Source organism: Leopardus geoffroyi, chromosome X (assembly GCF_018350155.1).
Source record: "Leopardus geoffroyi isolate Oge1 chromosome X, O.geoffroyi_Oge1_pat1.0, whole genome shotgun sequence".
Taxonomy (NCBI): Eukaryota; Metazoa; Chordata; class Mammalia; order Carnivora; family Felidae; genus Leopardus; species Leopardus geoffroyi.
Genome location: NC_059343.1, coordinates 46,241,620 through 46,373,130, shown reverse-complemented (window position 1 = coordinate 46,373,130; position 131,511 = coordinate 46,241,620). Strand labels below are relative to the sequence as shown.

The 131,511-nt window shown below is 43.3% G+C and overlaps 3 protein-coding genes across 13 annotated transcripts; 2 read left to right on the top strand and 1 right to left on the bottom strand.

The window, feature by feature from the left end:
• The first annotated feature begins 51,934 nt into the window (after positions 1-51,934).
• Positions 51,935-54,508, top strand: HSD17B10 (hydroxysteroid 17-beta dehydrogenase 10). Its single transcript, XM_045472311.1, has 6 exons — positions 51,935-52,056; positions 52,377-52,541; positions 53,137-53,301; positions 53,412-53,540; positions 53,622-53,730; positions 54,175-54,508. Exons 1-6 carry the CDS (start codon positions 52,030-52,032, stop codon positions 54,363-54,365), a joined length of 786 nt encoding a protein of 261 aa, XP_045328267.1. The 5' UTR covers positions 51,935-52,029; the 3' UTR covers positions 54,366-54,508.
• Positions 54,509-54,762: 254 nt separating this feature from the next.
• RIBC1 (RIB43A domain with coiled-coils 1) lies at positions 54,763-69,905 on the bottom strand. 2 transcript variants are annotated; one of them, XM_045472309.1, is made up of 7 exons: positions 69,740-69,902; positions 61,726-61,839; positions 60,315-60,396; positions 59,767-60,111; positions 55,806-55,924; positions 54,978-55,372; positions 54,763-54,876 (listed from the first exon to the last, which is right to left on the bottom strand). In XM_045472309.1, the coding sequence occupies exons 2-7, from the start codon at positions 61,837-61,839 to the stop codon at positions 54,795-54,797; spliced, it is 1,137 nt and encodes a 378-aa protein (XP_045328265.1). In that variant the 5' UTR covers positions 69,740-69,902; the 3' UTR covers positions 54,763-54,794. The 2 variants fall into 2 exon arrangements, with proteins under 2 accessions (XP_045328265.1, XP_045328266.1); XM_045472310.1 differs by lacking the exons at positions 54,763-54,876; positions 59,767-60,111 and having other exon boundaries at positions 54,974-55,372; positions 69,740-69,905.
• Positions 69,906-70,030: 125 nt separating this feature from the next.
• Positions 70,031-117,188, top strand: SMC1A (structural maintenance of chromosomes 1A). 10 transcript variants are annotated; one of them, XR_006711031.1, is made up of 27 exons: positions 70,037-70,256; positions 74,553-74,741; positions 74,852-74,964; positions 75,947-76,150; positions 76,244-76,482; positions 77,141-77,399; positions 77,482-77,622; positions 78,317-78,399; positions 78,555-78,762; positions 79,822-80,007; positions 80,100-80,279; positions 80,377-80,523; positions 80,623-80,760; positions 81,566-81,682; positions 81,789-81,895; positions 84,837-84,978; positions 86,982-87,127; positions 87,216-87,369; positions 88,432-88,542; positions 97,868-98,024; positions 98,681-98,835; positions 98,961-99,112; positions 100,243-100,312; positions 100,596-100,706; positions 112,973-113,180; positions 114,794-114,890; positions 116,981-117,188. XR_006711031.1 is itself a non-coding variant. In XM_045472304.1 (25 exons), exons 1-25 carry the CDS (start codon positions 70,148-70,150, stop codon positions 101,229-101,231), a joined length of 3,702 nt encoding a protein of 1,233 aa, XP_045328260.1. In that variant the 5' UTR covers positions 70,037-70,147; the 3' UTR covers positions 101,232-107,236. The 10 variants fall into 10 exon arrangements, 5 of the variants coding, with proteins under 5 accessions (XP_045328264.1, XP_045328260.1, XP_045328262.1 ...); XR_006711032.1 differs by having other exon boundaries at positions 112,596-114,890; XR_006711034.1 differs by lacking the exons at positions 74,553-74,741; positions 74,852-74,964.
• The last annotated feature ends 14,323 nt before the right edge of the window (positions 117,189-131,511 follow it).

The following is a 131,511-nucleotide window of genomic DNA, read 5'->3' as shown; positions in this document are numbered from 1 at the left end:
GCCCAGCAAAGCTGTGGAGTAAACCTGCCACCATGTGCCTCTCTCCAGTGTGTCTGGAAGGTAGGACCTCCACCCCAATGGGACTGGAGAGCAGAGCATCCAGCCAAAGAGGAATATTCTTTTTTTAAAAAACTTTTGTTGCGGGGCGCCTGGGTGGCGCAGTCGGTTAAGCGTCCGACTTCAGCCAGGTCACGATCTCGCGGTCCGTGAGTTCGAGCCCCGCGTCGGGCTCTGTGCTGGCAGCTCAGAGCCTGGAGCCTGCTTCCGATTCTGTGTCTCCCTCTCTCTGACCCTCCCCCGTTCATGCTCTATCTCTCTCTGTCCCAAAAATAAATAAACGTTGAAAAAAAAAAAAACTTTTGTTGAGAGTCCAGGGAAATTTACTTTTTAAAAATGTTTATTTTTTGCACCAAGAAGCATAAAATACCTAGGAATAAACTTAACCAAAGATGTAACGGATCTGTATGCTGAAAACTATAGAAAGCTTATGAAGGAAATTGAAGAAGATATAAAGAAATGGAAAGACATTCCCTGCTCATGGATTGGAAGAATAAATATTGTCAAAATGTCAATACTACCCAAAGCTATCTACACATTCAATGCAATCCCAATCAAAATTGCACCAGCATTCTTCTCGAAACTAGAACAAGCAATCCTAAAATTCATATGGAACCACAAAAGGCCCCGAATAGCCAAAGTAATTTTGAAGAAGAAGACCAAAGCAGGAGGCATCACAATCCCAGACTTTAGCCTCTACTACAAAGCTGTCATCATCAAGACAGCATGGTATTGGCACAAAAACAGACACATAGACCAACGGAATAGAATAGAAACCCCAGAACTAGACCCACAAACGTATGACCAACTCATCTTTGACAAAGCAGGAAAGAACATCCAATGGAAAAAAGACAGCCTCTTTAACAAATGGTGCTGGGAGAACTGGACAGCAACATGCAAAAGGTTGAAACTAGACCACTTTCTCACACCATTCACAAAAATAAACTCAAAATGGATAAAGGACCTGAATGTGAGACAGGAAACCATCAAAACCCTAGAGGAGCAAGCAGGAAAAGACCTCTCTGACCTCAGCCGTAGCAATCTCTTACTTGACACATCCCCAAAGGCAAGGGAATTAAAAGCAAAAATGAATTACTGGGACCTTATGAAGATAAAAAGCTTCTGCACAGCAAAGGAAACAACCAACAAAACTAAAAGGCAACCAACGGAATGGGAAAAGATATTTGCAAATGACATATCGGACAAAGGGCTAGTATCCAAAATCTATAAAGAGCTCACCAAACTCCATACCCGAAAAACAAATAACCCAGTGAAGAAATGGGCAGAAAACATGAATAGACACTTCTCTAAAGAAGACATCTGGATGGCCAACAGGCACATGAAAAGATGCTCAACGTCGTTCCTTATCAGGGAAATACAAATCAAAACCACACTCAGATATCACCTCACGCCAGTCAGAGTGGCCAAAATGAACAAATCAGGAGACTATAGATGCTGGAGAGGATGTGGAAAAACGGGAACCCTCTTGCACTGTTGGTGGGAATGCAAATTGGTGCAGCCACTCTGGAAAACAGTGTGGAGGTTCCTCAGAAAATTAAAAATAATTCTACCCTATGACCCAGCCATAGCATTGCTAGGAATTTACCCAAGGGTTACAGGAGTACTGATGCATAGGGGCACTTGTATCCCAATGTTTATAGCAGCACTTTCAACAATAGCCAAATTATGGAAAGAGCCTAAATGTCCAACAACTGATGAATGGATAAAGAAATTGTGGTTTATATACACAATGGAGTACTACGTGGCAATGAGAAAGAACGAAATATGGCCCTTTGTAGCAACGTGGATGGAACTGGAGAGTGTGATGCTAAGTGAAATAAGCCATACAGAGAAAGACAGATACCATATGTTTTCACTCTTATGTGGATCCTGAGAAACTTAACAGAAACCCATGGGGGAGGGGAAGGAAAAAAAAAAAGAGATTAGAGTGGGAGAGAGCCAAAGCATAAGAGACTCTTAAAAACTGAGAACAAACTGAGGGTTGATGGGGGGTGGGAGGGAGGAGAGGGTGGGTGATGGGTATTAAGGAGGGCATATTTTGGGATGAGCACTGGGTGTTGTATGGAAACCAATTTAACAATAAATTTCATATATTGGAAAAAAAAAGAAAAGAAAAAAAATAAAAATATTTATTTTTGAGAGAGAGGGAAAGCACAAGGGTGGAAGAGGCAGAGAAAGAGATGGGGATACACAGAATCTGAAGCAGGCTCCAGTCTCTGAGTTGTCAGCCCAGAGCCTGACATGGGGCTCAAACCCACAAACCTTGAGATCATGACCTGAGCTGAAGTCAGACACTTAACCAACTGAGCCACTCAGGCACCCCTAAATAGGAATATTTTTGAGCCTTAAGGTCTAACAGAATTTGCCCGTTGAATTTTGGACTTGCCCAGACCATGTCACTCCTTCCTTTTCTCCCATTTCTCCCTTTTGGAATGGGAATGTCTATCCTGTGCTTGTGCCAAAACTAAATTTTGGAAGCACATGACTTGCTGGGTTCACAGTTGGAGAGCAATTTGCCTCAGGATGAATCGTACCTTGAATCTCATTCATATCTGATTTAGATAATATTTTGATGAGGCTTTTAGATTTTAGAGTTGATGCTGAGATGAGTCAAGACTTTTGGGATTATTGGGTTGGAATGAGTGTATTTTGCATGTTAAATGGACATGAATTTGGGGGGGGCCAGGGGGAGAATGCTATACCCTTAATGTACCTCCCCAATTCATATGTTGAAACCTAACCCCCAGTGTGATGGTATTAGGAGGTGGAGCCTTTGGGGGGTGATTAGGTCATGAGGGTGGAGCCCTCAAGAATGGAATTAATGCCCTTAAAAAAAACTCCAGAGAGATCCCTTCTACCATGTGAGGACACAGTAAGAAGACAGCCATCTATGAACCAGGAAGCATGTCTCAACAGACACTGAATATGCAAGTGCCTTATTTGGACTTCCCAGCCTCCAGAGCTGTGAGAAGTAAATGTTGTTTCTAACCTACTCAATCAATTATATTCTGTTCGAACTGCCTGAATACACTAAGACAAGCTCTCTGGTTTCAACGGGGATGATGGCTTCCCAGAAAAGTAGAGGCCAAGTGGCAACACTTAACTGCCAAAGACAAGGTAGGAACATCTACCATAAAGGGCAGCATGAATGTATAGGCAAACTGATCATGATGTCCCTAGGAATGAAACAGATGAATGGCCTACTAGAATATTGCTAATTTATATAAGTTCTAGATCTAGTAGCCAGAAATCTGACTCAAGTCACCACAGTGGAGAGTCAGCCTCTTGCTGTTTTCAGTCTGAAGTCATTTCACAGACTCAGAGCCCTTTGACTGAAGGGAAGGGCAGGTTCCCTTGAGGAAGGAACATGCACCATTGCTGTAAGAACATACCACAAATCTTCCTCCAAGCCTTCCCCCAAGGGACCTGTGGCCAGTTAATAGAGTGAATGTGCATTGAGGAAAATGAAATACCCAGACTTTATGAGGATTCCTAGGCACTGGCTCTGAATTGACACTAATTCCTAGGGACCCAAAATGCCACTGTGGCCCAAGAAAGTGGGGGCTTCACTTTTACTTTACAAAGTGATGGTCAGGTGATAGAATTTTACCTCAATTCCCCTTGAGCCCAGTTGGTCTAGTAACCCACCTTGTGGTTATTTCCCTGGTTCCTAAATTTATTATTAGAATAAACATACTTAGAAACTGGCATAATCCCCACATCAGTTTGCTGTTAATAATGAGGGCCATTATGGTAAGAAGGGACTAAGTGAAAGTGAACTTCCTCTCCCTTTAACGTTAGTAAACCAATCATAACGCATCCCCAGGAGAATGCAGAGATTAGTATCACCATAAAAGACTTTAAAAAGTAGATGTGGTGATACTTATGCTGTCTCCATTTAACTCACCGGTTTGGCCTGTGTAGAAGTCAGCTGAATCTTGGATAATGACTGCAGATTATCATAAATTTAATCTGGTGGTGGGATGCCAGGGTGACTCAGTGGGTTCAGGGTCTGACTCTTCATTTCAGCTCAGGTCGTGATCTCGTGGTTCATGAGATTGGGCCTCATATCGGGCTCTGTGCTGACAACTGAAGCCTGCTTGGGATTCTCTCTCTCCCTCTTTCTCTGCCCCTCCTTTGCTTGCATGTGCGTGTGCACTTTCAAAACAAATAAATAAACTTAAAAAAATTAACCAGGTGGTGACTCCAATTGTAGCTGCTATTCCAAATACAGTGTATTTACTGGAATTGTTCAATATAACTCCTGGAACTTGGTATGCAGGTATTGGCTTGGCTAATGACTTTTTCTCCATACTAAATTTCCAGGACTACCAGAAACCATTTGCTTTAACCGCCGAGAACAACAGTATAACCTGGGAGCATCTGGCTGGCTCAGCTGGTAGAGCATACAACTCTTTTTTAAAAACGTTTATTTATTTTTGAGAGCCAGAGAGAGGGGGACACAGAGGATCCAATGCGGACTCTGCGCTGACAGCAGAAAGCCCAATGTGGGGCTTGAGCTCATGAACCATGAGCTCATGACCTGAGCTGAAGTTGGATGGTTAACCAACTGAGCCACCCAGGCACCCCAAGCATGTGACTCTTGATCTCAGGGTTGTGAGTTTAAGCCCCAGGTTGGGCATGGAGCTACTTAAAGAAAGAAAGAAAGAAAGAAAGAAAGAAAGAAAGAAAGAAAGAAAAGAACAGCAGTTTGTCTCAGGGATACATCAAGTCTCCTGGTGTCTGCCATAATATAGTCTGCAGAAATCTTAATCATCTTGACACTCAACAAAACATCACACTAGGCTGCTACATTGATGAAATGCTGATTGGATCTGGTGAAAAGGAAGTATCAAGTACCTTAGATGCCTTAATAAGAATGAAAAGGTTGGTGTGATAGTTAATTTTATAACATTGACTTGGCTGGGATTGTGCCCACATATTTGGTCAAATATTGTTCTAAGATGTTCTGTGAAGGTGTTTTTTGGATAAGATTAACATTTAGATTGGTGGACTTTGAGTAAAGCAGATCATCCTCTATAACGTGGGTGGGCCTCATGTAATCAGTCGAAGGACTGACTAGACCAAAGACTGACTTCCCCTGAGCAAGAAGTAATTCTGCCAGCAGATGGCCTTCAAACTTGAACTTCAACACTGGCTCTTCCCTGAGTCTCCAGCCTGCCAGCTCACCCTGCAGATTGTAGACTTGCTAGCCTCCACAATAATGTGAGTCAGTTCCTTAAAATAAATCTCTCTCCAATATATACGCATCCTATTCATTCTCTTTCATTGGAGAACACTGACAAATATAGTTGGGTATAAACCCCACAAAAATTCAGGGACCTACCACCTCCGTGAAGTTTCTAGGGGTTAAATGGTCTGGAGTATGTTGAAAAGTTCCCTCTGAGGTGAAAGACAAGTTGCTACACTTCATACCTCCTACCATAAATAAAGAGGTATAACCCTTGTGCTTTGTCTGAATGTTTATGTCCCCCGAAATTCACATGTTGAAATCCTAATGCCCAATGTGAAGGTATTAGGAGGTGCTTAGAATGTGCTTAGGTCATGAAGGTGGGGCCCTCATAAACGGGATTAGTGCTCTTATGAAAGAGACCCCACAGAGTTCCCTCTCACCTTCTCACCTCTCATTTTCTCACCTCTCACCTTCTACATGTGAGGTTACAGTGAGAAGTGAGCTATCAGCAAGGAAGCAGGCCCTTACCACACATCAAATCTGCTAGTGCCATGATCTTGGACTTCCAGCCTTCAGAATTAGGAGACAGAAATGTTTGTGGCTTATAAGTCACCCAGCCTGTGATATTTTGTTATAGAAGCCCAAATGGATTTAGATGCCTTGGTAGGCTTCTTTAGATTTTGGAAGCAACATTTCAGTATGCTACTTTGAACCCATCTACAGAGTTGCCCACACAGTTTCCAGTTTCGAATGGGACCAGAGCAAGCTAAAGCTCTGCAGCTTCAGTACAAGCTCCTCTTCAGTTGAAACCTTATGATCCAGCAGATCCATTGGCACTCGAAGTGTCTGTGACAAATAAGAATGCCGTATGACAAGCTGGCAAGGAAAAAGTCAAACTTTCAATCTTTGCAGATGATATGATACTCTATGTGGAAAACCTGAAAGACTCCACCAAAAACCTGCCAGAACTGACATACAAATTCAACAAAGTCATAGGATATGAAATCAACGTACAGAAATTGGTTGCACCTCTATACACCAATAATGAAGCAGCAGAAAGAGAAATCAAGGAACTGATCCTGTTTACAACTGCACCAAAAACTATAAGATATGTATGAATAAACCTAACCAAAGAGGTAAAAGATCTGTACACTGAAAACTATAGAAAACTTATGAAAGAAACTGAAGGAGGGGCGCCTGGGTGGCTCAGTCGGTTAAGCATCCAACTTCGGCTCAGGTCATGAGCTCACGGTTTGTGGGTTTGAGACCCGTGTCAGGCTCTGTGCTGACAGCTCGGAGCCTGGAGCTTGCTTTGGATTCTGTATCTCCCTTTGTCTCTGTTCCTCCCCTGCTCTCACTCGGTCTCTCTCTATCTCTCAAAAATAAATAAAAGATTTTTTAAAAATTAAAAAAAATTGAAGGAGACCCACAAAAAATAGAAAAACATTCCATGCTCATGGATTAGAAGAACAAATATTGTTAAAATGTCAATACTGCCCAAAACAATCTACACATCAATGCAATTCCTATCAATATAACACCAGCATTCTTCACAGAGCTACAACAAACAATTCAAAAATTGGTATGGAACCAGAAAAGACCCCAAATAGCCAAAGTCATGTTGAAAAAGAAAACCAAAGCTGGAGGCATCCCAATCCTGGGCTTCAAGCTGTATTACAAAGCTGTAATCATCAAGACAGTATGGTACTGGCATAAAAATAGACACATGGATTAATGTAACAGAATAGAGAACCCAGAAATGGATCCACAAATGTATGTGGCCAACTAATCTTCAACAAAGCAGGAAAGATTATCCAATGGAAAAAAGACAGTCTCTTCAGCAAATGGTGTTGGGAAAACTGGACAGTGACATGCACAAGAATGAAACTGGACCACTTTCTTACACCATAAACAAAAATAAATTCAAAATGGATGAAGGACCTAAATGTGAGACAGGAGACCATCAAAATCCTAGAGGAGAAAACAGGCAACAACCTCTTTGACTAGTCTCATTAGGCTGTCATAACAACAAAACACCATAGACTGGGTCACTTAAACAACAGAAATGTATTTCTCACAGTTCTGGAGGCTAAGAAGTTCCAAAATTTGAGTGCAGGCTGATTTAGTTCCTGCTAAGATCTCTCTCCATGGCTTGCAAACAGCCATCTTCTTGCTCATGTAACAGAGAGAAAGGCTTTTTTTACAAGGGCACTAATCCTATCATGAGGACTCCACCCTCATGACCTAATTGTCTTCTAAAGGCCTCATCTCTAAATACCATCACACTGTGGGTTAGGGTTTCAACATATAAATTTTGGGGGACACAATTCAGTCAATAGAAGCCCATGAACAAAGTGGTGAGGGTGGGAACTATGCCTGGGCTCAACAATATGGGCTTCTCTATACTGAGGATGGTATGGTTAATGCTATTGCTGAATACCTAATCTGCCATCAAACAGAGATGAAAACTGAGTCCCTGGAATGGGACTATTCCTTTTGGGAACCAACCTGGTGGCAGGTTGATTATTTTGGACCTCCTCCATCATGGAAGGAGACAGAGATTCATCTTCACAGGAATAGACACATTTTCTAGATATGCTTTTCCCTTTCCCACCCGTAATGCTTGTGCCAACACCACCATCTGCGGACTCTTTTGCACAGCATTGTATCTGATCCAGAAACTCATTTCACAGCAAAGGAAATGTAGCAATGGGTTCATGTCTATGGAATTAACTGGTCTTACCACATACTATACCATCTGGAAGCAGCTGGCTTAATTGAAAGGTGGAATGGCTTTGAAGATTCAGTTATGATGCTTGTTAAAAAAACAACACCTTGAAAGGATAAGATTCTGTTTTATAGGACAGAGTATGCACTTTGAATCAGAGACCATTACATGGTGCCATCTCCCCCATGACCAGTATAAATGGGTCCTGAAATCAAGGGGTAAGAGTAGGAATGGCCCCTCTCACTATCGTATCTAATAACCCACGCATAGAATTTTTGCTTCCCATCATAGCAACTTTGAGCTCTGCTAGTTTGGAAGTCTAAGCCCCTGTGGTGGTTAATTTTATGTGTCAACTTGACTGAGGCATGGGATACCCAGATAACTGACTAAATATTATTCTAGGTGCGCCTGTGAGAATATTTCTGAATGAGATTAACATTTGAATTGGTATACTGAGTAAAGTTGATTGCCTCCCCAATGTGAGTGGGCCTCATCCAGTCCACTGAAGGCCTGAAAACAACAAAAGGGCTGAGTAACCCAGAATTCACTCTTTCTTTGCCTGACTGGCTGTCTTTCAGCTAGGACATCAGTCTTCTTCTGTCTTCAGACTCGGACTGGAACTACACCATTGGCTCTCCTGGTTCTCAGACATTTGGACTGGGACTGGAACTATACCATTAGCTCTATATACTACATACTATGTACTATATACTACACCATCTCTGCTGGCTGCAGATCTTGAGCCTTCTCACCCTCCATAATCTCATGAGCCAATTCCTTGTAATACATCTCTTTATATATAAATATATCCTGTTGGTTCTGTTTCTCTGAAGAACACTGACTAATACAGATTTTGGTGCCAGGAGTGGGGTTAGATGAACAGAGTGTTAAGGATGAGTTTTCTAAATTGGGTCTGGAGTTTCTGGAGTTGGCTCTCTAATCTGATTAAATTTAAAGATGCTACTGACTCAATTTCCAGTATAAAGAGAGCACTGATGAAAATGGATATATTTTCTAAAGAGAAAATATATCCATTGGATCGTCCTAATCAACTGCTTATAAGAAAGAGTTGAGTGATAGTGTATATGAGACTTTGAAACATTTTTTGAAAACTAACAAAAATAATTAGATTGGCCGGTTGCTCCTAATATTGCTGGACAAAGTAGAGGAAGAAAAGGATGAGCTCAGAGATTTGAATTCTCAGCTTAAGCACCATATAAATGACCTAAGATCTAGGTGTGCCCTGAAGGAGACCCTTATCTCCTATAGCTGGAGAGCTAAGATTATTGAAAATCAAATGCAGACTCTCACCCTGCAATTGGCTGAATTACAATGCAAACTGAATTTGTAGTCTTGCAGGGTGTCTACTGTTAAAGTGAGGGCATTGATGGGGAAGGATGAGGGTCCTGTAAATTGGAATGGGTATGGGTGGGAAGACCCTAATGAAGCTGGAGACATTGTCCTCTAAATTTTGGTGATTCTTTGCCAGTGGAAGAAGCCTCCACTAGGGGGCACAACAACAGCTCCACTGAATTGGAAGCTGAGCTATTTTGGGCTCCTATGCCAATGAAACTACAGGCAAATAAAAGTGGGGGGAGGTAGAGTTAATTCACTGGTTGTAGTGACTGATTTTCATTACCAAGGGGAAATCAGGTTGCTGTTACACAATGGAGGCAAGGAAGACTCTGCCTGCAACTCAGGATTATCTGGGATGCCTCTTAGTACTACCATGCCCAATAGTAAAAGTTAATGGAGAACTAAAGTAATTCACAACAGACAGGATGATGGAGGACTCAGACACTTTAGAAATGAAAGTTTGAGTCATTCCATTAGGTTAAAAAAAAAAGAGTACCTGAGTTGCTGGAGGAAGGCAGGGGAAATACAGAATTGATAGTGGAAGAAGAAAGCCACAGATGACAATTACAGCTTCATGATCAATTACAGAAATGAGTACTATTGTAGCTTTGCCTATTTTCTTTTTGCTTGTTATATTTATGTGTTTATGTATATGCTAGCAATTTAGGCTATTTTATTTTTCTCTCTCTTTCCCATTTTTATTTTATATACAAATAGTTGTTGGAAGTTAATCTTACAATTTAGTCTTTCAATATTAGAATATCAGTGGACTGTGACTAAATTTGAGGAATAATTAACACAGGCAACAATGGATACAATTACTCTTGAGACTATGTGTCTTATTTTGGGGAGTGACAACTTCCTCTTTTATGAGAAGGAGAGCTATACATTGTTTTGTTGTATAAGAATTCAATTATGTGTAGAGGGGTGCACACATAAGCTGAGTAGTCAAAGGGGTAGACTGTGCCAGTTGCTGATTTTTCCTCTTGGCTTCAAATTCACTCTTTATGCTTGCTCTGTGAAAATGGATCTGGCCCATTTAAATTCTACTCCCAAAGCCAATATTTCACTGAATGTTAACTAGCTAAAATTTAAATAAATAAAAAAATTTTTGAAAAAAAATTTTTTCTTTTGCCAGCTGGCCCTGAAGCTTTGCCAGTAGAGGGCACTGGAGAGACATTGCAAGAAGGAAACCGGTTTTTCTTCCTGGCTCTGTTGTGCCCACTCAGCAGGTTCCCGCACCATACACAGCTTTCTCCAGCACCAGGGTCCTAAAGCACTCTCAGATTCTCCAGTGCCTGGCTCCTGCAGTACATGGTGACCACCAGCACCCAATGGCCATCAGATTCTCTCTGAAATCCCCCATCATATGGGTTAGTAGTGATTTGCTTCTGGTATTTGAAATACTCACAGCTTCATTTTCCAGTTCCTGTGATGCACAGCAAGCAGCAGTGCCCAGTGGCCAGCAACCTCCCCTGGCACCTTCCCTCAGGTAGTTTTGTAGCAGAGTGCCTCTGATGACATAGCTCCCCATGAACAGCCTTCTTTGGCCTCCTAGAGCGTGGATTTCTGGCAAGTTCCAAAAAGCAGATTTTGAGCAAGTTCCACCATTCAATGAGCCACAACCATATTCTCTCTAGCAAGTACTGGATCTCGGCTCTGAGTTTTGGGGGATGCAGCAGGGTCTTCTTTGGGTGTGGTATTTCAGCCATGCTCATTCTTTCCTTTACCTTCTTGAATATATGGATTATATTTATAAAAGCTGCTTTAATGTTTTTTGTCTATTGGTTCTCTCATCTGGGTCATTTTCTATGGATTATTTTTCTCCTCCTTATGGGTTGTATTTTCCTGCTTCTTTGCATGACTGATAATCTATTATTGGATGCCAGACATTGTAAATTTTACCTTGTTGAGTGCTGAATTTGGGGGGTATTTAAACATGGTGGGGGGTTGTTCTGGGACACATTTAATCAATGTGATCCTTTTGAAGCATGCTTTTAGGTTTTTAAAGCTGGACCTAAACCGTCTTTAGTTCAGAGCTAATTTGATAGTCTAGAGCTAACTTGGTACTGAGGCAATACCCTTCTGAGTCCTTTATTCAATGCTTCATAAGAGGTTTTTCCACTCAAACTGGTTTGGAGATGAACTACCTCTGAGGACTATTCCTCTGATCCTCTTCAGTAGACTTTTCCTGGCCTCAGGCAGTATCTTCACATACATTTGCTGATCAGTATTTGGTTGAAGACTTGAAGGGAACCCTCTGTAGATCTCCAAAGGAGCTTTCTCTCTCTGTGAAGCTTCCTCCTCCATAGTACTCTGCCCAGTTCTGTGAATTCTAGCTGTTGTTAACCTCCACAAACTCTTACTATGTCTTCTAAACTCAAGAAGATCACCAGGCTCTTCTTGAGTCCCTCCCACACCCCACATGGCACCTGAAAATTCTCTCCAGGGAGTCATATGGTTCAACTATCTGTTTACCTTCTCTCAGGAATCACGGTCCCATGTATCCTGTTGTCTAATCTCTAGAAACCACTGTTCCATATATCTTATCTGGTTTTTCAGTTGTTTAAAGGAGAAGAGTGAATCTAATCCCGTTTACTTTACCATGGCTGGAAACAGAGATCCCAAAACCCTCTTTTCTGACCCATCTGAGACACTAGAACTCACATTTGTTTATCACCAGAATCCCTACATCCTCAGCCTCCTCACTGAAGGTTGAATTTACCTTCTTGCTCCAATGGGAACCTGAATCTTGCTGGACAATACTGCAGCTCTCTCAAGCAGTAAATTCTCTCCCATAGCTCTCATACCATTGATCCAGAAGGCACAGGTGTTCTCCTTGAACTTCATGCACAACCCCAAACCATGTTCCTTCCCTCCTCAGGAAGTCCCCCAGCTCCTTTGAGACACAAACATCAGGTTATATGGCCCTCTGTGCATCTTTGTTTGTCATCTGCTGAGCCCCTCATCACTCCCCTTTGGGTTTTGAGGACATTTTCCTGGCTCACTGTGACACTCTCCAATACCTCTCTTGTCCAGAATCTTGGTGGTTTCAAAACCCAAACTGACGGTGGATTCGAAATACACATTCCAACCACCTAGTAATTCTCTGTGAAATCAGTTGGGTGTCCTACAATTCAATTCAATTCTAATACTATCTGCCTACAGATAGAGTCAGATCCCACAGGTTAAGGGCTCAGTCCTATAAGACTGCCCCACCCCCAAATCCAGATGCCAGTCACAAGTCCAGGTTGTCACCTGGAAGAGATGCATAGGGAAAGGTAGGTGGGAAGAGACACTGAGTTTCCATGTCCTTTCTGGGCACACCACTCTCTCAACACCTCCACACCTTGTTCATCAACCCCAAAGCTCTATAGACCTTCTACTTTGAGGATTTTATGGAGGATTCATCATGTAGGCACAATCAATCATTAACTCCATTTTTATCCCTTTTCCCTTCTCAAGAAAATGGAGGGATGGGGCTGAAAATTCCAAGTTTCTAATCATGGTTTAGTTTTGTCAATGACCAGCCCTCATCCAGGAGCCATCCAGGAGCCCACCCAGAATCACTTCATTAGAACAAAAGACACTCCTTCTATCACACAGGAAATTACAAGGGTTTCAGGAGGCTTGCATCAGGAACCAGGGATAGAGACTAATATATATTTTCTACTATCTCACAGACTTCAGCATATGTATTTTGAGGGACACAAAAAATTCAGCCTATAGCACAAAACAAGGAGGAAATACTCACAATTACAGTCCTTGGTTCTGTAACTGGTCATATGCTTGTAGCTGGTATTTACAACCACCTTCTTCCACTACCTATTCTGTATTCCTTCCCTTTGCTCTCAGCAAGCACCTCAGCTGGTTGTGATTCTTTATTGGTTGGGTAACCTGAACCTTCATTCCTGAAGGGTCTGGGCCATTAGCACTGCTACTTGGATTGGGTTGTTGTAGTTTTTCATTGTAATCACAGAGAACTGTAACACTAATAGACACCTTAAGGAATCCCCTGTATTCCATACGTACTCTTCCTTTTTGTTTTTCTTTAAGTTAGTTAGTTTAAGTAATCTCGACACCCAATGTGGGGACTCAAACTCACAACCCCTGAGATCAAGAGTCACATGCTCTTCTGACTAAGCCAGCCAGGCTTCCGCAGACATACTCTTCTTGTCTCTATCGTGGAGCAGCAGTCCAATTTACCCTGAGTCAGGATCAGTCACCCCAGCAAGCACAGTAACTCCCTTCTTTACTTGTTGATTCAGAGGTATGAGGAGCCCAAAATGTCCAGGTGACACCAGTTCAGTGTAGTCATTGTTGTGTCTCCTGGTGGAAGCATTCCTCCTTTTGGAAACAAGACCTCTAGGCCCTCAGAGCATAAGGTCATGGGAACAGGAAGCACCCTGTGGCCAAGTCAAATTGACATATAAAATTAACCATCACATCCTTCAACCCCATTAGCACCTAGAATCTATTGACTCTATTACCTTTTCACTGTTCCATACCTCTTTCATGTCCCCACTTCCTAACCTACCCAGCTTAAATTCTATGGTCCATAATTGTGATTTATCTGTTTAATTGTCCCTCTCTCACTTCATTTAATTCACTCAAGCCTAGCTCCTAATGAAATCATGGGTCCAGGCAGTGATCACTAATGGTTGCTACATCCCAAAAAGAGACACACTGGATATCATTGGTTGTGCATGATGATATCCTTTTCTGTGTGCCTGTCTCTGACAACGTGTTTTAAGAAAATTTCTATGGCTTGTTATAGGTATGTGCGATTCCAGTCTGCATGCTCCTTTGTTTCTCAGTCAGTATCTTTGTGAGTGTGTACCTGTGTGACTGTGTCTGCACAGGTCTGGTTTGGTATCACCGTATGTTAGCTTGTGTGGGCTCTGCCTCTGTCTGTACTCATGGGCTTTGTCTATGCATGCATAGGTCTCTATGTGACTTGTATCTCTTTGTGAGTGACTGAAAATCAGTGTCTCTGGGTGACTCTGTCTGTATGTGTCTCTGTTTGCTGTCGCCATATGTCAGAATATGTGTGCCTATATCTGTGTTTGTGCTGTGTGTCTGTGTGTGTGTAAGTCATGCATGGTCACTGTATGTGGATGTCTCTGGGTGACCCAGGGGCTGTGCCTGTGCTGGCCCCTTCTTATGTGTCTGTGCCTCTGACTAAAAAAGGGGGTGGAGGGGGATGAAAAGGGAGTGGGAGCAAAAAGACTCTGATTTAAAATCTCCCGTCCCACTCTCATAGGCTAAGGCCATCATGCAGTCTCAGGCATATACTATAGGGGTCAGGTCTTCTGCTGGGTGGGAAGCACCTGCCATCTGCAACCAAGGCTCTCCCCAGATGCAGGAGGGGCCTCCCCTGGGGAGGAAGAAAAGAAAGGGGCAGGAAGGTGAGGCGGTCCCTTGGTACCCTTCAAAGTGTCCAGGAATACTCCACCTCCCTGTCCACATCCCCTCCCTTCCCCCCACCCATTCTAACCCTGACTTACGCTCAATTCTTAATTTTATGCCAGCCCTACCCCCAGCAGAGTCACTGAAATGCCATACACCTATACCTACCTTCTGGGCCCATGACCCTTTCCACCACCATCTGCACTTGCCCCACTCCAAAAGAACCTTTTCCTTCACTTCTCCCTCTGTGCTACCAGACTGAGCCATGCTGGAATGTGTGCCCGGCAAAAACACAAGCATTTCTGCCCTTATTGGATCCTTGTCACTAGCAAAGCTTATTTCCAAATCAGGACCTGTATTGTGTTGTGTTGTGTTGTGTTGTGTTGTGTTGTGTTGTACTGCATTGTATTGTATTTAATATTTACTTTACCATTACTTATTTTATTTTATTTTATTTTATTTTATTTAAGTAGGATGCATGCCCAGTGCACAGCCAATGAGGGGCTTGAACTCACGACCCTGAGATCAAGACCTAAGCTGAGATCAAGAGTCAGACACTTAACCAATTAAGCCAGCCACCCCCAACTCAGGATCTTTACACTGTCTTCTGCCTGGAACACCCATTCTCCCATATCAATGTACAACTGGCTCCTTCAGGTCATCATTCCAGTCTCAGGTCCTGTGTCACCGCAGAAAGGCTTTCCCTGATCACCACTGGTAAGTACTAGCCCTGCTTCATTTCCTTCAGGGCATTCATCACCTCCTGACATAATGTACTGATTTGTTTGTTAACTGTTTGCTGTCTCTGCCAGAATGGCAGTTTCCCTGGGGCAGGAGTTCATGTCTGTTTTGCTCACCATGGTTTCCCTAGCACCTAGAACAGTATAGGTGCTCAATAAGGAATTGGTTGGATGAATTAAAAAATATCCTGGTGTTAGATATGGGCCCTAATCTCCCCTACCCCCTACTGTGGGCCTGGATGCTAATGGCTCTAACAGAGGGCAGGATGAAGCAGGCTGAAGGTGAAGTCACAGAACCAGTTAGGTCAAGGACATTCAGCTAACCTGCACCTGGCATTTCTCATGCTGGGCACACTCCCTGCACCCAGCCTTGGTTCCTAGGGATCTCACACCTGGAGGGCTGGGTAGGGCCTTTGCCCTAACTATGCCAGCTCAGATCAGCAACATGGAAATTTTGTCCATCTGAAAAGCCTCTGGTGGCCTGGGGTGGGGAGCAGACCTACAGTCCTTCTGGGGGGGTCCCTCTGCTCTCTCCCCCTTCCCCTGGCCCTGAAAGTGTCAGAAATGGCGGGCTTCTCAGAGTGCCCAGATTCCCACCCTGGCTCTGAGGTGAATAGTTGCATTCATTTATAGTTTATCCTTCCTGGGTTTCTTTCTTTGCAAAAATGAGCAGATATATGTCTATATTCTTATTTCTTCTTCTTTATTATAAAAAAAATAACACTTTCTTTTTAGAACCCAATAGAAAATTTCCTACCCAAAGCAATCTACACATTTAACACAATCCCTATCAAAATACCACCAGCATTTTTTTCCAGAGTTAGAACAAATAATCCTAAAATTTGTATGGAACCACAAAAGACCCTGAATAGCCAAAGAAATACTGGAAAAAAAAAACAAAACTGGAGGCATCATGATTCCGGATTTCAAGCTATATTACAAAGCTGTAGTCATCAAAACAGTATGGTATAGGCACAAAAACAGACACATTGATCAATGGGACAGAATAGAGAACCCAGAAATGAACCCACAATTATATGGTCAACTAATCTTTGACAAAGCAGGAAAGAATATCCAATGGAAAAAAGACAGTCTCTTCATTAAATGGTGTTGGGAAAACTGGACAGCAACATGCACAAGAATGAAACTGGACCACTTTTTTATAGCATACACAAAATAAATTCAAAATGAATGGAATACCTAAATGTGAGACAGAAGACCATCAAAATCCTAGAGGAGAAAACAGGTATCAACCTCTTTGACCTCAGCCAGCCTCAGCAACTTCTTACTAGACATGTTTCCAGAGGCAAGGGAAACAAAAGCAAAAATGAACTACTGGGACCTCACCAAGATAAAAAAAACTTGTGCACAGCGAAGGAAAAAATCAACAAAAGTAAAAGGCAACTGACAGAATGGGAGAAGATATTTGCAAATGACATATCTGATAAAGGGTTAGTATCCAAAATCTATAAAGAACTTATCAAACTCAACACCCAAAAAACAAATATCCTTCCATGGGGGCCCAGAGCTGGGATGGAGCAGGAGTTAAAAAGTGAAGATGAAAGGTAGTAAGGTCCATCTCAAAGTCGAGCTTTTCTAGATACTGAGAGTCTTAAGCTGAGCCTCACCCAGGAAGAGGCTCTAGTAATACAGAAAACAAAAGACAAAATAAACTGGATTTCATCAAAATTGAAAACTTTTGTGCATCAAAGGACATCGTCAAGAAAATGAAAAGACAACCTACAGGAGAAAATATTTGTAAACTATGTATCTGATATATATTTAGAATATGTAAAGAACTCTTACAATTCAACAACAAAAAGAAAAACATTTTTTAAATGGGCAAAGGGTTTAAATATTTCTCCAAAGATATACAAATGGCCAGGAAGCACACAAAAAGATGCTTAACACCATTCATCACTAGGAAAATACAAATCAAACCCACAGTGAGATATCATCCCCACTAGGATGGCTATAATACAAACAAACAAACAAACAAGTGCAGGCAAGAATGTGGAAAAATTGGAGCCCCTGTGCACTGCTGGTAGAAATGAACAATGGTTCAGCCACTGTGGAAACAGTTTGGAAGTTCCTCAAAAAGCTAAGCAGAATTAACCACAATTCCAGTAATTCCACTGCTAGGTAGACACCCAAAAGAACTGAAAACTGGTACTCAACAAATACATGTACACACATCTTCATGGCATTACTATTCACAATAGCCAAAAGGTGGAAGCAGCCGCCCATAGGTCCATCAACAGATGAATGGATAAACAAAATGTGTTTTTTCCATATATACAATGGAATATTATTCAGTCATAAGAAGGTATGAAGTACATGATACATACTACAGGGTGGATTAATCTTGAAAACATTATGTGAAAGAAGCCACACACAAAAGGTCACATATTGTAATAGGTAAATCCATTGACATAGAACACAGATTGGTGGTTGTCAGAGGCTGGGAGGGGTAAGGGGGTAGAATGGGGAGAAACTGCCTAACGGGTACAGGGTTTTCCTTTGGGGGTGATGGAAACGTTTTAGAGCTAGACAGAGGTGGTGACTATACAATATTGTGAATATACTAACTGCCACTGAATTTCTCGTTTTATGATAATTATCGTAACATTTTAAAAAGCAAAAAAGAAGAAACAGGAGAAGAAAAAAAAGGGAAAGATGGTGTGATCCAACTCTCTGATGGGGCCTGAGAGAGTGAGTTTTCCTTCAGACATTTTTTCCAGCTTTATTGAGGTATAATTGACATATAACACACTGTATAAGTCTAAGGGGTACAATGTGTTGATTTGATATGCATATATATTGTGACATGCTTATCACAAAAAGGTTAATGTGCCTCCTTTACCTCACATAATTACCATCTTGTTGTTGTTGCTGTTGTGTATTGTTATGATGAGAACATTAAAGCTCTATTCTCATAGCAACTTTCAAGTGTACAATGCAGTGTTGTCACCACATTGTACATTAGATCCCTGGAATTTATTCATCTTATAACTGCAAGTTTGTACCCTTTGGCCTTTAAACGTTTTTATCACAGTAATTCATGAGCCTGGGAATAAGTCCCACAGTCCCATGAGGCTTTTGGTGAAAAGCAGATTTCTGTCTGCCCCTCCCACCCCCATATTGCAGCCCCAAAGACAACTATTTTTACCTCTTCAACTTCATTTTGGTTTTAGTTCTTCCAGTGATTTCTGCCATAACTCTAGACCAGCCCTGTCCAATAAAACATTCTGATTGATGGAAATGTTCTATATTTCCACTGTCCAATACAGTAGCCACTAGACACATATGGCTATTGAGCACTTAAAATGTGGCAAGTATAGGGGTGCCTGGGTGGCTCTGTAGGTTGAGTGTCTGACTCTTGATATCAGCTGGGTCTTGATTCCAGGTCATGAGATCAAACCCCATGTCAGGCTTTATGCTGAGCATGGAGCCTGCTTGCGATTCTCTCTCTCTCTCTCTCTCTACCTCTCTCTCTCTCTCCCTCCCTCCCTCTGCCCCTCCCTACCTCTGCCCCTCCCCTGCACGGTCTCTCTCTCTCTAAAATAAAACAATTTTTTAAAAATTGAAAATTAAAAAAATGTGGCAAGTGTAACTGAAAAACTGAAGTTTTATTTTTTATTGTGGTAAAATACATAAAATAATAACAAAATAACATGAAATTTATCATCTTAACCATTTTTAAACATACAGCTCAGTAGTATTAAGTACATTGCATTGCTCTGCAACCATCACCACCATGTATCTCCAGAACACTTTTCCTCTCTCTTGCAAAACTAAAATTCTGCAATTAATCATTCCTCAGCCCATGGCAACCACCATTCTACTTTATGTCTCTATTAGACTACTCCAGGTACTTCATGTAAGTGGAATCATACAGTATTTGTCCTATTGTGACTGGTTTATTTCACTTAGTATAATGTCCGCAAGATTCATCCATGTTATAGCACGTATCAGATACTTTATTTAATTTTAATTAAGTTAAATGTAAATACACACATACACCTAGTAGCCAGCATATTGGAGAGTACAGCTCTAGATAATATGCTTCTGTCACTTTGTCTCAATTTATCAACTGCTACTGCTATTAACTGCTCCAGAGTAAAGAAAAAGGAAATTCGCCAACTGACTTCTTGTGACTCAAGTAACTCTATGTACCAGGAATTTATCTAGAGAATGTTGACAGGATTTTATACTTCAGTTTCCCTCACTCCAGGAAAAGAGAAACAGAAGTCATATTTATTATATATAAGACTGAGGGAGTATATTTTGAAACAAAATGTGCAATAGCCTTTGAAGATGACCTGTAAGCCCCACTTCTGCCTTAATGTCCTGGGGGCAAGGGGAAGGGTTTGGAAATAAGGAGCCTACCTGCTTCTGATGGACAGAAAGCAGATGGGAGAATTATCATGAGGGCTGATATGGGCTGGGACTACTGCTCTGATGCTCTGCCAGATCCATTCACTCATGAATGCATTTACTACACAGATGTTTATGTATTGCTTAAATCAGTACCAGGCCATGTTCTAGCTGCTGGGGACAGAGCAACATAACAACCAGACAAAGCCCTTGCCTTCATGAATGCCACTTTCTTGCAGGACAGAGACAAATAATAAACAAGTAATAAAAATTTAAAACTCAAATGATACTAAGTGCAAAGCAGAGCAAAGGGAGGAGTGCCAGGTGGTTTGGGATAAGGGAGGGAGTGCTATTTTATATAAGATGGTCAGGGCAGACCTCACCGAAGAGGTGACATTCAAGTAGAAACCTGAAGAAAGTTTTCAATATCGGGCTGATTGCGTCTCATGGTCTTGTTCAACATGTGCCTTTGTTGCCTAGATATCTATAAGCTGGGAGTTGTCCCTACAGGTTGATCTGGTATAGGTTCAATCTTTGGGCAAGAATCCATCATAGGTGGTACTGTGAGTTCTTCCATCAGGAGGCATGTATGTCTGGCCCTCTCTCCTGACTTTCTGGCCCTAGATAGGCATTGCTTGGATCCATTATTTCATTAGATATTTGCAACATGATGAGAGTCAATTGTTCTTTCTTCAATATGAGAGTTTTTTTTTAAATCCTTGGCATACAGGGGTGCTTGGGTTGCTCAGTCAGTTAAGCGTCCGAATTCACCTCAGGTCATGATCTCACAGCTCATGAGTTCTAGCCCTGAATTCGGATCTGTGCTAACAGCTCGGAGCCTAGAGCCTGCTTCAAATTCTGTCTCCCTCTCTCTCTGCTCCTCCCCCACTCATGTTCTGTCTCTTTCTCCTTCAAAAATAAATAAAAACATTAAAAAAAATTTAAATCTTTGGCGTACAGAGGATACATTCAAACATTCTCCCTCTCTTCTTCCCAAAACCCCTTAGTTTTTAAATTTTAATTCCATTATCGTTAATATAGTGTTGTATTAATTTAAGGTGTACAGTATGGTGATTCCAGAAGTCCATACATTACTCAGCGATCATCAAGATAAGTGTACTCTTTAATCCTCGTCACTCATTTCACCCAACCCCTCACCCACCTCCCCTCTGGTAACCATCAGTTTGTTCTCTATAGTTAAGAGTCTGTTTCTTGGTTTCTCTCTCTCTCTTTTTTCCTTTGCTCTTTTGTTTCTTAAATTCCACATATGAGTGAAATCATGTGGTGTTTCTTCCTGACTTATTTCACTTAGTATTATACCCTCTGGATCCATCCATGTTGATGAAAATGGCAAGATTTCATTCTTTTTTATGGCTGAATAATGTGTTCTATTGTATATGCATACCACTTCTTTATCCATTCATCTATCGATGGACACTGGGGCTGCTTCCATATTTGGCCATTGTAAATAATGCTGCTATAAACATAGAAGTACATGTATCCCTTTGAATTAGTGTTTTTGTATTCTTTGGGTTTGCATTTCCACCAACAATGCATAGGGGTTCCTTGTTCTCTGCATCCTTGCCAATACCTGTTGTTTCTTGTGGTTTTGATTTTAGCCATTCTGACAGCTGTGAGGTGATAGCTCATTGTAGTTTTGATTTGCATTTCCCTGATGATGAGTGATGTTGAGCATCTTTTCGTATGTCTGTTGGCCACCTGGATGTCTTCTTTGGGGAAACGTCTGTTCATGTCCTGTGCCCATTTCTTAGTTGGATTGTTTGTGGTTTTTTTGGTGTTGAGTTGTATAAGTTTTCCATATTTTTTGGATACTAACCCTTTATTGGACTTGTCATTTGCAAATATCTTCTCCCATTCAGTAGGATGTCTTTTAGTTTTGTTGATTGTTTCCTTTGTTGTGCAGAAGTTTTTCATTTTGATGTAATCACAACAGTTTATTTTTGTTTTTATTTCCCTTGCCTCAGGAGACATGTCTAGTAAGAAGTTTCTATGCTCAATGTCAAAGAGGTTACTGCCTGTGTTCTCCTCTAGGATTTTTATGATTTCAGGTCTCCCGTTTAGGTCTTTAACACATTTTGAATTTATTTTTGTGTATGGTGTAAGAAAGTGGTCCAGTTTCATTCTTTTGCATGTAGCTGCCCAGTTTTCCCAACACCATTTATTGAAGAGACCGTCTTTTTCCCATTGCATATTCTTGCCTCCTGTGTCAAAGATTAATGGACCAAATAATTGTAGGTTTATTTATTGGTTTTCATTTCTGTTCTATTGATCTTTGTGTCTGTTTTTGTGCCAGTACCATATTGTTTTGATTTCTACAGCTTTGTATATAACTTGAAGTCTGCAATTGTGATGCCTCCAGCTTTGCTTTGCTTTTTCAAGATTGCTTTGGCTATCGGGGGGGGGGTGTCTTTTGAGTTTCCATACAAATTTTGGATTTTTTGTTTTGGTTCTGTAAAAAAAAAAAATGCTGTTGGTATTTTGATAGGGATTGCATTAAATCTGTAGATTGCTTTGGATAGTATGGGCATTTTAACAATGTTTGGTCTTCCAAGCCATGGGCATGGAACGTCTTTCCATTTCTTTGTGTCGCCTTCAGTTTCCTTCATCAACATTTTCCTCTTTGGTTAAGTTTATTCCGAGGTGTTTTATTATTTTTGGTGTAATTTTCAATGGGATTGTTTTCTTAATATTTCTTTCTGCTGCTTCATTATTATTGTGTAGAAATGCAACAGATTTCTGTGCATTGATTTTGTATCTTATGACTTTACTGAATTCATTGATCAGTTCTAGTAGTTTTTGATGGATTCTTTAGGGTTTTATGAATTGAATATCATGTCATCTGCAAATAGTATTTTTTCAAAGGTCTTCCAGGTGATCCTACTATGTAGCTGGGCTTGAGAACTATAAAGGAGCTGTTCAGTATACGGATAGAAAGATAGGCTACAGCCAGATAACAAAGATGATAAATTAGCTAATGTTTATTGAAAGTTAACTATGTGCTAGACACTTTATGTGTAGTAATCCATTTAATCCTCACAATCCTATGAGTATAGGTACTATTATCATTATGTTACAGATGAGGAAACAGTAAATTGACCAAAGTCTTATATACCAAAAGAGTGTCAGGCAGTCTGGCTTCAAAGCATATCCTAGAAACACTTGTATTCCAGGCCAAAAAACTTGGGTTTTCTTCTGTAACCATCTTTATTAGTTGAGTGTATATCCATCCAGAATTTCTTTATGCATATACAAGCAAGTGCAAATGTATATTCCCCCTCTCTTACACAAAAGGTAGCACACTAGATATACTAATCTGCATCTTGCTTTATTAACAAAATATCCTAGAAATCTTTACATATCACTACACAGAAAGCGTCCTCATTCTTTTTTTTTTTTTTTTTTTTTTTTTTTTTTTTTTTGCGGCTCCTTAGAATTTGTTTGTGTTCACGTACCATAATTTATTTAATCTTGGGTTGTTTTCAGTGTCTATCAAAATGCTGTGATAAATAATCTTGTATATGGATCACTTTGCATAGCCACAGAAATGGAATTACTGAGTCAAGGAGTATATGTGCACTTGTAATTTCAATAGATATTGCCAAATTATCCTCCACAGGTCTTGTACTATTTTGTATTCCTACCTGCAGTATGTGACATATGTTGGCACTTTTTTATGAAATAACTTTTATTAATCATTTCAAAGGTCAATAAATAGGAATAGTCCTAGAAAGACTGATCAAGGGGGTAAAAGTGAGAATTCAAATTACTAACGTCAGGAGTAGAAATTAGGAGTTAAAGGAAAAAGGAGGTCCAGGTAATAGTGAGGGAGAACAGAAGCCCATGATCTCCAAAAGCTCTTCACAAAAACAGAAGAGGGAGCTATAGAGCCATGAAGTGAGAAAAGCAATCTTGAACCATGCTGCCCTTCTAAACATTCAAGAAAATTAATTCCATATAAAAGAATGGAGGTCAAATCCCATATAAAGTTATCGTAAGAAGAAAGAGGGTAAGGAGCAGAATAACCTCTCTATAAGCAATGAGAGAATTCCAGAAAGACGCTTATAAAACAAATGAAAACTCCATCCTAGTGTTTTCAAATGAGCTAAGAGATAAGAAATGATTCAAGATATGAAAGAGGAGCATAAATCAGAATGAGAAAAGTTCAGAAATGAGGTAATAGAATTCAAGAAAGAATTGGAAATGAACAAAACCATTTCAGAAATGACTAAACTAGAAGGAACACCAGAGCAAAGAAACACAACAGATAATGGCCTAAGAGAAACACATGAAAAAGAGGAAAGTTTTTTTTTTTTTTTTTTTCATTTTATTTTTAGGGGTGCCTGGGTGGCTCAGTCGGTTAAGTGTCTGACTTCGGCTTAGGTCATGATCTCACGGTTGGTAGGTTCAAGCCCCGCGTCGGACTCTGTGCTGACAGCTCAGAGCCTGGAGCCTGCTTCAGATTCTGTGTCTTCCTTTCTCTCTGCCCCTCCCCCACTCGCACTCTCTCTCTCTCTCTCTCTCTCTCTCTCAAAAATGAATAAACGTTAAAAAATTAAAAAATTAAAAATTTTATTTTTATGTCATCTCTACACCCAACATGGGGCTCGAACTCACAACCCTAAGATCAAAAGTTGCACACTCCACCGACTGAATCAGCCAGGCACCCCGCCTTTTTTTTTTTAATTGAAAAGGAGGAAAATTTTTAAAATAAAAAATAAATGAAAAGATTTTTGGTTTCAGCTTGGACGTGTAAAGAACTGCAGAAAAGACACTCCCATCCTTACAAGAAAGGACACAAAGTGATGACTCTGTAAACTCATCAGAGAACTGAGATCACAGGACAGATGGCCATCTTGAAATCTGGAGAGAAGGAAGTTGCCTGCAGGGAGACACAGGACCAGAGCATTTGCTCACCTGGGTAGGAAGCCACTGGATGCTATATGAGCCAAGAGGAACATTAAACTAGAAATGTTCACAAATTGCTGGAGGCCAATTGGAAGGAGAGTGTGAAGCTTGTAGAGAGTGCAGGTTTTTACTCCAGGAGATCCACTAGGCTCTCACAGGAAGAAAAGCAGAGAATCCAGACAAAGGTCCCTCCCTGCCACCATAGCTAGAGGAGGGAGACAACCACAAAGCCAGACCACCTAAACTGTGTTCCTTATCTTCAGGGGGCAGTGTGAGGCTTCTAGGCTATTTAAGAGACCATGTACCAGGTGTGAGAGATTGTAGTTCTTTGGGGATCTGTGTCCTAGAGTTTGGGGGTCTGTGGACTGTTTGGGGTTCTGCTTCCCAATGTGTGAAGACTTCAAGTACTTTGGGTCTGTTTCCAGGGTATGAGCCCTCTGAGATATTTGGGGGTTACTGATCCATGGTTTGAGGTATGGAGGTGTTTGGGAGTCTGTGTCACAAATGTAAGGTCATTGAGATGTTTGTGCTTCTCTGCCCCTGGCCTTGAATGCCTGGGGATGTTTGAGGGTCTGAGTTTTAGAATGTGAGGTCTCTAGGCTGTAGCTCAGGCTATGAGGCTTCTGAAACATTTGGGGGTTCTCCTTCTCAATGTGTGACATCTCACACTTCCTAGTATGTGCAATCTCTGAGCTGGTTTACTTTTGGCTGTGGCATGAGTTCTCTGAAGTCTTTGTGAGTCCATTTTTCATTGTTTTGAAGTATTTGATATTTTGAGGGTCAGCATCCCTCACTGTAAACATCTCTGAATTTCTGAGGTTCTCTCCTTGAATTTAAGGCCATGTTGCTATTCCAAGCTGTGTTTAGCCTTGTGAGAGGTTTCTGAGCTGTTTTAGCATATATGTCCAAAATGTGAGGTCATTGAACTTTTTAGTGTCTCCTCGCAGGATGTTAAAGGTACAAGTACTTTTAGGAATCTTTGTTCCAAGTTGTGAAATCTCAAATGCTGATGGAGGCATTTTATCATATGGTGATAGTTGTTTGGGTGTTCTGTGTACCAGGTTATGAAGTGTCTGAGCTGCGTGGGACTTTGTCCAAGGTTTACTATCTTTATAGTTTAATCTGTAGAGTATCTATACCATGGTGTGTGGTATCTGAGTTATTTGAGTCTTTGTTCCATGGGGTGAGTCTCTGAGCTCTTCTGTGGGCTGTTCCAGGTGTGAGGTCTCTGAGTTGTTTGGTGCCCTGTTTTCTAGGTTGTGAAATCTTCAAGTTGACTTGTTTATTTTCTGCCTGTGTATGAGACCTCTGAGCTCTTTGTGTTTCTGCTATCCAGGGTGTGGGGACTCTCAACCTTTGTGAGACTCTCCCTGATGGTGAGGATTTAATATTCTACAGGCCTGTGTTCCTGAGTGTGGAGGCTCTGGCATTTTAAGTTTTTCATTCCTAGTTATTGTTTGGAGTATGTTTCAGGTCTCTGAGCTGATTTCATACCTACATCCAGAATGTGAGGTCACTCAGCTGTCTAGGTTTCTGTCTGAGATGATAGCACCCAAACAGTTTGTGGGTCTGGATCTCTACATGCATGGTATCAAAGGTTGCTTGGGTGATTTCATCTTATAATGAAATGTCTCCCCTCTTGGATATTTTCCAGGATGTGTGGTCTCTGAACTCTTTGTAGGGTGGCATCTCTGAGTGTTAAATTCTCTATGATGTCTTTGTGGAGATGGTCCATGTAATGATAATCTTTGAGCTGATTTAAAGTTTCTTGTTCTAGGATCTGATATTTGCATTCTTTCAGGGTTTCTGTGTCCCAAGGTGTATAGCCTCAAATTTGTTTGGAATTCTGTGTCCATGGCATGAGATGTATAGGCTTTGGGGGTCTGTGCCCACCATATGTGGTTTATGAGTTTTGGGGGGTCTGTTTCAGGGTGTGTAGTTTTTAAGGTACTTGGGACCTGGTGTGTGGTGCCTCTGAGCTCTCTGAGTATTTGTGTCTGGTGTGTGAGGTGTCTAAGGAGACTGGGGAAACCATTTCTAGGTTTTGGGCTCTCTGAGGTTTGGACAGGTTTGTGTCAGGGTTTGAGGTCTCAGAACTTTTAGGTGGTATCTAATGTCTGAAGTATCTAAGTAGTTTGCAGATATGTTACAGAGGATGAGATCTGTGCTACTGTGGGGTCTGTGTCCTAGGTTGTGAAATCCCTGTACTTTTTTTGGGGGGGGGGTTGGTATGTGTCCCAGGGTAGTGAAGTCTCTGGTCTTTTTGGAGATTTGTGTCCAGTCTGAGACATACTTGAGTTTTGGTAGTTCTGTCCATGGTGGGAGGTTTCTGAGATTTTCACATATCTGTGTTAGAATTTGAAGTCAGAACGATTTGGGGTGATGTTTCCATGGCAAGTTGTCTCTCATATGCCTAGGTATCTGTGCCATGTGTGTGAAGTCTCTAGGATATTTCAATGTCTGTTTCTTAGGGTGTGATAATTATTATAGTTGGGGCACCAGAAAGAATGAGCTGAAATAACAGGAAGAATTTGAGAATGGGATGCATAAACTTAATATTATACTTGTTCCAGTTTGGGTGATGATGTCAAGGTTATTTCTGTGGATGTGAGTGGCTGTGGAGACCACTGTAGGAAAGGAGGTCAAGAAAGTGAAAGGCCAGGTCTGTATGTGAAGATGGAAGAGTCATTTAAAGAGAAATGAAATCATCAAGGTTCAAAGGAGAGGTGGTATTAGAGACAGTGATAGTAATCTAGGAGCTAAAATTCTACAGAAATTAGCATTGGTAGATGACTTTGATACTCAGGACCCTCATAACACGTGCATTAAAACTGAGGGGTTTTGTGAGAGCTTATCCCCCAAGGTCAGGAACAAGACAAGGATGTCCATTCTCTTCACTTCTATTCAGCATAGTACTGGAAGTCCTAACCACAACAATCAAACAAGAATAAGGAATAAAACACATCCAAATTGTAAGGAAGAACTAAAACTTACACTATATGCAAATGACATGATACTATATAGAGAAAACCCTAAAGACTCCACCAAAAAAACCTGCTAGAACTGATAAATGAATTCAGTAAAGTCACAGGATACAAAATCAATGCACAGATATCTGTTGCATTTCTTTTTTTTAATTTTTTTTACTTTATTTATGTTGTTTTTTTTAAATATAATTCATTGCCAAGTTAACTAACATACATTGTATACAGTGTGCTCTTGGTTTCAGGGGTAGATTCCCATGATTCATCGCTTACGTACAACACCCAGTGCTTATCCCAACAAGTGCCCTCCTCAGTGCCCATCACCCATTTTCCCCTCCCACCACCACCCCCCCCCATTAACCGTCAGTTTGTTCTCTGTATTTAAGAGTCTCTTATGGGTTTCCCTCCTTCTCTGACACTATTTTTTCCCCTTCCCTTCCCCCCTGGTCTTCTTTTAAGTTTCTCAAGCTCCACAGATGAGTGAAAACATTTGACACCTGTCTTTCTCTGACTGACTTATTTCACTTAGCATAATACCCTCCAGTTCCACCCACATTGTTGCAAATGACAAGATTTCATTCTTTCTCATTGCTGAGTAGTATTCCTTGTATACATAAACCACATCTTCTTTATCCATTCATCAGTTGATGGACATTTGGGCTATTTCCATGATTTGGTTATTGTTGAAAGCACTGCTAGAAACATTGGGGTACATGTGCCCCTATGAATCAGCACTGCTGAATCCTTTGGATGAATTCCTCGTAATGCTGTTGCTGGGTCATAGGGTAGTTCTAGTTTTAATTTTTTTGAGGAAACTCCACAGTGTTTTCCAGAGTGGCTGCACCAGTTTGCATTCCCACCAACAGTGCAAGAGGTTTCCTGTTTCTCCACTTCCTCACCAACATCTGTTGTTTCCTGAGTTGTTAATTCTATCCACTCTGACCAGAGTGAGGTGGTATTTCAGTGTGGTTTTGATTTGTATTTCCCTGATGATGAGTGATGTTGAACATCTTTTCATGTGTCTGTAATCCATCTGGATGTCTTCTTTGGAAAAACATCTGTTCATATCTTCTGCCCATTTGTCACTGGATTATTTGTTTTTCAGGTGTTGAATTTGGCAAGTCCTTTATAAGTTTTGGATACTAACCCTTTATCCAATATGTCATTTTCAAATATCTTCTATTCCATCGGTTGCTTGTTAGTTTTGTTGATTGTTTCCTTTGCAGTGCAGAAGCTTTTTATCTTTATGAGGTCCCGAGAGTTCATTCTTGCTTTTATTTCCCTTGCCTTCGGAGAGGTGTTGAGTAAGAAGTTGCTGTGGCTGAGGTCAAAGAGGTTGTCGCCTGTTTTCTCCTCTAGAGTTTTGATGGTCTCCTGTCTCACATTTAGGTCTTTCATCCATTCTGAGTTTATTTTTGTGTATGGTGTAAAAAAGTGGTCCAGTTCCATTCTTCTGCGTGTTGCTGTCCAGTTCTTCCAGCACCATTTGCTAAAGAGACTGTCTTTTTTTCCATTGGGTACTCTTCCTGCTTTGTCAAAGATTAGTTGGCCATACATTTGGGGTCCAATTCTGAGTTCTGTATTCTTTTCCATTGGTCTATGATCTGTTTTTGTGCCAGATATCTGTTGCATTTCTACATACTAATAATGAAGCAGCAGAAAAAAAAAATTAAGGAGCTCCTACATGGCTCAGTCAGTAGAGCATGTGACTCTTGATTTAAGGATTGTGAGTCTGAGCCCCATATGTAGAAATGTGTAGAGTTACTTTAAACTGTGTAGAAATTGCTTTAAAATAAAAAATCCCGGGATGCCTGGGTGGCTCAGTTGGTTGAGCGTCCAACTTCAACTCAGGTCACGATCTCGCTGTCCATGAGCTCAAGCCCCATGTTGGGCTCTGTGCTGACAGCTTAGAGCCTGGAGCCTGTTTCAGATTCTGTGTCTCCCTCTCCCTCTGCCTTCCCTCACTCATGCTCTTTCTCTCTCTGTGTGTCAAAAATAAATAAACATTAACAATTTTTTTAAATAAAAAAATCTTAAAAAGAGAAATTAAGAAAAAATCCCACTGACAATTACACCAAAAATAATGAAACACCTCGGAATAAACTTAACCAAAGAGGAAAATGTTGATGAAGGAAACTGAAGGCGACACAAAGAAATGGAAAGACGTTCCATGCCCATGGCTTGGAAGACCAAACATTGTTAAAATGCCCATACTATCCAAAGCAATCTACAGATTTAATGCAATCCCTATCAAAATACCAACAGCATTTTTTTTTTTTACAGAACCAAAACAAAAAATCCAAAATTTGTATGGAAACTCAAAAGACACCCCCCCCCCCGATAGCCAAAGCAATCTTGAAAAAGCAAAGCAAAGCTGGAGGCATCACAATTGCAGACTTCAAGTTATATACAAAGCTGTAGAAATCAAAACAATATGGTACTGGCACAAAAACAGACACAAAGATCAATAGAACAGAAATGAAAACCAATAAATAAACCTACAATTATTTGGTCCATTAATCTTTGACACAGGAGGCAAGAATATGCAATGGGAAAAAGACGGTCTCTTCAATAAATGGTGTTGGGAAAACTGGGCAGCTACATGCAAAAGAATGAAACTGGACCACTTTCTTACACCATACACAAAAATAAATTCAAAATGTGTTAAAGACCTAAACGGGAGACCTGAAATCATAAAAATCCTAGAGGAGAACACAGGCAGTAACCTCTTTGACATTGAGCATAGAAACTTCTTACTAGACATGTCTCCTGAGGCAAGGGAAATAAAAACAAAAATAAACTGTTGTGATTACATCAAAATGAAAAACTTCTGCACAACAAAGGAAACAATCAACAAAACTAAAAGACATCCTACTGAATGGGAGAAGATATTTGCAAATGACAAGTCCAATAAAGGGTTAGTATCCAAAAAATATGGAAAACTTATACAACTCAACACCAAAAAAACCACAAACAATCCAACTAAGAAATGGGCACAGGACATGAACAGACGTTTCCCCAAAGAAGACATCCAGGTGGCCAACAGACATACGAAAAGATGCTCAACATCACTCATCATCAGGGAAATGCAAATCAAAACTACAATGAGCTATCACCTCACAGCTGTCAGAATGGCTAAAATCAAAACCACAAGAAACAACAGGTATTGGCAAGGATGCAGAGAACAAGGAACCCCTATGCATTGTTGGTGGAAATGCAAACCCAAAGAATACAAAAACACTAATTCAAAGGGATACATGTACTTCTATGTTTATAGCAGCATTATTTACAATGGCCAAATATGGAAGCAGCCCCAGTGTCCATCGATAGATGAATGGATAAAGAAGTGGTATGCATATACAATAGAACACATTATTCAGCCATAAAAAAGAATGAAATCTTGCCATTTTCATCAACATGGATGGATCCAGAGGGTATAATACTAAGTGAAATAAGTCAGGAAGAAATACCACATGATTTCACTCATATGTGGAATTTAAGAAACAAAAGAGCAAAGGAAAAGAGAGAGAGAAACCAAGAAACAGACTCTTAACTATAGAGAACAAACTGATGGTTACCAGAGGGGAGGTGGGTGAGGGGTTGGGTGAAATGAGTGACGAGGATTAATGAGTAACTTACCTTGATGAGCACTGAGTAATGTATAGAATTCTGGAATCACTATATTGTACACCTGAAACTAATATAACACTGTATGTTGACTATACTGGAATTAAAATTAAAAACTTAATAAAAAAAAGAAAGGGGGATGATCTACTGGCTCACACAACTAGTGTATTGATCAGCCATTTCTGTGTAAATCTTAAAAAAAAAAATATTGATGACTGGGCCCCACCCCCAGACTATGTAAATCAGAATCTCTGGGGAAAGGGGTAGTGGAGCCCAGGCATGGATATTTTTAAAAAGTGCCCCAGATGTTTTGATCATTCCTATCAGACTACTGGTCCCCTTGCTGCACTAAAATACATCAGGCTCATTCCTGCCTCCACACTTCCCCCTACCCCTGCTTGGGAAGCCTTCTTCTCCATCCCACATCCCTGCCTCTTGAGTTTCTACTCATTTCTAAGCCCTAATTTAGATGCTGTCTCCTTCATAAGGACCTCGATGCTCTCTCCCCACACCCTTTGATAATTCCCTGATGCCTACAGGGCAAAACTGGAACAGGCCCACCTTTCCAGCCTCATCACCTGCTTCTGTTCCACCACATATTTCTTCCCTGTGCTTCTCCCATACCAATTTGCCCTTCTGCAGCCGCACTTATGCCTGAGCCTTGCACATGCTCTTCCCAGCCCCCAGCCTCAACTAACTCCTTAACTAAACCCTTAACTTAACCCTTAACTAACTCCTACTCATCCTTCAAGACTCAGCTCAGGCAGCACTCAAGTGAAGCTAACTCTGAGCCCCTCTGCCGGTCTCCCGAGACTCCTCTCTCTGCCCTCTATCCCCTAACACTTTTGATTTATCACTGGCATTCAGCACATTGTGTTAATTGTCTTGTATTTGTCTGGGTTGCAGTTAGTCTGAACTTCTTGAGAGCAAGGATTGTAATGTTTGCATCTCTCTCACTTTCCTGCAGCACAAACCTTGCATAAAGGAAGTATTTAGAGAACGTTTGCTGAGTTCTATTACTCCACTGGTATTCATTGTGAAAATTGCTGCTCTCTCCTGCAAGTTAAAGCCTGGTAACCGAACACAGTAGTCTAAAACTAGTATGAACAGCACTGAGGAAACTGGATTATCACCTCTTTCATTTTAGTCCATTTCTGTCCTTAGAATCTAGGGCTAAGATCTCAACAACTTATTTACATTGCATTATCAAGGCAGGCTTTGAGGTGTAAGATCTTATTAATGTTAATAAGCGAGTCTTTGAGTACCACCCCCTCAATCAATTCACCGCCTGATAAATTGCTTTGCTTAGTCAATGGTTCGCAGCCTCGGCTATACATTCAAAACCAGCTGGGCAGCTTTTCATCATCCTACTGCTCAGGCCACCCTGCAGGCCAATTACATTAGAATTTCTGGGGGTGGGTCCCAGCCATCGGTGTTTTTTGAGGCTCCCAGCCGATCCCAAAGTGTAGCCAACATTGAGAATCACTGGTGCTCCCTCCGTTGGCTCTGCCCTTTTATTTTTTCCTCCCTTGTCTACCCTTCCTTCCTACCCTCATCTCCACACTCCTCTCCTCTCCCTCTCACTTTGCCTGCTCTCAGGTCGCTCACACTTATCTTGATGACACAACTCACCTTATGTCCCAGATGTCAACTGAGTAGTGGAAACTGCACTGAGCTAGGAGTTAGTAAGCCTGGACCTCTGCCCTGTTGTGCTCCTGGGGCAAGTCCCTTCACTCTCTGTATCTTCGTTTCTTCTTGGGTCAAATGGGGATCATAGCACTTGTTCTGCCTCCTTAGGAGGCCTATGTGAGAATCACTGGAAATAATGGACCCTGAAGTCCTTTCGGTGCTGAAGAGCACCATGTAAATATACAGAATTTTAGAGCTTCGCTTACCAACACAGGGGCCATATAGTGTTAACATCGCTTGCGCAAAATAAGACTATATCATGTTTACAAAATACTACGAAACATTTATGGATGCATTCATATAAAGTTGGAGAACAAACCATGCATGGTCATGATGAACTCCAAATTCAGGACAATGGTAACTGGGGGAGGAAATGGGATGCCCCGGAGGGAACAGCTGAGGGGGCAACTGCTTTGTTAATGCTCTCTTTTTAAAAAATCAAATCTGAAGGGATGTCTGGGTGGTTCAGTCGGTTAAGCATCCAACTTCGGCTCAGGTCATGAACTTGTGGTTCATGAGTTAGAGCCCCACGTTGGGCTCTGTGCTGACAGCTCAGAGCCCAGAACCTGCTTCGGATTCTATGTCCCTCCCCTGCTCACGCTCTGTCTCTCTCTCTGTCTCTTTCATAAATAAATAAACATTAAAAAATAAAAAATAAATAAAAATAAAATAAAGCAAAATAAATAAAAGGAGTTCTTATCATCATCTTGCACTAGGTTCATTCTATTGTCCACCTTAGTTTAATGGCAGAAAAAGATAAATCTGGGACTTGACAGCCGCTTCAAATCCTTCACATAAGATAGAAATGTATAAATCAATAACTTCATAAATTTAGAAAAAATGGGTCTGTTTCCTCTACCTGATTTTGAAGACATCAAGTGAGGACATTTTTGTATGCACTGTACCAAGTAATGAATGCTCAATTCTGCTGAAATAAACAAAAGGAATGGAAGGGAGAGACCCAAAAAGAGCCTGAAGGGGGAGAGGGAAAGGGGATGCAGGAAGAGGGGGCAAGAGGGGTTCAGTCACCTGGATGAAGTCACGCTCAAGTATTAGTGAGTACCCCGATGTATCATACTCTCCTCGGTTCAGTCCTCACTGCAGTTTCTCCATGGAGGGGTTGAATACGCCCACTGCACTACCGCCATGGGCTCTGTAATAAGGTAATGTACATTCATTGTTCATGGCACTGGGTTTTTTTTGTTGTTGTTGTTTTTAAGGCAGCGGCTAAGCCGTTTCAGCTTTTTCAATAACCTCATAACTGGTCTGCTGCCCTGGCAACTACTAGCTCAGCGCCTGGCACACAAGCCACAGCTTGCCTGTCTAGCGCCTTCATTCTGTTTGGACAAAGCTGCCCTTCTGGGAAGACAGCTCCTCCTGCTCACCGTGTGTCTAGCTTGTGGTTATTAGTAAAAGGAACCCCTCTCTCCTGCCCATGGAGCCCTGCACAGCTGGGTGACCGTAGGAAAGGTTAATTTTTAGATCCCTGTCGTCACTCCCTCAGCACAAGGTGTCCTGTACGGTAAATACTTGGGGGACCTCACTGGGTGGTCCTGCTGGCACCTAAGTACCAGTGATTTGCCCCCTGACTGTCCCCAAGTCCTCAGACTTTAATTGTCCAACTCTCTCCAGCTCTGCTCTCATTCACTGCTTTCACTGTGTGTTACCTGCACTCCAGTAATACTGGCCCTCACATCTGCCTCAAATCTTTTCACTTGCTCTTCCCTCCAGATTGCTTTCCTTCCTAGACCTTTGCATATCTGGGTTCTCAGTTATCAATACAGAAAATCCCGTCTCCAATATCATCATTACCTGAAAATCTTATGAATGTTTATTATTGGTTCCATCTCCCTTGAGAACTGTAAAAAGTCTCCGCACAAACACTCCATTCAAACACCCCCACTCCGCCCACCCACCCACCTCCTGCACTAAAATATTTGATCAAACTTTGGCTTGGCTTCTAGCAGCCTAAGACTGCAAGCAGAGACGACCCAGCCCTCTTTTGAGTTTGTGTCTGAAAAAGCTCAGGACTGCTAAAAGATTTTATCATTTGTTCTAGCCAGCACCAGATGGTAATCCCATGACCTCGTTTTCTTAGAGCATTTACTAAAAAGGGCTTACAACTGTGAATTGTTCCTGTCCCTTTGAGATGTATATGTATCTCCTACACTTCAGAAAGTTATTTCTTAAGCACCTGAGAGCCATTCCTTTAAAATGTAAGCATAAGAAATGCTAGGGCCTCTACCTCCCAGTCTCTGTGGGGGGAATAGCATCCTAAGTGCCAGCTAGCACACACAGCAGGCCTAATTTGTAATTTTTCACTTCCTTGACTCTACCTGAGCCCCTGCTCCCTCTTTCTCCCTCCTCCCTCCTCCTCCCTTTAAAATACTCAGTCACTTCTGCACAAGTTGGAACGGAGTTCAGCTCTTTTCCTTACTGACAGTAGTTACTGAATAAAATCTGTTTTCACTGCTTTAACTAATGTCAGTTTTGTTTATCTTTGCCACCCTCCACCTTTGCCCTCCCTCAGAGACTAGAGGGCAGGGACCATGTCTGTTTTGGTCACAGGTGAATCCTTAGTGCCTGCAAGAACGCCTGGCACAACAAACATTTGCTAAGCGAACAAATAAATGTTTGTTAGAATGCACTTAGTAAAAAGGCCCCAAGGTTGGGAGATAGGAGAACTAGATTTTAGTCTCATCATTTGTCTTGTTAACTAATCTGTTACCTGAGTTAAGTTGCTTCATCAACTTGGTCCAACTACTATCTGTATGACCTGGGCAAGATATGGAACCTCTTTCAGTTTCTTCAACTAGCAATTCCTTCCTTAGAAAGTTGTTGGGAAGATTGAAATAATGTGAGAGAAACACAATACTGTGAGAGTAGGTGCTCAGGAAACGAGTTCCAGTCTTGACCTTCTCCTGGGTTTCTCTTGTCTGGTCTCTTACTCAGACCAATATAATCTTGTGCTCCTAAGAGTGCAGACTCTGGAGCCAGACTGCCTGACTGTGAAGTCTTGCTTTGATCCTTACTAGTTATGTGACTTTGCAAAGTAGCTTAACTTTCCAGGACTCACTTTCTTCATCTTAAGCCAGGAATGATTGTAATGCCTACCTCATAGGGTTGCTGTGAGGATTAATAGAGTAAATACACTCGCGACAGAGCCTGACCCATCACATATAAGCCTTAGATAGTATGACTGGGCCTTGGGATCCTCATTTATAAGAAGTATTAGGCCTTAAGGTCCCTGAAGCTTCTGCGACTTAGCACCTGCAACTGGAGATGCCAATGGCTCCTACCCTTTCGGTACAGGGGTCTGAGGTCAGAGTCATTAATTTAGTCTCACACTGGGCTTATGAGCACCTCCTTCAGGCTTCACTTCCGGATCAGTGGTCTGAAGTCACTCTTCTGGGAGCTGCCGGGCCGGTCTGGTGTCTTCCATCAGCGCAGTGCCCGATTTGGAAGTGGTTCTTCCCAGACCACAGAGGCTCCACCGCAGGTCTTCCAACCCTGCCCCGCCCTCACAGGACCCCCTTTTTGACTTAGAGTCGCCCAGAGTGTGGCCTCTGGGACTGACTGGAAGACTGGGGGTGGGGTATGGCGCGGTCACTGTCCAAATTTAGACTTTCTTCCAAAGAGGATGACCTGGGGGCGACTAGACGTCAGACTGAGTCCCTTCTAGGGCATGGAGTTGTAACGACGGGATCGAAAGATGTTTCCTCCAGGTCTAACACACCCACTCCTTTCTGTCCTCCGGTTTCCCGTCTCCCCCAGGGGGCTGCAAATTGCAGTCCGGGTGAAAAGAGCAATCCCAACTGTCCTACCTCTGAGGACTCTGCGCTGGCCTAAACCTCTCTTGGTGGCCGCACTTATCCTCTTCCTCCCGCTGTGATCTGTCACTATCACACACAGCTTCGTCCTAATCCCCTAATAGCCACCCACTGTGGACCGGGCCGCGGTCCTCCCACTCATTCCCACCGCCAGCTCCACAGGAGACGACTCCAACTCCACGGGGATCTTGATGAGAGCTAGACACGCATGCGCGAATACAGCCCATGCCCTCCAGAAGGCCTGGTCGGTGCGGAGAGCGCTTGCGCGGAGGCGAGGTAGGCAAGATGCTGCAAGCGCCTGGCGGCGTCAAGCTGGCCCGGTGCGTTTCCGAGACCCCTACCGCGGTCCTTCCTCTCCCTGGGTCTCCCCTTCCCACACCAAGTCAGGACCGTAGGACAGCCCCGTATTGGAGTCTTAGTGTGAATCCTTCTGTTTAGCTAGCTTCCCTCTAGTAGAGAAAATGAATAAGTGACAACCATAGTGAATCTAAGGTGACTTTGCTTAGAGAGGGTGCAGCCTGTACATCGCCACCCAGTCCTTGGTCCCAGAGCGGGCGTCTTTTCTTCTCCACCTGGAAGTCGCACAAATAAAAAAGGAATTTGCCGCCTGCCCGAGCCCCTTCACCAGACCTTTTGGGTTCCCTCAGACCCCCACCATTAGGACAGTCTCGCATGACGCAAGTGGACTAAGGTAGAGGGCATGGCACTAAGATTGATCATTACTACTCACTTACCGCTTTTTTTGTGGCAGACACAGTATGCTCTCATAAAGCGAGTGAGTAGTCGTATTCCCACTTCACAAAGGAGGAAATTGAGGCTGGGAGACGAAGACGACTTGACCCATGTCCCACGAGTGCCCCTTCAGTGGGTGCGTGGTCAAGACTTATTACAGACACTTCCTCAAAAGCCTCACACCCAGAATGGGCACCCCCACACCATGGGCCCCCAACTTCTGGGTGCTGCTGCCCCACCTGGGTTGATTCATCTCCCCCATAGTCATTTATTCTATTCCAAGTCTTTCCTAACTGGACCCTGACTTCAGAGAGGAGGGGATTATCAGAATCTCTCCCTGGTCCACATGATGTGGAGGCTGGGGGAGTTGGAGAAACTAGGTAAACTCCCAGGCTGGAGAGCTAGGAGGCCTGGAGAGGGCCAATCCCCCTGTGTCTGACTCTGACCATGAACAGGGTGGGGGTCTTCTGCTTTGCCTTCATTAGGAGGAGAGGTGGTGTTGATGTGGGAAACAAAGGCAAAAGAAAAAAATTAAATTTCCTTACTACCTACAGCCCATTGACAAGTCCCATTGACAGGCAGAGTGACCTTCCTCTGGGAGCTCAGCTGCCACAATGTTGACGCTTTGCTAAGGGCAAAAGACAATCTTAGCTTAACATTATCCTGATGCCCCCAGGATCCTGTGAGTCTACTTTAACATATAGAAATTCCTTTGGAAACTTCCTTTATATCTAGCCCCACCCAAGATATATGTTAGCAATCATCCTCCAAGCTGATGGCCCACTGATATACAGCTGAGGGGAGTAAACTCCTGAGAGTTTACTAAACACTAATAAATGACGTTTTCCTAACAATAGCTAGCCCCCTCAGGGTCCTGGAAACCTTGTTTCCAAAATTCCTTGGAGGCTTGTGCTGTGCCTAACCCCCTCCCAACTTGAAAGTATATAATCAGTCACCCCTCACAGCCCTTGTGCAGCTCTTTCTGCCCAGGGGTCCTGTCCCCGTGCTTTAACAAAACCACCTTTTTTTTTGCACCAAAGACGTCTCAAGAATTCTTTCTTGACTGTTTGCTCCCAAACCCAACATTTCCACATCAGTGTGGCATCCTGGAGGGAGAAGAATGGTTCCATCCATATTGCCAGAGCCTCCCTCCTCTGGCTGCTGGCTCCTGCCCCCTGCCACCTGGCTGTACTCCTCCTCTGGTGCCAGGTGGCCCCTTGTTTCTAGCCTTTGTTCCTACCTGCTTGCTTTTCTGCCTTTCCTTCAGGCTGTCCACATCGTCTTTCCTTCCTCCCCCATTTCCTCCCTTGCTCTGGTCCTTTTTGCCTTCTTCGACCTCCATATAGCCAGAATACCAGCTGTCTTCCTCCCATTCCTTTTCTCCCTCCAAAAAGAGCCCCAAACTGGTCCTATAATGAATGGCTTCTCTAAGCCTTCAGATGACTTCCACGTTTCTAGCTTGTCTGCTGGGTGCATGTGTAAACCATGAGGTAATTCTTCCAAAGCTGTGAAGGGAAGGTGGATGGATATAAGTGGAACTGACACTGTGTGATGATCACAGCACTTATTGATTTTGTAAAAATTAATAAAAGAAAACCCCATTTAGAATGGAATTCGGAGGCTGCCAAGGGGAGCTCTCACCCCTAGTACTAGTTATCATTGAAGACCCAAAAAGAAGAAACTGACTTTGCAAGTCCATACTACTTTACTAACCCAGTGGAAGGTTTCTTCCTACTCTGCCAACAGCCCCGCCAATGAGAAGCCACTATACTTCCAACCCCCCAGTTTACTTCAATAGATTAAAAAGAATTTTTTTTAATGTTTATTTTTGAGAGAGAAAGAGAGTGCAAGCGAGGGGAGGGGCAGAGAGAAAAGGAGACACAGGATCTGAAGCAGGCTCCAGGCTCTGAGCTGTCAGCTCAGAGTCCAACGTGGGGCTTGAACCCATGAACCGTGAGATCATCACCTGAGCTGAAGTCGGACGCTTAACCAACTGAGCCACCCAGGCGCCCCTCCAATAGATTTTTTTTAAGTTTATGTATTTATTGTAGAGAGAGAGAGCATGCTCTGGGAGGGGCAGAGAGAGAGGGAGAGAGAGAGAGAGAGAGAGAGAGAGAGAGAGAGAATCCCAAGCAGGCTCTGCACCATCAGTGCAGAGCACAACTCCATGGGGCTTGAACTCACAAACCATGAGCTCATGACCTGAGCCAAAAAGTTATAGGCTTAAATGACTGAGCCATCCAGGTGCCCCTACTCCAATAGACTTTTAATTTATAATAGCTCCTCCCAACTGTCCCCTGAACACACATACTTTTCCTCTATAAAAGAGAGTTCCTCTCCTTTGTTCTCTGGACTTGTCTATGGTTTTATCATACCTTGCTTGTCTTGAATTGTAATTCTCAGCTATTCCTGAATAAATCCATTTTTTTGCTGGTAAAATAACAGTTTTATTTTTAAGTTTAACATTACTTGGTGGCCCAAAAGGGTATCCAGAGAAGACCCCTCTCCCCAAAAACTCCAAGGCTGGTGAACAAACAGGTGTTTACATGCACAGAGCACTGCTTTCTTGCCGACTCTGGGGTTTTGAGAATAAGTTTTCTTCTGGTTTTTATGCTGAATGCTTTGTGTTTGAGCTCCCCATAATTTATTCAGGATCTATTTTTAAAGCTTTGCTTGTTTGTTTTTTTTAAATCTCTTGACAGTACTCATTTGGCCTTTGGGCTGACTCCTTTTTGCAATCAGACCATTCCTGATAGAACTGTGCTGGCCTTCAGTCTGAATCCTGTTTGGAACCAGACTGTTCCTGTTGGAACTTGTGCCAGTTTGAATTGTGTAGGACTCTGAGCCAACTCCTTTTTGGGATGGGACCATTCTAGTTGAGCTGTTCTCATTAGAACTGTGCTGGCCTTTGGTCTGATTCCTCTGGAACCAGGCTGTACCTCTTGAAACTGTTCTGTTGAGGAATTTTCTCTTTGCTCTAGAGAAAAACCTGTAAGAAATAGGATTCCAGTCATCAAAATGCTTTGAGGGCACTCCTCTCTACTGGGACACTGGCCAGTTTTATGTTTAAAAACTATGGTTCCTCCACATGCACAGTCATAAGTCAGTGGACTGACTTAACCAAAGAAATTTAAGGCTTTAATGGACATGATCTTGAACTTTTGATCTCCCCAAAGTTGTTTGCTCAAGATTAAATTAGAAAGCTGCAGCTCCTAAAAATACATACATACATACATACAAATTTTTAAAGGGTAAAAAAGGGAGAAAAGAAAAAAAGAAAATTAATGGAATGTCTATTTTATTAAAAAAAATTTTTTTAACATTTATTTTCAAGAGACAGAGACAGAGTGTGAGTGGGGGAGGGGCAGAGAGAGAGGGAGACACAGAATCAGAAGCAAGCTCCGGTCTCTGAGCTGTCAGCCTAGAGCCTGATGCTGGGCTCGAACCCACCAACCATGAGATCACGACCTGAGCTGAAGTCGGATGTTTAACCTACTGAGCCACCCAGGCACCCCTGGAATGTCTATTTTAAATGGTACCTGAGGCTTCCAAATGTTTTCAGGATTCTAAGTGTCTCTCTTTGCAGAAACACTATTTCTAAATTAACTGAGGAAAACAATTGAAAGAAGCCAAAATGGCTTCTGAGGCCTCTTTTTTGCCTCCCCTATTTTCTTTGTCTGCAGACCCATGGTGGCCACCTTGTCCTCAGGCTCTGCAGTGGCTGGCTGGTGCCTTTTTCCTCTATTCTGTCTGCGGAGCTTAACTTTCCTCTGAATCTCTCCCCTCTCGCTCCTCTCCTGCTGCCGTTTCAAATTCTTCTGAGGATCCAAATAAACTTCAAATTATGTTGCCTGGATTAAGGCCAAATTATGAGCCATAATTAAAGAGTTTCCTAAAGTGACTGAGGACCCCCATAAGATTTCCAAATAATTTAACATAGTTATTCAAATTTACCAACCTGGTTTTTCAGATTTCTATCAATAATCCACATGCTTGTTGGCAAGGGCCAGGCCAAGCATTGGATGAAACTAGCTATAATGGATCATCCCAAAGGGATTTAGAGAAACAAACCCCTAACTTTTGGCAAGATGCTAGAGCACTCACTGGAAATCTCCACCGAGCAATCACAGTAGCTTTTCCCAAGACTGCTGATTGGAGCAAAATTCAGGCCTGTACACAAAAGCTTGATGAGCCTGTTCATGACTATTCCAAATTGTTTTTTAGAGTATTCTGGTCTTCCTTTAGATGTTGAATCCACTGGGTAGCATTTAACTCTATCTTTTTTTTTTTTACATTTATTTATTTTTGAGAGAGAGAGACAGAGAATGAACAGGGGAGGGACAGAGAGGGAGACACAGAATCCAAAGCAGGCTCCAGGCTCTGAGCTGCCAGCACAGAGCCCGATGCAGGGCTTGAATCTACAAACCACGAGATCACGACCTGAGCTGAAGTCAGACACTCAACTGACTGAGCCACCCAGGTGCCCCTAACTCTATGTTTACTAACAAGCTGAACTGGGATCTTTCTCTTTTGGTTAAAAGGACCAGGATGGGGGCGCCTGGGTGGCTCAGTCGGTTGAGCGTCTGGATCTTGATTTCAGGTCAGGTCATGATCTCACAGTTCCTGAGATTGAGCCCCACTTCAGGCTCTGGACTGACAGTGTGCAGCCTGCTTGGGATTCTCTCTCTCCTTCTCTGTCTCTCTGCTCCTCCCCAACACGTGCACATCCTTCCTCTCTCTCTGTCTCTCTCTCTCCCTCTCTCCCTCTCTCAAAAATAAATAAATAAAGATTTAAAAATTAAAAAAAATTGGGGCATCTGGGTGGCTCAGGTGGTAAGCATCTGATTCTTGATTTCGGCTCAGGTCATGATCTCGCAATTCATGAGTTTGAGCCCCACATTGGGCTGTGCTGACAGTGCAGAGCCTGCTTGGAATTCTCTCCCTCTGCCCCTCCCGGCCTTTGCTTGTTCTCTCTCTCTCTCTCTCTCTCTCTCTCTAAAAATAAATAAATAAACTTTAAAAAATAAATAAAAATAAAAAAATTTAAAAGGACTAGGGTGGAATGGGAAACTGCCTACTCCAGATTTAGTTAATATGGCAAACCAGCTTGCTTGCATCCTAGGTGAGTCATCCAAAAGAAAGACTGCTTTGATTCTCAATTTTCAACTCTGGCAAATGAAATCCATTAAACAAAACCAAAAACTTTCAAGTTTCTGCTATTATTGCAAAGAGCCAAGACATTAAAAAAAAGAGTTTTACAAATTTAAGTACTCCAGGCACCTTCAGCCCTCTAGTCAGTCTTTCTAATGTCCTCCTAATTCCCAGTGACTGGGGCTCTGAGGAACTACAAGGGCTCATCCCAATCCTCCCTCTTAACTGGCCCAGAGAAACCATTCTTCAGATCGGGAATGAATCTCTGTCCTTATTGACACCAGAGCTATATTCTCAGTGCTTAACCCCCCTTCTATAAAGCATTTCCTGCCTTGGAGTCCTAAAACAGTTCAAATAATGGAGATCTCTAATACACTTCAACAGGTTCCTGTCTCTGAAACTATTCCCTTTTGTCTAGGCTCTTGGAAAGCTACTCAACCTTTTTCTCTTTAGTTACTCTGCCCCTATTCATTTATTGGGTTGATATTTCTTAGAAAAGTATCATGCCAGAATTTCTCCCAAAGCAGGAAAATAATTCTAGAATTTGACAGAAGCAGTAAAAATAGCCAACTCGGGGAATTAAATGACTGTTTTGACCTCTTTTATTTGTTCTGTCTCTTATGGCACTGTAGTTGAGCCCAGGGACACGGAGCATTTGTTCCTATTGGATCAGCTACCATTCTCTTTATTGTCAAAATTCTCAACTGCTGTTGACTGAATCCACACTGCACCTCCAATCAAGATTCAAATAGATCCCTCAAAAACTCTTCCCATAAATAATGCCCTATAAATAAAGGAGCCCTTCATGGCATCAAGCCCATAATAGAAGATTGCAAGGCTCAGGGCCTCATTATCCTGTGCACTAGTTCCTGTGACGGCCCTGTTTTACCTGTGAGAAAACCCAATGGCCAAGGATGGAGGTTTATTCATAACCTCTGAGCAATAAATAATACTGCTATTCCTTGGCACCCTGTTCTTCCTAACCCCCATGTGCTGCTAACATGCATCCCCACTGAAAGCAAATTTTCCACTGTAATCTATGCAGTGCATTTTTAGTATTCCAGTTGACAAAGATAGCCAATATCTTTTTGCTTTCACTTGAGAAGAATGGCAATACACCCTGACAGTAATGCCCCAGGATTTCACAGAGAGTTCTTACTTTTCACAAGCCTTAGAAGCTCATTTGGATGATACAAAGTTTTCATCAGGCTTTACCTTGTAATACATAGATGATTTGCTTCTCTGCTCCCTTTCCCACACCTCTTCACAGGAGACAGCATCCACCTGTCAAAACTTTTGGCTTTGGACCCTGCTGGAGCCACTTCTGTCAGCAACACGTGCAAGGTAATTTAGAGGTCTGTGGGGCCAGCCAGCCTGGGTCTGCTCACCTTCAAAGTCTATGCATCACCTGAAAAGGACTCATCTCAAAAAACTTTTCCACGAAGGTTAATGAGTTTTCACTCTACTCCATTCCTGAGGCTCAGTCTAAATTTGTGGAGGAGCCAAGGACCCAACTTGAAGAAAATTTCTCACATCTCTGACATTATTGCAAGCCATATGCAAGTCAGTGTCAGGAAATATACTCCCAAACTAAGCCCAAAATGCAGAGCTTGGTTCAGTAGGGGTTAGACAGCTATGACTATCTCCAAAATGCACCTCCTGGATTTTTTCCCAAGACTTGGTGTTATTGGTTTTGCTGGCATTGTTGGACTTCCTTTGTATGTCCCAAATATTGCATGGGAGATACTTAAACTGAAATTTATTGTTCATCTGAATTCAAATTTAATTACTGAGCACCCTGTATCTGATCTGGCAGCACTACTGTGAGAGGTATCAAGTAGCGCATTGCTGCTGGAAAGTACAGTGTTTTACACAGACTGAAGTCAGGCAGCAGGCAGCAGATTATGCAGAGCACTGAAAGTGAGCAGGAACCACTTAAAGGGTTTAAAGAAACGAGGACAACATAATAAAATTTGAGTTTTAGGAAGAGGCTTCTGCTGGCTTCTTGAAGGATCCTTTTAAGAGGGATAACTGGGATCTGACCAGTTGCAATAGTACAGACAAGAGATTTGGGGTGGTGATAATTGGAAGAGAGGAAAGAGGAGGTGCCAGATTCAAGAAATATGTAGGAGTTAAATCAACAGGATCTGGCAATTGGTTTGAAGCAGTGAAGGCGGGGGGCGCCTGGATGGCCCAGTCAGTTAAGGGTCTGACTCTTGATCTCAGCTCAGGTTTGTTTGTTTGTTTGTTTGTTTTTGTCAGCTCAGGTCTTGATCTCACAGTCATGAGTTCAAGCCCCATGTTAGACTCCGCACTGGGTGTGAGGCCTACTTATAAGAAAAAAAGCAGTGAAGAGGGCATCAGTCCCAAGATCCAGTTTGAGTGTCTGGGAATATGGTATTACTACCAAGATAGAGAAGGTTTAAGGGGCAATGATTCAGTTTAGTTTATGCCATGTGTTGTAGGTGCCCAAGAGACATCTGGTGTAGGGGACTAGCATATGATTGGCTATCTCATTCTGAAGTTCAGTGGAGAAGGTGAGCTGGAGGTAGAGATTGGAAGTCCTCAGTAGAGAGGCAGTATTGAAACTAAGAGATGGTTGAGCTCCCCAGAGACAAGGGGTGCAGAAGAAAAGGAACCCAGGAAGACCAAGAAGGAACAGTCAGGGAAGTAGGAGGAACCAGGAGAGTTAGGTGTCACAGAAACCAAGGGAGGGTTTCTAGGAGGAATAAGTGATCAAACATGTCAAATGCAGCCAGAAAGTTTTGATTATACAAAGGCTAAACAATGGGGGGCACCTGGGTGGCTCAGTTGGTTAAGTGCCTGACTCTTGATTTCGGCTCATGTCATGATCTCATGGTTCATGGGATTGAGCTTCACTACCAGCGAGGAGCCTGCTTGAGATTTTCTCTCTCTCCCTCACTCTCTCTGCCCCTCCCCTGCTCACATGCTCTCTCTCTCTCTCTCAAAATAAATACACTTAAAAAAAGGCTAAACAATGGCCATTGATTTGAGTGATGGTAAAGTCATGATGAACTCAGGCTGGCATCACACAGATTCATTCAGACATCAGTGCTATTTATTCAAATGGTAAACACTCAGCCAGCATGAATCCTCAGCATGGTCTCAGATGCTGGCCACATTCCCATGTTGCACAAATGCTTTCAGAATTTAAGCCATTCATTCAAATTGTGCCCCAACTTACTCAGGAGTTACAGGCACACATTTGGATGCTCCCCACGCTCATCATTTGGGGTCCTTTATATTTGTCAATGCCAGCTCAGAGCCAGCTGGAGCCAATGCACTCTGTCATTGCCGGGGTAATGGAAAGCACCTAAAAGGCTTAAACAGGTTATTTTGTGGTTTTTTGTCTCCCAGGAGTGAAGATTGTCTATGTTTTTCTCTCATCTCCTGGTATGACTAATACCCCCTGGGGATTGTGAGGTAATGCTGGATGTTGCTGGTTCTGGTGTCCCTGACATGCCCTTCCCTCACTTCTCAACCTCGTACAGCCAAACTCATGATTATCTGTTGTGTGCAAAAATCAAGTTTGCTCGGTTCCCTGTTTTCTAATGACCTTGAGACAGAGGTGTGAACAATAAAGAGAGAATGCTCAATGGCACAAATGCCTGAGCCCAGTGGGAAGGGCAAGCCCCAAACAGGACCTCTCTTCTCTGAGATCCAAGGAAAGGATAGTGTGGGTAGAGACAATGTTGGAGATGACAAGAGAGGAAATGTTCACTTAATGGCCTCCATTTGCTCTAAACAGAGGAGTTCTTAATCCAGGGTCCACAGCCCCTTTGGAGACTATAGGGAGAATTCAAGCAGCCCATGGACTTGGATAGGGGGGAAATTGCATCTTTATTTTCACTATTACCAACACAAGTTAGTATGTCCTTCTAGGGGATGTGGATAACAAACTACAGTAGTATTAGCAGTACCCGTGGCTCTGTTACTAATAGAAATCAGATTTTCATAGCATATCAGGGTTGTTACAGATCTCTCAAAATAACATCACTATTTTGAAACCATGGTAGTCATAAGACCTGTTGATAGAGCTTGGGATTTAATGTATAAAGAAGCACATATATTACCACACTACAGATATATTTCTTATTATTTTGGTAATTGTATTTCTTTTGTAATCCTATTTATATCCTATCTAATACATTCATTATTCTGAGAAGGGATTCCTTAGACTTCACCAGACTGCCAGAAGTTTTCACAGCATAAAAAAGGCTAAGAGACACTGCTCTGAAGAGTAACAATAGCTACCATTTACATAGCTCTTGCTAAAGGCCAGGTACTGAGTACTTTTTTTTCTTATATAATAGTTCACTCATTTACTCCTAACAACCCTACAAGGTAGGTGCTTTGATTATACCCATTTTTTGATGTTTTTTAAATTTATTTTTGAGAGAGAGAGAGTGTGAGCAGAGGAAGGGCAGAGAGAAAGGGAAGCAGAGGATATGAAGTGGGCTCCTCGCTTACAGCAGAGAGCCTGATGTGGGACTCGAACTCACAAACCATGAGATCATGACCTGAGCCGAAATCAAGAGTTGGACGCTTGACCGATTGGGCCACCCAGGCACCCCTGATTATACCCATTTTATGGAAGAGGAGACTGAGGCACAACAGTTAAGTAACTTGCTCAAGGTCATTCAGCTATTAAGGATGGAATTGAGATTCAAACCCAGGCCTTCTGGCTTCAGAGTCTGTGCTGAAAAGTCAAGAAGTTGAATTAGTAGAATGCCAAGGGGCAAATGGGTTGAGGGTGCCAGCAAGACTGTTTAAAGAGAGAAGAGGAGGGGTGCCTGGGTGACTCAGTTAAGCGTCTGAGTTCAGCACAGGTCATGATCTCAAGGTTAGTGGGTTCGAGCCCACATCAGGCTCTGCTGACAGCTTGGAGTCTGGAGCCTGCTTCAGATTTTCTGTCTCCCTCTCTCTCTCTCTGACCTGGCCTGCTTATGCTCTCTGTTTTTCTCTAAAAAATGAACAACCATTTTAAAAAATTTAAAAAAAGAAGAGGAATGAGTGAGGGTCTACGCTGGCCAGAAGAAAAGTAGGAAGAGGCTACTAGGCTGGAAGGAAATGGGAAGGCCCACAGAATAACAGGGTTCAAGGAGATAAAAGAAGTGGTGGAAGGAGAGTCAACATGACCGGGAGAACATGGTCAGAGTGAGAGATGGTGGTGTGTAGATGCTGGGGAAGTGGGAGAGTCATTCCAGGGCTTGGCAAGGTTAATAATGTGACCTAGGCAGAAGTGGTTAAAGTCAAGAGGAGGTGAAGGTCCTTGCAGTTGAGCAGATGAAGGAATCATGAAACTGGGCCCCCAAATTCTCCCAAGATTGATTGATTGACCAACTCATTCATTCATTCATTCATTCATTCATTCATTTTTATCGTGTGTCTAGTACATGCTGGCAGTTTTCTTGGGATTGGGTAGCCAAGAAGTGAACCAGCAGGACAAAATCCTGTGGCCATGGGGCTTACCTTCCAGCAGTGAGAGAACCACACCACACACACACACACACACACACACACACACACATGCACACACACACACACACACTCTCATACATAAATTAGACAAGGCTCAGGGCACCTGGGTGGTTCAGTCGGTCAAGGGGCTGACTTTGGCTTAGGTCATGATCTCGCAGTTCGTGGGTTCGAGCCCCACGTCGGGCTCTGTGCTGACAGCTCAGAGCCTGGAGCCTGCTTTGGATTCTGGGTCTCCCTCTCTCTCTGCCTCTTCCCAACTCATGCTCTCTCTGTCTCTCCCTCTCAAAATTAAATAAACATTTAAAAATTTTTGAGGGGTGCCTGGGTGGCTCAGTCAGTTAAGCATCTGACTTCAGCTCAGGTCACGGTCTCGCGGTCTGTGAGTTCGAGCCCCGCGTCAGGCTCTGGGCTGATGGCTCAGAGCCTGGAGCCTGCTTCCGATTCTGTGTCTCCCTCTCTCTCTGCCCCTCCCCGTTCATGCTCTGTCTCTCTCTGTCCCAAAAATAAAATAAAACGTTAAAAAATTTTTTTTTAAATAAATAAAAATTTTTGAAAACTAGACAAGGCTCAAGTGCCTTTAGGTACAATTCCATGACCCCAAAAGTTCTGAAAAGCATAAGGTTTTTTTTCATACTTTGGAGCTCAAACCCATCAGGTGGCAAAACCTGACCTGAAGTAATATGAGGCTATCTATAGTCTTGATTCACACTTAAGTGTTATTGTTCATACTTTTCACTCTAGAAATATTACATTTTAATTATGTGATGCTCTAGACCTTTCTCAGTAGTTATATAGAATAGACTACATGCAGTATACAGAATTATGTTATATAAAATATGTCTTCTTTTCTAAAATTGAAAAAAATATGAATTTCAAAACACATCTGGTCCCAAGATTAGAAAAAAGATTACAGACCTGTAAGGGCTATGCAGATAATTCAAATATGCAATGTGTTGGTTCACAAAATGGCCCCTGTACAAAAAGGGCATGGAGAGACCAAAGAAAGAGGCAAACCACTCCAGATTGGTAGATGGCAGATTTAATAAGCAAGGGAACTTACATACAAGGCTTGTCTTAGCTGAAAGACAAGTAGATATCTGCATCCACCCACCGAAATCTTAAAAATGTATAGAGAGGCTTTAACTAGGTTCAACCATGTATTCAGTCTAGATAGTCTCAACAATACCTTATTCTCTCAAGGCTATGTCCCTGAAATGGCTCCAGCCATGGGAACATTGGGCAGAGTATACATTCCAAAGACAAGGGAAGGGGTGAAGAGATACCCATTGCCTGGCTCCAACTCTCAGGTCAACCAGTGGTCACATCCTCAATGACTTTCTCCAACACGATGGGATAGTAACTAGGTGTCCACAGCTTGAATGATCAGGGAGAGAAGGTGACATTTAAGTTTAGTTCTACATGATGAAAAAAAGAAGAAGAAGAAAAAGGCAGTCATGCAAACTTCACGGAGAGAGAATTCCAAGCAGAGGGAACAGCTAATGCAAAGATGAACACAAAGAGGCCAACTGTGGCTGGAGCATATTGGACCCCGTGAAGAGTGCTATAAATTGCTGGGCGGACTTCATGTAGTCAGAAAGATGGTGAATCTGATACTAAATCCTTTGATGAATATGGTGTAGTGTCCATGAGTGTGGTGATTGTCAACAACTAGGAGGCCTAGAGGGAAGTCATCCTGGTGGGAAAGCATGTGGGGAGATACTTTAGGTAGAGGAAACATAAAGCCAAATGGGACTGAAAATGTAGACTAAGATTTATGGCCTGAAGACCTTGGTTTGGGGAGAAGTATGAAAGGAAGTCAGATTAGGTAGATTAGGTGGGTCCAGTTTCATTCTTCTGCATTTCACTGTCCAGTTTTCCCAGCATCATTTGCCAAAGAGACTGTCTTTTTTCCATTAGATATTCTTTCCTGCTTTGTCGAAGATTAGTTGGCCATATATCTGTGGGTCCACTTACGGATTCTCTGTTCTATTCCATTAATCTATGTGTTTGTTTTTTGTGCCAATACCATACTGTCTTGATGATTACAGCTTTGTAATCTTAAAGTCCAGAATTGGGATGCCTCCAGCTTTAGTTTTCTTTTTTCAACATCACTTGGGCTATTTGGGATCTCTTATGGTTCCATACAAATTTTAGGATTGTTTGTTCTAGCTCTGTGAAGAATTCTGGTGTTATTTTGATAGGGATTGCATTGAATGTGTAGATCGCTTTGGGTAGTATCAACATTTTAACAATATTTGTTCTTCCGATCCATGAGCATGGAATGTTTTTCCATCTCATTGTGTCTTCTTCGATTTCTTTCATAAGTTTTCTATAGTTTTCAGCATACAGATCTTTTTTTTTTTTTTTTCAACGTTTATTTATTTTTGGGACAGAGAGAGACAGAGCATGAACGGGGGAGGGGCAGAGAGAGAGGGAGACACAGAATCGGAAATAGGCTCCAGGCTCTGAGCCATCAGCCCAGAGCCCGACGCGGGGCTCGAACTCACGGACCGCGAGATCGTGACCTGGCTGAAGTCGGACGCTTAACCGACTGCGCCACCCAGGCGCCCCAGCATACAGATCTTTTACCTCTTTGGTTAGGTTTATTTTTAGGTATCTTATGGGTTCTGGTGCAGTTGTAAATGGGATTGATTCCTTGATGTCTCTTTCTAATGCTTCATTATTATTGTATACAAATACACTCGATTTCTGTACATTGATTTTTGTATCCTGCGACTTTGCTGAATTCGTGTATCAGTTCTAGCAGTTTTTTGGTGGAGTCTTTCAGGTTTTCCATGCAGAGTATCATGTCATCTACGAAAAGTGAGTTTGACTTCCCTCTCTTAGTGGCTCTTTACATCCATATCTTTGTGATCCAATCTGGCATCTCTGTTCTTCTCAGTCTCTTAACATATTTCTCTCTGGTGGCTCTCAGAATCTACATCTTTGCATATCCATGTTTATGTCTCAGAACTTTGTTCTCTGTCCCTTTGTCTGTGTCTGTACTGTAATTATCTTTCCCGAACTGAACTGTGTCCTTCTGGAAGGCATGAATCTTTTTTTTTTTTTTTAATTTTTTTTTTCAACGTTTATTTATTTTTGGGACAGAGAGAGATAGAGCATGAACAGGGGAGGGGCAGAGAGAGAGGGAGACACAGAATCGGAAACAGGCTCCAGGCTCCGAGCCATCAGCCCAGAGCCTGACGCGGGGCTCGAACTCACGGACCGCGAGATCGTGACCTGGCTGAAGTCGGACGCTTAACCGACTGCGCCACCCAGGCGCCCCAAGGCATGAATCTTTTAATATTCCTTTGGGTATCCCCAGTGACCCGCACAGAGCCTGGCATATGAGAAACTCTCATATGTGTATGCTTGAATGAAGGCTTTTTCTGAGTAAGGAATAGTCTCAATCTCCTGGCCGCCTACTCCCCGCGGAGCTGGCCGCCTGCTCAAAGACTAGCTAGAGAGTAAGTAGTGCGGAAGGTGTGATGGTATTGTGCTGCTGCTATTGGGTTCCTTACCTAGGTGAAAAAACTCCGGAGGCACCTGGCCTTGGTTTCGCGCAGTGCGCAGGGACAAAAACAGCCGACACCACGCCCCGGAGTCTTGCGCATTGGCCCGTCCCTTCGCAGGCCCCGCCCCATCCCTCCGCTTCGGCCAATCAGGGTCTGCCTCATGGCCAGGCTCGTGGAGAGGTCAGGGCAAGATGGCTGCGGCATGTCGGACTGTGAAGGTAGTGGGGCGTTCGCTCCTGCTGGCTGCCCCGCTGCTCCAGCTGGGACCGCGCGGTCGTGGAACTAGGGGGTAGAGATCGGTGCTGGGAGAAAGGGTCACCCTTATCTAGGCCTGGTAGTGCGGCAGTTGGGCTTGGGAGGTGAAGGTCAACTCTCCGCTGCATGTGTGTGGGCTGTCTGGGGATGAGACACCACCAAAAGGTCCCATCAGTAAGGAGAGGAAACACACCTGGGTTACACCGCAGGCGTGACCAGGAGTCTCCCTTGCAGGAGTGGGGGTGGTCTGCACAGCATAGCCATTTGACCGTATCCTTCACAGGGCCTAGTTGCTCTAATAACCGGAGGAGCCTCTGGTCTGGGTCTGGCCACGGCGGAGCGACTGGTGGGGCAAGGGGCCACTGCTGTGCTTCTGGACCTGCCTAACTCCGATGGGGAGGTCCAAGCCAAGAAGTTAGGGAAGAGTTGCGTCTTTGCCCCAGCTGATGTAAGTGTGTACATGAGGTCACTGAAATAGGCCTGGGAACTGGTGGGGTCCCCTTCCATAAGGGTGCTATCCATGTGGACAGTGGACCCATCTCCTTGCCCCTTTTGGCCTACGCTCTCTGTCAAGCACTGTGGGAGCATTTGCAATAAGGAATGTACAAAGCCCGGATCCACGGCAGTGGGGATGGAGATTGGACATATCAGAATCTCCTGGAGTTGGTATGTACAGTTTGAAAATGCATATTGTGCTCTGTAGTTTTATATTTACAAAGTTGAAAAACTTTTAGTGAAACTACAGAAAGTGAAGCTAGTTATCTTCATATCACTAATTCTCAAAGCTGCTCTGATCCACAGAAATCTCCAGGGGTATGTGAATTTATCAAAAGAGGGTATAGATTTGAAAAATGTTTTGAACACTGCTCTATACTACCTAACATTTTCACCTTTGCCCCACTCTTGAGTTTTCTTTTGGCCTCTCCCTTGATTACAGAATCCTGTTGTCACTCAAAGACTGGACCTGCTCCCTCCTCCTCCAGGTTTAGTGGTGAGTGTGTGTGCTGGGAGATGTATACTTTTCTCCACTTCTCCCTTTGAAGGTGACCTCAGAGAAGGACGTGCAAGCAGCCCTGACTCTAGCAAGAGAAAAGTTTGGCCGTGTGGATGTGGCAGTCAACTGTGCAGGCATTGCAGTGGCTATGAAGACATACAACTTAAAGAAGAATCAGGCCCATACTTTGGAGGACTTCCAGCGAGTTCTTAATGTAAGGCCTTGGAGGTTCTCCAGGGGTACAAGTAAGAGATATTTGACTGGGTGCCCCCACAGCTTTTAGGGGACAAAAGGTCCTACACCATGTTTCTACTGGTCTTCCAGGTGAATCTCATGGGCACCTTCAATGTGATCCGCCTGGTGGCTGGTGAGATGGGCCAGAATGAACCAGATCAGGGAGGCCAACGCGGGGTCATCATCAACACTGCCAGCGTGGCTGCCTTTGAGGGCCAGGTGTGTGGGCAGGGACAAGGCTTGTGTGTCCTTGGTGACTTGTTAGGGCTCTTCCACCTATGACCTCTACTCCTTCTCCAGGTTGGACAAGCTGCATACTCTGCTTCCAAGGGGGGCATAGTGGGCATGACACTGCCCATTGCTCGGGATCTGGCTCCCATGGGCATCCGAGTGATGACCATTGCTCCAGGTAGATATATTCCCTCCCTGCCACACCTGGGATTGGGTAGGATTCATGGGCAGTTGAGAGGGGAAGGTGTCTACCAACTAAGCAGCAATAGTCTTCCATTTCTGGGCATCATAAGTACATAGTTGGGGCTAAGGTGAGGAGGGAATGAGTAGATATGAAAGGAAGGGCAAAGGCGCCTGGGTGCTCAGTTGGTTAAGCATTCGACTTTTGATTTCGGCTCAGGTTGGTGAGATCGAGCCCCGCATTGGACTCTGTGCTGACAGCACAGAACCTGCTTGGGATTCTCTCTCTCTCTCTCTCTCTCTCTCTCTCTTTCTCTCTCTCTCTCTCTTCTCTCTTTCCCCCTCCCCAACTTGAGCATGTGCTCTCTGTCTCTCTCTCAAATAAATAAACATTGAAAAAAAAAAGGAAGGGTAGGCCTCTGACTCTGACTGTCTTGTCTAGGCCTATTTGGTACCCCACTGCTGACCAGCCTCCCAGAAAAAGTGCGCAACTTCTTGGCCAGCCAGGTGCCCTTCCCCAGCCGCCTGGGTGACCCTGCTGAGTATGCTCATCTGGTACAAGCCATCATCGAAAACCCATTCATCAACGGAGAGGTCATCCGGCTAGATGGGGCCATCCGCATGCAGCCTTGAAGGGAGAGGGCACAGAAAACACCTGTTCTTCTGCCCCTCCTTCCCCTGGAGTACTGTACTGCAGCTTGAGAGGAAGTCCAGTAGCCATCTTGTAACTGCCCAGCAGTCACACTCTGTGCCTAATAAAGCCTCTGTTTCTCACAGGGAGTGGGTAACGCTGTGTGCTGGGTAAACTGGCATGGGGAAGAAAGGTGAATTAGTGACAGGGTCAGATCCTCCAAGCCCAGGGGTGAGTGGGAAAGGCAGTACCTCACACCTTTTGTGTCCTGTTACAACACATGGCCTTGATTTTAGTGAATAACTTTATTAACTAGGGTCAAAGGTAGGGATATTGGGGGGATGGATTGGTGGAGGAGGCCTTCAGCATTTTCATCTCTGACTCCAAGCCTTTGTGAGCTTGATGAGGGAGAAGAGATGACCATCCTGAGCTCAGCGGCTGCTGGTATTGAACTGCAGGTGATATTGGGCTGTAGGTTGATTGGTGTAGATTATCGAATTCAGATAATTCTGCCTGTGAAAGAAGTGCAGAGGCCTCAGCTGATGAGCTTCCCTCTCTCCCTGACCCTTCCCGTCCCTCCCTTGGCATTCATGTTGCCACCCCCTTGAACTCACTGAGCTTTTTGCTCTGTAGCCAGCTGCTGATTGAAGGAGCCCAGCCCCCTTTGAAATACAGCACAAAGTTCCCTCTCTTGCTCTTCTAGCTGCAGTGCTGCCTGGGCCATGCTCAAGGTCTGACTTTCTCTTTTGGCATCCAGTGCTTGTTCAGCCCGGCGCTGTGCCTCCTTTTCATGGTGTTGCACCTTTTGGGCTTTCTTGATGGCAGCACACTGCTCTGGAGTCATGCCCTTCCAACAATGGAGTGGGACCCGGTGGGGAGCCACAGGGTTTTGGGTAGTCTGGGGGTTCTCAGTCAGTAGGTTACTCGTGACCTGTTTCTGGATCTCCTTGAGGTTAGCCTCCTGTTCATGGCGTTGCTCATGGCGCTGCCGCTGAGCCATCTCAGCTGCCTGGTGGGGCCCCAAAATATGAGCATTTGGGTACCCAACATCGGGGAACCCTCAGTCACAGGGGAGGGGAAGACATGACCCTACTCTCCTCTATCTCTGGGAGAGAAGGAACAGATACTGCCTGACCTTTGACCTAATATGGGCGGGGGCGGTGGGATGACAGGGAACTTCCCTGTTCTCTGGAAACCTTTAGACTGAGAGGCTGGGGAAGGGAGGGTGGTGTTCCATTTTCAGGTCATCCTGAGTCTGGATGTGGGGAAGAGCATCTTCTGCCCTAAGAGGGCCCTTAGGTGAAAGGGGACATCCTCAGCTAGATGAGAGGGCTGGTGTTGATTCAAGAAAGTTTATGTGGGCAAAGATATGGCTAAGGTTCTCCAGGACTTTGTTCAAGGGGTTGGGGAGAGCCCAGTACACTGAATGGTTCAGGCCATACCTGGGCTTTGTTGGCGTTGGCCATGGCAGTCATCATGGCCACACGACAGGACTCCTCCAGCTTGGCCAGCTGGGCGGCCCGTGTATCCATGGCTAGGCGCAGCTGGTCATCGAGCAGATCTACACAGATAAATATGGCCAGGGCACTATACTGGTCTACCCCATTGCTGGTTCATTCATTCAGCTGTTTGTTCAACAAGCTCGGTGGATGTGTGTATATGTATGTTTGGGAGGGGAATGTCCTAACTGTAGGGATGTGGAGGAGTTACTCTTTGGGGCTAGGGATAGCCAAAATAGCAGCAACAAAGGATTTCTCAAGTGCCTACCTGAAAGATACAGGGAGATGGATCAAACATAGATCATCATACCACATTTTGATAAGGGCAATGATAGAAATGTATACAGGGCATCATGAGAGCTTTGGGTGGTGGGTGAGAGGAAGGCTTCCAGGAGGAGGTGATCTTTGAAATGTGCATTGCATATAGAAAGAAAGAGCAAAGGGCATTCCAGGCCTTGTTTTAGTCCAGTCACACCAGCCTCATTGCTGTTTCTAGAACATGCCAGGCACTACTGCCCCAGGGATTTGCAATAGATGTTACTCTTGGCTCATGTTCTGTTGCTCACCCCAGGCCTTTGCTCAAATATTGCCACCTCAGTGAGGCCTTCCCCGTCTCTCCTACCTAAAATTGCAACCTTCCTGTCCCCAACATTTATCCCCCTTCCCTGATTTATTCTTCTCCCTACCATTTGCCACCATTCAATATACTCTACATTTAACTTATTTTGTTTATTGCCTATCTCTCTCCTCACTAGGAAGTAACCTTTGTGAGGGCAGAGATTTTGTCTGTTTTATTCACTACCATGCCCAGCACCTAGATCAGAGCCTGGCACATAGTAGGTGCTCAATAAATATTTGTCAAATGAATGAAGGAAACCAAGAAAAAGTATGTTCTCTATCTTAAACTACAAATAGTGTGCTCTTGCTGGAGCATAAAATGCAAGTGGCTAGAGAGCTTTGCAGGGGCCAGACTAAGAGCCAAAAACTTGCCCTGAAGGTAGTGGGGAACATGGAAGGATTTTAAGCAAGGGGGTGGGGTGGGGGACACAGTTAGCTGTGTATTTTAGAAAGCTCCTTCCGGGCCGGTATAGAATATAGTCAGGCTGGTGGGAGACAATAGAGGTAGAGAAGCCATCTTGGAGGGCTCAAGCCAGGCCAAATATATAGGAGGCTACATTAGCAGTACACGATTGATTGCATGAGAGAGTAAGGGAGGGGAAAGATTTGGATGCTTCCCAGGGTCCTGGCTTGGATGACTGGACGTATGGTGTGGCCACCACTGGAAATAAAAGAGAATGAAGAGCAGGCTAGGGAATTCTGTTTAGGAAGCTAAGTTGAAGGTGGTCAACAGGCATCTGCAGATCTGATTCTGCAGGTAGAGAGTCCACAGCACAGAGGTGGTGACATGGTAGCTCAAACCAGAATGAGGGCCGAGGGCACCTGAGGTAAGTATGCAGGGTAGGGAAAGCAGTGTGCCAGAGACCAAGCCTCAACAAGGAAGGAGTAAAGGAAGAGGAGCCCACAAAAGGCAGATACTGAAGAAATGGTCAGAGAGCTAAGAGCAGAATGTACTATTACAGAAGCCAAGGAAAAGAGCCTCAAGAAGCATGTGATTAGAGTCAAGTGTAGCAAGAAAAGTCCAAAGAGGAAAGACTAAACAGAACCTCTTGTACTTAACACAAACACATTGGCGATTTAGCAAGAGCAGGGTCAGTGCATTTGTGTGGGGGAGAAAGGTGATCTTGGGGTTGAGGTGTGACTGGAAAGGAAGAAAAAACAGCAAGCAGAAGCAGATTTTTCAAAAAGTATGGCTGTAAAGAACAACAGCTAGCTCACAGCATCTAGAGGAATCACAGGGTGGAGGGAGGTTTTTTTTTTTAAGATGGGTTAGACATAAGCATGTTTACAGCAGGCACAGGAGGGGCCAGTGAAAGGGGAAATGTTGAAAACACAGTGCAGGGGATATCTGAGAGACCACAGCCTGGGGGCAGGTAGAGGGAGGCACAGGGATAATGGGGTCCAGAACATAGGCTTAAGGCTTGGCTTTGAAGAGGCACAGGGACACAGACTTCAGATGCTGGAGGATGGCAAGGGTGGGGTGGGGAGGATGGATAGAGGTACATGGTTTCATTTCACTCTTCACAACAACCCAGAGAGGAAAGTATCAGCACCATTTTTCAGGTGAGGACACTAAGGTTCAGAGGTGAAGCAAAATGCCCAAGGTTGCACAGCAAGTAGTCGGTCAGAATTTGAATCCAAGTCTCTCGAGGAATCAGCCCATGCTCCTTCCATTACACTGTGTGGACTCTCCCTTGGTATTCTGCTGTCCCTGTTGCCTAGCTCTGCCTTCTCATACACTTGCCTGCTGCCACAGGGTAGCTGGGCCCCATGGCGCCACTGCAGCGCTCTGACAAAAATCACCAAATACTCCCAATTTCCAAATACAGTAGACAGGTTTCTGTTCCTATCTGAACTTCTCCAGGGCCTTTGACATTATTGATGACTCCCTCTCTGAAACTCCTCCCTTGACCTCTGAGTCCCTACTTCTCGTGGCAACTGAGAGAAGGCAAGCATGGTGTCATGGTCAAGACATGGTTGGGCTCTGGAGCCAGCTTGCCCAAGTTTACTTCCTGAGTCCATCACCATTAGCTGTATGACTTTGGGCAAGTTATTTAACATCTCTGTTCTTCAGTTTCCTCCACTGAAAATGGGGATAATACTAGGACTTGCCTCATGCACTGGTTGTCAGGATTACCTGAGTTAATATATGGTAGCAAACTTAGAGTGTCTGGTATACAGTAAGTGCTCAATACAGGTTAGCTCTTTTTATTATTTGATGTATCTTTTATCCTACCTCCCTGATCCCTTTGTTATGGGCTCCTTCATTCACTCAAGATACATTTACTGAGCATCTACCATGTACAAGGTAGTGTAGTGTGTAAGTCACTGGGGTTGTAGTGGTTAATAAGACAGCTCTGACCTTTGTCCTCACAGAGTGTACCATTTGCTCACCCTTTCCCAGGCTCCATTCAGGCTTAGCATCCTGCTCATCTGCACAGCCTTCCCCATCTTGGACCTCCAGATCTCTCCCTGCACCCCAGGCTGGCTGGCTATATGCCACCTCAGAATCATATAGCTACATGGCTGCCTGTTGGCCACCTCCTCTTGGCTGCAACAGCATTCTAGCTAATCTCCTTGCCTCTAGTCTTCCCCTCTAACCTAGTCTCCACAATGGCTGGCAAAATTTTACAGCTAAAATACAAATCACGTGACTCCAATGCACAAAACCCTCCCATGGCTCCTACCTCACTCAGTAAAAGCCAAAGTCCCCACCATGCCCCGTAAGGCCCTCTGGATCTGGCCCCTTCCATCTCTCTGAACTTGTTTTCTATCACTTTTCCCCTCAATGGGTCTACTTCAGCTACTCTGGCCCCACTGCCATTCTTCAAACATTCCAGACACCCTCTCTCCTGCCTCGGGGCCTTTGTACTATTTCTTCTACCTGGACAGCTCTTCCCTCAGATGTTTGCATTTCTCACTTCCTCATCTTCGGATCTGTATTCAAACGTTACCTCAGTGAGGTTTTCCTTACTTAAAATTGCAACTGTGCACCCGTCTCCCAAAGTCCTCATATCCCCCTTTTGTGCTTTATTTTTCTCCCTAGCAACTATCTTAACCACATTATAGAGCTGACCCTTGAACAATGCAGGGCTTAGGTGCACCAATGCCCCCCACAGTCAAAAATCCACATATAACTTTTGACTCCCCCAAAAGTTAACTACTAATAGCCTACTGCTGCTGTTGACCTTACCAATAACATAACGTTGACGAACACATATTTTATATGTTATATGTTATATATATTGTATCCCTACAATAAAGCTGGAGGGCTCCGGCTGCCTACCTGAATACTTCTTATCAACCCTGACTTGTTGTCGCTCCTTCAGCTGCTTCTCCAGGCTTTGCCTGAACTGCTCCTGCTGCATTTTCAGGCATGTGGCCTTCTCCAGGTCCTCCCTTGCAAAGTACTGCAGGCTGGATGGACCATAGCAGGATTCGCTGTCCCTGAGATAGGCTGGATACTCCATCCACTGTCGGCTAGGATCCCAAAAGTCAATTTCCTGCTTGTTCTTGACCTGCTGCTTTTGCTCTCGAAATTCCTGGACTTTCTTGGCCAGCCGACGTGTCCGTTCTGCCTCTTCCTTCTCTAGCATCTGGGCTACCATATCATACTGCTTCTGGTAAGTAGCTGGGAGTGGTGGGAAGGAACATGGAAAAGCCCCAAGGCAGAGACAGAGCCCACTCAGCATGGCCTCTGTTCCCAAGGCCCATCGGATTTGTCCCACCACACCCCAGGCCTCAGGCCCCACCCCAAGGCAGTACGGCCCTACCTCAGCCCACTCAAGCCCTTATACTAGCCTTCTTGGCTTGCCCTCTGCCTTGAGTTTTTACCATAAGCTGCCTCCTTGCTCTGCTCTGTTGCCTCTCGAAGCTTTCGCTCTTCCACCTGGCTGTCGAGGGCTTTGACATCCACCTGATCCCAAGGAAAGAGGTAGATCAGGGTGGGGGAACAGCAGCGATCCTTGGATGCTCTAACACAAACTGCTGAGAATTTACCTGCTTCAGAATCCTCCAATAGACTCCCAATACCTACTGGATAATATTCTATCATCTGAGCATGGCTTGTAAGCCCCTCGGTGGTCTAGCTTCTGCCTCCTTCTCCAGCCTTATCTCAGTACCTTTTTCACCCACCCCACCCTCAAGAGCTCTGTGCTTATGTTACATCTTAGGTTGTTCTGAACAAATAGCCTTTGCTCCAGCCGCTCCCTCCACTTGGAACTCTTTCTTCCTCTTTTTACCCAAACTCCTATTCATCCTTCAAGATCAGCCCAGGCTTCACCTTCCTAATTCCTTAGGCATTCCTTACTACCATAGAATCTAGGACCCATTGTCCACATTATATTGAAGTTTGCCTCTCTTGATGATCTCTTCCACCAGACTGTGAGCCCATTCAGGGTAGAGACCGGGCCTTAGTCAGTTTTGTACCCTTCTGCCCAACCCAGTGCTTGGCACAGAGCAGACCCTGAGGAAAAGCTTGCCAACTGGATCTCAATCACACCACACATCTCTCAGCCAACTACTTACTTATGTCAGGCACTATACCTCTGGTTTCCAGAGGCATCACCATATGTTAATATTCACTTTCACACTTCCTTTATTTAGCTTCATTTTACCAAGGAGCCTGGAGCTCAGAGAAGATAGGCGACTCATTTAAAGCCATGCATCTAGTAAACAGCAGACCTGGCCTTGAGCATAGGTATAAGGTCTTTTCCAGAATACCATGCTGCATCCCTCCATCTATCCACCTACTTAGCAATTTATTTTTTCTTAAACTATCAATATTTTCTCTTTATTTTGATTATAATTCATTTAAAACATTTCAAGATAGTGCAAAAGGGAATATAGTTTAGTGAAGAGTAAGTCCCTCCCATCTCTCTCAGCCTAGTTAACAGTTTCTTATGTGGCCTTCCAGATAGCATTTAGGCATATACAATACCAAATATTCTTTAGACTTCTTTTGGCTCCATGTTGTCTGTCTCTCGAGAACCAGGCCACTCAGCCCAGAGCTGACTGGAGGAGAGTCTGCTGTCACTGGCTCCTCTTCCCCCAGTCTCTTCCCCTGTACCCCCAGCCCTCTTCCTTCCCACACCTGGGAGTGGATGCCTTCTCTCCATTCTCCTTCCTTTCCAACCCGAGGGCCTGCTCAAATCAAGGAGGGCTGTAACAGACACTGCTATGTTCCGCTCCGGGTGCAGGAGTGATATTACTCCTGGTCCCAAGAAAGTCCCCATTTCCCACTCACCCCCATGACCTGGGTCCGCACATTGACGAATCGGCTCTGTCGCTGTTTTTCTTGATTTTTTCTAGCCTCAATGGCTGCCACCTCCTTCGGATCTGGCAGGTTTGTCTTATTCATCTGGAGCAAGGGTGGGGTGGAATGGCTAATCAGTGCTAACCATCACCCTTGACTACACCCCTAACCCCCATTCCTTTCTCCCTACAGTGTCTGACCACTTACTGATTCCTACTGATTTTACCTACTGGTATACTTCATATATGTGTCCTACATCTCTGTTGTCACCACCCTAACTCATGCCTCACAATTGGGTGCCAGACAATATTCCCAGGAGCCTCAGTGGTCTCCCTTGCTCCAGTGTTACCCTCTCTACTTCTCTCTCTCCGCTAGTTACCAGAGTGACCTTTCTGAAAGCAAATCTGACCATTGCACCTCAGCTTAAAACCTTTAAAAGCCAAGGGAAACCAAAGCAAAAATGAACTATTGGGACCTCATCAAATTAAAAAGCTTCTGCACAGCAAAGGAAACAATCAGCAAAACGAAAAGGCAACCGAAAGAATGGGAGAAGATATTTGCAAACTACATATCAGATAAAGGGTTAGTATCCAAAATTTATGGAGAACTTACCAAACTCAACACCCAAAAAACAAATAATCCAATGAAGAAATGGGCAAAAGACATGAATAGACACTTCTCCAAAGAAGACATCCAGATAGCTAACTGACACATGAAAAAATGCTCAACATCACTCATCATCTGGGAAATACAAATCAAAATCACACTGAGATACCACCTCATGGCGGTCAGACAGGCTAACATTAACTCAGGCAACAACAGATGTTGGTGAGGATGCACTGCTGGTGGGAATGCAAACTGGTGCAGCCACTCTGGAAAACAATATGGAGGTTCCTCAAAAAATTAAAAATAGAACTACCCTACGACCCAGCAATTGCACTACTAGGTATTTATCTAAGGGATGCAGGTATGCTGTTTTGAAGGGACACATGCACCCCAATGTTTATAGCAGCACTATCAACAATAGCCAAAGTATGGAAAGAGCTCAAATGTCCATCGATGGATGAATGAATAAAGGAGATGTGGTATACATATACAATGGAGTATTACTCGGCAATCAGAAAGAATGAAATCTTGCCATTTGCAACTACATGGATGGAGCTAGAGGGTATTATACTAAGTGAAATTAGTCAGAGAAAGACAAATATCATATGACTTCACTCATATGAGGACTTTAAGATACAAAATATGAACATAAGGGAAGGGAAGCAAAAATAACATAAAAACAGGGAGGGGGACAAAACATAAGAGACTCTTAAATATAGAAAACATAGGGTTGCTGGAGGGGTTGTGGGAGGGGGGATGGGCTAAATGGGTAAGGGGCTTAAGGAATCTACTCCTGAAATCTTTGTTGCACCATGTGCCAACTAACTTGGATGTAAATTATAAAAAATAAAGAAATGATAGACAGTAAAAAAAAAAAAAAAACCTTTAAAAGCAATAGAGTGCCTGGCTGACTCAGTGAAACATGTGACTCTTGATCTCAGGGTTGTAAGTTCAAGCCTCATGTTGGGTGTAGAGATCACTTAAAAATAAAAGATCTTAAAAAACAACAACTTTAAAAGCAGCTTTAAAGCAAATGGCTCCCCAGTGTTTACAAGATAAAATGTAACCCTCTTTGCCAGATTTATCAGTCTTCATGATCTGACCCCTGCTCATCTTTCTAATTCTCAAACTCATTTACAAGTCTCCTCTATTTGTATTATGCTCTATTCAGTTTTCCCTATTTCAGTAAATGGCACCACGTTTTCCTCTTTATTTGCTACTTATTCTCTAGTCAAGTGACAGGGTAGAAGGCTTAAATTCACCTGTGTTCTTTCATATTTTGGGAAGCTCACTTTTGGCATTGTGAGCTAGCCAAAACCACAGCCAAATACACTTTTGCAAACATGAATCTGATCATGTCTCTCACCTGCTTACAATCCAATGGCTTCCCACTGCACTTAGCATCAGATCCAAATGCCTAACCACGAGTTTCAAGATCCGGCTCCTGCACACCTCTTCAATTCATCCCACGTCACAGCCTCCCTCACTTACAGTCTTCCAGGCACACTGGCCTCCTATCAAGTCCTCCAACGCAACAACCATTCCCACCTCAAGGCCTTTGTACATGGTGTTTCTTTGTTTAGAATACCATTCCTCAACTCCTCCTAGAGCTAGTTCTGGTCTTTTTTTTTTTTTTTTAAACATTTTGTGGTTGAAATATTTGACACATACAGGAGAATATACATATAACCCATTTACAAGTTAGGAGGCATGATAAAAGAGACCCATGAACCAACACCCCAACTTAAGAAATAGAACATGATTAGGGCACCTGGGTAGCTCAGTCGGTTAAGTGTCCAACTTCAGCCTAGGTCATGATCTCGCCGTTCCCAAGTTCGAGCCCCGCATCGGGCTCTGTGCTGACAGCTCAGAGCCTGGAGCCAGTTTCAGATCCTGTGTCTCCCTCTCTCTGCCCCTTCCCCACTCACACTCTGTCTCTCTCAAAAATAAACATTAAAAAAAATTTTTAAAAAAAGAAATAGAACATGATCAATACTATTGAAGTATCTTATGTCTCTTCTCCCTCATCCTTACCCTAAGAGGTAACTACTGTGCAAATGTTGACATTCACTTACTAATGGGCATTAATATACTGTGTGTGTATACGACTCCCTGGACAATATTTTGAAATATTCTCATTTAAGAACTTTATAACGTATCATGCAGTGTGCATTCTTCTTCATCTTCCTGTGTTCACTCACGTTCATTCTATCATTTGACAAATCTTTGGGGAGTGCCTACTGTCAAGACACTCCTGTAAGCATTTGGGAGACATCAAGGAACAAAACTGACAAGAATCTGAGTCTTTGTGGAGGTTGCTTTTGGGGGGCACAGACAATCAACAGCACATTAAATAGTTTGTAAGATGATAAGTCCTCTGGGAAAAAATATAGAGCAGAATAAAGGGAACTGGAAGTGCCAAGGAAATGGGGAGTGTTACAATTTTAAATGTTGAAGCCAGGGGAGGCATAATTTAACAGGTAATATTTGGGCAAATACTTGAAGGTGAGGGAGTCATCTATGCTGATATCTAGGAGAAGAGCACTCAGGCAGAGGGAACAAGTGCAAAGCCCTTAAGGAGGATGCAAAAGGCACACATTCAGGGGAACAGCAGGGAGGTAAGTGGGTGGAGGAGACGTAGGTAGGAAATGCTATTAGAGAGATAATGTGGGGTGTGTGCAGAGCCTGTAGGACTTTGCAGAACATTGTTAAATGCTGTGGCTTTTATTCTTAGAGAAATGGGCAGCTATTGGAGGATTTTGAGCAGTGGGAATGTGTTCGGCCTCTGCTTTTTAAAGGTTCACTTCTGGATGTTGTGTGAACAGACTAAGGGCACCGGAGGCAAGGCTAGAAGCAGGGAGGCCAGACAGAAGGCTATTGCAGCCATCCAGGCAAAAGATGATGGTGAATCACATCAGGTCAGGAGCAGCAAGGATAGTGAGAAGTGGTCAGATTCTGAATATATGTATGTATTTTAAAAATGTTTTTATTTATTTTTGAGAGAGAGAGAGAGAATGAATATGAGTGGGGGAAGAGCAGAGACAGAGGGGGACAGAGGACCCAAGTGGACTCTGTGCTGACAGCAGCAAGCCCGATGTGGGGCTTGAACTCACAAGCTGTGAGATCATGACCTGAGTCGAAGTCAGATGTTCAACCGACTGAGCCACCCAGGGGCCCCAGATTCTGGATAGATTTTGAAGGCAGAGCCAACGGGACTTCTGATAGATTAGATGTGCAGTATGAGAGCAGTATCAAGAATGATTTCAAGGATTTGAGCTAAGGCAATCAGTGGGATAGAGTTGTTATCAACTGAATAGTCTGTGTGGGAGAACAGTGGAATGGGGAGGAGTATCAAGAGATCATGTTTGGAAGTGTCGAGTTTGAGAAGTCTATTAGATATCCGTTGATAGCGTACAGATGGTATGGTGGATTTCATTATTGTTCCAAAAGATCTGGTGCTTCTCCCTACAGAAGGCTTATACATCTCATTGCCCTCAAGGTTAGCCATGTGATTGGCTTTGTCCTTTGCAATGGGAGAATTGGCCTGTGTTATTTCCAAATAGAACTAAGAGCTATTATGTGATTGCCACGTTTTCCTCTTCAGTCTCTGCTAGGAGTCTGGCAATGTCCCAGGTAAGAGCTGCTCCTTCAGCATTGGTCCTGGAATGATGACATAGAGCAGAGATGTAGCCAACTCAAATCAGACAAGATGCATGAGAAATCCTTGTTATTTTAAGCTGCTGAGATTTTGGGGTTGTTTGTAACCTCAGCAAAAGTTAGTGTATCCTAATACAAAGGAATTTCATGTTTATTTACTTTTGAGAGAGAGAGAGTGAACAGGGAGGGGCATAGAGAGGGGGACAGAGAATCCAAAGTGGGCTTTATGCTGACAGCAGAGAGCCCAATGTGGGGCTTGAACTCACAAACCCACGAACTGGGAGATCATGACCTGAGCTGAGCCACCCAGGCACCCCAGGAATTTAAAGCTATGAGGCTGTAAGAGATCTTACTCTAGGGCAGTAAGTTTAGATGCCCCAGGGGAGATGGGGAGTGGAGGAGTCAGCACTTGAGGCTGAGGAGGAGTGTCTGGTGAGGTGGGAGGAAAACTAGAAGTGTGGTATCTGAGAAGACTTCGGGAAAGAGTGAGCAACTGATGTTATGTTAAGATGAGGACTGAGAACTGACCGGTTTAATAACATGAGGATTGTTGACGATCTTAACAAAAACATTTTTGGTGGGGTTGTGGGGATGAAGACCTGACTGAAGTGAGTTTAGGAGAGACTAGGACTCTGCAGCACAAACAACCCAGTTTATTTATTTTTTAATTGCAAGAGAAAAAAAAGGAGAAATCTGTAGATTAAAAGAAACCTATATACAGGTGGAAAAATTTCTCTAGCATATACCTCAGAGTGCAAGGGCTGATCATAGGGCATAAATGTATTTAACTTTACAAGTTGTTTTCCAAGGAGACTGTACCAATTTACACTTTCACTATAGTGTATAAAAACTCTAGTCACCCCACATCCTCAGGAATACTTGGTATTGCAGACTTTTTAATTTTTGCCAATTTGTTAACATAAAATTATAATTATCAATTTTTATTGATATTATCATTATTGCTAACGAGGTTGCACATCTTTTCATGTATTTTGGCCATTTTTGAATAATCCTCTGTGAAGTGCTCACTCATACCTTTTGTTCATTTTAAAGAAATCAAGTTGCTTGTCCTTTTTTTATTAATTTTAGGAGTTATGTATTCTACACACTAATCATTTATTAGCCTAAATGTGGCAAACACCTCCAATCTGTGGCTTGTTTTTTCACTTTATTATTTTTTATTATTTTATTTTTTTCATTTTAGAGAGAGAGAGAGCACAAGCAGGAGGGAGGGGCAGAGGGAGGGAGAGAGAGAGAGACAGAGAATCTTAAGCAGGCTCCACACTCAGTGCAGATCCCAATGTGGGGCTCAAATCCACACCCCTGGGATGATCTGAGCTAAAATCAAAAGTTGGATGTTCAACTGATTGAGCCACCCAGGCGCCCCAGATTTTTAAAAATAATATTTATTTTTAGGGGCAGCTGGATGGCTTAGTTGGTTAAGTGTCTGACTTTGGCTCAGGTCATGATCTCACAGTTTGTGAATTAGAGCCCCATGTCAGGCTCTGTGCAGACAGCTCAGGACAGCCTGGAGCCTGCTTTGGATTCTGTGTCCTCCTCTCTCTCTGCCCTCCCCTGCTCATGCTCTCTCTCAAAAATAAATAAACATTAAAAAACTAATAATATTTATTTTTTAAAAAGCTCTATGCCCAATGTGTGGCCTGAACTCATGACCCAGAGATCAAGAATCACATGCTCTACTAACAGAGTCAGCCAGGTGCTCCCTCACTTTACTATTATTTTATGGTAACAATTGATACATACAAAGGAATCTGGTTAACATACATGTAAGTTATGAAGCACAACAACAAAATGAATACCTGTGGATCCCCTAGAGAAGCCAGAAAATAAAACATAATCAATACTTCAGAAGCTTTCTGTGTGCACTTACCCATTTTTTCATTTTCTTTATGTTGTAATTTGGATGAATTTAAATGTAGTCCAATTCACAAATCTTTTCCTTTAAACTTAGAAGTTTTCATTATTCAAGAAATCCCCTGAGGTCATAAAGATATCCTGTTATATGTTCTAAAATGTCTAAAATTTTGCCTTTCTCATTTAAGTTTTTAATCCATTTGGAATTGCACTTTATATATGGTGTGAGAGGTAGGGATCCAATTAGATTTTTTTCCAAGTTCCATCTCATCTTTTTAAAATGGAACACTAGGGGCGCCTGGGTGGCGCAGTCGGTTGGGCGTCCGACTTCAGCCAGGTCACGATCTCGCCGTCAGTGAGTTCGAGCCCCGCGTCGGGCTCTGGGCTGATGGCTCAGAGCCTGGAGCCTGTTTCCGATTCTGTGTCTCCCTCTCTCTCTCTGCCCCTCCCCCGTTCATGCTCTGTCTCTCTCTGTCCCAAAAATGAATAAACGTTGAAAAAAAAATTAAAAAAAAAATTAAAAAAAAAAATAAAATGGAACACTAGTTCCTGTCAATTATATGAGATTGCTGTCCTTTGGTCATTCTGTCCCTTCAGCCTGATTGTGATTGTTTCTCCCAGTTGAATTCATTTACAATTACTCTACTACATTCCATAAACCAAGCTTTCTCACTTTCCTGGACTTGTCCTAGAACTTTTAGACTCTTCCCAGCCTCCAGACATCATTTTTAAAATGGTTTCAGGAATGGCTATGGCAACCACCAGACCTTTTCCATGTCTAAGCCTAAGCACCAACCCCAGCCTATTCATTCCATCTGTCACCACAATGTAAGGTCATTAAACAGGAAGATTTGGCAGATATTTTAAGCTTCTTGGACTGCTAAGGCCATGACCTTGTGGGCTTTTTTGTTTTGTTTTTTGTTTTGTTTTGTTTTGTTTTTTGAGAGAGAGAGAGAGAGTGTGAGTGGGGGAGGAACAGAGAGAGAGGGAGAGAGAGAGAATCCCAAGTAGGCTCCACATGCCAGGCTCGATCCCACCAACTGTGAGATCATGACTCTAGCCAAAATCAAAAGTCAGACGCTTAACCCACTGAGCCATTTCGTTGTCCCAGCCATGATCTTGTAATGAGCAAGTATAAGGTGATAGGGGGATGAAAGTATGAAGAAGGATAGAAAATATGGGGAATGGAGGGGGAGGGAGAAAAGGAAAGGGGAAGAAGGGCAACCTATTACCAATAGGAATGGAGGACAGAGAGCAAGAGAAGGGAGAGGAAAGCGAGGGAGGGGGCAGAGGAGGATGGAGAGGAGGAAATGGGATGGGGATGAAGCATGAAGAGAGATAGATAAAATGGGGGGAAAGGAAGAGAATAGAGATGGAGAGCACTGGCTCAGGAACCCTGACTCCAGGGAGTTCACACAAAATACTTTTCTTAGCAAGGAGTATCAATTTTGAAGCTCCCAGGTTGGATCTGTGTTCAAGTAGCCAACAAGTGGCTCAGGTCCAAGACTATTCTTGGGCTACAGCATCAGTCTCTGAATTCTGCTTGGAAAAACAGGTGGGAGGCGGGAGACAGAGGCAGTACCTGTGGCCGTAGCTTTCCCTAGCCCATAGCCTGCCGCTCCAGAGTACCCTCCTCTCCCTTCACACTCCCTCCCCCTCCCATCCCAACCCATTCCTACCCATATTCCTAGTGGAACTTCCAACTCTACTTCACCATCAGCATGGTCTGAGCTCACCTAACACCGAATCATCCCACTGGCCCCTCCTTCCCATACAGCCCTCGCTCCTCGGGGTCCTTCCAATTCCCGACCCTGTTCTTGTTTGAGCCTTCCAGCCGGCCAGGCTAAAGCCACTGCCAAGCTCCCACCTTCCTCTTGCCCTGGAGGGCATAACCCTGCTGTGACTTCTGTCTCAGTAAGCTTGGGCTCTGGTCCTGCCTGCTTCCTCGGATCCCAAAAGCCGCAGAGTCCTGCGTAACCGCCTCCTCTGCGGTTTGGTAGGCTGTGTCAGTTGTTGGCGTTGCCACGCAACAAGAAAGGGGGGCGGGACCCAAACGTCCGTGGTAAGCTCGCGCCCTGGCAACGGATCAACAAAACTTCCACACCACGCCCCTGGTTCCGCTTGCGCCGGAAGCCGGAAATCCCGTTAGGCCTGGACTTATTCTCGCGAGGTTTGTCTTCCGCCCGGCCTGCACTGCGGTGTTTCCCGCGCGGGCTACCCCAGTTCCCGGGCGTACGGCGCGGCCTTTTGTACAGCCGCCGGCGCCGCCGCTGTCATGGGTTTCCTGAAACTGATTGAGATCGAGAACTTTAAGTCGTACAAGGGTCGGCAGATTATCGGACCGTTTCAGAGGTTCACCGCCATCATTGGACCCAATGGCTCTGGTGAGATAAACCTGGCTGCGGCCCTCCGCACGTCCCAGCCTGGACCCCCTATCCGGCAGCAGAGTAGTCCAACCCAGCCCGTGTGACCTGAAATGTCGGGAGCCCTCACAGGTTCCTCTCCCTCCTGAGCGGGCTCAACTCGAACCCGCTTTGCCCGCTCGAGTGCTGTAACTCAAATCTCTTCCCCAGGTGTCACTTGCCCGCTCTCTGTGCGGCCCCCTCCCCGGAGCAAGTGGTACGGGCCGATCTGTACGTTACCCCGCCCACTGCCCCCTCCCGCCAAAAGTGGCGCGTCCGGAGCCGACTGCCAGCGGCGGGCCGTGCAGTCCTCCGCCGGACCTGCTGCTTCCGGCTACTTCCCCTTGCCTTGTTTGAACCCTCCGGAGGGTGTGGGACCGCTGGTAGCCCTCTCTTGGCCCCCGGTCTCCAGTGGTACACTTCTGCCTCAGCCCAGCGCCCCCTCCCGCTTCGCTCTGGTATGCTCCAATTCGTCCTTTTTTTTTTTACTCCTCCGGAGGCGGCAGTTTTGAATTTCTGATCCCGCGCTCGCCTCTCCAGCTGGAGTGCTTGGGGTCTCCACCCTCCACCCCCATCTCAGAGATGGGGGTGCTTCGGAATCCCTTTAATTTACCACTGAAGCCGTTAAAAGAACTCTTCCGCTCGCCAAATTTATTGAATGCTTACAGTTTTGTAAGGAGTTATTCGAGGTGCTGTGGAAACAGTGAAGAATAGAGTAAGCCTTACTCTCGGGACTTGCATTCCAGAGGGGAAAGACAATAATAAAGAAGGAGAAAATAAGACTATTCGGCTGTGATACATGCTATGCAGGAAATTAGGTTGATGGGATACAGTGACTTGGGTGGTGTCTTTGGAAAGAGTGGCCAGTAAATACTGTATTGTGTATTTGAAAGTTGCTGAGGGAATAGATCTTAAAAGTTCTCATCACAAGAAAAAAATCGTTTATGTGAGGTGATGGATGTTAACTAACTAAACTTATTGTGGTAATCATTTCTCGATATAGACAGCTATGGAATCATGTTGTACACCTGAAACTAACACAATGCTATATGTCAGTTATATCAACAAAACTGGGGAGGGGCAAAGAGTGGCTAGGTAACACCTCTATTTCATATCTTAACGCCTCATTTCTAAATGATACACCGTGGATTCCTTCCATCTACCCCCATAGGCAGTCTGTTTGGAATCCCACTGTGTTCCTCCACCCCAGAGATGTTTTAGCTAAATCATTTCCTAGTATGAGGGGCTTTCCCTGCAGACGTAGCTCAAATTTGTGACCTTCCCTGGGGTTTTGCTTGTGTTTGGTGCTCTTTGTAGAGCAGGGTTTCTCAACAGCGGCATTGTTGACATTTCTAGCAAGATAATTCTTTGCTGTAAGGTAGGTCCTGTGCATTGTAGGATGTTTAGCAGCATCCTTGGCTTTTTCCCACTAGATGATAGCACCCCTACCCCCCAGATGTGACAACCAAAAATGTTTCCAGATATTGCCTGTGTCCCCCTGAGAGGTGGGGCAGATCACTCCCTGCCTTCCCCATCCTCGCTTGAGGACCACTGGCTTAGAAGACTAATGCTTGGGGTTTCACTCCAGTTTCTTAGGATTTTTGAGTGGTGGCCCCCGTGGAAAGAGCCAGGATGCACCTCTTGGCATTCACTCCCCTCAGCGTGGGTAGATTTGTATACCCAGCTGTTCCAAAAAGACCCCCTTGGTCTGGACCCTGTCCCCTCCCCCAATTCTTCAATGCCCACCTCCACAACCCATTCCTTGGCAGAGAAGAAGAGTGAATTGCGTTTCTTCTGTGGCACACAGTAGACACTTGGCACATGTTAATGTTTACTTTCTTCTGTCTTGTATTTATGGTATATGTTTTTGTGTTTTCATTACTGGTTTATGAGTGCCCCAAAGAAGACATTCCTTAAAACATTTTATCAGTGTTCAGCTCATAATGCATGTTATAAAAATGTTTACAATATCGAATGATTGCTCATAGGGAGGGCTTTGATTGTGAGACGTTCTAACCATCTCTGGAGAGCATGGGAGAAGCCTAAAGGTTGGAAGTGGGTGCCTAAAAGTCTGACTCCTGGTCAGCATGGTGTGCTAGTCCTGCTCTGATAAGGGAGACAGAGCTGAGTTCAGACCTGTGTTAAGATAGGAGTGCCATTTATTGAGCACCAGTGTGTGTCAGGTACTTTATTTATTGGGACCTTTTACATTTAAATTCTCAAAATGACCTAATCAGGGAGGTACCATTATCTTTGTTTCATAGGTGGAAGAGTGAGGCACAAACAGTTGTGATCACTTGCACACTAATTGATTCTCAGAGCCAGGGTCAGAAATTGTGCCTGTCATACTTCAAAGCCTTGTGCTCCTGCCACTCCCAACAGAGAACTGTGTGCTAAGCGTTATTTTAGAGGCTTTACCTATCAGTTGTGGTTTTTTAGATTTTCGAAGTGAGGTAATGGAAGGTCAGCTAAGAATTGGTGAAACTAAGAACCTGGTCTGTTGGACTAGAACCCGAGCTCTTTTTTTTTTTTTTTTTTTTAATTTTTATTTTTGGGACAGAGAGAGACAGAGCATGAACGGGGGAGGGGCAGAGAGAGAGGGAGACACAGAATCGGAAACAGGCTCCAGGCTCTGAGCCATCAGCCCAGAGCCCGACGCGGGGCTCGAACTCACAGACCGTGAGATCGTGACCTGAGCTGAAGTCGGACGCTTAACCGACTGCGCCACCCAGGCCCCCCTAGAACCCGAGCTCTTAATCATGGTGTTGTACTGCTTTGGAAGGAACTGGGCTGTTATTTTTATACCTGAGTAGAAAGGTGTGGGAAATCAGGTCTTCCGTTCAAGGTCATATAACATGCTGGGGTATAATCCTGAAGTAGCATTTATAGAGATTAAAGTGTTCTCCCACCCCCCACCCCCAGTCTAAATTGAAAAAAAATTTTTTTTCCTCAGTCTAAAATGAAGAAAGTAACAATTGTGACTCCACTACTGAAAAGATAACCACTCTTAATGTTAAAAAAATCTTAATTATTTGAATAGCTGATATATGCACACAGTATAAAATTTAAAAAATCCCAAAGGATAGACAGTAAAAAGATACCCTTCCCTGACCTGTTAACCTATTTTCCTTCTGGGAAGTGACCACTGGTTACACTGTTCACATTTTCATGTATTTTTTTTCTATGCCTTTGCCTCTCCCCAAGTTTTTATTATGAAAATATTCAAACCTACTTGTGTGTTTTGCTTAATCATTGGAAAGTAAGCTGTGGACTTCATGACATTTCACCTCTAGGGATTCAGCATTCGACTCCTAAAATCATCATTCTCTTGTGTCACCAGTAGACTGTGATCACACCCGGGAAAATTAATTTCCTTGTTGTCGTCAGTTATCTAGTTCATATTCAAGCTTCCCTAATTGTTCCCCAGAATGTCGTTTTGGCTTTGGCTTTGGTTTTGGTTTTGGTTTTGGTTTTGGTTTTAAAGGGAAACTCGAATCCAATCAAAGTTCGTGCACTGCCTTTGCTTATTTCTCAGTAATCGCTTGTGTTCTGGAGTGGTTCTCCACATGTTTCTTTTTAGACATCCACTTTTTGAAAAAATCAGGCCAGTTGTCTTGGAGAGTATCCCACATTCTGTGTTTGTCTTAAGGTTTCTTCATAGTGTCACTTACTATGTTCCTCTAACTACTATATTTCCTGTAAACTGGAAGGTAGGTCTAAAGGCTTGTTCAGATTTAGGTTAAATATTTTGGCAAGATACTTCATAGATGATGCTGTATGCGTCATATCGTATCACAATAGGAATATGCCTTTTAAAAAATATAGTAAAATACACATAGCAAAATTTGTCATCTTAACGATTTTTTAAGTGTACAGTTCAGCCATGTTAAGTATCTTCACGTTGTACAACTGATCTGAACTTTTTCATCTTGCAAAACTGAAAGTGTACACAGGAAACAGCAACTCCCCATTATCACCTTCCCTTAGCTGTTTTTTTTTTTTAACTTTTAAACTTGGTTGAGATCAAACTATATTTTTTGTTATAGTTATATTATCTGCTTATTTCTTCTATTATGGGCATTTCCCCGTGTCGTTAATGGTTGTAGAACAATCCATTATGTGAATATGCTGTTTCCTTAGATGGGATTCTAGTCTTTAACTGCTGTAGGTAATAGCTGCAAAGGGACTGTTTTTCTCAGCCCTTGAACCAGGGCTCCGGTGGGGGCAGAGCAGTGTTCCCTGACTTCCCCTCCTCTGCTTTGTCCCCTACTCCCTTAGGTAAGTCAAATCTCATGGATGCGATCAGCTTTGTATTGGGTGAGAAAACCAGCAACCTGCGAGTAAAGACCCTGAGGGACCTGATCCATGGAGCTCCTGTGGGCAAGCCAGCTGCCAATCGGGCCTTTGTCAGCATGGTCTACTCTGAGGAGGGTGCTGAGGACCGCACCTTTGCCCGTGTCATTGTTGGTGGGTGAGGCTGGCCAGAAGGCTCCCCTTGGGTCCCGGGAGGTGACTAGACTAGTTGACTGGGATAGGTGGATGTCTGACCTTCAGCTAACTCATGCACTGTCTTGTAGGGGGTTCTTCTGAGTACAAGATCAACAACAAAGTGGTTCAGCTACATGAGTACAGTGAGGAATTAGAGAAGTTGGGCATTCTCATCAAAGCTCGTAACTTCCTCGTCTTCCAGGTGAGCATTTTTAACAATTATTGGCTGTCTGCTCTTTGCTGATCCTTGTCCCATCCTCACTGGGCCTGCTTCATCTTGAGCTTCATCTCTCCCCTGAATTAATGTAGCAGCTTCTTCACTGGGCTTACAAGACTCCAGTCTGTCCCCTTCCAGTTCATCCCTTAGGCTAGGTTCATCTTACAAAGACACAAATCTGTTTCTTTCCTTTTCCTCCTTAAAGCATTTCAGTGATTGCTCATTGTCTTATGATGGTGGTTCTCAAATTATAGTCTCTGGATCAGCATCAACTTGGGGACATGCTAGAAATGCACCTTCTCTGGTCCCATCCCAGATCTATAGACGGAGAGACTATGGGATGGGGCCCAGCACTGAGTGTTTTACCAAGCTCTCCAGGTTATTATGCATGCTAAATCATTGCTTTAGCATAAACTCCAAACTCCTGGCATTCAGGAAACATCATCCTTTGGTTCTTGCCCATCTTACTAGCCCCTCACCTGTCGGTATTTTTCCCTTCCAACCCTGCATTCCAGCTCAGTTAAACTGTTTATAGTTCCCCAAATTCACTTGCTTTCTTTGGCCTGCAGGCCTTTGCATATTAATTGTCCTTTACATGAAATGACCTTCTCTCTTAACTTTCTTGGTTAGTTCTTCCCCATCTTTCAAACTCAACTTAGATGTCACCTTTGGGAAGCTTTCCTGGATAGACACTCCTATCAGTCTCCTACCCCCAAGCTTCACTTAGTGCTTTTTCTGTGTTGCTTCTGTCACTGCACATAACACATGGTGTTGTCTTTGCTTTTGTCTCTTTTGCTCTGTGTGCACCTCAAGAGGCAGGGAACGTGTCCTCAAGGCCCAGTGTGAAATGTGGCACCTAGTGCGGGGAGAGGGTCAGAGACCTTTTTCTGAATAACTGAGTAGAAATGGGTAGAAGGAACTGGGTTGGATAGGCTCTAAATGGGGAGAGTGTTTTGATCTTTACTAGGGTGCTGTGGAATCTATTGCCATGAAGAATCCCAAAGAGAGGACAGCTCTATTTGAAGAGATAAGTCGCTCTGGGGAGCTGGCCCAGGAGTATGACAAGCGAAAGAAGGAAATGGTGAAGGCTGAAGAGGACACACAGTTTAATTACCATCGCAAAAAAAACATTGCGGCTGAACGCAAGGAAGCCAAACAGGAGAAAGAAGAGGTAGGTGGCTAGGCTACCTCTGGGCTCTAAGGGGCCAGGGTCGAGCCAGTGCCTTACTGATGCACACCTGCCTCTGTGCTCCTGTTTGCGCAGGCTGACCGCTACCAGCGCCTGAAGGATGAGGTGGTGCGAGCTCAGGTGCAGCTGCAGCTCTTTAAGCTTTATCACAATGAAGTGGAGATTGAGAAGCTCAATAAGGAACTGGCCTCTAAGAACAAGGAGATTGAGAAGGACAAGAAGCGTATGGACAAGGTAGAGGATGAGCTGAAGGAGAAGAAGAAGGAGCTGGGCAAAATGATGCGGGAGCAGCAGCAGATTGAGAAGGAGATCAAGTAAGAGGCAGGCCTGGGCCTGCAACTTATGGGAAACCAAGAGGCTGTGCTGTTTCCTAGGGCTCCTCTGAGCCTAGAGTCCGGTGTTCGTCCTAGTTTGTCTTCCTCTTGACTTGCTTTGGCCAGAACCAAACACATTTCTTGACTTGCATTTTAGACAAAGCATTTGAGTACTCAGACTCTGGGTAGATGGCTACTCATGAAAGAGAGAACTTGAAAGGGGTGGGGACCTTGCCAAGTGAGAGGAAGCAATGGGAGGCCTGGCTACTAGAGTGGCTGGGAATGCCTTCCTGGAAGAGAAAAACTGGCGCTAGAAGTTTAAAGGACATGAAAAAGTTAGATCAGATGGGGGACAACTCCATGAACATAGGGCATTCTTGGGAGCTGTTACTGAGGGTCCTGGCCTGGCTAGGGCTGAGGCAGGAGTGGCAGCTTTACCTTATGGAATGGCCGGAATGCCAGGCTGAAGCCATCAGTTCCAGGGAGTAGTCAGACTGCCCCTTTTCTGAGGATCTGTGGGGCATCAGGTCCTCGTTCTTTAAGCAATTCCCTGAGGCTGGCTGGGACATCAGGCCCCCCCTTTGGGTAAAAAGCCTGGGAACCCTCTCTTCTGCCACGGTGCTAACTGATTTACCCACCACCCCCCTTCCGGCAAAAGGGAGAAGGACTCAGAGCTGAATCAGAAGCGACCTCAATACATCAAAGCCAAGGAGAATACCTCCCACAAAATCAAGAAGCTGGAAGCAGCCAAGAAGTCCCTACAGAATGCTCAGAAGCATTACAAGAAGCGTAAAGGTGACATGGATGAGCTGGAAAAGGAGATGCTGTCAGTAGAGAAAGCCCGGCAGGAGTTTGAGGAACGGATGGAAGAGGAGAGTCAGAGTCAGGGCAGAGACTTAACCTTGGAGGAGAATCAGGTAAGCTCTGGGAGGTTGGGGGTGGGGTGGGGCATTGCTGTGCTTCTACAGAGACTGATTTGGTTACCTGTTCCTAATACAGGTGAAGAAATACCACCGGTTGAAAGAAGAAGCCAGCAAGAGAGCGGCTACGTTGGCCCAGGAGCTGGAGAAGTTCAATCGAGATCAGAAAGCCGACCAGGACCGGCTGGATCTGGAAGAGCGGAAGAAAGTAGAGACAGAGGTGGGCATGTGTTACAAGATTAGGGATGATGGTCCAGACCAGAGAAAAAAGAAGTGATGAAAGTCTTTTTTTTTTTTTTCTTTTTAATGTTTATTTTTGAGAGGGAGAGAGCATGAGCAGGGGAGGGGGCACAGAGAGAGGGGAGCAGAGGATCCAAAGCAGGCTCTGTGCTGACAGCAGAGAACCTGATGCGGGGCTCAAACCCACGAACCGCAAGATCATGACCTGAGCCGAAGTCAGACACTTAACTGACTGAGTTACCCAGGTGCCCCTTAACAGTAATGACAATAGCTAACAACTAGTAAGCATTTACTGTTTGCTAGGTACTATATTTTACATGTATTTACTCATTTAATTTCTCATTTTCCAAATGAGGAAACTATAGTGCAGAGGTGAAGTAATTTGCCTAAGGTCACATCATTATGAAGTGGCAGAACCAGGACATGTTCTACCCAGGCTAGGTAGAACGTCATGAGAAGGTCTCAGGGCTCTGGGAGGGGCATCAATTAGCAGAGCCACACTGAACACTGTTGTGTGTCTGCTTTTTAGTAGGTCTCCCCCATTAGTGACAGACTGTCCTGGACTGTTGGGCTTTTTGATCAGTGGGCACATAGCAGGTATAAGCCAGGGCCCCATGGTCTTAGAGTTAGCTTGCTCAGCCCCTGGTGATGGTGTATATTTGTCTTTCTTCCAGGCCAAGATCAAGCAAAAGCTGCGGGAGATTGAAGAGAATCAGAAACGGATTGAGAAACTAGAGGAATACATTACCACTAGCAAGTATGTGGCTCTGCAGCCTTTCCTCTTATTTCCAGGGCTGTTGTTGTGAACCCTATCTGTCCTGCCCCTCCTCAGACAGGATCCCCAGAGTCCCTTTCAGCCAGGTATATTTTCTCACTAGCCAGGGTAACCCCTTGTGATCCCTCACTTTGTAGGCAGTCCCTAGAGGAGCAGAAGAAGTTAGAGGGGGAGCTGACAGAGGAGGTGGAGATGGCCAAACGGCGTATTGATGAGATCAATAAGGAGCTGAACCAGGTGATGGAGCAGCTAGGTGATGCCCGTATTGACCGCCAGGAGAGCAGCCGCCAACAGCGAAAGGCAGAGATTATGGAAAGCATCAAGCGCTTGTACCCTGGCTCTGTGGTAAGAATGGAAAGGGAACTCTTTTCCTGAGCACCTACTCTCCCACTGGCTGTCAGCAGCCCTGTGAAGACAAGATTGCTGATCCCTTTTTTACAGCTGGGGGAACAGGCTCAGAGAGATGAAATGACTTACCCAAAACAGCACAGCTTATAAGAATTGTAATCCAAACCCAACTTATGTCTGACTTGGAACCTCCTGTTCTTTCTATCACACCAGTTGCAACTTCTTGAAGGTTTTGTCTTGCTGCTTCCACTCCTCTGTGGGATGCTGGGAAACTGGAGAGCCCTTTGGAAGTGGGAGGAGCCACAGGATATGATTTAGTCTCATAGGAAGTAACTCTGCAGGCTTTGATATGAGCTCACATGGCCTGTACCAAGTGGTTCGTTTGCTTGTAGGGATATCCTAGGCTTTATCAGAGCTCTTGGCCTCGTAAACCAAATCTTGAGTTCCCTGAGTATTCTCTCTCTATTGCTATCCATCCCTGGGTTCAACTTAATTTGGTCCCATAGATATTTCCTGATCTGTCCTCTAGACACTTCTGGGGGAGTTTATAAGGATCTCTATTGCTATAATTCCTTCTCTGGGTTTAACTTAATTTGGTTCCATAGATATTTCCTGATCTGTCCTCTAGACACTCCTGGGAAGTTTATAAGGATGATTTAGGCTCATTTCCTGCCCTTGAAGATCTTACCCATTATCTGATAGTTCTTAGGGAACCAGGATTAGCTTAGGGGGCATGGGGGACATGAACTAGAAAAAGATTTATTTTGCTGGGTGCTTGTGAGAATTTGAGGTAATGTATGTAAGGGGTATCTGACATAGTGCCTGGGGCAGTAGTGGTCTGTGAAATGATAAAACTGAGGTTTAGAAAGATGATTTTGGATTCAGGCATGACTGGAGTGATTGTTGCTTTGGGGACAGAGTAGGCTTTTCCTCCATAGCATGGAACCTACGTTCCTCATGCAGGTTTTGGTCTGCCACTTCTGAACTGGGAATTGGGGTTCCTGAGTCAGTCCCCAAAAGCCTCATGCTTCAGTTTTCTCTTCTGACTTTCCTCAGTATGGACGCCTCATTGACCTCTGTCAGCCCACACAAAAGAAGTACCAGATTGCTGTGACCAAGGTTTTGGGCAAGAACATGGATGCCATTATCGTGGACTCTGAGAAGACAGGCCGGGACTGTATTCAGTATATCAAGGAACAGCGTGGGGAGCCTGAGACCTTCTTGCCTCTTGACTACCTGGAGGTGAGGCTGGTGGAGGTGGGGTCAGGGCAGTGTGAGAGGGCCCCTTCTCCTAGCCCTCCATGTTCTCCCACTTACTGAGCTTCTTCCCATAGGTGAAACCTACAGATGAGAAGCTCCGGGAACTGAAGGGGGCCAAGCTGGTGATTGACGTAATTCGCTATGAGCCACCCCACATCAAAAAGGCCCTGCAATATGCTTGTGGCAACGCCCTTGTGTGTGACAATGTGGAGGATGCCCGCCGCATTGCCTTTGGCGGCCACCAGCGTCACAAGGTATGGATTCCCTTGTGCACATTGGAGCTGGACAGGCTTAGTATTGGAGACTCTTCATCTTCTCTCCTTCCTTCTCTCTTTTCCCTACTGTGTGTAGACGGTGGCACTGGATGGGACCCTGTTCCAGAAGTCAGGGGTGATCTCTGGTGGAGCCAGTGACTTGAAAGCCAAGGCTCGGCGCTGGGATGAGAAAGCGGTAGATAAGTTGAAAGAGAAGAAGGAGCGGTTGACAGAGGAGCTGAAAGTAAGTCATGGGCATTACTGTCCCCAGGGTTTGGAGTCCTAAGCCCAGGCTGGCCACTCCTGTTCTTATCACCTAGCTGTTCTGTCATGTCCACTTCAGGAGCAGATGAAGGCAAAGCGGAAAGAGGCAGAGCTACGTCAGGTGCAGTCTCAGGCCCATGGACTACAGATGCGGCTCAAGTACTCGCAGAGTGACCTGGAACAGACTAAGACAAGACATCTAGCCCTGAATCTGCAGGTGGGGCTTAGTCTTCAGCCCTGTCCTCCAAAGGCCACCCTTACATTCCTGGTCAGAGTTTCTCTGGGAGTGGAAATGTATCCCATTTCCCTCTCTCCTCCCAGCCTGCTTCAGGGAACCAAGCATAGCAGCCCGGGCTTCAGATCTCGACTTTATGGTGGGAGGCAGCTTACTTAATGTGTCATCATCAGTTTTTCATCTATTTGTAAAATGGGAGTTAGAATACCACCTGCTTTATAGCCTTCTTGCAAAGATTGAATGATTACATGCCTGTAAAGTACTTAGACTGATTCCTTGTGCCCGGTAAGTGCTCAGTAAATGTTAGATGCTATTATTAGCATTATTCGTTCAACAAATATCTGAGCTGCTTCTGAAAGTGAATTGAAAGTGAACGCTGGCATTTCAGTCCCTCTCGGTGGGGGTGCTCTTCTAGGTATATTAATGTGTTTGATCATAGGGTGCTTCCCGAGACCACCTGGAGGCATTATTTAAAGTGTAGTATAAATATCCCTTTACCTTCTTCTAAAATCAAAAAGTCTGAATTCCGAGGGTTATAGATAAGGAAATGTGGACCTGTAACTGATGATGTTTACCATGTGGATTAAAGCTAGCCGAATAGAGCCCGAGGAGGAAGCTGTGTGATGGTTCAAGTGGGAGATGATGGAACCTTGACTGGGGAATTGTGAGCCATGTTCTCTCAGCATGTGGAGAGCTAGCCCTTCTTTTGCAGGGCCCGGTGAGCTCAGGGTGGCTCCGTTCCTCCAAAGAGCCTGGTCTCTTTTTCCCTCAACCCTGTTTCCTGCAGGAAAAGTCCAAGCTGGAGAGTGAGCTAGCCAACTTTGGGCCTCGCATTAATGATATCAAGAGGATCATCCAGAGCCGAGAGAGGGAAATGAAAGACTTGAAGGAGAAGATGAACCAGGTTGGTAAGGGATGAACCATGCCAGTGTGTGCAGTGGGGTGGGACTGGGACTGGCAGCAGCACTCTGATCCAGAGGGCCTTTGCTGTCCCTTGCTTCTCCCCTCAGGTGGAGGATGAGGTGTTTGAAGAGTTTTGTCGGGAGATTGGTGTGCGCAACATCCGAGAGTTTGAGGAAGAGAAGGTGAAGCGGCAGAACGAAATTGCCAAGAAGCGGTAAGTGGAAGTGTGGGGTACAAGAGGACACACTGGGGTGCCCTTGAGCCCCCAGCCTGATATCCTGGGAAGTCACATGCCATCATAAGACAAAGAGCAGCTCTTAGAACGATGGGTGTAGTAGGTCGGCTTTAAAGAACAGGAACATCAGGGAGGCAGTGTGGCATGGTCTCATGCTTAAGAGTGCCAGCTTTAAATGTGATTTACCTGGGTTAGAATCCTAGCTCCATAACTCATTATCTTGGGCAGTGACTTGACCTCTCCGAGGCCCAGTTTCCTTATCTGTAAAGTGGGATAATAAGGATGCCTGTCTCATGGCATTTAGGCAGATCAAATGAACTCGTCCTTGTAAAGTATTTAGGATAATACTTAGCACCTACCAAGAGTAGTAAATGCTAGCTTTTATTATTGTCATTATCCTGATGGGCATTGCAGAGGGGTGGGGATGGAATGAAGTTGGAAGAATAGTAAGAACAACACAACAGTTCCTCTTCTCTTCCCCCTCTTTACTATATTTGTTAATTTAATAGACTTTTCTTGAGTCCCTATGTTGTACAAAGTTGTCCTGTGCTAGGTATTGGTGGGGAGATTGGGGTGACACAGACGAACGTGACAATCTTTAAAAGAGGTCGCCCCTTGGACCCTGGGTCTCAGTCTGCAGTTTATGTAGCTCATGGCCCATATAGTAAATATTCATTGCTCTCCTACCCATAAGCCAGGCTCAAGGGATATAGAATTGAATCAGAGACTGTCCTTGTCCTCAGGGGGTTGTGGAAGTGGGGGAGGCAAACAAGTAGATCAACAATTTCAGAATAGTGTCATTGATGCTGTACTTGAGGTACATAGAAAATACAGAGGAAATGTTCAAAGAACTGCAAATCAAGAAGAAAGATAAAAACGAGAGACCCAATAGAGAAATGGACAGAGGGTATAGTTAGCATTTCATGGAAAAAGAAGCACAAATGGCTGATAACTACAGATTGATGTTCAGTCTTGTTTCTAATCAGAGAAATGCAAATTAAAACAGTCTTAGCAGTATTTGGTGAAAATAAGTCTGCATAAGCTCTATGACTTAGCAAAGCCACTTCTGGATATATAGCTCAGAGAGAGTGTTGCCACAGGGCAACAAAGAGACACATTCGGGGTTGTGTCTTGGCATAATTTATAGTAGTTGGACATTGGTAGCCATGTAAATGGCCATCACTTGGAGGAAAATATAAGTAGAATGTGATGAATATATAGACTATGCAATACTATGTAGCAGTTCAAAGCAAGAACTAGATTTACAGGCTGTAACATACATACGTTTATAATTGTATTTGTGTACATTTAAAAACAAGTATATTTTACAAGGGTGTGTATTCTTAAGGGTATATACGTATGTATGTATGTATATCACTTTGGAGTGTGTGCTCACTGTAGGGAGAGTAATGGGAGTGGAAATCAGGTATTGAGCCAAAGGAGACCATGGTCTTGCACAGACAGTGAACATAAGCGTGTTACGAACTGTGGGATATAATTAACAGCACCAAAAAGGGAGGAAACCCAGAAACATGTAATAAAAGCGGAGAACCTGCTCACAACTGTCAGGAAAGCTTTTCCAGAACAAGAAGCGATGAACTGGATGCCTGTAGAGTGAGTAGGACTCAGCCAGCTGGGCAGCAGACAGAAGGGAGTTCCAGGCAGTGAGAACAGCATGCTCGGAGGTGTGAGAGAGTGTGCCTTGTACTGGAAACTAAGTAGTTTTGAATGTCTGGAGCATAAAAATGGGGTCAGGAGGAAGGCGGGGGTGGTGGACAGGTCAGCAGGGGCCAGATTGCAGAGGGCTTTATGAGTCATGCTTGGGATATTGGACTTAAAATTGCATAGCTCAAAATTATAGAGTTAATTACATTCCATTTGGATTATAGTGACTAATAGGGTTAAGCTGCTAGCATGACATCTGGCAGCATCTGTCACACCATATTGCGGGGGTGGGGAGGCAGTTGGAAATTAGCCCTGTCTGGCCTGCTAGTATCTGGATGCTGGTTACATACTCTTTGAGTTTCTGAAGAGATGGGGAGCAGGGCAATAGCAGAAATCTAGTATTTTCTCTATGTTTTGTTTTTACTACCTAAGCTCTGCTCCTTGAAGGTTCTGGGATGGGGGAGGGTGGGTGGGCTCATTGGAAAGAGTCAAAGCCCATGAGCAAGTATAAGCTGAATGCAACCAGGATACTGTCAATAATGATGGTAACTAAAATTTATTAAGTATTTAACTGTGTGTCTGGTATGCTTCTAAGGACTGGATGCATATTAACTTGTTAAAAAATTCTCCCAATAACTATGAGGTAAGCACTACTGTTATTTCCATCTTATAGATGAGGAAACAGAAGCATAGAATGTATAACTACCTTGGCCAAGATTACACTACTAGTGAATGGCAGAGTTTGGATGCCAGACCTCTTATTCTGCCACATTACATTGCGATGGTGCCATAGGAGAAACAGCCTGGGTTTGGTGTTAGACCTGGATTCCTGTGTGGCCTTGGGCAAGGTCTTTTACCTCTTGGCCCATGTTCCCTCATTTGTAAAATTAGGATAATCATGCTTACTTGTGGAGCTATTAATTAGAGGATTAGAGGTAATTTTGTAAAGCACACAGAAACTTAATAAGTAGGAATTATCATGGCTGGTGGGTTCAGGTGGACCTTTTTGTGCCTCCTAGGAACTTGGGAGGGTTCTGGAGTCTTCCAATGTATAAAGGGGGAGTAGTGGAGTTTGGCCTGATCTCCCCTGCCTTGTGCCATATCCACAAGGCAAGGCTGAGGAACTTAGTTCTCCAGCGTCAGTTGGAGTTGGGATAGTTTTATGTGGATATGGAGGGATGAGCTGAGTGGTGACTGAAATCTGGTAGTACCTGAGTCCCTGCATCCTGGGTCTAGTTCTCTTTTCTCCCCACAGTTTGGAGTTTGAGAATCAGAAGACTCGCTTGGGCATCCAGTTGGATTTTGAAAAGAACCAACTGAAAGAGGACCAGGATAAAGTGCACATGTGGGAGCAGACAGTGAAAAAGGATGAAAATGAGATAGAAAAACTCAAGAAGGTAAGGAAGGAGAGCATGAAAAGACATATTAAAAACTGGGAGGAAAAATTGGAAGAGATATGATAGAAGGATAATATCCATTATTTATAAAGCACTGTTGAAATAAGAAAACACCAAGACCTAAATAGGAAAAATGAAATGAGTAAGAGGCACAAACAGTTTAAGAAGGTTCAAATAGCCCATAAACACATACACATAATTTAGCCTTATTAGAAATCAAAGAAATGCAAATTAAAGCAACAATCAGAGGTAATTTGTTTCCTATCACATCCAAGATTAAAAAAAATGATTAACACTGGCCACGGTGCCCAAGACCAGCATTCTTTTATGCCATATGGCACCATCCCTCAAGATTCTTCAGAATGTATTTATCCCCTCTTACTCAGTAATACCTGAGGAAATCCAGAATGCTGGCACAGCTTTGTGCACGGAGGTTGATGTTTATTACAAACATTTATAGTTCTATATTGGAAACTCTCCAATGTCCTCTGGGAATTAGGAGTTTAGCAAATTACGCTACATTCATATATGTGTGTAGTTAAATGGTCTTCAAATTTTAGTAATATACAGAACCTGTTTAAAGACCTAAGATCTTTAGCATTGGCTTAAAAAAATCCTTACTGTTAAATATATACAAACATCCATACTTACAGCACTTAACCAGAAAGCCAGGATAAACTTACAAATTAATTTTTATAATTAACCACATTAATTCAGTGCAACAGATGATGGTGTTTTGCTGAAACTGAGTCCCTTTTCACAGTGCGCCTGTGCTGCTGACTGCCACGGCTCAGTTTGAGTCAAGCATGCCTGTGTCACTGGGTATTGTCTAACAACTCCCTTTTCCCACATTCCTTCTCTTTAAATTCCTGTCAAACCTTTGTTCTTCTCACAGCGTCCCGTCCTGAGGTGATTTGATCCTCTTCACTTGGTTTAAACCATTTGACTTTTATGTCTGCCTGTGTTTGTTGGTGGTAGTGGTGGTGGTGGTGGTGTGTGTGTGTGTGTTTTCATTAAACCCAGATAATTAAAGTAGTTCTCTTTGATGTCACCAGAATCTTAAATGCAAATGAAGATCAGGCAGGCGTACATGGACATCTAGATGATCCAGAGTCATGTTTCTATGACTTTTTATTTTGAAATCATTTGAAAATGAGTATTACAAAGAACTCCCCCCTACCTGTCACCAAGATTCATCAGTCACTGACATGCCATATTTGTTTCTGCATTGTCTGTGTATGCATATTGTTTTTATGAGCCATTTGGGAGGAAGTTGCAGATAGGTCTCCTTTATGTGACTTTAAGATCAAAATGAAAACCAAACATTCTTCCTTTAAGAAATCTGATCTATTAAGTAAGACTCCGATCCCCTTGACTGACCATGCTCAATGCCACTCCCTTTCCTCTTCCTGGGGCTAATCCCATGTAGTGTGTATTCTTCCAGAGCTTGTAGGCATTTACTTAAATACTTGTATATTCATATAGGTACACTCATAGAAAATACACAGTATCGTTTGTGTGGGTTTTTAAAAAATTGATGTTATATTGCTCATGATGGCAATTTTGATGTGGAAAAGATGCTTAAATATAATACTAAGTCAGAATATAGAGTTTTAATTCTAATCTAGTCTCAAGTCTGTAGGGCTATCTAGAAGTGATATGAGGAGGAAACAGACTAAGATGTTAATTGGTTATCTGTGGCTGGTGGGATTACGAGTGACTTTTTCTCCTCCTACTTGGTACTGTTTCAGTACTTTGAACTTTTCTACATCAAGCAACTTGTATTATGGGGTATGTAGGGGAGGGCAACCAAATTTGAAAAAAGATAAAAAGAAGCCCAGAGAGTGATGGTGGTATGTGAAAGTAGAGCTTATTGAAGAGAGGTTCTGACACACCCAGAGGCTCCTTCTGCCTGGTGGAAAGGGTGGGGGCAAGGGGAGAAGATCCCAAGGTGAGATGAGGAAAACCTTCACTTCTTGTCCTGTTCCCCCTGCTGGGACCAGGAGGAGCAAAGACACATGAAGATCATAGATGAGACCATGGCCCAGCTACAAGACCTGAAGAATCAGCACCTGGCCAAGAAGTCGGAGGTGAATGATAAGAATCATGAGATGGAGGAGATTCGTAAGAAACTGGGGGGCGCCAACAAGTGAGTGGGTTCAGGCCTGGGGTGGGGGAACTAGGTAGAGCAGGCAGCCTGCTGGATTTGGATCTCACCTCTCCCTGGACCTTCTTAGGGAAATGACCCACTTACAGAAGGAGGTAACAGCCATTGAGACCAAGCTTGAACAGAAACGCAGTGACCGCCACAACCTGCTACAGGCCTGCAAGATGCAGGACATCAAGTTGCCACTGTCTAAAGGCACTATGGACGACATTAGTCAGGAAGAGGTGTGTGTCATGGCTGGTGGTGGGAGTGGGCAATGAACAACATTGACCAGAGATGGGAGGTGAGAGTGACCAGGGAGAGAGAAAAGGATGGTGGGTGGAGGTGGTGGGGAACATAAGGAAGGATGAAGGGGAGATGAGGCAGGGTGAGGCTGTGAAGGCAGGTGAAGTGAAAGGCAATAGCCTTGGTGTGAGAGGGAAGTTGAATTGAGGGGTAGTGCTGTCAGTGGGTGGTGAGGGAGTGAGGCCAGGAGAAGATGAAATCATTCTGTATGTAACCTTAGGGACTTGAGGAAAAAGTTAGCTCCCACAGGTGATGACTATTGGGAAGAGTGCATGTTGAGGGACATTAGCCAAGAGCAAAGGAAGACAGAAGCTGAGGGACCTGAGAAATGATGGCCTAGCTGCAGTGAAAGAGGTTGGCCAGGAGAGGGTTGGGTAAGGAACATCAGGAATGCAGAGGTGACAAAGCTTAGTCATAGGAAAGGGAGGGACACTAGCCAGTAGAGGAGCCAAGGCATTTTATGTCCTGGAATTGACAATTGGTAGCAAGGGGTGGGAACATTAACTGAGAGGAGGTTTGCATATATCTGTCTTAGACCTGGGCACAGATCTCAGGCCCACATGTCTTTCCCTCCCTCCTCCCAAATAGCATTTCAATTTAATTCAGCAAAATATTTTGAACACCAGAAATGTGCCAGGCGCCATGGTAACGGGTGACATAATTACTCCTAATCCAAAACAATCCTGCCAGGCAGGCGTTGTCCCGTGTTACAGTTGAGGGTTTGTGTGTTTAAATCAGGATTCAGGTGTCAGGATCTGACAGCATGACTTGCCCAGGATCCCACCGTTAGTGGTAGAGCCCAAATTTGAACTCAGGTCTCTGTGCCTTCAGAGCTGCTGTCCTTCTGCCACAGGTGTTCTCTAGCAAGGTGCTTCTCAAAGACTTTGAAGGCTGCATAGGAGCGCCCTCCCCTCCCCCCCCCCCCCCCCCCCCCCGCACCCTCTTGAGGAGCATTCTCATGGCCAGTGTGCTCCATTGGACTCTCCCTCTCACCATTGCAGGGTAGCTCCCAGGGGGAGGATTCAGTGAGTGGTTCTCAGCGAACTTCCAGTATCTATGCACGAGAGGCCCTCATCGAGATTGACTACGGTGACCTGTGTGAGGATCTGAAGGTGAGGATCAGCCACAGGGGTGGGGACATCTTCCTAGCTGTTCAAAGGGAAGAGAGTCAGCCCACCTGGGGGCCCCATGGAGACCATGGCTGGAAAGAGGGGTAAGCTGGCAAAGGAGGGAGAGAGTTGTGACTTAGGGTCTCCCCCAGCTATGCACATACAGACACAGGCACATCTTCCACCACCACCCCAGTTGTCCCCATCCCTGCCTGCTGCCAGTCTTCCCCTTCCACGCATATACACGTCTCAGCCCAGATGCACACACAGAGAACATGCTCCTTTACAGTGAACAGATGGGCCTTGGGTGTTCCTCAGTACTCTGTCCCAGGCACTCTTCCTTCTCACTTGGCATTCTCTCATCCTGGGTATCTCTTTTACTCCCCTGGCTTCAGCTGCCATGTATGCTATGCTCCACAGGTACCTCAAATCCCAGCCTTCCTCCCCAAGTCTTCCCCTTCTCAGTGCCAGCCACAGGTTTAAACCAGAAATCTGAGCCTCATTCTTGACTGCCTCATTTTGCATACTCATTGAATTACCAAGCCCTATCCATTCTACCTCCTTAGATATCTAGTGAATTCTACTTTTTTCTGTTTCTGTGGTCTTTCTAGTACAGGCCATTTCACCTCTCACGTGGACTACTGTAGGAGCCTCCTAAACAGGGCCTGATGCTTTCCAATCCATCATCATAGCCAGGGGTACTTGATTTTTTAAAGAAACCTTTACTGCGGAAAACTTCAAATATACACAGAAGTAGAGAGAAGAATATAATGAACCCCAGGTACCCATCACCCAGCTTCAGCAATTAGCAACATGTGGTCAGTCTTGTTTTTTATACCCTTCCCTCCCCATTGGCATATTTTAAATAAAATTCCAGATAATATTCATAATTACCTCAGTATACATCTCTAGAAAGAAGGACATTTTAAAAGACGTACTATAGTATCCTACCAAAAAAATTTTAAGACTAGCTGCGATGTCATCTAATATTCAGTAAATCTTTAGATTTGCACAAATATCCCATAAATACCTTTTTTAAAAACATAGTTTGTTTTTAAGTTTATTTTATCTTGAGAGTGCACATGCGCACACACAAGCAGGGGAGAGGCAGAGAGAGAATCCTCAGTTGGCTGCACACTGTTAGCGCAGAGCCCGATGCAGGGCTTGAAGTCAGGAACTGAGATCAGGACCTGAGCTGAGATCAAGAGTCGGATGCTTAGCCAACTAAGCCACTCAGGTGCCCCACAGTTTGTGTATTTAAATCAGGATTCAAGTGAGGTTCATAATGTTAAAAGTGGTCTCTTCTAGTCTGTAACATTTTCTTATCCCTTTTTATTTTTTTCTACTTGTATATGGAAGAAACTAGGTTATTGGCCCTGTACAATTTTCTACATTCCGAATTTGGCTGATTATGTCCTATAATGTTATTTAACGTGTCCTCCCATCCCCTGTACTTCCTGTAAACTGGTACTTAAATCTGGGGTTTGATTGGATTCAGTTCATTTTTTATTTTGGGCAGGAATATATCATAGGTGGTGCTGTCTGCTTGTGAACTTTCTTTTGCATCACATCAGTTGACATTGAATGTCATTTCTATCTTTGTAATAAGTTTGAGCAGGAGTCAACGTTACCTGTGAATATTCTTGTCAGCAACTCAAATAAGGATCTGATCAAGCCTTATATCCACCAATTATATGAAACACCGGTGCCAGAGCAACATGTTAAAAACACAGGGATGCAGTTAGCTAAATCCAGGCTGTGGGAAACTCTATAGACCTGGTGTCTTCCATAGAGAAATGAGAAGAAAAAGGGAAAATTTTTATTGGCTATAAGAGACAAATCAACCAGTTGGAACATGTGGCACTCCCTTAAATCCATTACGAAGAGAGGAAGGGGAATTTATAGACGAGACATAAGAGACAAATCAGCCAGTTGCAGTGTGTGTACCTTATTTGAAACCTGCTTTGAAAACCCTGTAAAAAAAATTTTTTTTTTAATAAAACAATCAGGACAATTTGAACACTGACCGGATAATTTATGATGTTCAGAAATTGCTATTAATATTTTTAGGTGAGATGATAGTATTGTGGCTTTTTTAAATGTCCTTATCTTTTATAGCAGTGGTTCTCAATGGTGCATGGATTTTGCCTCCCAGGGGACATTTGGTAATGTCTGGAGATACTTGTGACACCCACTTGTCATAATTGGTTGTTGACAGTATTGAGTAGGTAGATACAAGGGATGCTGCTAAACATCTTAACAGTGCACAAAGGACAGCCCTTACAACAGTGAATCATCTGGTCCAAAGTGTCAGTAGTGCTGAGATTCAGAACCATTTTAGAGACACATACTGCAGTATTTATGGATGAAATGGCATGCTTGAGATTTGCTTTAAAATAACTGAGGGACACCTGGGTGGCTCACCTGGCTCACCTTGGTTGAGCGTCTGACTTCGGCTCAGGTCACAATCTCACTGTCCGTGAGTTCAGGCGCCGCGTCGGGCTCTGTGCTGACAGCTCGGAGCGTGGAGCCTGTTTCAGATTCTGTGTCTCCCTCTCTCTTTGCCCTTTCCCCACTCATGCTCTGTCTCTCTCTCTGTCAAAAATAAACATTAAAAAAAATTAAAAATAATTGAAGATAGAAAGGAACTGAGTATAGGTGGCAGAATACTGGCCCTGAGTTGATAATTATAGCTGGATAATAGGTACACAGGGGTGCTTTGTATTATCCTCTGCATTTTTGTGTATGTTGAAAATTTACATAATATAAAGAGAAAAATAATTGGAGGGTGTGGAGGAGCTGATCACCAGGTTCAGGTGTTGTTAGCCCATCAGTTTTTATAAAATTCCCTGTCAGTCTTTCACAAGTTGGTTTTAGCAGCTCTTAATCATCATTGCCTAGCCCTATTAAGGGTTGGAAAGTGGTAATTTCCTGATTCTTCCATTCCTCCTCCATTTATTTATTGGAATTCTAAATAGAAGTTTCTCATATCAACTATTTAGTTCCCTTGAAATACAGCCAATACAGAAAGGGTGGGATAAATGCTTCATTCTTTTATTTACGAGCTTTCAGAAAGAGGTGGTTGCCCTTGTAACCTTTAAAGGTGACCAGTGACTTTTTTAATTTGTATTTATTATAAACTGTTTAAAGATATTTTGATGTTTATCTGTTGGAGCCATTTTTCTTCTTTATGTTCATATTGTCCCATCTTTGTCCAGCAGGAGCCACTTCAAGTTGATTTTTTGCTCTTAGGTTTAGATTTTTATTATGGGAAGTTTTCACAGGCAAAAGCAAAATAGCACAGTGCCGTCTCATGTAGACATTGCCAGTTTCAACAGTTATCACCTCATGGCCAGACTTGTTTTCTGTGCACCTCATACATTTCATCCTCTCTCCCTACCCCTGGCTTCTTTAAAAATACAGTCAATCCCAAGGCGCCTGGGTGTCTCAGTCGGTTTAGCATTTGACTCTTGATGTTGGCTCAGGTCATGATCCCAGGGTTGTGGGATCAAGGCTCAAGTCCACTCTGTGCTGAGAATGGAGACTGCTTAAGATATTCTCTCTCTCTATCTCTCTCTCTCTCTCCCCCCCCACCCCTTCACCCCTTCCCCACCTCCCTTTCTCTCTCCTTCTCTCTCCCTCTCCCCCTGCTCCCTTCCCTCCCTCAGCCCCTCTCCCCCACTTGCACTCTTTCTGTCTCTAAAAAAAAAATACAGTCAACCCTTGAATAATACGGGTTTGAACTGTGCAGGTCCACTTATACACAGATTTTTCTTCAATAAACAGTACTGTACATGTGTTTTTTAATGATTTTCTTAGTAACATTTTCTTTTCCTTAGCTTACTTTAAAAATACACGTTAATTGGGGCACCTGGGTGGCTCAGTTGGTTAAGCATCTGACTTCAGCTCAGGTCATGATCTCGCGGTTTGTGAGTTCAAGCCCCACGTCGGGCTCTGTGCTGACAGCTCAGAACCTGGAGCCTGCTTCAGATTCTGTGTCTCCCTCTCTCTCTGCCCCTCCCCTGCTCATGGTCTGTCTCTTTCTGTCTCTCAATAATAAATAAACATTAAAAAAAAATTTTTTTTTTAAATAAAAATACACATTAATCACTGTTTATGTTATCTGTAATGCTTCCGGTCAACTGTAGGCTATTAGTAATTAAGTTTTGGGGGAGTCACAAGTTATATGTAAATGGATTTTTGGCTGTGTGGGGTGGGGGTTTATGCCCCAACCCCCTTGTGTTCAAGGGTCAGCTGCAAATTTTAGACGTCATGTCGTTTGTAAATATTTCAGAATGTATCTCTAGATGATAATTTTTATCTTTATTTAATGTTTTAAAATGTAATTTGTTGTCAAGCTGGCTAACATACAGTGTACTCTTGGTTTTGGGGGTAGATTCCCGTGATTCATTGCTTATGTACAATACCTAATCCTCATCCCAACAGGTGCCCTCCTCAATGCCCATCACCCATTTTTCCCCTCTCTCCTGCCCCCCCATCAACTCTCAGTTTGTTTTCTGTACTTAAGAGTCTAAAAGAGATCATTTTCAGATCTTTAGAAATATTTAGAATTGTTACACCAAAAACCCAATAATTCCTTAATATTGGAATTCTATATTATAAAATAATTTCTTAATATCAGTATTAGTATTCACATTTCCCTGATTGTCATGTACACACACAGTTTGCTTGCTTGAACTGGGAGTCAAATAAGATGATAGATATAGATAGATAGATAGATAATTGATATAGTGATTGGTTGATATGTCTCTTAAGTCTCAATTAATCTATAGGAGTACCCCCTTGTCCATGCCTTTGCTTTCTGTGGTTTCAGTTACCCGCGGTCAACCGCGGTCTAGAAGCAGATGATCCTCCTTCTGACCTATTGTCAGAAGGTCGGTAGTAGCCTAGTGGTGTATCACAGTGCCTACGTCACCCACTTCATTTCATCACGTAGTCATTTTATCATCTCCTGTCATCACAAGAAGGGTGAGTTACAGTACAATAAGATAGTTTGAGAGAGAAGACCATTCATGTAACTTTTATTATAGTATATTTTTATAATTGTTCTATTTTATTATTGCTGTTAATCTTTTACTGTGCCTAATTTATAAATTAAAGTATCAAGGGTATGTATGTATGAGGAAAAACATGGTATGTCGGGGTTGGCACTGTTCATGGTTTTAGGCATCCACTGGGGGTCTTAGAATGTACCCATGGGGATAAGGGGGACTACTATATAAATGCCCCTCTATCAGTTTTTATTTTTCTTTGCAGTATTTTTTGTTGTTGAAGAAATTGGCTTATTTCTCCTGAATGATTTTCTATATGCTATACCTTTTTGATTGTGTACTATGATTTTTTAATGCTCCCCCAGAACAAAAAAAAAAAAAAAAAAAAAAAAAGTTCTGGTATCCCCTGTAGTTCCTGAAAGTGGGTAGTTAGACATAGGTCAGTGCTGTTCAGTAGACATATAATATGACCCACATGTGGCATTTTTTAAAAAGTAAAATTAATTTTACTACTGTATTTTGTTCAACCCAGTATATCTTAAAGAGTTATTTCAGTGTGTAAACAATATAAAATTATTGATGAGATATTTGACAATCTCTTTGTACTAAGTCTTCAACATACAGTATCTATTTATGTTTCCAGCACATCTCAATTTGGATGCTAAATTTTCCTTGGATATACTTGATCTGTATTTTGCTACCTTAAACTTTACAATTGAAAAAGGAGAACCACATAGCCAGGTTTTTTCCAAATATACTTAAAAGTTTTCTAGTAACTAAGTTGAATATTGGTTTTTACATCCATCAACATCCATTAAAATCGGTCATATGTGGCTTATGGCTAGCGTACTGGACAGCTCTGATCTAGGGGTTTGATTAGATTCAAGTTTGGGGGGTTTGTTTTGGTCAAGTTTGGGGGTTGTTATGACTGGTCATAAGTGGCACTGTTAACTTTAATCAGGAGGTTGGTAATGTCTGATTGTGATTCTTTTTGTGTGGTTTGCAGCCATGGTGGTTATTGTCTAGATTCATTAATTTGTCTGTGGTTGCAAAATGGTAATCTTCTTACTCTGTCATTCTTCTTTGTTAGCTGGAATACTGTAAAGAGAGATTTCCTCTTATCAATTACTTGGTTACTCTGAGGTATGCAGTTTATATTAAAAAGGCAGGGTATGTAGGCTTGAATCTTTTATTACTAGTTTATAAAATAATGAATTTGTTCTTTGGCATTTTCAAGATTTGTTCACTGAGTTTTCAGGTATATCATTATGAACTCAAGGATTTAAACATATTAGATGTGTTGCACTGTTGTGGTTGTTATCCTTCTTGTTGATCAAGTTGTTGCATCTTTGGCCAGTGAGAACTGGTTCAAGTTGGCTTCTGAATCATTTTGACACAACTGTTACAGACTTTTGTCTTCCTTGCTTTCTGGTATGTCCAGGTTCATCCTTTACATTTCCCCAGATCTATAATTAGCCATTTCTCTCTGAGAAGCCTTGACTTCTTGCAGTGAGAAATGCTATTTAGCAACCACCAACTGAGCACTGGAGTGCTCATGACTGCTGGGTTGCTGAGTGCTTCTAGAACGTTTCAGTAGACCAGGCTACAGGATGCATTTTTTATTTTGAAGGAAAAATGTTACCATGAGTTCACATTGATACTTCAGTTGAAATTGTAATTTTCACAGTTTAACATCATTGGTTTTATGTTTGAGTTCCCTCAGTTATTCTTGCTAAAAATCTTGGTTCCTAGCAACACTAACATAATAATGTATTTTTTATCCTATTCTCTATATATGGAATAGTTTGAAAATATCAATGAGATATTCTTAGTAATAATTTGATTATTGAATGCTATTGAAGATTTCCTTGAAGTCCTCTTTGCTGTTAAGCTAATGGCTCGTTGAACATGTACGGCATGTTCCTGTATTTTAAAGTGATTCGAAAGAATCCTCTGAGTGTTTAATCAGCTTAATATATAGTCATGGTTCTGTTTAGTTTTCCATTTTTAAGGGGCTGCTCATTTTTGCATTTTGATTTTTTTTCCAACTTTACTTTGAAAATTTTCAAATCCACAAAAAAATCGAAAGAATAGTACAATGAATGTTCACATGTCTTTCACTTTACACTCCCCAATGAATAATTTTCCGTTTTTTTTCCCTCTCTCATCTTGCTTGATTCCCTCCCTCTGCACTACATGCGTTTTGTTTTTTGCTGAACCATTTGAAGGAAGTTGCAGACTTCAACTCTAAATACTTCAGCTAATAACAAGGGATTCTCCATAACCACAATTCCATATTACATTTAAGAAAATTAATAATGTCATATCTAATATCCTGCCCATTTTTAAATTTCCTTAGTTATTCCAAAAAAGTTTGTTTTTAATAATTGTTTTAAACTGTGATCCAATCAAGATTCACGTATTGCTTTTGGTTGATCTCTTTTTAGTTTCTTTTAATGTGAAGCATTCCCACATCATTGATCTTTTGAAGTCTATGTGTTGTCTTGAATGGATATGTTATGGATATGTTTGTTTCCTTTCATTGTTGCTAACCTTGTTCTACCTACCCTTATTGTTTCCTATAAATTGGAAGTTTGATCTAGTCTGGGTTGGGTTTGGGTTAAGTAATTTTTTGGCCAGAACCTTTCATCGGTGATGCTGTGTACTCTGTATTGCGTCATGCCAGGAGGCATGTAACGTGAGGATGTCCTACTATTCATGATGTTAAGTGTGGTCCTCAGTTAAGGTATCAATTGCCACATTTCTTACTGTTGTCAGTAGTAACTAGTCATCTTTAGGGTGATTGGTATATTGTGAATGTCTTGTTCCCAACAATCTTTTTACCTGGTGGTTTTCACATTTTGATCGAATTTTCTTTTATAATTCTGTAAAATCTTAATATGGTTCTAAAACCAAAAGTATAACATAAGGTACATGAAAATAAGTTTAACTTTCTTTCCTGTCCCCTTCATCTCCCTTCCTTTATATGTAACCATTTTAATTAGTTTTTAGATTATCCTTTTTTTGTTGTTGTATTTTAAAAATACAAATATATCTGTAAATATGCAAAGATACTCCCATTCCTTCTCTTAGATATAAAAAAAAAAGCATTCTATTGTGTACCTTTCATAGTTCACTTATATCCAGGAGACCACTTCATAGCAGTGTAGAGAGATCTTTAGAAGGGTTTTTCTAAAATGTGTATATTTGTGCATCCATTTGTGTATATTCATGTCCTTCCTGTGCTTGAAGCCATTCAGTGGTACCTCACCTCCCTTGGGATAAAGTCCAAACCTGTTACAAGGCTTAAAAAGCCCTTTATCATCGGGCTTCTGCACATGTCTCCAGCCTTACCTCATCCCCTAGCATGCTTATGTGCACGCGTGCACACACACATGCACACGGTGCATAATTATTGCCATATTGAATTGCCCCCCCCCACCTTTATTTGGCTTTTGAAATTTATTAAAATTGGTTACTTTTTTGAATTGGTTTGACTTCCCTGAATGAACCACAAGCAGACCCCTGGTTTTGCATGTGATGCTCCTGTCTGCATAAGCTGTTCCTTCTCTCTGTCCTCACCATTCATCCTGTAGGCCTGAGCTTAAACATATTTCTGGAAGCCTTCCGTAGCCCGAGTCTGAGTTAGTTGCCCTTCTTATGTGCTGACCCAACACCATCTGTGTATCATTGTTTTGGTATTCATTGTACAGTGTTCTGATTGTTTACTTATATGCCTTCCTCTGTTAGTCCATGAGTTCTGTGAGCACAGGAGCCCTGGCTCACAGGATATGAGAGCCCCAGTGCCGCCTGGCATTTAGAAGGCATTTAGTAAATATTTATTGACTGAAAGTGGCAGAAGGGCACAGGCGCAGACAAGCATTGCAATACCATAAGACCTAAAACTTAAATGGAATTTGCTCAGATGTGGTGATCTGAGCAGAAAACGTGAGTTGCCTTATTCATTGTGGAGCTGTAGGTGGAGTCCAGACCAGCCTGTGTGGGAGCCTCTAGGTCACCCTGGGATGGTACTGGCTCATGGCCTGGGCTGAGAGCCAGAGAGGGGCACCACCAGCTGCTCTTCCTGAGAGACGGAGAGGTTGGCAGGGCCTGGGGGAAGGGCTAGAGATGAGAAAGTGGCGTCAGCCTGTAATTTCCAGGGTGGTAGGAATGGTTCCTGTGAGGAGGACCTGGTGGAAGGAGCTGAGCTAGGGCAGAAGAGCTTCTACATGGGAGCAAGTACTCAGGCCCCCACTTGGTGGAGCATCTCTTATGGAGATGGCCCTTCTTGATGTTGCTGGGCCTGGGGTTTACAGGATGCCCAGGCCGAGGAGGAGATCAAACAGGAGATGAATACACTGCAGCAGAAGCTCAATGAGCAGCAGAGTGTACTCCAGCGTATTGCTGCCCCTAACATGAAAGCCATGGAAAAGCTGGAAAGTGTCCGAGACAAGTTCCAGGAAACCTCAGATGGTAAGATTTTTCCCTTTTACTTGGGTCTAAGGTGAAGGCAGAAGGCCGGAATTACAGCAAGGGCCTGTTACATATCACAGCAGCTCCCCTTTTTACGTGCTTTCTTAACTTGAAATTCCCAAGAGCCCTAAACAGTAGGGGTTAATTACCACACTTGTTTTATAGAGTAGAAAACTGCTGAGGTTCAGAGGGGGTGAATGACCCACCCAAAGTCACATAGCCCCTACCTACTACAGCATATCTGGCCTTGGTTTCCTGGACCTGTCTTTCCCATCCACCCTCATCCACTCAGCATGCCCTCACTGGCCCCTGCATGTATTCAGTCCTACCACCAGGCTTTTGCTTACATGGTTGCTGGCTAACAAGCCATTTCTATGCAAATCTAGCTTGACTGTCACCTACCTGAGCCCAGGGAAGAATTCATATTTTTGTGGCTCCAAGCCCATGTTTCTTCGTTTATACTATGTGGCTGGCCCACTGGTGATGGATGGGTGGTTGTGGGATCATTTTCCTGGGACCCTCCCCAGACATTCCTCTCCCTTTGGGATGTCCCTGCTCTGCGGATTGTCATTTGCAGGTCATTCTTGCCAGGGTGTGGTCCTCAGCCTTGGCAGAGCCTAGGCACTGAGGAGTCACCTGTCTTTCCCTTGTGGCAGAATTTGAGGCAGCCCGAAAGCGAGCCAAGAAAGCCAAGCAGGCATTTGAACAGATCAAGAAGGAGCGCTTTGACCGCTTCAATGCTTGTTTTGAATCCGTGGCCACCAACATTGATGAGATCTACAAGGCCCTATCCCGCAACAGCAGTGCCCAGGTAGGCTGGAGCCCCTTACCCGGCTAGCCCCTACCATCCTGTTGCCCTTCCCTTTAGGCATCCTGTCCCCATCCTCATTTAGATACACCCAGACCCAGATTCTGATCTATCTGCCTTCTCCCTAGGCATTCCTGGGCCCTGAGAACCCTGAGGAGCCCTACTTGGACGGCATCAACTACAATTGCGTGGCTCCTGGCAAACGCTTCCGGCCAATGGACAACTTGTCAGGGGGGGAGAAAACAGTGGCAGCTCTGGCCTTGCTCTTTGCCATCCACAGGTAAGGCTGCTCCTCCCAGGGCAGTTGGCGGAGAGACTGAACTGAGGCCACCAGAGGCTCTGGGGCCCAAGGATATGCAGAGATCTGCAGAGGTGAAGATGTTCTGGTGGAATCTGGATTGCATCCCTGTTTCCCTACCTACTACAGCATATCTGGCCTTGGTTTCCTGGACCTGTCTTTCCCATCCACCCTCATCCACTCAGCATGCCCTCACTGGCCCCTGCATGTATTCAGTCCTACCACCAGGCTTTTGCTTACATGGTTGCTGGCTAACAAGCCCTTTCTATGCAAATCTAGCTTGACTGTCACCTACCACACCTTCACATCTCATTTTCCTCCTCCTGTTCCTCTAGGAAGCCTGCTTTGACCACTATGGCATACCCTGATCTCCCCCTCCTGAATGCCAATAGTACTTGAGTCTGACCCCCACAACTTAGTACTTGATTGTACAGCGTCATTCAGCGAGCATTTCTTGAGGGCTGCTCTGTACCAGACTCTGTTGGGGGATTAGGGACACAGATGAGTCAGACATGGTCTCTGTCCTTGAGGAGCTCATGGTCTAGTGAAAGCCAGATGTGTAAACAGCAAGCTAAGTGTTGTAACTGGGTGAGCGTGTGTGCTGTGGATGCACAGAGGAGGGATACCAACCCAGTCTGGGGGAGGGTCTGGGTGGTCAGGGAAGGCTTTTGAGGGCAGGTAACACTTGAGCAGGAAATGCAAAGGATGAGTAGAAGATAGCCAAGAGACCAGGAGGCATTCTAGGCAGAGGGTGCAGCACGTACAGAGAGGCAGGGAGACACAGCAGCGTGTGCAGGTGGGTGGGGAGGACCTTCAGGTAGCTTGGACAGTGCGGCCAGAGCCTAGGACCGCTTTATCTCCCCAGCAAGTCTGGAAGCTCTGGAGAGAACCATGTCCTCTCCTGGTTCTGTAGGTTCCTGGAGTACAGGATTGGATGCAGAGGAGGGCTCAGTTGGTATACTGGCCTTTGGGGGCTCAGGCAACATTATGACCTGGGGTTTTTAGTCTCTGAAGAAGTGGAGGGGGATGCTGGCCTGTGTGATGGGCCCTGGGGCTTTCCCGCCCCACCCCTGCCCCCATCAGTGTCAGCTCACCTACTGGTTCCCTCCCAGCTACAAGCCAGCCCCCTTCTTCGTCCTGGATGAGATCGATGCTGCCTTGGATAACACCAACATTGGCAAGGTGGGTGCAAGGAAAGTGGGGCCCGGGAGGGAGGCCCCTAGCTTGGGGCTGGGTTTCAGGGAGCAACTCCTGAGTGTGCTCTAGCCGTTCCTGCTGCCTGCTCTCTGTGCCTGGGAGGCTGGGCCCAGGGTCATTCACGCCGTGCTAGTCAGTGGCCTCTCAGCCTCTTTTCCCCCAGCCCTTCACCCCTTACCCCACCCCCTCTGCCTCTGGTTCTGACTGGAAAACACAAGGGAGTGTTAGGGCTTCAGCCCTGCTAAGTGCCCGGCGGCCCCTCCCACAGGTGGCAAATTACATCAAGGAGCAGTCGACTTGCAACTTCCAGGCCATCGTCATCTCTCTCAAGGAGGAGTTCTACACCAAGGCTGAGAGCCTCATTGGAGTCTACCCCGAGGTAGGGCGGGCCTGGCTCAGGAGCCAGCCCCACTCCCTGCCTGACTCCCCAGGGCAGGAAGGGAAGGCTGCAGTGGAGGGCCATGGGGGTGGGGGAGCATAGGGACTCAGGTCCTGAACAACCATCTGGGCTTGTTGGAGCCCTGCCCTTGAGGCTTAGCCAGCCCAGCTGGGCAGGGCCACTGCGTCTGGGGACAAGTGGAACGGCCAGGCAGAGGCAGCCAGACAGCAGAGAAAAGGAGGAGAATGCAGAGGTAGGCAGGGAGAGAAGGCACATGGGACCGAGCACATCCTCTCACACCCAGAGAGAACCATTGCTTGGGCTTTGGGCAGGTATGTAGGGAGGAGGGTTTGAGGCCCCCAGTCCTGGGGCGCTAGACCCCCTCCCTCCCTTAATTCTCTCCTTACAATTTCATTTTTCTTTTTCTCCCTCCTCCTTCAGCAAGGGGACTGTGTGATCAGCAAAGTCCTGACCTTCGACCTCACCAAGTACCCAGATGCCAACCCCAACCCCAATGAGCAGTAGCAGTAGTTCTGCCCTCCTGCCCTGTCTGGATCCCTAAGCTGCCCCTCTCCCAATCTCTCAATACTTGGCTCCCAACCTTCCCCTACCTCCTGTCCCTGTTTGGTATAGTCATGGGATTTAGGCACTGCTGTCAAGCATGAAGAGGAACAGAGGTGATGTTAGGTCTGGAGCAAAAATTCCTGAGCTACAGGGAGCATCCTGGCCTTTGGAAGGAGGTGCTGAGCTGAACTGAGCCGAACAGGGCCATCTGTCCATTCTTTCTTCCCTCCCCCCGCCTTCCCCTCCCCAGACCCTCCTCCCATCACCCATAACCATAGGTCCCTTGGGCCTCTTGCATCTTGCTTGTGTGTGGGTATGTATGTGTGTATATATGTGTCTGCGTGTGTGCATGTGGGTGTGTTAGCACAATAATAAAGATATCGGAGATTCATTTTAGAAGGAGCCTAGGCTGAACTTGATTCTAAGAGAGCTTAGTATGACAGCACCCCAGAGCTGGGCAAAGGTATTCAGGACCTCATAGGAGTCAGTCATGTGAAACTGCCCTCATTTCACTGATTCGTGTGTTCATTCATTTGTGTGTTTATCAGACATATATCGAGCACTCTTTATTTGTCAGGCTCTATTCTAGAAATACAGAGCTGAATCAGACATGATCTCTACCCTCCTATTGAGGAGATGCAGTAGGTTCATGATTTCCCATGGTCAGCTGAATTCTATGTATATGTACTTTGAGAAGAGGATGATCACCTCCAGTCTTCCTGGAGAAGGTCACATTTGAGCTGAACCTTGACAAATTGGTAGGATTTGCTTGGGCACTAGGAGCAGAGCCTGGGCTCTGGGGACAGACAGTTTTGGGTTCTCGTCCTTTTTTTAAGTCACTAATCTGATGTTGAGCAAGTCATTTGACCTTTCTGTGCCTCAGTTTCCTCATCTGTAAAATGGGGCTAACAATATTACCTACCTCATAGGATTTAATGATGTCAAGCTCCTCACTGGGGGCCTTATCCCTGCTTGGAGCCCACTAGGTGCCGACCCCTCAGAATACAAGCCTTCTCATACCTAGACCCCTGTGGGCTCTGATCCCAATTGTTAGGGACAGAAAGAGCCTCCAAATCTGGAAGATACTGGATGCCTAGCTTTTTGAGAAAGTTCCAGGGCACCAGTGGGGTTTATCTGGTAAGTGAAGGGCCTAAGGAAGCCTATAGCTTCAATCGTGTGGTAACCAGGTGCCTGGGCCCCAACCTGGGTTGTGAGGAAGTCGGGGAGAGGTAGCCTGGGCCACATCCCGGCCGAATGTGTGTGAAGTTCCTTTTGGGAACTAACTGTGTCAGCTGTAGGGACCGTGCAGAGGCAGCAGAGCCTGCTGCCATGAGGTCAGCCTTTGCTCGTTCATGTACACTGTCAGACCATCACCTTGTTCTGATTGTATACTGCATTTTTGTTTTTTAAAAGTTAAGTCAGTTCTGATTACTCAAGTAATGCATGAATCCATTCTCTAAGACATTAGATTTATAAATAAAGGTAGCCTCATTTGACTACCATTCCCCATCCCCCTCTAAACTGCTATCGTGTGTGTTGTACATCCATCTAGACTGTTTTTAAGACTTCTACGTATATAATTCATTGAAAATACTGTTGTGTATTTAATATAAATGGCATATTGAGTCGTTCTACAATTTGCTTTCTTCAATTTAACGATGTTTTTGAGATCTATGCATGTTTTTACAAAATGTAGATTCAATTCATCCTTTGTAATGGCTATATAGACTGCCATTATAGGACTCTATCACATCTTCCCATTTCTTTTGTGATAGATAGTTAAGACTGTTTTCTCTTTTTGCTATTACGGAATACTACACAGGAACAACACGTGTGTGTGTGTGCGCGTGTGTGTATGAGTTTACCTAGGGTTGCTTCCTAGGTTGAACTGCAGAGTCATAGGCTATTTATATTTTTGTTTTAAATAGATACTTCCAAATTGCCCTCCTGTACTATTTACTCAATATTTTCCTGAGGTTGTCTTAGGTATAATGTTACCTACTTCAGTTTCATCCTAGGTAGTGATATCCGTGAAACCACGGGTTTGATATGCTAATTATGTATTTTTCTAATACATATTAAAAGGCATAACTCAAATTTGTGTTCAACCAAAGAAGTCACATACCACCAGTGGTACGTGTGCTATAGTTTGGGAAATGCTGGCATATCTGAAAGAGCACAGTCTGGGAGTCACCCTGGTTCAAATCCTAGCTGTAGAAACTTTAGCTCGTTACTTCACCTCCCTGAATCTCAGTTTCCTCGCATAGGAAAGGAGGTCATATGTGCCTACTTTGCAGCAGTGTAGGCAAGATGAAGTGAAATACATTTGAAGCAACTTGGCTGGCACTTAGATTATCACAGGCCTTTCAAGGTAGCAGTTACTATTCTCCTCACTTTACAGTTGAGGATACTGAGGCCCAGGAAGGTTAATGACCAAGCTACCAGACAACAGGGTTTGAACTCAGGCCCTCCGATTCAGTCTTGTGCTTTCTCCGCTGCGAGGATGGAGAACCAAGGAGAGCCACAACCTTGGCTGTGTATCAGAATCACTTGTGAAGCTTTTTCTTTTTCCTTTTTAAAAATCAAAGCAATATATACACTGATTAGAAGGTGAAATAGTACAGAAGGGCTTATAATAAAAAGCAGCTGTTCCCTGCTGCACCTCCACATCCAAAATGATGTGGAGCTCCTTGCTCTGGTCCCGCCTCTGAAAGTCTAATTCAGTAGGTGTGGATAATAATATGGATAATAATCCTTACCTCACAGGGTGGAAAGGATTAGATGACATGCCTTGGGCTGAAGCCCTGGCCCACAGGAACACAAATGTGACGAAGGACTTAGGTCCTGGGGATCAGAGAGGTGAGAGGCCTTGTCCTAGAGCCCAGTGGTTCGTTGGCAGAGCCTAGACTTAACCAGGAGGATCGCTGTGCTTGCCCAGTGCTTGCCCACTGTGCCACACTGCCTCCTATCATCACAGGGCAACATGTGCTGAGTGAAGGCTGTACTCAGATGAGAGCCAACACCACAGTGTTGCCAAGAGTAGGCTATGTCCAAATAGAATCTCTAGGGCTAGTTGGATGGCACTAGGCTGACTCCTTTATACTCTGGACCCAGTAGCCTTGGTCTAGGGAGTTTAAGAAAACTCCATGGCAGTGTTTACCTTTAACTGGGCACTTCACTCTAGGAATCTCGTGTTGTGCGCCAGGGACACGAACAGGAGTTCAATCTTTACCCCGCCTTTGAGGAGCTCACTAGTTGGGGGAGGCAATTCATAGAACAGCCTTTAACCATACAGTGTGATAGCACTCTTGACGGGAGCATTGAAAAATGAGGAGTATCTAGCTTAAATGTAGAGGTTCTGGGAAGGCATCCTCTAGTCTAGGAGGTGACACCTGAGCTGAGTCTCGAGAGACTGGTAGGAACCATCCAGTTGAAGTAGAGGGAATTTCCAGGTTGTGGAGACAGTATGCACAAAGACCTGAAGGCAAGAAATGGCAAAACAGTTCCAAAATCCTGAAACAAGTTTTACTGAGGTGGGGAAGAACAGCAGGAAGTGAAGCTGGAGAAGTATTCGAGAGCCAGAGATTTGAAGAGGGGAGTAAGAGCCTGGTGACAGAGTTCAGATTTACTTCCTTGGGACAGTGTGGTTCCCAAACTGGCTGTGCACCAGAGACGCATGGAGCATCCCAGGCCCCAGCCTCTAAACGTTCAATTTCTGTAATGGATGGGGCCTCAGGATCTTGAGTGCTTAGAAAAGTCAGCATGTGACTGTAGGGTGCAGCCAGGTTTGGGAACTAGCTGTAGGCAGTGTGGGAGCCACGGAATGGTTTTAGGAGACTGTGTGTCAGATGAGAACTTAATAAACCTTTTTCTGGTCAGCCAGTATGGAAATGGTTTAGGATAGATGTGCATGCTGTATGCTGCCAGGCCTGTGGTTTCCCTGTTGCTCAACTACTCACTGTATTGGCTTGTTTTGTCTCTGAATAAGCTAAAAGCACCACAAGGATGGGCCTGGGGTTATCTTGCTACTGGTATATCCCCAGCAAAAAGCACAGTGCCTAACCCAAAACAGGCACCCAATAAATAGTTTTTGAGTGAGTGAGTGTGTGAATGAATGCATTTGTGAGGGAGAGAATGGAGACAGGGAGATCAGTTAGGAAACTATTGAGAAGACTAGGAGGACTACTCCAGGGCAACAGTAGTGAGAATGGGTTGGAGGCAACAAAAATGAGCTGTAAAGGGAAGGCGATGAGCTGGACTTCGTGACTGATTATTGGATGTGGAGAGTGACTGAGAGGATAAATGAATGTCCATCAGTAGCCCACATTCCTACCCTATCCCAGTCATTCTCCTCTTTCCTCATCCATCTAAGTCAGAATCTCCTTCCAGCCTCAGCAACTGGAACTCCTCCCCTAAGTTAGTTAAACATTCTGTGTGCTGTGTGGTCCCCCCCCCCCCCCGCCCAGCCTCCCAGCCATTGATTCATTCATCCAGTTCAATAAATCTTGGCTAAGCACCTCCTGTATGCAGTGAGGCTCTTCCAAGCCAGGACTCTGACTCCCTCTTTCCTACCTCAAGAGATGTTTTTGAGGGCTTCCCCAGGTAAGACTCCCATCCCTTAGACCATAACCTAAAGTGAGATGCCTAGATGTCAGACCTGTAAGGGAACTTACAGACTTTGTCCAACTCCCTCCTGAGGCCCTGGGAGGGGAAGGAGCTTGCCCAAGGCCCCATTACTAGAAAGTGTCAGAGCCAGAACTGGAACCTAAGTTCCTTTTCCACATCACTCCTAGAGCCTTGATCTCTCCTATCACAGATCAGGACAAGCAGAGGTGGCCAGGGAGAAGGCGGGACTTAGGTTGGCCTTGAAGGTCAGTGTACTGGACAGGCCAAACAAGAAGCTTGCCAATTACACTGCCCCCTTCTGGAAACCCTCAGCAAACCTGCCATGCCCACAGTCCCTTCTAAGGGGTTTCTTAAGCATGAGTTGCCATGCTCTGTACCATGTGACCTCACAATCCTGGCCACAGATGTTTAGTTTGGGATAGTATCTGACTTGAGGACAGCCAGTCTCTAGGTCGCAGCCTATGAGGTGGACTGATGTAAGAACTCCACCTCGTAGGGATGGCCTGTATTAAATGGCCTCCAGGGAGGCTAGATGTGAGGCATTCAGAAGTGAACAATTAATTAGAATTTAGTGAGACAGAAGTGGTGGTGGATGAGGGGTGCCAGAAGCGAAACAGCAAAAGCAAGGAGAAAGCCGCAGGGACCATAGATGTTTATTATCATGAGAACATGGGGCCGCAAGGTAGCAGAAGCCATGAAGCAGCAAGACAACAATGGGCCAAAAGGACAAAGAAGCCATGAAGCAATAGGAGCCACAATGTAGCAGGAGCCACGAGGAACAGAAACCATGAGGCAGAACCCTGAATCTGAGATCCATGAAGCAGCAGAAGGTTCAAACGGACAAGATCCACGAGGTAGCAGAAGTGATGAGACTGTAAGAGCCACAAGGTAGCCAGGCAGCAGGAATCGAAGAGGCTGCAGGATTTATAAGGCAAACAGAAGCTACAACACAGAGAAGCCCTGGATTCATTAGAACTGAAGCCCCAGAAGCCAGGAAGCTGTGGGAGCCAGGAGGCCCAGAAGCTGTGAGGCCCCCAAAGGCCAAGGGCTAGAGAGGAGGGGAGCAGAGGGAAAAGAAAGAAAGAAAGATAAAAGGTAGTCAGTAGCAGTAGGAGGAGTATAAATACAGCCAGAAAGAAGTTGAGTCACCATTTTGGGAAGCACTAGAGAAGGGAGCAACAGATGCCTGCAGCTGAGGGGGTGATGAGATAAGCCAGGCTCTAGAGCTGCTTTGGATCATGAACCATTTTCGAGTTTCTGTTCCTCCATGAGGCTGCCTGTGTAGCTGTTCTTGTCTTCCTTATTTCCCTGTGAATGCTTCAATAAATCTCCATCACTAACCTGAGTGTGTGTGTTCTTGTAATCTGAAAGAAGTGAACATTGTGGTGTGCACTGTAGATGGGTGGAGAGCAGGGCACGAGGGCCTTCCCCAAGTGGGTTTGAAACAAGACACAGGCGGGAATTCACTCTGTCGCATAATCTCACTGGCACAGGCACTTCTCATTCATTTAGTTATTGGCTTCTTTTTCTCGTTCATCCACTCATCATTCCTTTGTTCACCTATTCATGCATAACTCATTCATTCACTTATTCACCTAGGCTTCAGTATAAGCATTCACTCATTTGTTTGCTCATTTGTTCTTTCCTGGATCCATTCAGTCATCACTTGCACCCATGTGGCCAGCAGGCATACACTGAGTCCTTGCATCATGTCAGGCCCTGTGCTAGGTTCTGAGGATAAGCTATACTCCCTCAATTCTAGGAATTTGCACTTTAATCAGGGACTCAGATGAGTAAGCAAGCACCAAGAGCGAGAGATTATGTAGCAGAAGTCTAGATGAGGCAGGGAGAGAATATAGGACCATTCCTATGTAGGGTGGGGCAGGATGGAGGGAGTACTCAGGAAAGCTTTTATAGAGAAGGGGGCACTTGAACGGAATGTTGAAGGAAGAGTTGGTGTTTACCATGTAGAAAGGGGATATGGAACATTCCAAGCAGAGGAGCTGCCTAAGCAAAGCTACATGAAAAGTGTGGAAGTGCATGAATTTTGGGGGGAGTGGGCATTGTCCCATGTGGTGGAAGATGTGGAAGCCAGGCATTTGAGCTCAGCTTTGACCCTATTGGCAGTGGGAGGCTGTGGAAGGGTTTGAAGCAGGAGAGTAAGTCAGATGGGTATTTTAGGAAGATCACTCTGGTAGCTGGCGTGAAAGATGGTTGTAGGCATGAAACACTGACCCAAGCAATATACTTGAAAGAATATGTAAGTGTCATAATTAGAGGCATGAATGAAGACTCGAGAGTCCCTGAGGAGAGAGGAAAAGAGTTCTCCCAGGGGACTAAGGAAGACTTTGGAGGAGGAATTTGAGCTGAGCCTTGAAAAATAGGATTCCAACTGGTGGAGATGAGTGAGGGCTTCTCAGGCCTGGGAGACGTGAAAACAAGCAAGGAGGTGGGTGTAAATATGGCAACTTCAGGCTAACAAATATCCCAGTTTGGCTGCAGCAGAGCTGTATCTAAGGGAGAGGCAGGAAGGGAGACTGTCAAAGTTTTTTGTATTCTGCCATTAGGTCTGCAGCGACAAGGGAATTTGGAGGGAGGGCATAAGTGGTGGACAGGAGTGTCCTTTTTCTGTGTTTTTCAAAATTTTAACACGTTCATCTTAAAATAGAAGTAATGTGTGCATATTTAGAAGACAAGTCAATAAACTTAAATCAGGACAAAGGACACTGAAAAGTGAGAGTCTACAGCCCCACTCCCACTCGACCACTTTTAGTTATTAGCAGCCACTTCTAGTTATTTCTTCTGATTGTTACCTCCATATCTAAATGTTATGTGAGCTATGTGAACATTTGTCTCTCATCAGTTTCAGACATTAACCCATTGCTGTCCTGCTATGTATGACAGATGAGGATTTAGATCACTTACACCAAGTTCAACTCTCGTCTTCTCTGCTTCTAATAGAATTGAGTTTCTGTACAAGATACTTTTCAGAATTTAAGTAGCACCTTTCTTTCCTTGTCTGTGAATTAGAGACAATATTTCTTGACCAGAACTTTGTTAGATGAGAATATCTTTTCTTTTTTTTCCCCTTCTCCACTGTCAACCTCCCCAACTTCTGCCATCTGTTCTTTTATTATTGTCAAAGTTGATAACATTGAATTCTGTAATCACGATTTAAGTTTTTTTGTATGTGTGTTGCCAATAGTTTGATAGTTTGATTTGAAAAGTTGAAAAGCAATAAGCAATTATATTGTGACTGTAAGTATTGTTCATTGAGGAAGCCATTTAATGTACTTTTCAATTTTTCCTTGTAGTTTTTCATTTCTCCCTCACATTTCTAATACTCTTTATCTTTCACTATTTTATCATGTATTCCATATTTTTTGTTCTCAAAATCTCTCTTACATTAAGTATTCCATCAAGCCTACTTTTTTTTTTTTTTTTTTTTAAATCTTCTTCTAAGAGAACTTCTTCCTGGAACCCTCTATACTCTTTCTCAGATCTGGACTAGTTGCTCTCTAGGCCTGATGCATGGCTGTCATTTCAAGACCTTCCTTCACTGCTTTCCTTGGTTAAATCCACCATTTGCTGGCTCCCAGGGGTTTTTTTGCTTGTTTTCCATTGTTTTGATGGAGCACATCCTCAAGTAACTTTCTCAGAAAAGTTTGTAGAGTTAGACCTCCTGAGTCTTTGCATGTCTGAAAATAGCTTTATTCCATCCTTATACTTGGCTATAGAGTTTGAGGTTCAACATCATTTTCCCACAGAACTTTGAAGGCATTACTCCACTTCCTTCTAGCATCCAATTTTGATGATAAAAAGTCTGATATCAGTCTGAATCTCATTGCTTTATAGTAACTTTCCCCATATCTTCTTTTTTTTCTTTCTCCTTCAAGGATCTCAATGACACAAATGTTAGATCTCTTGTTACAGTTTCACAGGTGCCTAAGGTTCTGTTCACTATTTTTTCCAGTCTTTTCTGTTTTTCAGATTGAGTAATTTCTATTCTGTATCCAAGTTCACTGATTCTTTACCATGTTCTCTCCATTTTGATGTTAGCCTATCCATTGAGGTTTTTGTTTTGGTTATTGTATTTTTCACTTCTAAAAATCCATTTGGTCTTCTTTTTATCTTCTGTTTCTTTACTGACAGTTTCTATTCATTTGTTTTAAGCATGTTCCTAATTGTACATTGAGGCATTTTTATGATGGCTCCTTAAAAACCCTTGTCAGATCATTTTTAACATCTTATATCAGTGTTGGAGTCTACCAAGTGACTTTTCTCATTTAAGTTGAGATTTTCTTGGTACTTGGTATGATGAATAATTTTATGTTGAAACCTGGGCATTCTTTTTCAGCTTCCCTCCTCAGACACTGTTCCAGCAGTGAGAGAGGGGGCAGTGCCTCATTACTACCAGGTGGGTGTGGAAGTCTAGGATCCCCTCCTGCTGGCAAGCCAGAAGGAGGATATCCTCATTACTCTTTGGGTGAGGATATGGGAGTTCCAGCTCCCTACTCAACCTTCTCTGAGACCACCCCAGCAGAAAGGGGAAGGGGTGACTTCTCAGCCAGTAAGGGTACAAGTCTAAGCTCCCCACTTGGCATTTGCACAGTTTTTTTCTGTGGTATTTGGCTGGAGTGAAGTGGTTATTATCTAACTGCCACCTTCTCCAGCACCAAGTCTGGAGTGTGCGAGTAAAAAAGCAAACCGAAGGAACTCACCACCATGTCACTTCTCTGCTGCCAAGGTCTCCAGCCTGTTTGCCTTCTTCTCTTCACCTTTCTGAGTCTTATTATGTTTATATACAGTGCCCCAGGATTTTAGCTGTACTTGGGGAGAGGAATAGGGAAAAGTACTTCATCTACCTCCCCCCACCCCAAACTTTAAATAGTACTTTAAAAAAATTATATTCTTGGTGTTTTGAGATTTTATAATTATGTGTTTAAGTTTGGGTATTTGTCATTCATTGTGCTGGTCACTGGTTAGGTCCCTTCATTGTGAAGTTCTTTAGGAAATTCTTTTATTTATTTAATATAGTTCCTCTCTTCCATTTTCTTTGTTCTCTCCTGGAACAACTCCTGAATTGATCTTTTGTAGTTTTCAATCTGGTCTCTCCCTCAATCTCATTTTCCCTCCCTCTCTAGCTCTCCCCCTCTCTTTTGTTTTCGTTTACTTTTTGGGAGATTTAACTTTATCTTCCAACTCTTCTATTGAATTTCTTTTCATTTTGGCAATCACATTTTAAACTCTCCAAACATCCATTCATGTTCCTTTTCCTTTCTTACAGCGTCCTATTTTTGTTTAATGGATGTACTAGTATCTTGAATCTCTCTGGGTATAATAGAGGTATTTTCTATTATTTTCCTTTCAAAAAATATGTTTCCTTTGGGATTCGTTTTACCCTGTTTGCTTATTTTGGTCTCTTTTAATTTGCAGTCATTTCTCAAATGCCTGGTAATCCATGGTTGTATACTCATATTTAAGAATGTAGCAACAAATATCTGATTGGGAGCTCTGTGTATGGGGGGACAGTGCTAGGTGACCGATGGCTTTCCTTTAGGATGATTAGAAGAGAACTGACTGCTATGCTACAGAATCCTCGAATGCTAGAATGTGAAGATCTTTTCTCTGAGGTTGTTCAGTTTTCTTAGTTAAGAACCCTCTGGGTTTTGCCTAATGGGTAGACACCTGGCTGCTGTGAATTGTACATAAGGGGGTGGGTTAACGGTTCGATATACAGGCTTCCAATTAATCTCCCTGTTTTCAACCCAACATCTCACTCACACTTTACATCATACCTGACATTGTTAAGACCCAAGACTCCAGGCTTCTGCAGAGAAAGATCAACTCCTTCCTCGGTGGCATCATCTCCATGCATACTCCAGGCTTTGGCTTCCTCCACCATGCTCCATCAGTTGCCATTCCTCCATTACTTTCTATCTTCCAGAAATGTGTTGAAATCTCTCTTTTGCTGATGGACCTGCTCTCATTATCTTCCTCATTGTGTTTTTATACCTTTTTAAAAAATTCCTTTACTATCATTTTAGCAAGGTCTCAGGTGGGAGTGGAGATAAACACATGGTAAGTCTGCCATCTTGACCTGGAAATCTACTAGTCTACTTACAACTGTTTGTTTTTAATTTTTCTGGTAATTATCTTAATATCTCTAAATAATATACAGGTTTTTCTATTTATCAACTTATTTATCACATTTAGGCATTATCTGTTGACTTCCTGCTATTTAAATCAGCCAACTACCCTCCTCCCATGCCCCCAATATAGCTCTATTGTTAATTATATATTCTCTATTCCTTACCTTCGTACCTTTAAATAATAGACTTATGCTGCTTTCAGTCTCTCAGCTTCTGTCATTTATACTTTTACTTTTATGTTAATGAGATTAATAACATTTACATTCTGCTCTATAACCATAATTAAGTCATCCATACTTAGCTGACAGGTCACTCTAAAAGTTTAAAGTCAATAAAGTGTTTATGTTATTATAATTATGTAAATGTTGTTCCCTGAAGCTCCAATTAGTGTACTAGGATTACATTTCTTTTCTTATGCAGTTTTTTTTTTCCTGGAGTTTCTAATTGCCTTTCTTTTTTCCTTGCATTGTCTGACTTTATCTCCTTCTTAAATTGTTCCAAATTCTCAAGGAAAGTATAAAATCATTTGAATCCCCTTTTTTCCCAGATACCTTCCTCCTGGGAGCCCTCCGTCTTCCTGCTCCAATTTGGACTGATTGCTCTGTAGGCCTGCAGCGCAACTGTCATCCTGGGACGTCCCTTCATTACTCTTCTGGGCTGGACCCATTCTTTCCTGGACCCCATATCTTCCTCTTTCTTAGTTTACTCCTTTGTAGTGGACTTTGTGGTTGTTTTCCAATATCCATTCCTCTCCTCCCCCATTGTATAACAACTATACAATTTTGAGTGGGATTGAACCCACTGCCAGCTCTAGGTATAGGCCTTTATTGGTAGAAACCAATCTGAGTAATCATGCCCCATTCCCACAGTGATGATTGGTTCAGAGATGATCCAGTCACACTGAAGTTTAGGACTTTTGTTCAGTTTTTGAGGGAAGAGGTGGCCTGTCTTCCCTTGGATATGAACAAAGAAGCACGTAGCCTGGTTGCTGCTGTTGGCCATCTTGTGAACATGCAGAAGGCGTACCTGAGGATGAAGCTGACAAATGGAGGAGGCAAAAGAAGCACAGAGAAATGGAACCATATTGCTGATCATACCGTGCCTAAAGTCTGCCCTGCCTACAGACATATCAGTTAAGTGACTCAATAAATTACATTTATTATTTAAGCCAGCTTGAGTCGAGTTTTATATTGCTTGCACCTGAAAGCATTCAAACTTACACTTTCTGCGGTCTTCCTTTAGAGAAGGAATGAGTACATTTTTTGTTACATAAGGTACTAAGAGGGAAGCATTTTTGTAAGTAAGTATGGGAAGAAGGGTACATATGGATGTTGGACAACCAAAAGAGTGAACTCTAGTGGCTGCCTAGCATCTAAATCCTCATTCTGTTTGGGAGATTACTCCCCTCCTGTGAGTCTTGGTGGGAGGCAGGGCTTCACTTCCTACCATGGAAACTGAAGGAGGTCAGAAACTTCCTTTCCCTGCCCACCAGGCAGCAAGGGCTGAATACTCTGTTCATGGCCTTGAATCTAGGGCCAAAAGTACAGGGGAGAGGGGAATATGCAAAATTAACAGATGGATGATAGATTAGGGGAATATATTTGCAAGGTGTAAAACTGGCAAAAGATTAGTAACTAAAAAAAGAAGATAGTAAACCCAATAGGAAAATGGGCAAAAGATAGGAAGAGTAACTAACAAAAAGAGAATCTTGAATTTACACAAGGGGAAACTTGAATATATTAAGACATTTTCAACTCTGCTAATAATTAGAAAAATGAGAATTAAGATAGAAATTGCTACAAGAATGGCAACATGTAGAAAGTGAGGTATTGTCAGATGCTGATGAGGATGTGAGGAGAAAAGGAAAATCGTGGGTGGGACCATAAACGGAAACAGGTATTCCAGAGACTAATTTGGCAATACTTCCCGGAGTTCAGTAGGTGTAGACCGTACAACATAGCAACTGCACTCCTGAATATATATTCCAGAGAAATAGATACCTGGGAAATTCTTCTCCAGGTCCTTAAGGAAATACAGTTGAGGTTATTTGTTCTAGCATTGTTTGTGGTGGTGAAGAATTGGGAGCAATCCAGGTGTCCATCACCATGGGACCAGATAAGCAAACTGTGGTATATTTATAGGATGCAAAATATAAAGCAATCAAAAGAAATGAGCTAAATTCACTAGAGTCATACAGATAGATCTCCAAAGGCTAGTGTGGACTGAAAAGGTGAATGAGATTTACAGCATAACACCATTTATGTTACTGTAAAACAACACTATTTTCATGGATATGCATATACCAAAATAAACATATGGAAGATGGGTTGGAAGTGTATATACATGAAATACACTTGAGTAGCACACTGAGGTGGGCAGTAGAATGGGAGTGGGAATGGGAATTGAAAGGGAAAAGATAATACAATGAAATAAAGCAAAAGAGGGGCCTTGGATAAACTGAGGAAAACAATACCATGGACTGAAGAGCATGAGTAACAACACAATGCCAAAGTTGACCACAAATCAATGAGAGCGAACAGGAGGATGGCCAGAGTTTATGTGTGGTGGCGTGTGGTGGCAGGACAACATCCCAGGGCTCCAGCTGTGGGGATAAGCAGGACCAGTAGCAGCATTCTCACCTGGCTGCTCCCACAGTGTGGCTTTAGCTGTGGCTTCTCCTGCCCGCGTCCCCAGATTTCTGTGAAATACCTGATAACCTTGTAATAAATCCCTTTTCTGCTTAAGTTAACTAGAATCAGTTTCTGTTACCGGCATCCAAGAATCCTGACTGAGACACCATGCATTTTGGTGGAGAACATCCTCAAGTAACTTCTTAAGAAAGGTAAAATTTGGGGTCTTTGCATATCTGAAAATGTGGCATTATTTTACCTTCATATCTGGATGATAGCTTGGCTTTAGAATTCTATGATCAAAATATTTTTTCTTCTGAATGTTGAAGGTATTGCATTTAGTGTGTAGTGTTGCTGATTAGATGTCGGGTGCTAATATGATTCTCATTCCTTTCTTGGTGACTGTTTTCCGCACTTCAGGAAGCTTACTTTTTTTTTTCTCCCTTCATGTGTTTTGAAATATGTCAGTGATGAGCACAGGAGTGTGTTCTTCTCCTGTCTGTTTTGCTGGGCATCTGGTGGCTGGGCTCTTTCAGTCTGAAGACTTGTGTTCCTCTCCTCTGAGAAATGACTGTTTTATTTCTTTGTTAATTTTCTCTCCTCTATTTTTTCTGTTCTCTCATTCTAGACCTCATATCAGTTGGGTGTTGGATCTTCTGGATGATTGTCTTAGTCTTTTCATTTTATGTCATATTTTCCATGTCTTTGTTTTTTTACTCTGCAGTCTGGGACATTTTCTTGAATTTATCTTCTAGCCTACTTTTTTATTTTGGCAGTCATTTTCAATTTCTGAGCACTCTTTCTTATTCTCCAAAGGTGCCTTTTTTCATAGCATCCTTTTCTTTAATGGATGCAATATCTTCTGTGAGTGTGTGCTTAATAGAGCTTTACTGGAGTCTTGGGGATAACAGATGATAATTACCAAGCCAGGAAGGAAAATTATAAATGGATGATCAGATATTACCTCTTTGAGAGAATGCCACCCATGCCCCTCTGAATGAGGCTACATACTGTCTGTCCTTCTCCTTAGCCCCCAACACTGATACCATGTGTGGGCAAGACGATCATCCAACAACCAGATAGTTTTTGGCCGTATGCTCCCTACCAGAAGTTCAGATCTCTAGCTCTCACCTTGACATCAGAGAGACAAGGTCACTGTTCTGTTCACCACTCCCAGGCCAAAATGACTTAATTGTAATAGCAGCACATTATGTAGGGTGGATTGTTTTTTAACATTAAATAATATATATAGTGGAAACGACAATCCAGTCTAGTTCCTTTTTACAGTCTTTCCTTCAACAGGAGTCAACAGCAATCCAAGCCTGAAGATCTCTTGGTGTAGTCCAAACTGAGCATCTTCTGTGAACAAAATATGCACACACATCTCTCAGGAGCAAGTAATTTTCAGGGCCAGTCCAGTCCAAACCCATGTTTGAGATAAAAAATGAACTCAGTGGAAGCATAATGCTGTTAAAGTACACTCAAATTATGTCACTGCTCAGAACATTTAACATTTTAATCAGAGTGGATAACATTTGCTGAATGCTTACTCTGTACCTGGCACTTGAATTACCTTCATTTCATGAAGAGGGAAATTGAGGTTCCCAGGTGTTACTTGCCAGGGTCACAGAGCTAATAAATGGCAGACAGGAAATTGCACCAGGACTGTCTAACTGCAGTCAACCTCTGTAACTGCTGCACAGTGCTGTACTGGTTTCCACCAGCCATGTTACCGCTGATGGTGATAGCACAATTTTCTCTAAGATCGGGGGTGGATTCCTGAGATACCTTAGTCTAAGTAACAAGTTTGTTCTGCTAAGTTTGCTTCCAAGGTGAATTGATGTCCTTTCCTCTGGAGACAGAAAACTGCTGCCAGCTTCTATTTTTTTTCCTAATGTTTTCCTTTCACAGAAACCATAACACTTCTAAATTTTAATTTTTCATCAAAGTAACACTTGCATATACTTAAAAAAAATACAGTGGTGCTAAAGAGCTCATAAGAAAACCCAGCAATATCTGGGTTTTCTCCCACTGCAAGTCCCACTTCGTAGAGGCAACTGCATTAAATGATTTTTTCTAGTCTTTGGCTGTTTCTTCTGGCATTTACCACTCCCAACCCCCTTCTCCTTTGTCATCTCCCAGTCAGAGGCTGAAGAGCCAGAGATTTTCTTAACCTCCCTTGCAGCTGGAGATGGTTATGTGTCCCAGTTATGGCCATGAGAAGTTTGCTGGGGAGAGGGGGCTTCTGAAGAGGCTTTTGCTGATGCTGTCCCTTTCCTTCTTCTCTCTACCTTGACTACAGTCGTGCTGCCTGGAGCTGTGACAGCAATCTTGTGACTGTGAGGAGATGAGCATGAGGATGAAGATACAGCACATGAAGGAAGAAACAGAGCCTGGCTCCCCGATGGCATCACTGCGCAGCTGAACCCGTGCCACACTTATGTTAATAATGAACTAACTTCCCGAAAAATAAATAAATGAATGAGTAAAGCCATAAGTGTTTAAGCTGCTGTCAGTTTGGTTTTGTGTTACTTTGTAACTGAAAGGATTTTTAACTGCAGCACCACCAGGCTCCTATACAACATGTTTATGCTACTATTTTTTTTATTGGAGTATAGTTGACATACAATATGATATTGCTACTATTTCTTAGCAATTTGAGACATTATCTCTCGACAACTCATTATAGTAGGAGAGGATTTTATCCCCCTCCACACACACATCCCTATATCCCCTCCCTTCACTCTTTACAATATGTTTACATATTTTTAAAAATTTTTAAAGTTTATTTTGAGGGAGAGAGCACGAGCAGGGGAAGGGCAGAGAGACAATCCCAAGTAGGCTCTGCCCAGTCAGCACGGAGCCAACATGGGGCTTGAACTCACAAACTGCCAGATCATGACCTGAGCAGAAACCAAGAGTCAGATGCTTAATCGACTGAGCTACCCAGGTGCCCTGGCCAGTATGTTTATATCCCAATTTCTAGTAAATAAGTAGTTGCTAAAGAGCCAAGAAATGTACTATAATTACCTGGATTTATTTTCCTGTGTGTGTGTGTGTGTGTGTGTGTGTGTGTGTGTGTGTCCCTGAACTTCATAATTGCTTGGTAATTTTTTTTTTTTTTTTTTTTTGCTTGAGATAGGCACACCCTTAGTTCTTCCCGTTGGCTTCATCAGTCCATTCATAAACCAATTAGCGTGTTTTTCACATATGTTCAAACCTGTCACCCATTGATTTAAGAAGAAACCAATGAACCTGGGTGGTTCAGTCGGTTAAGCATTCCACTTAGGCTCAGGTCATGATCTCATGGTTCATGAGTTGGAGCCCCACGTCGGGCTCTGTGCCGACAGCTCAGAGCCTGGAGCCTGCTTCGGATTCTGTGTCTCCTTCTCTCCGCTAGTTCATTACTCCTCTCCCACTCACGCTGTGTGTGTTTCTCTCAAAAACATTGAAAAAGAAGAAACCAATGAAAAGTTGATTGGTTTGAGGCCTGTGTAAGAGGCAGAGGTTGGTCAAGTCCACTACTAAACTTTCCCTTAAGGTGACAGATGTGCCCCACACATTCTACTGGAGGACTCCTAAGTCCAGAAAGCAGAGGTTCTGCACTGGGACTGTTTGATTTAAGAAACCCTCTGTACTTCAAGTGATGTTTCGCTTTTGATTTCTACCAACAAACATGGGGAAGGGCAGAGGGAGGGTGGGGGAGGCAACTGTTCCAACACATACTTTCAATTCTTCTCTCAGGGGCTCTGCATTTCCTGCCTACCATCAGGATAGCTCTTTTGTGCCAGAGTCTCACCAGGATTTTGCAGGGTAGACCAGGGCTCTCCTTTGCATGTCCCCCCTCCACATGTGGGCTGTGCCTCTACCCTTCCCTGTCCTGCTTTCTCAGGTACCACCCTTCAAGTCCCTTTCTGCTTGCCAGAAAGTTGGTGAAATCTCACTCCCATTGATGGGGCCTCCTCCAGCTTTTTTTTGGAGACGTGGGTTATACACGATCCCTTTCCTCTTATTTCATAGGGTCTCAGGAATTAGAGGAGGCAGATGTATTCCACCTTCTTGAATGGAAGTGAGAATGTGAATTTTTAGCTGCCCCAGATTATTTAGATATGCCCCCAAGTGTGTAGACCAACATTTGTGAACCACTAGCAATGCAAAAAGCCTGGGTTTGGAAATCTGATGAATTTGAGTTTGAATTCTGACTCTCTGACCTCATTACTCAAGTCACATCCATGGGCTTCAATTTTCTCCCCTACAAAATGGGAATAATAATGTCTGAAAGAGTTCTGGGAAGATTTTCTTAGCTACTGTGTGTAAAGCATCCAACATAGCCCTCAACAGACAGAAGCTGTTCAAGATAAGAGTGATCACTCCTTAATGGGAGCAAGTGATTGGAAAGATTTGAGTCAGGTTTTAGGAGAGTCTCAGACAGCAGGATGTATTCTTGTGACACTGAGGAGTCACTTGAACCTGAAGAATATGCCAGATTGTTCCCTCAGTCTGGTGTGGGGAGGAAGAAAGAAGCCCTTGGACCAGCAGCTCTTGGGTTAAAATCTTCGTCTGCATCTGAGTTATTTGTAACCCGTTGTCATGGCAACAAGTTTGGCAAGCAAGCCAGTGCTGCAAGCTCCTGACAGTAGGAAGGGGAGGGCAGTGGGAGAAGACGGAAGATTTGGAAGGGGGTCGTCTGTGACCAGCGCCTCACTTTCCTCTGATTTGTCTGAAAGATTCTGATGGAGATGAGGGTGAGCGTCCTCCAGGGAGAATCATTGGACATTGGAGAGTCTCCTGCTCAATCTCCTGATATTCCAGATGTGAAAATAGGCCCAGAGAGGTCCAGCGGCTGGCTCAATGCCACACAGTAAGTCAGGGATGGAAATAGGACTAGACTTTTTAAAAAGAAGACTCAGGGTCATAGAACTGAGGCATAAAAAACATGGAGAGGGCCTTTGGAAACATTTCATCCACATTTCCACCAACACACCCATGCTTTTATTGTTGTTGTTCATGTGGAAGTCCTGGGACCCAGAGTGGGTGAGAACTGACTCATGGTCACACAGCAACTCAGGTGCTGATCTGAGAGGAGAACCCAGAGGCCACAGGCCTCCCAGGCCTGGGTACTACCTGGGGGAGGTGGCTGTCTTGGGTTCATGATTCAGAGAGGCTCTTCACTGCTGACTGCCAAGACACAGCCTCCCAGGGTAAGATTCATTTGACTGCCTTGGCCTCTGACCCCCTCAAATCCAAGATACATATGTTCAGGTCACAGTTCCCCTTCCCACACACCTTCTGCAAGTATGTATTTCCCACTGCCACTGTCAATGCTATTGCACAAATGGCAGCCCAGCCCCACCCCACCCCACCCTGAACCAAACCCACCTGCCACATGCCTCCCTGTCCAAATCACCCACAGGGCTAGGCACTTCCTGGACATTTTTTTATGTGATTAATTCCTCACAATTATCATTCTCTGCCTCCTAAGTTAGCAGCTGGAATTCTAGCCATATTTCTTTTTTCTTTTTCTCTTTTAAGTAGGCTCCATACCCAATGTGGGGCTTGAACTCATGACCCTGAGACTGAGTTGCATGCTCTACTGACTGAGCAAGCTAGGCACTCCCAGCAGGTGGAAATCTAAAGAACTAGAGGAAGATAAAATGACTGGCCCAAGGCCACACGGTGAGTGTGGCCTGAACCCCTCCTCGTCCAAAAAGGTGTTTCTGCCCCTTCTATCCCACAGAGTTCTTCCCGCCATTATCTTTGCCTTAATCACCCCCTTGGCACTTGAACAGTATGTTTGCCCTTTGTCCTCTGCCTTATGTGCAGCCTGAACCCCCCTGCTCTCATCAGAGCCAATTCTTCACCAAGTCCAGCTGATTCTCCTTTCCGTCTCTCAAATCCACCTTTCCTCATCCTTTGCCACTGCCTTGCTTCAGGCTCAACATCCCTCATATGTGTGACCCGAAATCTATTCCCTGGCTCCCTGCTTCCAGACTGGCCATCTCCAACCTACTATTTTGCATACAAGCGGTGAGAGAGCAGTGATGCAGAAGCCAACACGTGGCTTTCTTCCTTTACACCCCCTCCACTAGCATTAAAGTTCTAGCTCGTTTGGCAACTAAGGCCATCCACAGTTCTGACCCCCACCAGGCCTCTCCAGCCTCATCTCTTGCCACATTTGGCCTCACACGCTGTGTTCTGACCACTGAACTAACTACAAGTGGTTACTACAATGTACCAAGCCCTCTCTTGTCTAGATGTCTTTCCGTGTAAGGCCTTTACACTGAATTCCCAAACCTGATGAGCTCACGTAAAGTGTGACTTCATCCAAACAGCCTACCTTGATTCTCAAGTGGGAATGGATCCTTTTCTCTGGGCTCCCACAGCCCCCAGAGCTCTCCACTGTCGGCCCCCATGTGAAATTGATATCTAGTGCTCTCTCTCCTAGCAGATCAGAAGTTCCCTGAAGGCAGGGACTCCAGCAAAGCTCAGCCCCTGGCTGGTCCCCAGAGGAAAGGTCAGAGAATATTCATTGTGTGCATTCAGGTGCACGAAAGGTTGGATGAGGAATGGAAATTGGGTTCAGCCCTGTGGTTGCACACTCTTGCCTTAAAGGGCCGGCAAGATGTCACTAGTTCCTGGCAGGTTCCTCTTGGCGCTAGGACGTGGTTTCTCTGAGAGGGGGTGTGGAGTGGGTCAGCTGTTGCAGGGTGAGGCCAGCCAACCAAGTCCTGAGCCTGAAGGTAAGTCATGTTGAAAGAGAAGGGATGTGAGAGGCGAGATAGAAAGTGAGGGCAGCCACTGAGGTAGATACTATTATTTTCCCTCCTCCTTATAGGTAAGGAAACTGAGGCATGAGGAGTCTTAGGTGACTTGCCAAAGCCACACAGCTAAGTATGGTCATGCTGGGACTCCAACTCTGATCAACTCTAGGTCATTATTCACCTTGTCCCCATCTCTCCCAGGATTCACTTTGGACAACAGGTTTGTAGTAGTGAATGGTGGAGTGGTGACTCCAGCCTGGGTCATAGGGAAACAATTGTCAAGGCAGAAAAGAAAGAAGAAATCATATCCTGAACACCTACAGTGACCTTAAGCTGTGGGGACACCAAGGGGGGATGGGGTGGAAGATGGAGCTCGAACATTTATTCTTCTGTTACCTACTTGGGTCTCTCTGTACATAACTTCTTAACACTTAATGCAGCCCCTTTTATGTGGAAATTATTAATATCACGATTCACCTCTGAAAATCTGAGGCCTCTAGAGAGGAAATGACTTACATAAGTTTAGTCACCTAATAAGCAGCAAGGGCAGGACTTGCGTAGATGTGTCAGGCTCCACAATGAAAGGGGACAGCAAGGCTCTGAAGCAAATTAAATCATGGCTTTGCAAGGGGCTGGGACAAGAGTGGCCACTTTGAGAGTGGCCCAGAGGACAGGAGGGACTGGTGAGGGCTATGCTTTGAAGAGGAAGTATGGAGTTTGGCTCTGGAGGGCCCAGAGCTAGAATACCAGGCCCAGACTGGGCACTTTCTTTTAAAAAAAAAAAATAATAACAAATAGGGCTCCTGGGTGGCTCAGTTGGTCAAACATCCAACTCTTGGTTTTGGCTCAGGTCATGAGCTCACAGTTCATGAATTCTAGCCCCACATTGGGCTCTACACAGGCAGTGAGGAACCTGCTTGGGATTCTCTCTCTCTGCCCCTCCCCTGCTCGTGCACGGTCTCTCTCTCCAAAGAATAAACAAACTTAAAAAACATATATATTATATATAATGTATAAGATTATATCACATATAAGTATATCTCTATACATATTATAATTAATGTAATAATATATATATAATTATATAGAGAATATATATTTATATATAATATGTATTTGTATATCTATATATATACATAAGTCAACATTCTCTATAGAGAACATGTATAATATATATCTATATATTATATATTTATATAATAAAATATATTTATATTTTATATATACTGAAGAGAGAAAATTTTCTGATGCTAAAAGTAAAACTCACTAAATACATTTAAATGTTTGTTCTGGGGGGGAACGGGAGTGAGAGTGGGGTGTGGGAATTCTAAAGAATAAATAAATAAAATGAACAAAGAAAGGAATCAAGAGGAGCCAAGAAAGAGCCAACGATGATAATATGCCTGATCTGAGGCCATGAGTAACCTCTCCCTCTACCCAGAAGATCCCAAACAAAATAAACGCCCCTCCCTCCAAAAGTAATACAGGTTCATTGATGAAAATTTGGGGGAGAAAAACATCCTACTGCCCAAGCGCAACCAATGTTAGCATCTTGGTGTATTTAGGCTTTACTCTAGTCCTTAAAAAATACATTTGGGATCATGCTGTATATTCAATTATATACTGCCATTTTCACATAAACATTTCCCACTAAAATTATTTAAATTTTTAATATATTTATTTAGTTTTTGAGAGAAAGGGAGACAGAGCATGAGCAGGGGAGGGGCAGAGAGAGAGGGAGACACAGAATCCAAAGCAGGCTCCAGGCTCTGAGCTGTCACCACAGAGCCCGACGTGGGGCTCGAACTCATGGACCACAAGATCATGACCTGAGCCAAAATTGGACACTCAATTAACTGAGCCACAGGTGCCTCTCCCATTAAAATTATTTGTAAACATATTTAAATGGTACAAAATGTCCTATTGAGTGAATATACTTATGGAATTTCTTTCTGCATGGGTTTTGGCATTCCTTTTATTACTTTTCTTTCTTTCTTTCTTTCTTTCTTTCTTTCTTTCTTTCTTTCTTTCTTTCTTTCTTTAGAATTGTTTGGCCAGGTTTTAGGTTTGATTTCCTCTTGTGTCTTATTTTGGGAGATAGAATAAAGAGAGATTGTTGTTTGAGAGGAGTTGGGAAAAGCAGGGTAGGCTTGTTGGAAGCAATTGTATTTGAGGGAAACTTTCTTAGAGTGTGTTAAACATGCACAGGATAAAATCTTGAAATGATACAACAAGGTATTCAGTGAAAAATATGTCTCTTTTTCACCCCTCACCCTTGGTTCTCTAGTCTTCTACTGAATAATCCACCGGTAGCATTTCTTCGTGTGTCCTTTGTGTGTGGATTTTCTAAGCCTATACAAGTGTGTGTGTGTAGCTATGTTTTTATTTTTTTAAAACATTAAACAGCTTTATTGAGACTTAACTCACATACTATACAATTCACTCATTTAGAGTGTGTAATTCAATGGCTTTTACTGTATTCACAGAGTTGTGCAATCATCACCACAATAAATTTTAGAATATTTTCATTACCCAAAAAAGAAGCACCGAACTTTTTTTCTGTCACCCCAAAGCCCCCATCTCCCCATCCCTAGACAACCACCAATGTCCTTTCTGTCTCTATAGATCTGCCTATTCTGAACATTTCATATAAATTGAATCATATACTATGCAGCCTTCTCTGGATGACTTCTTTCACTTAGCATGTTTTTAAGGTTCAGCCATGTTGTAGTAGGTATCAATACTTTATTCCTTATATACTTTATTTTTAATTTTTAAAAATTTTATTCTTTTAAGTAAACTCTACCCCTAATGTGGGGCTTGAACGCACAACCCTGACATCAAGAGTTGCACACTCCACCAACTGAGTCAGCCAGGTGCCCCTAAACTTTATTTTTTTTTTTTGAGAAGCTTTAGGTTTAAACAAAAACTGGGTGGAAAATACAGAGTTCTCATATACTCCCTTTCCAAAACCCCAATTTCCCCAATTATTAATGCTGTGCATTAGTGTGGTGAATTTATTACAATTGATAAACCAATAATGATACATTATTATTTTTCTTTTTTTCAGCTTTATTGAGATATACTCGACTGATACATTAACTAAAGTCCATAGTTTACATCAGGGTTCACTCTATGTGTTGTACATTCTATGGGTTTTGACAAGTGTATAATGACATGTATCCACCATAACAATATCATACAGAGTAGTTTCACTACCTAAAAATCCTCTCTCTGCCTGTTCATCCCTTCCTCCCTCCCCTAATCCCTGGTAACCACTGATCTTTTCACTATCCCATGGTTTTGCTTTTTTCAGAATGTCACATAGTTGGAATCATACGATGTGTGTAGTCTTTTCACATTAGCTTCCTTCACTTTGTAATATGCATTTAAGGTTCCTCTGTGTCTTTTCATGGCTTGATAGCTCACTTCTTTTTATTGCTGAATAGTATTTCATTGTCTGGATGTACCACAGCTTATTCATTCACATAATGGAGGACATTTTGGTTGCTTACAAGTTTTGGCAAATGTACATAAAGGTGCTATAAACCTTCATGTGCAGGTTTTTGTGTGGAGTTTTCAGCTCATTTGGGTAAATACCAAGGAGCATGATCTTTGGATTGTATGGTAAGAATATACAAGAAACTGCCAAACTGTCTTCCAAAATGGCTGTACCAGGGTGCCTGGGTGGCTCAGTCAGTTAAGCATCTGACTCTTGATTTCAGCTCAGGTCATGATCTCATGGTTTGTGAGTTCGAACCCCAGGTTGGGCTCTGTGCTGACAGTGTGGAGCCTGCTTCAATTCTCTGTCTCTCTTCCTCTCTGCCCCTCACCTGCTTGTGCTCTCCCTCTCAAAAATAAATAAACATTAAAAACATTAAAAAACAAAAACAAAATGACTGTAACCATTTTGTTTTCCCACCAGCAATGAATGAGAGTTCTTATTGTTCCACCTCTTTGTTAGTGTTTGGTGTTGTCAGTGTTTGGGATTTTAGCCATTCTCATAAGTATGCAGTGGTATGTCATTGTTGTTTTAACTTGCGTTTTTCTAATCACATAGATGTTGGACATCTTTTCATATGCTTATTTGCCATCTGTGTATCTTCTTTGGTGAGGTATCTGTTCAAGCCTTTTGCCCATTTTTAAATTGGACTGCTTGTTTTCTTATTTTTGAGTTTTAAGAGTTCTTTGTATAGTCTGGATATCAATCTTTTATCAGATATGTGTTTTGCAGATATTCTTACCCATTCTGTGGCTTTTCTTTTCGTTTTCTTAACTGTGTCTTTTACCAGTACTGAAGCCCAATTTATTGATTTTTTTTTCTTTCCTGGATTGTGTTTTTGGTGTTACAGTTAGTCATTACTAAACTCCAGTTCACCTAGATTCCTGAAAGAATTTTCAGAAATCTTTTCAGGAATTTTATAGTTTTGTATTTTACACTTATGTCTGTGATCCATTTTGAGTTAATTTTTGTGAAGGGTGTAAGATCTGTGTCTAGATTAATGTTTTTTTTACTTGTGGATGTCCAGTTGTTTCAGCACCATTTGTTCAAAAGACTCTCCGTTCTCCATTGAGTTCCCTTTGTTCCTTTGTTGAAATATCAGTTTACTATTTGTGTGGATCAATTTCTGAAGTCTCTATTCTGTTCCACTGATCTATTTGTCCATTCTTTTACCTATATCATACCACCTCGATTACTGTAACTGATAGATCTCAAAGTCTGGTAGTGACAGTCCTCAGACTTCATTTTTCTCCTCCAATATTGAGTTGACTACTCTGAGTCTTTTGCATTTACAGATAAATTTTAGAGTCAGTTTGTCTATATCCACAAAGTAACTTGATGGGGTTTTTATTGGGACTTCACTGAATCTATAGATCAAGTTGGGAAGAACTGACATCTTGACAATATTGAATCTTCCTATCTATGTACATGGAATATTTCTCCATTTATCTTCTTTGATTTATCAGAATTTTATAGTTTTCTTTCTATAGATCTTATACATGTTTTGTTAGAGTTATACCTATGTGTTTCATTGTTTTGGTGCTAATGCAAGTGGTATTGTGTTTTTAAATTTAAAATCCCAATTGTTCATCACTGGTATGCAGGCAAGCAATTGACTCGTGTATGTTAACCTTGTATCCTGCAATCTTGCTATAATTGTTTAATAGTTCCAATAGTTTTTTAGTTGATTATTTGGGATTTTCTACATAGACAATTATGTCATCTGTGAACAAAGTCCAATTTTATTTCTTCCTTCCAAATCTGCATACATTTTATTTCCTTTTCTTGTGTTATTGCATTAGCTAGGTCTTCCAGTACAATACTGAATAGGAGTGATAAGAGCAGACATCCTTGCCCTGTTCCTGATCTTAGTGGGGAAGCATCTAGTTTCTTACCATTAGGTATGATACTAGCTCTAGGTTTTTTGTAGATGTTCTTTAACTGTATTTTTTAATTAGGAAATTTTCTCTTGAATTTTTATTTAGACAATTTCGGATTTACAGAAAAGTTCCAAGAATAGTACAAAGAACTGCTATATACTCTTCACCCAGATTCCTCAAATGTTAGCATTTTACCACATTTGTTTATCCTACTCTATTTTTCCCTCTGTCTCATGTATATATTTCTATATTTCTTATACATATATTTCTTTTTTTCTCCTGAACTAATTGATAATCAGTTGCAGACATGGTACCTCTTTACCCATAAATACTTCAATGTTTTTTTTTTTTTACATTTATTTATTTTTGAGAAACAGAGTGAGACAAAGCGTGAGCGGGGGAGGGGCAGAGAGAGAAGGAGACACAGAATCTGAAGCAGGCTCCAGGCTCTGAGCAAGCGGTCAGCACAGAGCCTGACGCGGCGCTTGAACCCACGAACTGTGAGATCATGACCTGAGCCGAAGTCGGATGCTCAACCGACTGAGCCACCCAGGCACCCCCAATGTGTTTTTCTTAAAGCAAAGAATTATCTTACATAAACACAGAGCAATTATCAGGAAATTCACATTGGTACAATACTATTATAAATGTAATTTACAGAACTTATTTGAACGGACCAGTTTCCTCAATAATGTCCTTTATAGCAAAAGAAACTCTTAATCATGTGCAGTCATCATTCTCTTTAGTCCCCTTTGATAGGCAAGAGTTCTTAAGTCTTCCTTTGTGTCTTCTGACACTGACATTTTTGAAGAGTGCAGTCTAATTATTTTTACTGTCCCTTAATTTGGGTTTGTCTTATGTTTCCTCATGATGAAATTCATGTTACACATTTTGGTAGGAATACCACAGAAGTAATGCTGTGTCCTTTTCTGTGCATCATATCAGAAGGCACATAATGACTATTTGTGTTTCTCCATTGTAAAGTTACTGTTTTTCCCTTTGTAATTAATGAGTATTTTGTGGAGAGCTACACTGAGATTATGTAAATATCCTGTTCTCCTCAAACTTGCACCCACAAGTTTTCGTGTTCACTGATGATTCTCAAGGTTGTTAAATGGTGATTTTCAAATGCCTTCATTCTTTTACATGGATTAGTTGGCTCTTCACTATAAGAGAGAGTTTTCCCTTCTTCTACATGTATTTGTATATGTTTCCATCTTTCTTTGAGCACTTCCTTGTTTTCTGACATCACAAGATGCCCAAGGGCCATCTTGTACTTTCCCTTCCCCAGCCTTGGAATCAGCCATTTTTTTTCAAGAATCCTAGCTCTTTTTTGTTGAGAATGGCATTAGTAAGCAAACTTTGGGTGCTAAGTATTATAGCTATACTTTCAGAATTTTGATTTTGTATTTGAGGGAAAAGAAAGCTGAAGCCACAACATTGACAACCAAATGCTCTTTTCTGGGACTGTTGGAAGATGGACAATGTCTGCCTATAGAAGTTGTTGGGTATTGGTGTCTTTTGAAAGCACATTGTACCTTGGGTTGTGGTACCACAGAGATTGATGGGAAGGAGCAAAACCAAAGATGAGTAGCAATGAGAGTGGCCTGGAAAAGTTGAAATAATAATACCTAATAGCTTCCATTTAGTGAGATCTTACTGTGTGCCAGACAGTGGGTTAGGAACTTTACAAACATTATCTCTGTTCCCCTATAATTCTGGAAGGTGTGGTGAGGTTGACTGACTGGCTGGTAATAACTGAGCCATGATAAGAACACAGAGAAGGAGGAAGATGGTAGCAGAGTCCATCAAAGAGAAAAGGCAGCATATCTCCATGCTTTTGAGAAGGCAATATGGTATAATAGGCTAGGAATTTGAAGATTGAGACTCTAGTCTTAGCTCTGCCACCCACTCTGAGATCTGAGGTGACCATGTACCGTCTTTGAACCTTAGTTTCATTGCTTGGCTACTCACAGGGTTGTTATAAGAAAAATTAAATGATGGCTCCAAAGCAGACTTGTAAACCCTGAAGTGTTATACAAATGGAAATGGTTATTATTTACCTGATCTAATGAGCCTGGATTCTCTTCTTCCACCAGAGACCACAATTCTCTTGGAAATGCAATTGATCAAAGTTACAGGAGAACCCTAAAGACCTATGTCCCTTCTTATCTGCATGTTCCAGGAGACTTCTAGGACATTCCCTTGGCAAATTTTGACTCCTGGTATTCACACCCCTGTGTAATCCCCTCTTCTTGAGTGTGGGATGACATAGGGACTTACTTCTAGCTGATAGAATGTGGCAAAGGTGTTGGAATGTCGCTTAGGGATTTGGCCTCATAAGACTTTGACTTCCATCTTGCTCATGGACTCTCTCCCTTGCTAGCTTTCATGAAGCAAGTTGCTATGTGGGGGAGGTCCATGTGCCAAGGAAGTGAAAGCCAGCATCCAGCCAGAAACTGAGGCTCTCAGTCCAGCAGTCCTTGAGGAACTGAAAATCTGCCTACAATCAGGTGATCTTGGAGGTGTATCCTTCCATTGTCAGGCCTTCAGATGAGGCCCCAGCCATGGCAGATATCTTGATTGCAGCCTTGTGAAAGACCCTGAAATGGAGAACTCAGCAGAGGACCTGGACCCAGTTAAGCCCACAGGAACTATGAGGTGAATAAATGTTTTTTAAGCCACAAAATTTGTAGTTATCTGTTATTCAGCAATAGATAACTAATATAGTAACCATCATTTATATAAGCTTCTCTAATCATCTATTTTCTCCCATATTTCATACAACTCTGTGCTTTCCCTTCCTTGAGCCAAACTTGAACTGCCTCTCTTCCTCCAAAACCTTTCTACTATACCCTCTGGAAACTTCATTCTATAGTTAGCAAGGTCCCCGTAGGTTAAGATATATGTGAATAAACAGAGAGACATATCTGTATCTGATTCCTGCATGAGCATACTCAATATTTGTAAAGATGTGAATTCCCTTCAAATTATTTATAAATCTAATGCAACAAAATCATTTTCATTCACTTTAAAGTTCTAAATCATATAGTTTTAGAACAATAAACATCCAGAAATAACCAGGAAAATTCTGGAAAATAAGAGTAATGTGTACCAGTCAGTCTTACCACTTATTGAAGCACATTGTAAGGCTATAGCAATTAAAACACAGTGGTATGGCTTCAAAACTGACAACTCACTCAATGGAACACAATAGAAAGTTCAGGAAAAAGTCATTTGGTCTATGGAGAATTTAGTATATTGAAAGGTAATATTTTAATTCATTGATGAAAAGGTAGATTATGCAATAAATTGTTTTTTTTGATAATTAGTTTGTGGTTTAGAAAAAATAAAGTTGGATATCTAGCTCATTTCTTACACCAAAATAAGTTCCAGATGCATAAAATATATGAATGTTCAGGGCACCTGGGTGGCTCAGTTGGTTAAGTGTCTGACTTTTTTTTTTTTGCCAGTTAATAGAGGGTTATCGTCATTAGCAACCAAGGAAATATAAACTGTAGAATAAAATATCTTAACAAATCTGATTGGCAAAAATTAAAATAATGGATAACATCAACTCTTAGTGAATATTCAGAGATAAGGATACTGTTCTACTCTATTGGTGGGCCTGCACAATGGCCAAGCAGTTTTGGAAATCAAAGAGGCATTTATGTATCAAATTTTAAAATTCACATGTACTTTGACCAAATATAAATGTTTGATTCTTGATGTCGGCTCAGGTCATGATCTCACAGTTGGTGGGATGGAGCCCCACATCCATCTCTGCACTGACAGCGCAGAGCCTGCTTGGGATTCTCTCTCTCTCTCTCTCTCTCTCTCTCACTATCCTTTCCCCACTCGCACTCTCTCTCTCTCAAAATAAACATTTAAATATATATATTAAAATTATATAAGTAATTATACTGAATATATATATATATATATATTTGTTCAACACCTCCCCATACTTTATTCATAATCACACAAAAAGACTGAAAACAACCCAAATGCCCATTAACAAGTAAATGGATAAACAAAATGTGGTACAGCCATACAATGGAATATTAGTCAACACTAAAAAGTAATGAGCTAAAATGGACCTTGACATGGAGAGATTATCCTGGATTATTTGGGTAAGATCAATGTAATCACAAGGGAGAGAAGAGAGTCACAAAGAAGATGTGACATCAGACACAGAGATCAGAAAGAGAGAGATTTGAAGATGCTACAGTGCTGGCTTTGAAGATGAAGAAGGGGCTATGAATCAAGGAATACAAGTGTACTGTAAAGGCTGGAAAAAGCAAGAAAATAATTCTTCCTTAGTCTCCAGAAAAAAGAGTCTTTGATTTTAGTTCCAGAAGGTTCATTTCAGACTAATGATCTCCAGAACTGCAAGATAATAAATATGTGTTGTTTTAAGCCAATGTGGTTGTGGTAATTTGTTACAGCAGCAATAGGAAGTCTAATACATATAGTTAAAAAAAAAACTATATAAATAGGTGTACACTGGTATGCAGTGCTCACCCTTGTCCCCATCCATCTGTTTTCCCTTGAACACTATAGATAACCATTTTTATTAACTTCTTGTTCATTCATCCAATGTTTCTTTATGCCAATATGAGCAAATGTGAATATTTATTCCTATTCCCTCCTTTCTTACACAAAGGGTAACATGCTATATACACTTTTC

Coding starts and splice junctions, on each gene's coding strand:
- HSD17B10 (XM_045472311.1), top strand. CDS start 52,030: ATGGCTGCGGCATGTCGGACTGTGAAG. Junction 52,057..52,376: donor CGGCATGTCGGACTGTGAAG/GTAGTGGGGCGT, acceptor TATCCTTCACAG/GGCCTAGTTGCTCTAATAAC. Junction 52,542..53,136: donor GCGTCTTTGCCCCAGCTGAT/GTAAGTGTGTAC, acceptor CTCCCTTTGAAG/GTGACCTCAGAGAAGGACGT.
- RIBC1 (XM_045472309.1), bottom strand. CDS start 61,839: ATGAATAAGACAAACCTGCCAGATCCGAAGGAGGTGGCAGCCATTGAG. Junction 60,112..60,314: donor GAGCAAGGAGGCAGCTTATG/GTAAAAACTCAA, acceptor CACCACTCCCAG/CTACTTACCAGAAGCAGTAT. Junction 54,877..54,977: donor GCTACAGAGCAAAAAGCTCA/GTGAGTTCAAGG, acceptor CTTCTTTCACAG/GCAGAATTATCTGAATTCGA.
- SMC1A (XM_045472304.1), top strand. CDS start 70,148: ATGGGTTTCCTGAAACTGATTGAGATCGAGAACTTTAAGTCGTACAAG. Junction 77,400..77,481: donor TAACCTTGGAGGAGAATCAG/GTAAGCTCTGGG, acceptor TTCCTAATACAG/GTGAAGAAATACCACCGGTT. Junction 78,400..78,554: donor GAATACATTACCACTAGCAA/GTATGTGGCTCT, acceptor CTCACTTTGTAG/GCAGTCCCTAGAGGAGCAGA.